Genomic DNA, 132,146 nt, shown 5'->3' on the forward strand with positions numbered 1-132,146 from the left:
AATATACTGAGGGGATCTGACAGGCTTTGACAGGCTTTTTCTAAGTCTAAAAGAAGGCAATGGGAACTCAAGTGAAAAAGGACACAGGATGAACGATACATCTTTGAGGAAACAAGAGGTGAAGTAGTATTTCAGACTCTAATGACCTCCCCAAGATTTGATGTCATGATAGTGGGAGGATATTTACACTATGCATCATCTGAATTCCACTTGTTCTCTTTTTATTCTAAGATGTGGGAGGGTGCTGTTGTCCTTAGCAACCACCATATGGAATGGATTGTCTGACTTGGGTAGGTGTCAGTGATGGAATGATAATTAAGGGCTTGGTTCAAAGCCATTTTAGCCTCTTTTTAAAATCCTACTACCTACCCCACCCTACCATTTGTATTGTGGTAAATACATAATGGTCTTTCTTTTCAGAAGTATTAAAAAATTCTTTAGGTCTTCTGTAGGTCTCAGATCTGCCACTATATAACCTGAGACATTCTCTGCTTGAATTCTATTATATATTATTCCATATATTCTGAGCCTATTGCAATCTCAGAATATATGGAAAGTTGTTTTGTTGTTTCTTGACCCTATTGGGGGAAAGAAGCAACAGCTCTGTGTATATCACCATTTTCAGAAAAATCATGTAAATGATGATGCAAAATATCTCGGAATATTTCTGAAGATTCACACTGAAATGTATGTGGGGGAGTGGCCATATTGGAAAGAAGAAAAACTTCAAAATACATTCTAGGACCACGATTCCCAAACTGCACTATGGGATTTCAAGGTACTGCAGTGAATTCACAGGGGTGCTGCAGGATAATATACTACTTAATAAGCAGAACTGTTAATGAGTTCTCTGTGGTACCCCATGGTGTTGCAGCAAAGAGTTTGGGAGCCTCTGTCCTAGGGGAAGTGAAAGTCACTTCCCTATCCCATGTTCTAGATTTTGAGATTTCTAAGTTTCTTTCTTAGAAAAGGTTGATAATCGATATTGAAATCTGGATGAGAATTCTAAACTGGGCTGTGGCAGAAGATTGCAGATATTTAGATGAGCTGCATCTAGTTCTCTGAGGCTTTCAAGGTGCATCCGACTGTGCTCCTTAGAGAGATGAGGTATTGAAACAGATTTTAAAAAATGGAAAAACAAAGCTAAACACAGGACTTCTACATGGCTGTGGAGATGAACATTTACTGAATAAAAGAGAAAAAAAATCTTAGGTTCAGATGTACAAAATCCTCCACAATATGGCTTTGTTACAAGGCAGGTTCTTATATTACTAGAATTATTTTCTTCCTTAATTGAAGTGTCACAGTTCAGATATCTGGAAGAACATGTAGAAATCTATGTTCAATGTCTGCTTCAGGCATATTTTAGCAGTGCACAGATTTTAGAGGACAGGGTGTGTATATCTGCATGGATAGTTTTGTGAAAATATTACACCTGTGTCAAATCGATTATCTGGATATGCGTTGGGAAGGATATCAGGTGCCAATGCTTTTTCTATCTTGGCCTTTCCCAGTGTGAAAAATTAGATCATATGTTTTCATTTTTGTTACTCACCAAAATGTTATTCATCATACACAGTGGTAAATGTTGCTGGCTGAGGTGGCCATTGTTCAGATTCTGAGCAAGAAATGGACATTGGAAGCCAGAATAAATGCAATCAGTAAAGTTTTGTTTATTAATTCTGAATACTTACATAGGATAATTCCCTTACCAATCAGCTGCAGGAGAGGTCAAGTGTGGGTATTTGCATACCCACATTAACCAAGTGCTCCATTACCTAAGCAACAACCCAACCTCACACAAGAGGAGCTGTGTAAGAATATTATTCAGATGAGCACTTATACACTGCAGCAACCCAAAACACCAGAAAAAGGAAACAGATCACCTATACAGCATCTTCCAGCAAAATGGATATCCCCTCAACTTTATCAAAAAGTGCCTGACCACAACCCGCTACAACCCGACCAACAGAAGCTATGGAAAGGATAACTCTGCCATACATCAGAAACATCTCAGAAACCACCAACAGACTGTTACAACCAAACGGCATCACCGTAGCACATAAACCAACTAAAACTCTTCAAAACATCTTAAGCAACCCAAAAGACCTAGAAGCCCAAGAAGAAAAAACGGGAGTTATCTACAACATACAGTGTAAGGACTGTAGCAGCCACTATGTAGGACAGACAGGCAGAAGACTAGCAAAGCGCATCCACGAACACCAACTAGGAGTCAGAAGACAATGAAAACTCCTCAATCTCACAACACATGGACAGACTTAACCATACTTCCAACTGGGAAACAGTGAGCATCCTAAATCAAGCCAAATCCCAAAATGCTAGAGAATTCCTGGAAGCTTGGCACTCAGACAAAGCAGCCATCAACAGATAGATAGAGGTAAACAACATTTACATACCATTCAAAAGAGACAATAGAAAATCCAAAAGACAAGGACACCTCCTCACCAGCACTCAACACCAGATATGGAAAGATTAACACTAGGATTAACACCAGATGAACCATTAAACAGCACAATACATCCTAATCAAGGAACTATTAACTCAGTCAATCAACCATGCAGGAAACAAAAGCCCAATCAAGGAACTCCCAAGGAGAGAACAACACCCCCACCAACACAAGCTGGACAAACCATGGTATATAAAGAGAGATCAAGACCCACTCCCTCTTCACACTGAAGATGTTGCCTAGTCTGGCAATGAAACGTCTGCAAGGAAACAAGGCTTAGAGAGCACCAAGGACTCCACAGTTCAACCCTGAGCTACAAATATTCACTTCTATTGTTCCATTTTAGTTATGGCAGAGGTGCCATCTATAGAGTGGATCCATATTTTGGGCTGAATTAGTGGGAGAACTGATCTATAAATTCTATAAGCTTTGGGTGTTTTTTTTTTAAATTTTGTGTATTCAGTCAAATTGGGTGTGTTGTGTCATGTTGTGATTATTTCCTTGGCTAGTTTTGGGTCAATCAATGTGAAGAGAGATTACTTCAAAGGATATCATGGTTTTGTTTTCTTTTAGGGTTAGGGCTTGTATTTTTTGAGGCACTGTAGCGATAATCATTGTAAACCTATATAATGAGGAAACTCATAGCAGAAGGCTGAAAATACTCCATCAGTTCACCACTACAATTTGTTAGGATTAGAAAACATATACAGTGTAATCAACCACACATTTGATAGAATCACATTCACACACAGACACAATCTGTTCTTTCTCATCAGCAAAACATAATCATCACTGCTCATCAATCCACCACAAAAATCATATCCTCAACTACAGCAGTGACAACCCAACAGCACACAAAAGGAGCTCTGAAAAGATCCTATGCAGACAAGTAATAAGATATGGAAGCACACCAGAATTACAAGAAACAGAAACAAACTGACTACATGGTATCTTTCAGTGCAATGGTTCCCCATGCAGTTTCATCAAGAAGTTGCAACACAAACATTGCAACCAACAAAACGGATAACCCTTCCTTACATCAAGGCATCTTAGAATCCATTAACAGACCTCTCCAATTACTGTGTCACACAAAGAGTGAAGTCCCTACTATAATCCTTCTAGTGCTAAGTATACAAAGCAAACACAATAACCCAATACCAAGGAAGACAAATCAGGAGGTATCTACAAAATAAAAGGACAACCAAAAAGCCACTACATCAGACAAACAAATAGAAAACTAGTTGCTTGTATTTGCAGATGCCTGTGAAAACACATGTTGCAACTTCATAAACCATCTCTACACAGACAACTTCAGGCATAACTTCAAGTGGGAAATTATGGCTATCTTAGAACATGCCAGGTTGAAAAATGCAGGAAAATTCTTAGAAGTGTGGCACTATAACCAAGCAGCAATCACTGACCTATAGATTTAAACTCTTATCTATGGACTTCTCAAAAGACATAACCGAAGTCCTAACATTAGCTCATCAACTGAATATATAACACCATTCTCCTCCTTATCACACAGCAATAAGTCAACAGCTCAATAAACTAGAGCCATCCTCTTATCAACCTAATAAGCCAAAACAAACTACACTGCCACAGTCACAGAAATAACCCCCTCCCAAGGCGCCATCCCATCACACAGCTATCAACATTTCAGATCACCTAGGAAGCAACCAATACATAAAGAAGACACAATCACCATTTTATTAGTGAAATAAATAATCTCCTAACAACCAGGCATCAATAACTTGTAGAACAACATTGGTCCACAGGACCATCCCATTTAAGCATTTGCCAAGCAGGAAAGGCAGAATAATATATAACCCCTACCAACCAATAAACTTCACTTCTCCAAAACTCCTGCACTGATTGTTTTATCTAGGAGGGTAATGAAACATCTGCAACCCCCAAATCAAGCTTGAAGAACTTCAACAGTATAACTTGATGATCTGAGCGACACGTATTTGTTACCATCCTAATAGACAGAAAACCAAGTCTCCTACTTGCTGTTTTTTAAATTTGTCACTTGCATGATGGAAATGATTCATACGCTGTAAATTTTGGCAAAAGTTTCAGTGATGTAATTTTTTAGAATGACATCTTCGCTAAAGATATAATTGCAAAGCTTTCTTAGGACTCTTAGGGAGCATCATACTGTGGGGATGTTAGATTATTCATGAAATGAAATATAAACAAGTGGTAGCTTTTTAAAATATTACCGAAGCCTTGCCGGGTATCATTGCCTGTATATTACAGGTAATGTATATATTACCTGTAACATACCTGTATATTACATTATCTGCTGCAGTGGCTAGTTACCAAATAATAGTATATCATGATCCCAGCTGTGTGCCTATTGGTGTATGGCAATATTTTATAAGAAGTCAGGCTAAGGCAGTAGCACGAGTTCAATGTCCCAGTCACCTCCCTATAGAGAAATCTGAGATTTCAGTAATGCCAGCAAAAAGTAACACAATAAAACAAAATAAATGTTAAATAAGACAAGATAATAAAATTGGTTCTCTGGAGCCAATTGTAGGACTTTATCGTTCTGCAACCAGGTGGTTGTGCTTAGCAAAGTTGGGGGCTTCCATTCAGTTCCATGCATCTAAGATTGCTTTCAGGGCCAAATGTCCAGAGCTGCATACTCAATGCCTCCTCAGCCCCTCCTCCCCCAGCAGGAAAGAGGCAGCAGGTTACTCAGCGCCATGTTGGGACTCAATCTGGCAGAACTGTACAGAAATGTATTCACTTTACTTTATTATTTTCTACAACAAAACAGTGCTTTTTCCCAAGGAATACACATGGCTGTCCAAACGAAGCTCACCATAAAGTTACTAAGTCTAGGATGAATGCCAAATTATTAGATATTGATAAATCTAAAATGATTTGCGTACTTATTCCATGCCCCCTGGTTGCACCGTAGTGTTTGGGTTGCTTTTCTGCCAGCAGTATCAAAGAAATAGAATAAAATTATATTCTCTGACAAATCAGATATCAAAAATGTGTTTCTCTTCCAGTAAGAATCTCTAGGAAGATGGATTGGTCTCCATAGTCTACCAGAACTTCAGTCTAGCCTTATGTCATTAGCTTATTCTCAGATAATTTGGTGAGATGTATAGACTGTGATAGACTATGATGAACATAGTCTATCTTGCTCATAAAAGATATTTTATAGACTATGTTTCAAAAGCTTATTGTAAGTTCGCCTTTCCGGATCTGACCAAAGGTCTCTCTAATCTTGGGCACTGAAATTCTGATAATAGAATATGCAGAAATGTATTGTCTCCATACCTAGAAGTTTTCTTTATGGCTGATGGCTGTGGTAGATCTTTCTTCTTCCATCAATTACTCTGATTTTCTTTGAAAGCCATTTAAACCATTACCACATATATATTAGTTTTTCACTACATGAGAAAGTTTTTCCATTTCTCTGGTTTGAACATACTGAGAACGATAAAATGGCTTCTCTCATCTGATACCCTCTATGTATATTGGACTTCATTTCCCTAACTCTTAGCCAGCATGGACTTTGACCATTTCAGAGTTTTAAAATTCTAGCACTTGTCACCTTGGTTATTTATTTTTTTTGTGAGCCCCAAACCCAGCCCCTCCTCTCAGGGAAGCAGTTTCCATAGATTTATTCTTTCGGTTGCTCCACTATACTTTTTGATACGGGGACATCTGTTAAATGAGGCCATGTCATCATATTTTCTGTTCCTTTTCCTAATTGAATTTCCTAATTGAATTTCCTGTTTTCACTGCCATTGCACATTGCATTAATGTGAATAATTCATTTTGCTGTTAACTTTTCTTTTCTTCGCAACACTTATACATGCCCAATAGCGAATCTTTTCTAGTTCTCACCACAACCACAGCTTTTCTGAGATGATTCATCCTCCATCATGTGCTATGTGAAAGCTTGTTTTTTACTCATCCAATTTGGAAGACATCATTTTCCCACAGTGTGCTTTAGATTTTACCATGCACTGTGTTTATTGCACACAACAAGTCTCAGGTTCATTTCTTGGAACTTTCAAGTGAGCAGGAAAAAGGAGCTTTTTGAAACCATGGACAGGTCTGGCTGATCACAGTGTAGATAATTCCAAGCTAAATCTATCAGGAGAGAGCAAATATGGCCTCAGTTAAGAGCAAGTTAAAACATCAGGCTAGAAACTGGGAGACTGTGAGTTCTAGTCCTGCCTTAGGCATGAAGCCAGCTGGGTGACCTTGGGCCTGTCACTCTTTCTCAGCCCTATGAAGCAGGCAGTGGCAAACCACTTCCAAAATCTTGCCAAGAAAACTGCAGAGACTAGTCCAGGCAGTTGCCAGGAGTCAATGCTGACTCAGTGAATAAAACTCCTTGAACCCATATAGAGGATTTGGGGAGTTTTGCAGCCCAGTTCCTGCAGCCCAGTCCAAGAGTGACTGGGCTTTAGTAATCCCCCATTTGTATTCTTTCTCCATTATGCTGAGTATAAGAACTGTAGCTTTGCAATGAGACAAAAAAGATTCATGAATAGGCAGAAGTGTATTCTAGTAGGTTTCATCTGTGCCGGGAACATTTTGTAAAGGTAATGAGTCTTAATAGCCCAGTCACGAGCAAGACTCTTTGCAATGCAACAAGGACAGATCACAACAATAACATTTTCAATCACCTTCATGAAAACTAGGCACAATAGATGGATACCACCTGGCTACTTGCTGTCTCTAGGCAGAATGGAGAATTAATGTATTATTGCTCTGACTCAGCCCACAAAATCTTGTGCTTAATTGCCTTTTTACTGTGCAGGTTGCCTACTTAGCACACAAATGCATTTGAGGAAACCTTTGATTATGATTGGTTCTGAAATTTGTGGATGCAAATGATTGAACCTTGTAGTTCACTGAAGCAGTTCTTCAGGCCACCTGGGCCTTATTTCCCTCCTACTTTAATAGTATTTTCTACAGCTTTCCCCCGCTTCTGCTTTCTTCCCATCAGCAACAACAGCTGCTCTAGGCTCTGCTGATGCAGCATGTCTTGAAGGAGCAGAGGGCTGCTTTGGAAATTGTGCCATTCTTAACAATGAAAAGTAGCTCTCCCTACTGAATGGGTAGCATGTGCAAATTATTTTATTTTTATCTCCATTGATGTGCAGCCAAGGCTAGTCAGGAAACCACTGAGTGCTGAAATGAGTCTCTGTGGCAGGTTTAATGCAAAACTCTGAGAACTGGAGGAGCAAGGCTGCCCTTGATTGCCCCATTAATTTCTTCTAATGACAGCACCTTCATTTATACAGCCTCTTCTTCAGCCTATGGAAGTAATAGCTCTGTTTTGCTTATGTTACAGCTGCAGTCCATTCTCTTTTTCCACCCCTCCCAAATTTTCCAAGAGAGATTGCAAACTAATAACTTAAACTATGGTTCTGTAGCTATGGATGATTGTCATATGGAACAGAACAACGTATCCTGACAAAGGTAAATCAAATCTTGGCAAACAAATGTGACAACTATGATTTCTAGCAGGGAAGGTGGAGCCAAGCTGCACATACCTGTACCATTCCTTCTTCCTTTGCCTACCTTCCTGATGATCCTTAAACTTTAGTTGCTATTATGCACTTACCAAACACAATACAGATCCCATCTCCTTGAGTCTCATGGGATGTGCTACATATTATGGCATGGTTGATCAAGGAACTATTGACTTTAGTAGAATTCTGGAGGGAAAGACAAGGGGAACCTCATGAAACAACAGGTTGTACATGCCATGATATTGAACATGTTGACATCAACTACGGTCAACTAGAGTATATGAGATGGGCAACTATATAAATTGTATCAATCAATAAAGACTCATTTGCTTATCTAGGTTTTTGATTGAATTTGCCTGGGTATAACTTGATGAATCTTAACCTTTTTAAAAAAAACAAAACTGGTTGCTGTGTTCACCTGTCATGCTATTTTCAAATGAATAAACATGTTTAACAGAATAAACTAAGATAATAGCTAACAACACTCTTAATGACAAAATGCCCAACTCTATTTTAGCCTGGTCTTGTGTATTATATAAAACCAACCTTTGTGTTGTTGGGTTGTGGATTTTTTTCCCCTGGTTTACACACTGTGATAATCCATGAGTGGCTTACCTATGGTTCTCTGAATAAATCACAATTGGCCGGGTCCACATAATATGCTAAATCCAAGTCAAGCAAATAATGTTTGTGAGATACATGCACCATGTCTTTCTTTTCTTGCTGGCCTAATTATTGTTACAGTTTTTGTAATTTTGTGTTTTATTGCTATGAACTCTGTTTGGACTTGTTAATAATGAACTGATAGTAAGTTTGGTAAATAAAGCAATATTAGAGAGATAGTATAGCATAGTAGACAGAATATTGGATTCTGGTCAAGAAAACTCAGGTTCAAATCTCTTCTCAGCCATGAAGCTTATTTTGGGCCAGTTATTGGTTAGCCTATCCTACTTCATAGGAATGGTGCGAAGAGAAAGTAGGTGGTAGCTGGGAAATTATGCATGCTGCTCTCTAAATCTTCCTCATATTTAGGGTGTAAGGTGACCCTTGGATATTCACTGACTACAAGGCCTCTCAATTCCATGAGTGAATCCAACCTTTGGGAAAGAAACCCTAAATAAATAGTAAAGAAACTGTTTTAAAACCTGAATCATATATACATTTCACAATGAATTAAACTTACCATCAACCGGGTATTTTGTTTCTTAATCAGTTTGATTGTGCAACCAGTTTAAATGCACCCATTTACATGAATAAATAGATAAAAGAACCCATTTTCTTCTTGAAAGTCATGTTCCCATTTGTAAGGGATATATATTTGTCAACTTTATTGCACTGACTGTTGGAAAACAGATATAAAATTCATCAACATATATCACCGCAACTTACAGAATAGTTATTGACATAGTACCACATGTCCCCGTAAACACAGAATATGCACTGTGAGTCAATGTCATCTCTGAGGCCTGCTTTTTCACTCCTGTCTTTGGCTGATACTAACCTTGCTGCTGCCAGAGCAAATAATACCACTACCCTTGTTGCTTAAGAAGAGGTACTATCAACCACAGATAGATTGAAAAGGGCCAGGCTGGCTATAGAATGCTGGGAGTTGAAGTCCTCACATCTAGAAGATCACCAGACAGGGGAGGGATGATATATACTGTATATTGTCTCAGCTCCACCTTCTCTGGAGGTGCTGGCTGAATTTTTAATGGGCCCTCATCTGATTTTGCAGTCTCAGATTTTTGGAGGTCAGAATGACTTCCAGGTATTTAATTCAGAACTTTCCCCCAAAACATCTTTTTTTATTATTTCTTTGGCACCAGCCAGGTGCATGCCAGCACCTGTCAGCCCTTTGAGGTAGTCCAGACAGGAAACCAAAACCATGATTGCTAATACTACCTTTATTGTAGGGTTACAGTAACAGAATCTTGCAAGTCTGAAAGCGTTTACCCCCTCCCATGCCTTTAAGTTCCAGAGAACGTGGGAGGGTCTCTTCTGAGATGCTTTTTATACCCCTCCTTTCCACTGACTCCTTTGGACTCAGATTTCTCTTAATAGACCATTGTCCAGGCTGTGGCTCTTCCTCTTGTCTCCCAAGTTTATTCTCACAACCCATTATAGCACCCCATTCACTTTGTCTCCACCCCCCCAACTAACTTGCTCCAATCACATCCATGCACATTTTCCAATCACTTACTCCCTCTCTTACACACACAACATCATATATTCAGACCCTAGCTATTCTGTTCACATTCCATAGTCAACCAGATCACACATATATGCACACACCTACTACATGTACATTCCAGTTACTAGAGCTCTGTATTACTAAAGCTCTCTCATGCATTTGCACCCCATATGGAAAGGGCGTAATCAATTTATATAGAACAAGATTGACTGTCCTTCCCACTGTATGTGCCAAATAAAACTCATCACTGAATACAGTTCCTTGGTCCAGGGAAGACAGAAATCCTGTACTGTCTAGTACAACAAAACTTGTTTGGGTTTCTCATGTCTACTGTATACTGCAGTGCATGGATTCTGAACTGCATTTGGCCTAAGCAGCAGATTTCAACAATTAGAAATTGTGAAGGGTTGTTATAAGTCTGCTTATCTATAAAGAGAAGCTTTCAGGGTTGAAAGGTTACAAGATCTGTTCTCCATCTGTTATATAATTATAGGTTTTCCTATGTACGTATGTATGTTTGTTTGTGTCTTTGTTGGAGAGTGGGGGAGATGGGGTAGGTGAAGGAGAGAAGTCAGCTGCATTTTATTATTACCAAAGAAATAACAACCTTTAAAATAGAGAGCATCTGGCTGTCCTAAACCTAGTGAATTAGTTGAGTGCTATTTTTTTTTTTTAAAAAGCATTTCAAAAATAGTAAGGATCAAGCATTGACTCTTCGATTAACAAGTGTTACTATTTTCCCTAAATATTGGTCCTTGAAATGTGGGCCCCCACTCTCCCAGCCTTTCAAAAGGAAGTGAAAACATGGTTGTGCCACCTGGCCTGGGATGGGAGGGGCGACAGTTATTCATGGGGGTGGTTGGCCCCATGAGGGTGCCAGGATAAGATCTTTGCCCATCTTGAATTTTATATATTATAAAATGTATATTTTATATGTGTGTTGGTATTTATATGTTTTTTATATTTATTCTTATTCTTTGTAAGCTGCCCAGAGTTGTTGTGTAAGAGATGGGGGGCAGAGAAATTTAATAAATAAATAGATAAAATAAATAATGCAATGTTTGCCCATTGGTATGTTTGTGATGTGTATTCATGCATTCCTTGATAGACTCCATCCTAAACACTTGTATGGTAGTTTTCCTGTAAAGAAATATGACTACTATACTCATTTGCCAGGATGATATGTAATATGTAACCTCAGGTAAGTGTTCGGTTTGCCCCTATTCACTGTCTGAAATACATCATAGTCTGGATCGTATAATTTAGTTTTTGAGATGCCAACGTATGCAAGGCTGGACCATGTAACGCTAAACTGGATGTCATGACCTTTTCTGAGTCCTTTGATTTTAACACTGTGTCTAGTCAGTGTTACGTATTGTATCTGATGCTGAATTACACTGATGGACAGCCACCTTCAGAATTTGGTCTTTTGCATAGGTGGCAATTTGGCTGAACATTTTTCATTACAGTGACACGCTCTGTGGATTGTTCATGTACATTCATATTGATTCATTTTCTTGCTTGGCTTTGATGGTTTTTAAACTGTTAGAAGATAAAAAAACAGAATTCTTTCATTTGGCTTGTCAGTATGAATATGTACCAAAGTGTAGTTCCATATGAATTAGACAATACATCACTGTCAGAGCAAGAATGATGATTTTATATATATATATATATATATATATGTGTGTGTGTGTGTGTGTGTGTGTGTGTCATTTAAGAGCCTTATAGAGCCTTATAGGATGAAAACATAAGCAGAGTGGCACAGGAGCAGCATTAATTCATTAGGTAAATATAGAATTTTATGTCTTTTCCCACTATCTTAATTGGTGAAGTAAAAAGCAGATAAAATGTCAGTGAGTGACCTGCTCATGGTGGTTCCGCTTTTGGGCTTTTGTTTTGTTTTGTTTTGTTTTGTTTGCCATCGTGTTGGATGGGAAATGCTGAGCCTGTTCTAACCTGGTTTTAGAACATGAAAAAATTCCAGCTATTGCTCTTTGTAGTGAATGACAACCCATTATGTATGTAAGTTATATAGCAGTATGGAATTGGAGTGGCTGAGCAAAAAAACAGACAGATGCTCATGAATTAATTCTGACATTTGTATACTGCTGCAGTAGAGATAAGAAACCAAGATGGATGCTTACAGAAATAGGGCTAGGATGGAAATCATTTTCACGAAAGATTTTTTTTTTTTTAAAAAAAAGCTCTTTTCCTTTTAGAACATTGTTTTGGCAGATGTGCAAACATTTGTATTGGAATTAAAAAAAATATTTTTTTTGCTGTTGCTGACCAGAGCAGTGGGCTGGACTTGATGGCCCATTCTTTAATTGTGTGGTTCTGTAAGCTGGGAAGAGAATCATGAGCAATAAGGTCCTTTATTTTCACGAAGTGTTTATCTTTTCTGCCCTGCTTTTATGAGATCTGTGGAAATTATGAGAAGTGGCTCACAATCTTTTTTTATTGATGTTTTGCAAGCCCCATTTTTCCTTTCATTTTGTGAAATAATAGTAATAACCCCTCTGTGGATTGTCATAGAGAAATGATACCCATGTTGTCATTTTAGGTTAGCAAATTCCTGTATAAAGCTGCTGGTGGCCTGTACCACAGCCTGAGGTAGTGATCATTAGCCCAGATGGTTTTGAAATGGGATTGCACAAAAGGCACTGCAGCTTGGTTTCTTCATGCCTCATATATGATGGTCATGTGGCATCCTCAGATTCAGAAGCAGTCCTCCAGTTGCTATGGAGTAATTATAGAAGAAGGCAGCGGCTGATTTGTTGGTTATACCTGACAAGTGAGGCTGCCACTTTGGGAAACAGTTTAAAGAATCTACTGTGAGGTTAAAATATTTATCATTGTCATTTCAAATGTATCCTTATCCATGTGAAAAGATCCAGTCTAAGTACGGATCACTAACCATTTTACTGATCTGAATGAATAGATTCTGTATTCTTAAATCCACCTTATGCCTCACACTGCTCCATGCATTCTTTCAGAGGAAGAGGAAAAAATTCAAGATTTCACTTAATTTGATAAGAGAGCGTTTTTTTCAGAAATTCTTGCAAATGGGAAGAGCGGATCACTGTGGCCTTTGTACAACCTTCGTTAAGAGGGGATCAGGCCTGTCTCTGTGTCTCTGTAGGTGGAAATTCTCATTGTACAATTGTCTTTCAAGCCGCTTACAACCTTCTCTGACTTTCCATGCTTTAATTCAGTCCCAAGGGAAGACTTCTTACCTCATGGGGCATTTTAGTACTGGTACTACTGTTCCCAGTAAAAGTAGCCCCGCATTTCAATTCTTGGAGGAGGAAGGAGAAATTCAGAGGAATTACACACTCTGTGTCTCTGCCCACAGATCTAATTTGTGCTCAGCTGTAAAAAAAAAATAATGTAATGAGGTATAGGTATATATTCATAAAAGCTATGGAAAGCACTTGAAAGAGGTTAGCAGAGCAGCTCTCTTCGAAGCATTATATGCCAGAAAAAGATTATTGGAATATTTATTTTGTCCTTACAGACCATATGGCAATTGACACCCAAAATGTGACTAAATTTTGTTGGGCAACTATTAACCAGCATGGTTGAGTTTTATTAAAAAATTCTAAAAAATTTTTCCTCTCTTCTCCTCTCCTCTCCTCGTCACATAAACTACTTTATGTAGCATTTTGGACCCTCCCTTATTTATGAATTAGGTGGGATCTTATGTCTGTACACTGGTTTAATAAAGTTGCTTTGCTTTTGAAGGATCTGCATGAGCCATACAAAAGATGTGGCTGCTTTAATGCTTCAAAGAGAGCTGCTATGTCTGCCCCAGCGTGCTTCTGTGGAGCCTCTCTTCTGAAAGGCTTTCTACGAGGCAGGAGCTACCATGGAAAAGGCACACTTCCTAGGTCCTGCCAGATGGCAACATTTAAGGAAGGGGACCTGCAGCGTGCTTACTCTATTCAATCTGGTGGAATGGGCAGATACCCTCAGTCCTGCAAATAACCTGGTCCGGTGCCACGTAGGGCTTTAAAGGTGATAACCAGCTCCTTGAATTGCACCAGAATAACATTGGGAACCAGTGCAGCTCATGCAACAGACGTGTAACATGGGTGAACCTAGGGGCACCCAGCACTGCACATGCCACTGCATTCTGGACCAGTTGTAACCTCCAGGTGGTCTTCAAGGACAGCACCATGTAGAGTGCATTGCAGTAGCCCAACTAGGAAGTGACCAAGTTGTGAGTGAGCAAGGCCTCCAGGTCTATGAAAGCATGCAGTTGGGGTACAAGATGAATCTGAACAAAGAACTGTGAGTCTAGGAGGACCCCCAAATTGTGTACCAGCTCAGTCCAGGGGAGTGACACCCCATCTAGAATCAAAGATGACACATTACCAGACCCTGGGAGCCAAAGCCCTGAAGTCTTGCCAGGGTCTACATCCAGCTCCTCCCAGTCTCCAGGCATTGCAACAACATCACCTGCCTGGCTCGGGGTGGAGATGCATAGCTGGGTATCATCAGTATACTGATGGGTGAGGTCATTCAACCGCACAGGGTGTGGTATCATCATCAGTATTCTGTTTAAGTTAGTATTTAGAGACTATTAAGACCACACAACAGCTGCACGGTTGAATGACCTTACCCAGGAGTTTCATAAAGATGTTAAAGAGGAGCAGTGAGAGACCCAAACCCTGGTTATGTCATGAGTGCCGTTGAGCTAAAGTCATCAGCGCAATGGCACACATGACAATGACAAGGAAATAGGTGAAGGGGTACAAGATAAGTAGCCATCAACCCACAACGACTAACGGCTAACAAACAATAGCTAAACGGATCACGGAGCCACCCAAGCCATCAGCGGCAATACAACGGGGATCGCCCAGCTGAAAGCAATCAGCAGAGGAATGGGAAACCTGATGATGGGCGATCCCGGAAACCCTCACCCACCGGCAGGGCAACGTATTGGACAAAGGGGGGTGACGTGACCGTGAGCGAGGGGGCGCTGACCGGCGCGGGGTATTTAAACCCCGCACCGGCGCGCTCCTGTCACTCTCAGCTTTTTTCTACCGACGCTGTACCTGCCCTGCAAATAAACCAGAGCCTGATCCACGAACCAGTGTCTGAGTGTTATTCAGAGGTAGGCAGCGCATGACATAAAGCTGAGAGTCATAAACTCAGCCTCGCCGAGCCCCACCGGACGACAACGAGCCGCGGGAGGAGTAGACGGCGAGAAGACCAGCAAGATGAGGCCGGAGCGGCGCGGGCAAGGAGGGCGAGCCGTGCGGCAAGAGACAGAGGAGGACCGACCAAGGCCAGAGGCACCGCGGACTCCCGGAGCCATGGACGCCCACCCCACCCGACCCGAGCCTCAGCTCCAACCCCAAGGGGAGATGGCGACGGAGGCAACCCGACCGCGGGAGGGAGCAGCACGACTTCCGAAACCAGCGGAGGACCCCGCGCCCCACATCGCACCCCAGCAACGGGCGTGGAGCGACAGCCCCACGGCGGTCAACACGGAGGAGGACGACGGAGACACCCATCAGACGGCGGAGGAAGCGGACCCGCGGCAGAGGGACGATGAACCCCGCCGGCAACCCACCCCCGAGGACGCGCCAACGGAACCGGCCCCAGCGGCGGCGCGGGCTGTGGACGAGGAGGCACGAGCTGAACTCGCGGCCATGCGGGCTCAACTGACGGAACTCCGGACCATGCTCCAGGCGCTTATGCCCCCCGCGCCACCCAACGACGTCCCCGCACAAGCCCACACCCCGAGCGAAGCACCGAACCCACATGGGCCAGCGGAGGGTCAGCAGATGGCACAGGCGGCCGACACCACACCCCGGGAAGCGAGAGGCGGGGCCGCACAAAACGCCCGGGCCCCAAAGGACTTCCCCATCTTCTTCGATGGGACCCCCACAAAACTCTCGTTTTTCGTGACCAACGCTAGGGAGTTCATGGGGAGGCACGGACACTCCTATGACTCCGAGGCCGACAAGATCGCCGCCGTGGCGATCAGACTCCAAGACAGGGCGGCGGACTGGTACGTCCAACTGTACGAGTCCAGCTCCCCCGCCCTCGCCACCTTCCCTGCTTTCATCAATGAGATGAAAAACTACTTCGAAGACCCCCTAGCCAAAGTAAGGGCGAAAAGCGCACTCCAAAGACTTAAACAGGGCACACGCACGGTCCCTGACTACGCCCTGGAGTTCAAAGCCCTCACGGGGAAGGTCAGCGACTGGTCCGAGACCACCCTGCTGGAAATGTTCAAAAGGGGGCTCAACCGCGACGTTCTCCAATGGGCCCTCTACCGAGACGACCCAGAAACGTTACACGGGTGGATCCACCTCGCGGGGAAAGCCGAACATGCGCACCGCACCTTCCTCATGACAACCACGGAAGACACAAACTATGCCGGGAAAAAGGTACCCGCACCACACGGGGGGATGGCCGGCCCCATATACCCAAAAAAGAAGTTCAACCGGGAGCCCTGCGGGAGGTGTGGCAAATTAGGGCACAAGACGGCGGATTGCTTCGCCAACCGACCGCCGACCAGCGCGCCCAAACCCACTCCGAAAATTAGCCCCAAACCACCCAACCCGGGGCCGCCCCCTCACCGCCGAATGACCGTGGCCACAGCGACACCAGAAGAGGGCTGGGACGCTTACTGGGGGGAAGAGGACAATACAGACCCCGACCAGCCGGCGGGAAATGCTCCCCGCTTGCCCTGAGACGCGTGGCGAGGCAGGCGGTGGGACAGCAACGCGGACCACCTCAACGAAACGACGAAAGCCCCGTAATATTGGCAGCAATTCAACTCTCTGCCGGCAACGGAGCCACCACGGCCGCGGCACTCGTGGACTCGGGGTGCTCAAAAAACCTCATCCACCCCGACCTAGTCGCCAAACTCGACCTCCGCTGCTTCCCCCTCCCCACGCCGCTGGCATTCCACCAGCTGGACGGCTCTACAGCGGGAGGGAAACCAGCCACGCTACAAACCGAGCCGGTCACCCTGCAAATAGGCACTCACACCGAGCGCACATCGTTCGTAGTCACGCACATCGGACGGCCCATTGCAGTCCTGGGGATGCCATGGCTCGCGACAAACAACCCGCGGATCAACTGGGAGACCCGCACCTTCACATTCGGCGACGGCGAGTATCGAGCACCAGTTCCAGCGGGCAGAAGCAACCCCACGGTAGGACGAGCGGAGGCGACCACACAAGACAACGCCGCTACCACAGCAGACCTACCAGAACAATACGCCGACTTCTCCGAGGTCTTCGGAGAGGCAGAAGCTGACCAACTACCCCCCCACCGCAAGACGGATTGCCGGATCGACCTACTGCCCGACGTCCCCTTACCTAGACCAAAGATCTATTCAATGACCCCGAAGGAGATGGCAACCCTCCGGGAGTTCATCGATAAAAACCTAGACAGGGGATTCATAGAGCCAGCATGCTCACCGGTCGGAGCCCCCGTCTTATTCCGGGAGAAGAAAGACGGGACCCTACGGCTCTGCACCGACTACCGGGGCCTAAACGCGGCTTCCCTGTCCAACAAATACCCCTTACCCCTGGTGAAGGACATGCTCGCCCACCTGTCCACGGGCAAAGTCTTTTCCAAATTGGACCTTCGCGAGGCGTACTATCGCATCCGAATCAGGGAGGGGGACGAATGGAAGACGGCGTTTAACTGCCCCCTAGGCGCTTTCCAGTACAAGGTACTGCCCTTCGGACTCGCGGGGGCCCCTGGGGTGTTCATGCAGCTCATCAATGAGGTACTGCATGAACATCTGTTCAAAGGGGTCCTGGTCTACATCGACGACGTCCTTATTTACACAAAAACGCACGAGGAACATGTAACCCTCGTGAGGCAAGTCCTCGACAAGCTCAGAAGGGCGCAGCTCTATGCAAAGCCTACAAAGTGCGAGTTTCACAAAAAGCGCCTAGACTATCTGGGGTACCGAATCTCCGGGGACGGCATCGAAATGGACCCCGCAAAAGTCGAAGCGGTGCTAAACTGGGAGCGGCCCCGCAACAGACGGCAACTACAGAGCTTCCTCGGATTCGCGAATTTCTACAGGTCATTCGCCCGGGGGTTCGCTGAGATAGCCCTCCCCTTAACGGACCTCCTCAAAACCAAAGGGGTGGGGGACACCCGACGCGCCAAGAACCCAGGCACAGTGCTGAATTGGACTCCCGCGTGCCAGACCGCATTCAACAAGCTGAAAGCGCTGTTCACTACGGAGCCAATCCTCGCGCACCCGGACCCAGAACGGCCGTTCGTGGTCCAAGCCGACGCCTCAGACTTCTCCCTGGGAGCCATCCTGCTACAGAAAGACCCCACGGGACTCCTGAAACCATGCGCCTACCTGTCAAGGAAGTTCTCCGAGACAGAGAGGCGATGGCACGTCTGGGAGAAAGAAGCCTTCGCGGTGAAATCGGCACTAGAGACATGGCGACACCTACTCGAGGGAGCCACCCAACCATTCGAGGTCTGTTTGGGTCTTTTCACAAAAGTCCTTTTTAAAACACATTTTGTATGCACTGGCTTCTGAAATACGCATTTTCAATACATTTGGTACATTTTTCTGAAGCAAGATTTGTATCACAGTATTTGAGAGTCAATCAGGTTGGTTTGCTGAAACAAAATAATAAGCCTAATTCTTGAGCATCTGCCAATTAAAGTAGGAGTTGCCTTTTTTAGTGTACTTGATGTGGTTGCTGTAATATTTATTGAATATAAATGCAACCTCTCTTCTAAAGGGAAAGAAGGACTCAATTCACATTCCCTTAGCAGGGTAAGACCTAGAAAGTTGGACCAGAGAGATTGGATTTAAAATGATTTGTCTTACACGGTTCCCCCATAACAGTTTTATACAATAACTGTAAATGTTAAGGGACAGCTGTAGCAGTCTCCCAGGGTATTTGTCCGTATTTGGGAAATAGCTTCCAAATATAAAATAGCATCCTTGATACTATGTCCTTGCTTAGCATTAAAATCTCACACCCAGTGGAGCTGCCTTGGTTTTCTCATATTATCGGGGTATAAGCTTTGCTACACATTGCTTGCTTTCAAGGTGAGCAGGAGTGATGGATAATCTGTGAGATTTTGCTGTTAAGTCACCCTGCCTTCCAGGAACTGATTACAGCCAGCAGTGCTCCAGCTAAGCACAGGAATGATGAGATCCTAGAAGCAGTTAGACTGTGGTCTGATACAGCTGAAACTACTTCAGTCATGCCTAATGTTATATATGATACATATTTAGAAAAAGTGAACCTGATCTAGACTTTAAAACACAGACATTTTAAATTTATAACATGTCTGCCCAGAACACAAATTATTCAGGTTTCTATTGTAGCACAACTGAAGGTTCAAATCTTCATTTCTATTTTATTCAAACCCAGACTTCCAGTCAGCACTGGTTTTCTTTACGTGTGCCTTTCTTGAGTCTCTCAGCCATTTTGGATGGTCGTATTTTCCCTCCCCTCCTCCCTCCCTTCCCTCCCCTTGAAGCCTCCCCAGTTTCTCTTTAGCTGTTGTGTGGCCTTAATAGACTCTAAATACTAACTTAAGCAGAATTTTTGGGGCCAAACTGTATCTTGCAGGGGAGGGGAGGTTATAATATGGTAATCTGCCTCAAAAGACCTAGATATATTGACTACCATCTTAAGGTGCCTTTATATTTCTCAAATAGCAGAAAGGAGAAGGCATATTCTTTTTTTCACCTTGTTCCTATAACTGGTTGAGGGGAGGAAAAGAAGATGGTGGTAGAAAACACCAGCTGAAGACAACAAATCTTGGCTGCATTGCTTCAGGCTGTCCTGGTTGAATGGGCAGACCTGGTGAGAGAGAGAGAGAGAGAGAGACTTAGAAGCATATTTTAAGTTCACTTGCTCAGTTCTTCTTTCCCCATCATGAATTATCTTCCATTTTGTGGTTCCAGGACATGGATTGGAATCCACAAAGCTTAAGATCTAGCACCAAAACATGAACTGAAGTCAGAATCATTGAATTCAGTCAGGAGCCATGTTGGATATCAGAAGCAGGGAGGTCTAGATGTCAGGTTTTCATATTAACCAAATGATGGCTGTTTGTGAATTTGATGACATGGTAAATTCAAATGCTTGGCTGCAGTGTAGGATGATAGGGTAAGAGAGAGGTCTCTGAACTCCCATTAACCAATCTTTTTGGCTTAGCATGTCAGCAAAGATATTAGAATATGAGAGAAAGGAAATTGGAAATGGAGCTTGTCCTCATTCTCGCTCACATACACTAAAATTTATTAGGCTAACATCTGAGTGGGTTTATCTAAATATCAGGGCTGTGTGAGAGATGCCGGTGTAACTAAGCTGATCTATAGGCAGAATGATGTAGCTAGTATATACAGATAATCCTTGACTTATGACCACGATTGGGACCAGAACTTCCATTGCTAAGTGACGTGATTGTTAAGTGAGTTGCACCTGATTTTACAACCTTTTTGCCATGGCAGTTAAGCGAATCACATGGTCATTAAGCGAATCTGGCTTCCTCCATTGACTTTGCTTGTCAGAATCCCCCTAGCAAATGGTGATCACGTGACCCTGGGATGCTACAACCATCATAAATACATGCTGGTTGCCAAGTGCCTGAATTTTGATCATGTGCCTGTTGGGATGCTGCGACGGTCATAAGTCATTTTTTTCAGCGCAGTCGTAACTTCAAACAGTTGTTAAACAAATCGTTGTAAGTCAAGGACTAGCACACACACATATATTTTCCCATTTGAGAATCGGGGACTAATGGAGGATTAATCTTACAGCTATCAATTTTATGCATCTTTTGAATCATTTTAAATTTGCTAAATATGTATGTTTGCAATATCTGTAACAAATGACATGTATGATTATGTATATGTGGAAAGAGGAATATGCAGAAATACATTTTAGCTTACTAAATGTATATAATTTAGATAGACTTTTATCTTTGCTGTTATTCTAGGCTACAATTTTCCACACAAGAAGAAGCCCTACTGAGACTCAATGGGGACATCACTATTTTAATATGTATATTTTTGGATATATTGCTATGCACATTATAAATTAATGTACACAAATGTATGTATTAATAAATAATAATGCATCTTTAATGTTTTACATAGTTTATATTAACAGGGTTGCATTTTTTCATGGTTCACAACAGCAAATCTTATCATTTAAAAATTATATCTCAGAGCATAGCCTAAATATTCTGCAATTAAACATAAAGTATTTATTCATGTCATAAAGCAAATTTGGGGAGATTTTATGAAAAAAAATGACTACAGTGTTAAAATACAACCAAGGCTAGTAATGGTTATGGGAATAAATCCTAGGCAATTTATCTTAGTATTGAAGTATTCATATACTAATTATACATATTCTTCTGGTATCACTTAACAATTCAATTTCAACAAGTTTGTCATGAGTAATACTAAGAGAATATTTAATGTATGAGGGGAATACATCAATCCATGAAGATATCTAAAGATGATGAGAGCTTAGGATGTCATGATAAAATCGCAAGCTTCTAGGTACTGAGCGCAAGCATAATTTGCTATTATGATGACTAGATTCTGTGTGTATAATATGGCAATTACCCCAGTCATACAGTTTTTAAGGATATTTTGCCAATTGTTAGTGTAGACTATAACGTTAATGTCAGATCTTCACTGTGATGGTATCATTAAATGCAGTAATGATTGATTGACTGATTGATTGATTATGTGCCATTAAGTAAGTGTCAACTCTTACTGACCACATAGGTAGATTTTCTCCATGACAATTGGTCCCTGACCTGGTCCTTCAGGTCTTTGAACAGTGCATCCATTGTTATCTAACTGAGCTCATCCACCTTGCTGGTAGTAGTCCTCTTCTCTTTCCTTCTACCTTTCCCAGCATTATAGTCTTCTCTAGACTAGGTCTTCACGTAATGTGTCCAGTGTGTCCAGTGTATGATAATTGGAGCCTGATCATTTGTGCCTGAAGTGAGAACTCTGGATTGATTTGTTCTATGATCTATTTGTTTGTTTGTTGACTATCCATGGTATTCTCAGGAGTCTTCTTCAAAGACCAAAGTTTAAAAGCAGGAATATTTTTTCTACCATGCTTCTTTATGTAGATAGTAATAACAGGACTGTCCAGATAAATATCTACTATATGTTGAGTGAGGTGCTGGATTTACAATGTCTGGCTACAGCTCTCTATACTATGAGAATGGGCCCTATACAGCTTCTTGATGCAAAGTGGGCCCCTTTATATGGGAAACCCTGATGTTCATGAAGAGTGATTCTGTATAAATACAGCTTACTTTTACTGACACCTCTTAATTGGCCATTGGTGCATCTGGTTGATTAATAAAGAGGGACCAGATTGGATGACATGAGCTGTTTCCTCTTTTCACAATGTTGAATAAAAGACATGACAGGCATTATGTGTAACCTCACTTACTATTCTCTCTAGAAGTTAATTGCAGTTTGATTATATGAGAGAAGATAACATGGGGGATAATACAAGGAGGAAGGCAAGCAACATCCTGATTCCTTGCCTGGCCACATCTTTGTTCATAGCCCTTTCCAAGAAATTATAGTGCCAAATTCTAGAAAAGAACTAGTGGAATAGGAATTTTTTGCACGCTGATGTACCACCTTCATGTAGTTCTGAATAGGGTTGGCTTATCTTGTTCAGTTCTTCCATGTTTATCAGGCAGCAGCTATGCAGTGGTGGAACAAATTCTTTGCATGGCTGCATTAGTTGGCATTGTTTCAATTTTAGTGCAGCTATGGAAACTATCTCCATTTGTTCTTGGGCTGGGTGCTTTGTCCCAAACCCTGTCAAATCTAGTTCCTCTGAGTGAGGATATTAGAGATTGATGAAGCATTATAGGGCAGGTGCATGGAATACTTTGGTAGCTGGGGGCTATTTTACTTTATTTCATTTGGGAGGGCAGTCAAGGGCTTCAGAGGATAATAAGATCCAAGATTTTCAGCTGAAAGTTGATGGAGAAATGGGGGAGAGATTGGAAGTGTGGCAAGCCTAAAAGAAGGCTTAGATGCCTTTCAAACGTGGTTTAATAAGAAAAGATATTGGGAAATTATGTCTCTGATTCTTGTTGATTTGCCACAAATATTTGGTCCTGTGATGAGACCTCTGGGAGGCACAAAATAGGTATTGGGATCTGCATGCAGTTTATGGAGCACATGTTGCTTACCCCTGTTTAGCAGATAATGGAGGCCTAGTTTCAAGACCTCTTGTATGAGCATTTAATCTTGGAAGAGAGGGAGAATATTGAAAAGGGCTCACCGATCACATGAGTGTGATATAATCTGAAACCTGGAAAAAGTCAGCCATAAAACCATTTATTGGATATTCTAGGACCCAATTTCTTTAACAATGTATATTCTGAATTAAGATTTGGGAAAGAGGGCTTAGAAGCCCCCAAACAATGTTATAATTATATATATCTTTATTTGAGAATTTAGGCAAGGATCCAGGGAACAAATAAAGAAGAGGGTAAGAATACCCATCAATTCCATATTGCTCTAGATGTTAGATAGAAATAACTTACTAGTTGCTATGTCCTTACTTGATCATGAAAACTACTAGTCCTATTTCTGTAAACTCACATTGAAGCTATACTTTCCAAAGAGAACTGGCATCCAAATCATATATTCACTCAATAACATAGACAGGACATGGACAAGGTAAGTACAGTACATTGTACAAATCTCATAGCCTAGCAGTGTGTGGAGAGGAGAATAATTCAACCCCAAAGTGCCCAAAACTATCTTTATCCAGTCAGTTATGTGGTTTGAACAACCTACCAATCAAACTGGGGCAGTTTCTAAGCCCTGCCTAGTTAGTCCTCTAAGAAGAAGGGTTGGAGGCACAAAGTGGCTGAACAAACAGGTCTCTCTACTAAGAATTCATTGCCAAGATCTAGCAACATATAGCTAATTTACCAAACACTAATTAGCTGAAGTTCCTTACTTTTCTCTGGCTAGACAGTGGAATAGGTAAATTATGATCTGAAAACTTGCCAGTACTGTTTGGTTGCAAAAGCCCATGAAAAACTAGACACTTCCTGGAAAAAGGGGGTATGGATTTGGTAGGTCCAGACTGGAGTCTTTAAGTTAACGAGATTGGGTCCTGCCTGAATCACTAGTAAAGATAATGGATGACTGGATTTCACATATTGTGCAAACAGGGTTAGTGTATATGGGACCTGACCCAGGGGTTAGTTATAGAAAAAAGTATTCCTAAACCAAAAGGAAATCTCTTGGCAGACAGGCAACCAGAAAGATCAAAGTAAAAGTTGATGGTTCTATCCCTGAAAGTGGGGTGAGAAACAGAGCAATGTGGAGATAGTGTTTGCTAGGATTATGAAGATCATAAATGGCCCCTGGGTCAATCCTGAGCCAAACTGATGTACGGTGATCCTGAGCAAGGCCATATATAAGCAACCAGCAACAAGGAATAGCTAATTACAAAGTCATTATTATCTGGACTCAAACAATTTGTAGATTTCCAAGCAATGGCTTCAAAATGCAATGCTCAAAGTAGTTTCACCAAAGAAAGCTATAGGGTTGTATCTGGATTGCTTGATTACCAGTTATTTAGAATTGAACTGCTAGAAATAAAAGAGGGTTGTTCTGAACCATCATAAATTCATATAATACTTGAAACTGATTAAGGTATTTCCTGTCAATGCCTTATAGTGACTAATCTAGAGTTTCTTCTTTTGCATTTACTGGCAGGGTGGTGACTCATGATTAAATATGCAATGTAAGATTCTACTATCTCTTGGGGACTCTCATCAGTTCCATTAGTGGAGGAATCATTCTGCCTCTCCTTAATTCACTTATCCAAGAAGGTACACAGACAACAGTAATCATCCCCTCTTGTTCTTGGCAGTTCCAAGAACTTCTTCCAGTTGGGCTGCTTTCCATAGCAAAATGAAAACAAAATAGGGAATATGAGCCAAAATTTGGGGTAATGTTCCTAAGGAATCATAGTGCATCCATATAGGCTTGAGGAGAGTGCTAGCACATTTGATTGCCTTATCAGCATAAAGAAGGAGCTTAGCAGGACTTGAATCTGGCCTAAGGAACTGTCAATACATCTGCTTGTTTAATATTGCCTTGAAATTTTAAGATACAAGATTTCACATTCCCTTTCCATTGCTCCTTATAATTTGATTTGCAAGCATCTGTGTCCCTGGAGTTTAACACATTACTGCTTCTATTATTTATAGATAGTTCTCTTACTTGTAGACAGTAGACAAATAGTTTTCCCTGCCCTGTTCTGACATCTTTGTATTCATTTCTTGTTCCATGTTGAACGCACCCCATTTCCTCCATATGCTTTTCTTTCAAGTTCCTTTAATCATCTCTCTTATTCCTTCTTAATGTCCTTTCTAATATTTAAACATGATCTTGAATTGTGATGCCTGAGTAAAGTATTCTGATGACTGGTTTTTATGTTACTACTACTTTGTCTAACTTATGGCAGCTTGGAAAATGTTCCAAAGAGCAGCAGAAAATAAAGAGAAGCCTGAGAACTTGGAATTTGGAATTCTGTCTCTACACCATTGAGCAGTATAATCCACAGTCAATTAAAATTGCAGTTAGTATAATTCTGATACTCAGGCTGCAATAGCCACTGGTTATGCAGGTTGGCAGTAGCATGCCGAAGGTCCCAGATTCCATCTAAAGATTGGTTTGCTTGAAATCTTGGATGTGGTACACTGGATTTCTGACTTGATGTAATACATTAGCATTCCCATTATCTTATGTGTTCTGGATTACTAAAAAAGTCAGATAATATTAGAGAGATAGGGTTTAGATTAGCTAATTCTGGTCCATTCTATAAAATTAATTTTCCTAAAATGTTTCTTATTACAAATGAAAAAGTAAGTGCCTGTGCAAATGTGTCTATATGACAAGTAGTGAGAGCCACCTGTTGTTGTTTATTTGTTTAGTCGCTTCCGACTCTTCGTGACTTCATGGACCAGCCCACGCCAGAGCTTCCTGTCGGTCGTCAACACCCCCAGCTCCCCCAGGGACGAGTCCGTCACCTCTAGAATATCATCCATCCATCTTGCCCTTGGTCGGCCCCTCTTCCTTTTGCCCTCCACTCTCCCTAGCATCAGCATCTTCTCCAGGCTGTCCTGTCTTCTCATTATGTGGCCAAAGTATTTCAGTTTTGCCTTTAATATCATTCCCTCAAGTGAGCAGTCTGGCTTTATTTCCTGGAGGATGGACTGGTTTGATCTTCTTGCAGTCGAAGGAACTCTCAGAATATTCCTCCAACACCACAGTTCAAAAACATTGATCTTCCTTCTCTCAGCCTTCCTTATGGTCCAGCTCTCACAGCCATATGTTACTATGGGGAACACCATTGCTTTAACTATGCGGACCTTTGTTGTCAGTGTGATGTCTCTGCTCTTAACTATTTGATCGAGATTTGTCCTTGCTCTTCTCCCAAGGATTAAGCGTCTTCTGATTTCCTGACTGCAGTCAGCATCTGCAGTAATCTTCACACCTAGAAATACAAAGTCTTTCACTGCTTCTACATTTTCTCCCTCTATTTGCCAGTTATCAATCAAGCTGGTTGCCATAATATTGGTTTTTTTGAGGTTTAGCTGCAAGCCAGCTTTTGCACTTTCTTCTTTCACCTTCATCATAAGGCTCCTCAGTTCCTCTTTGCTTTCAGCCATCAAAGTGGTATCATCTGCATATCTGAGATTGTTAATGTTTCTTCCAGTGATTTTAACTTCAGCCTTGGATTCCTCAAGCCCAGCATGTCGCATGATGTGTTCTGCGTACAAGTTGAATAGGTAGGGTGAGAGTATACAGCTCTGCCGTACTCCTTTCCCAATCTTAAACCAGTCCGTTGTTCCGTGGTCTGTTCTTACTGTTGCTACTTGGTTGTTATACAGATTCTTCAGGAGGCAGACAAGATGACTTGGTATCCCCATACCACTAAGAACTTGCCACAATTTGTTATGGTCCACACAGTCAAAGGCTTTAGAATAGTCAATAAAACAGAAATAGATGTTTTTCTGAAACTCCCTGGCTTTTTCCGTTATCCAGCGGATATTGGCAATTTGGTCCCTAGTTCCTCTGCCTTTTCTAAACCCAGCTTGTACATCTGGCAATTCCCGCTCCATGAATTGCTGAAGTCTACCTTGCAGGATCTTGAGCATTACCTTACTGGCATGTGAAATGAGTGCCACTGTTCGATAGTTTGAACATTCTTTAGTGTTCCCCTTTTTGGGTATGGGGATATAAGTTGATTTTTTCCAATCTGATGGCCATTCTTGTGTTTTCCAAATTTGCTGGCATATAGCATGCATTACCTTGACAGCATCATCTTGCAAGATTTTGAACAGTTCAGCTGGGATGGCATCATCTCCTGCTGCCTTGTTATTAGCAATGCTTCTTAAGGCCCATTCAACCTCACTCTTCAGGATGCCTGGCTCTAGCTCACTGACCACACCGTCAAAGCTATCCCCAATATTGTTATCCTTCCTATACAGGTCTTCTGTATATTCTTGTCGCCTTTTCTTGATCTCTTCTTCTTCTGTTAGGTCCTTGCCATCTTTGTTTTTGATCATACCCATTTTTGCCTGGAATTTACATCCGATGTTCCTAATTTTCTGGAAGAGGTCTCTTGTCCTTCCTATTCTATTGTCTTCTTGAGAGCCACCTGAATAGGGTTGAACTGAATATACCATTAGAGATTATGGACTGGATCAAAATTTATTCAGACTTAGATTCTTGAAACCAGTGGGATTTAAATTTATCATTGCTAAGTATAAATTCCATGGATTGTGATGAGTTATTAGTAATTAAACAGTGATCCTAAAGTCTCTACTTTCTACTGAATGTATTGACATTTTTTCCTTTAAATATCATAGGATCATATATTGTAAAGGTTAAAGGGGATCTTGAAAACCATCTAGTCGAAACTCCTTGTTCAATGCAGGAATCCACTAATGCATGATCCCTGAGAGATGGCCATCAAGCCATCCAGCAAAGGATCCAAAGGATCTCCTGAAGCAGTTTGTTCCATTATTAGGACTTTTTTCCCCTGATGTTTGCTTTTGCTTTAAAGTCATTACTTCTTCTCCTGTCTTCTGGAACAAGACTGAAAAACTGTACCCCATCTTCTACATGATAGCCTGTCAGATACTTGAAGACAACTTTCAGGTCACCTAATGGTCCTCTCTTATCCAAGCTGCACATATATAACCCCCTACATTTCTCAGCAGTTTTTTTCTTTCCTGCCTCTTACTATCTTGATTGCTCTTCTCTAGACATACTCCAGTTTGTCAGTGTCCTTCCTTCAATGTAACTAGATGGAATATTCTATGTGTGTTTTGACCAATGCAAAATAGAGAGGAACAATACTATCTCTTAATCTTGCCACTATTGATACAGCCATCTTTTCCAACCCAGATGCAAAACTTTGTATTTTTTTCATGTTAAAATCCATTCATTTCAGCTCACTGCTCAAGCCCATCTTGCTGTTTTTTTAAAATTTTCTCTCTTTCATCTAAAGTATTAGCCACCTATCAGGATTTTTTATCACCTGCAGACTTAGTAACTGTCCCCTCAACTCCCTCATCCAAGCCATTGATAAAAATATTGAACAACACAGGGCCCAGGAAACAGCCCTGTAGCACCACACTCAGTGCTTCCCTTCCAGCTTTAGGTATGGTCATTCAGCCGTCTGTAAATCCAACTAACATTAGTTATCTAACTCAAATTTTACCATTTTATTAAGGAGAATATAATGAGGCCATCTGTCAAAGACTTTGCTGATGTCCAGGTACACTATTCATCTTATTGGCTTCTGCCAATTGTTCTAGCTTCTGCCTATTGTTCCTGATACTGTCTTCTAAGATGTGTGTTATCCCCCTATATTTTTAATCATCCTTCCAGCTTGATGTGGAGTCACTGATTAATATTTAACTGTTTCTGTACCCATCTAAACACATACTTTCCCTCTCATATGCTTTACTGAATCAAAGGACCTTATGTTCTCTACATTCCCATGGTCAACTAAACTAGTTAACTTCTCAAAAAAGGAGATCAGGCTGGTCTGGCATGATTTGTTCATGATAAACCTGTGGTGACTCCTGCCAAGCAATGGATTCTGTTCTAAATAACCACAGACTGACTGTTTAATAATGACTCTTTTTTCACCTTTTTGAAATTTATTTCCTGAGAGTGAGTTAGTACTACCTCCCCTATCAAGTATTTTCTTAGATTCTGGTCCCAGAAGATTCATCTTGAAGTTATACTGTGATCTGAAAAGGTTCAAGGCCATTTGCAAGTGTAATTCTTCTGTATTAAGCAGAGAAGACTTCATCTATTGAACATAGTATGTTGACACTGGAATGACAGCTGTCACTGTTGGGCAGGAATAAAGAGCAGGTTCCAGGAGCAGATAAATTAATTCAGGAGCAGGCTGAGCAGCCAAGCAACCTACAATACAGTTTCAGCTACTCAGCAGTCATCTTAATTTAATTATAGGAAGCTAGCAATCATTTAAGGGATTGTCTTCTACCCTTAATCCATATTCTTTGACATATCTCCTGATATGTTCTTAAGGTGTAAGAGGTATTATTAACATCAGGAAATGCACATTTCAGCAGCTGAGCAGCTATTACTATGCTCAGCCTAATCATAATAGAGTATATCTTTCTCAGTTTTATTAATTTTGAAAGCATGACTCTACCTCTCCCCAATTTGGTTTTGACTGACTTAGGTATGTATAAATGATCTTAAATTATTATTCAGCTTTGTTATTATAAAAGACTACCTACCTGATTTCTGTTCTGTTTTCTACCAGCTTAGGGATCTATGCAAATCACACAGGCTAGGAATAATTTTGACTTTAACTTTATATTGGTTAATGCTTAACTTGGTACCAAATGAGTTGCTTCAATTAATATCATCTGATAATTTTCCATGGGGCAAAAGAGCATCACAGACCATTGGCACCTGTATGGACTTTCACCAAGGTATCCATCATCTCTGGGATTAGAAAAGACTAGGAAGCTACAAAACAGAGGATCTGGGACATAGAGTTCTAGAATGATCTAAGTCAAACATCCAAATGTTGTTATTCTCTTAAATTATTTATTTATTCATTTTATATCTGTGGGGGGATGCTCTTCTACAGAGCAGGGGTAGTGATCTAAAAGATATGCTCCAGCAAGTTACCTTTCATTCATCCCAAATATTGATATGGGCATTCTCTACAGCTTGCTTCAGTGTGTTCTACCCTCAGTGCTCTTAGAAGGCAAATTCCAGAATGCTGCAATTTTCTATATGTTTGCCCATGCAGTACAGGCAAGATTAAACCAATTAACCATTCTCCACTACACTATAAATTGTACTCAGATTTCCAGTTAAGATTAACCCAACCTCTATTAAAAAATTCAAGGTCACTCAGATGCATTTCATATCCAATTTCTCTTAGATGACAAAGTCTCCAAGATAACATTTTCAGGAGCATTTGACTTTAGTTTTATATTTTCATAAAATTGGTGATTTATAATTATGTGCTTCTTTCTGCTGCCCAGCAAGCTTTGAGAGAACTCAAAGTTATGCAGTGCTTCCAAGTCAATTTAGAAGAAGTACTTCAGAATGCCTGGGAGTGTAAATTCAGCCTCTGTCTATGACTCATTAAAGCAACTGCATCTTTTTCCAAGAGTGCATAGCTACAGTGGAAGGGTTCCTTAAATGAATTTTTGACGGTTTTTAGACAAACACTGCATTTGCATTTTTGCGTGTTTTCAAGCATCTCTTCCATATTTAATCTGAAGCATCACACAGCCCCGACCCCTAGTATAACTATATCCTACACTCAGTTTGCTTTCCTGTAGGCTCTGTTTTCACTCCATCTAAGAACATGAGCTGTAGAAATGTGCATCAAAGATCACTCAGTTCCCCTCCTCCCCTCCTCCTCCTCCTCCTCCTCCTCACCATCTTGTTCAATAAATAGATCTAAAATACTTGAAACATTAAAACTAGTTTTAAAAAAGATCATCTGGCCTAAGAAACACATTACCTTTCTGGGTCATTAATATATGTTAACTATCCTTCTGGATGCTGGATGCATAGAGAGTATTTATTTGGGGCAGATTTCTGATAATTTTGTCATAAAATCTGTGGGTGACTTAAATAACATTTTGAAATGTTAATTTGCTTGAGCATGTGTTACTTAAGGCAATTTAGAAAGAAAATAAGCCATGTTAATGAAATGCTAGATAGTTCATGTAATATGGTGCACATGGGAATTTCAGAGTTCCCTGCAGGTGTATAGGAAATTCTTCTTCTACTTGCATAGTTTGTCAGTCTTGACTTCCATTCTCACCTCATGTAAACCCCCATGAATGCATCTATACTTTGGAAGCTGAAGTTATAAAGTGTGAAAAGTTATAGTTGGCTTGGAAATACATTGTGGACATTTCTTAATATGGTTCATTACATAGCTCCAGGTAACTTTACTGCTGACATTTATCTAAGGAACAGAATTTTAATTGATTTTTCCCCTCTAAGATGCATACTCAGTGGGATGCATCCCCCAACTGCAACTTTATCTTTTTAATCATAAAACTTTTTTACAGCGAGCAAACAAAACAATGCCCAGGGGACTGATGAGAAATCTATGCCTCTTTGGGCTGCAGTTTACATCTGATGTCATATGAGAGCTTCTTGGAAGAGATAAACACTTTCCTTTAATACTGTATCATCCCTTCTCACTAGAGTGGGGAAAGGTGGAGATGGAAGTAAGTATAAGGAAAGGTTCAGTATTTTGCTCCGTTGAACGTATGCAGCAGAGTTCGAACACTTAGTTTATTTCATGTTTAGATAGGTAGACAATGTGGACATTGCTCCAATCAATGAAGGAATTAACTTAATAGGAAAAATTTGGATTCGTATAGTAAGGAAACTAAACATGAAGGACAATCTCATTTACAATATGCTTAGTGAGAACATATTATGGCTGTCCAGTCCCATGAATTCATCTCTGTGTGCATTAAGACATATTCACCGTCCTGTGTAAATATCAACTATTCCCCAAAATGCAATCCTAAATCTTCGTGTAGCACTTTTCTGTAATATTTATTCAACAGGAACTTTCTGTTTATTGAATGGTATGTGTTTTAGGTAATTGCCTGGGATTCTGTCAGTGGTTGAGCCCCAGTAGATTTTTTTGTAATGCAATGTGCGGTTTGTCTGGATGCACGTTTTCTTTTTAATTATTTTCTTCTTTGTAAAATTTGTAAGCTGCCCCAAATCATTTGAGAGTCAGGGATCCTTCTAAATGTAATAAAATAAATAAATGTATACATGATTAGAGAGTCCTGGTGAACTTCCATCAAAGTAAATATGTTTAGGTTGAATTTGATTTGTGTTTTTATCACTGAATTTTAAAATTTTGGCTGTTGCATATTAATGCGTCCTTCACCAATCTTGCATCTTCCACAGGTGTTGGAGTATATCCCCCATCATCCTTGACCCAGCAGAAATGATGTACATGCTGGCTGGGATGATGAAGATTGTAGTACAACATGTTGGGACTAAAAAGCTGGGTGATAGCTGAGTCAATCTGTAACTCACCTTAAATGTCACTGTGGCAGAAAGTGCACATTCTCATGAGATGAATCCTTTTGGGCGATCAGTTGAGTTTTGATTAAGGATGAGTGATCCCATGTTTTGATTTGTTGTCTCAGTTGCTACACCCTTATTAATTTATTTTTATTCATCTATTAGATGCATATCCTCTGGGAACTCAAATAGCATACAAAACATTCCATTCAGTGCTTTCTTTACTGACTTTCCATAGCTGAGAATGGACTGGAATCTGAGTCTCTTTGGTCCTAATCCAACACATTAATCACTGCTATCATTTCCTAGACAGGAAACCAAATATTTTGGAAACCAAAAATGCCATTCACTTATTTGAATTTGTAGGCAAGGAATATTACAGGAATTTCTATTTTGTTTTCTTTTTCAATGTGCCAGAGTTAGGCTTTCCTTTGCTATCTACCTAGCTAGTAATACACTGCTGAAAAATGTATTAGTTGTTACGGTTCATCCATAGTCATATAAATGAAGATACCAAATGCTGTTTAGCCAAGATTTCAAGTTGCTGATGGATTCTATAAGTTTTGGCATTATAAAATAATTTTTTCATTAGTTGTAACATGATATGAATCCCTATGGAAACGTCTTACAGAACCAGAATGATTCCAATAGATCACAGTTTAGTAAAAAAAAAAATAGCTTTCCTGATTCTCTTTTTTTAAATATATTTTTATTAAGAATTTTAATTACAGTAGTAAAAACTAATACAAACTAAACTTAGAAAAAGGAAACAGAATGGAAAGAAAGAATAAAAAGTGCAGGAAAAAAAAGAAAGAAGAAAAAGAAAAGGAAGAATATAATAAAGAAAAAGAAATGTATAAAGAAGTGACTTCCAACCTTCATCACAAGTTTAAACAAATTTAATAACTCTTCACTTCCTATAAGGTTAAGTAGATATCTCTTCATCCCATATCCCATCTCTTATATATCAGCAAATCCATAAAACATCAACTTTTCAATCCTGGTGTCAGCAAAAAACCCATAAAAGGTTGCCAGAACATTGGGGGTGGGGGGGAGTCTTATTTTAACCTTGGTCAAATAAACCTATTCCTTCTAACAGTCTTAATCTTTAATTCAATCAAATATTGTTGTAGGATTTGATTTCTCTTCAGTTCTTTAATATGCAGTCATCCACAGGATCCAGCATTGCCTTGTAGTGCTACAAGTTCTACCCCTTTCATATGTCTGTACAACACTTCATACAAAAAAGTTGAAGCTTAAAGCACGACACCACTTTTGTCACTCCCCTCCCTGCCCAACATATGAATCTTGCCTGCACAGTTATACAGTGTACATGCTGATTCAGGACATGTACATGTATGCTATACAATAGCTATTGTAATAAAAATGTTAGTCTAGGGGAAAAAAGTGGAGCTATGATAGTAGGTGAACAAAGTCATAGATTGCATTGCCCATTAGTTAATCTTGCAAACTGTCTGAAACCGTGAATGCCAAGAGATCTTTACAGTATTTTCTAAAGTCCATGAAATTTGCCTTGAGTCCATAAGTGGATTTGTGAATGAACCAGTTCTGTGTTAAAATGAGAACATGTGGCTATTGACCATACAGTTTATTCAGCTAGGTATCAGTCATTCACCAACGTGTTATCTTATTGTTAATACTGCTTTTACATCTTAAATTGGCTTCTGGTAGGCCAGTCTTCTGCTATTCTATATATAGGAATGTATGGAGTACAACAGCATTTTTAGGATAATTCTTACACTGTTATCTTGAGCCCTAAGAGTTTGTTGGTTTATTTATTTGATCAATTTCTATTCTACCTTTTTCTCATTTCTGAAATGCTAACTTAACATTTGACCAAGGATTGAGTTCTTCAGAAAGCATTTCTGCATAATTCCATTTCCAGTGAATGACAGGTACATAAATATATGCCTTTCACAATGGAATGTCATAATTAAGGTTCTGTAAGAGTTACTTCTCACAATGATAGGAGTTACAGTTCTCAAAACAGAGAAAAAAATCTAGTTGGTCTCCACAAAGGTGCCAAGTAACCGTAAAAAAACAATATTGCTTATCAATAAAAAAGAGGTGGCAGATCCAGCTGCAAAGGTGATCAGTTACTAATAGAATGTATGCAACAGAGAAATTCTGGTGTGTCATTCTATTTTGACAGAAGAGAAATTGATTTAGAAATTCATTCAACAAAGAAGAAAATTTTGGAGAATTTCTCATAGGTGGCATGTTGGTTCTCTTGCACTTAGTTGTAAGACTACCAAAGTTATTTCTATGAATGTTCTGTCTTTTATTGCCAATCATCTCTCCAGCACTCAATAGTCTACCAAGCTTGCCATGATTCAATTAAATCTCAAGGGACAATGTCTCTTGACATGTATTTCATAGCATTGCCACTGTTGTTGCTAAGGAAGAGTTCTGTCCTTGAGAAATTATTGGAGGAGGAAAGAGAATTTCAGAAAAAGTTGGTGGAGACATTTAAAAAGTAATTTCTGCCCAGGTCCTTTAGTTGCATAAGCATTCATGGGCAGACTGTTAAGAGCTTCTCCCTACTAGATGAGTGAATCTGTTTCTTTGACTTTCACAGTTGTTAAAAACCATTTTACCCCATTCCCTTTAAGAAGAGATTTGAACATTTTCTCCAGTTATCAAAAAATAATTTGAATAGAATATATTCTCATCCCTGGATATAGATAGAAATATAAATGGAATTATTGGATATAATGGGGGCAATGGAATATTTTCTTGCTGAGAACAAAAAATGTTCTTGTAGGGTATGTAGCTGAAGGAAAGGTAAAATCTGTCTGTTACAATCAGGGCACATTCAGCATGTAAAGTGCATTGCTGCAGAAAACTCGTTGAGGAACAGACCTACCTTCTTCCCTCTTCTGCCTCAAACCCAGTGCATTTGAAAGGTGTCATGTGAAATGCAGCCTTTGATATCATAGTACTGTTCCTACAGCATCATCTGCCTCATTGGTCTTAGATGCTGAATGTCCTGTAGTGAGAGGACATAATTATCTTCTAGGTTTGGTTTCTAGAAACCATTGCAATTGTGATTAATATTAAAAGCTTTTTAAAACAATGCAGAAAGAGAAAGGGGGGGGGGAAGCCCAATCAAACCATCTGAGGAATAGAAACTTTCTGTGGTGAGTCACTGAGCTATGAGACAGCAGCCTGAGCTATGGCAGTATAACACTAGAAAGGCTGTGTACTTGCTTTTTTGGAATAAGGTAACTCATTCATTAAAAATTGAATACATGATGCACTTCAGACTGAGCTCATGGTGAGAGATTTTGCTCCCTACCCCACTTCCTGGTTCAGTGGTATTAGGGAATAGATATTTGAATGTCTACTAGGAAAAAGAAGATCTTGTTTGTTCTAAACTATGAAATAGAATTTCAGCCTCAGGAAATGCTGAACATTTCAAATTCTGCAATGCAACTTGTAAGCAATAGCCTATAACAAGATAATGACATGATATAATCAGAAACTTTGAAAAGAATCTAGCTGGTTTGCATATAATGACTTGAGGTATGTTTGCTCATAAAGATATGTGCAAATTAACCAAGAAGAGGATGGTTCCATGAAGCCCATAATGTGCCAATCCAAGGCAAAATTCTAACATGAACCTGGGGAAAATGCATTTGGTTTAAGGAAGTGCAGATAAGTGCTTGGCTTTTCCTTTGTGCTTTCCAAAACATTTTTTTTTGCCTTCAAATCTAAAGGTCTGCCCAGTCCTAAGTACTGTATAGACTGTACACACAATAGTTTATTAAGTTGAAATTCATGGCTTGTCATTCCTGTAGGTACTGATTCTTCATCAGAGACTCCCCTACTTTTGACCTGGAAGATACTGCTAAGAAAAACTTGCTTATAGGCTTACACTGTGATCCTGTTTACTCAGAAATATGTTCCACCATACTGTTTTTATTCATTTTTAGAAACATGAAGGTAAAAATTATGTAAGGGGATGGGGCCACCAATGTTATATTTTCACCTGCTTCATTAGGACTCTAGTTTTAGGCTTCCTGGGAAAGAAGGCTTATTAAAGGTCCCTTTACCAGGAGTATTCCCTGTAGTAACATATGGCTGCGAGAGCTGGACCATAAGGAAGGCTGAGCGAAGGAAGATAGATGCTTTTGAACTGTGGTGTTGGAGGAAAATTCTGAGAGTGCCTTGGACTGCAAGAAGATCAAACCAGTCCATCCTCCAGGAAATAAAGCTAGACTGCTCACTTGAGGGAATGATATTAAAGGCCAAACTGAAATACTTTGGCCACATAATGAGAAGACAGGACACCCTGGAGAAGATGCTGATGCTAGGGAGAGTGGAGGGCAAAAGGAAGAGGAGCCGACCAAGGGCAAGGTGGATGGATGATATTCTAGAGGTGACGGACTCGTCCCTGGGGGAGCTGGGGGTGGCAATGACCGACAGGAAGCTCTAGAGTGGGCTGGCCCATGAAGTCACAAAGAGTCAGAAGCGACTGAACGAATAAACAATAACAACAACTACCAGGAGAACACCATCTACAGGACCTTGTAGTCAAGCCTTCTTAGTAATGTTCCCCTTCTGTGGAATAGCTTTCCCTTGGATATGTGGACCAACTCACCATATTGATCTTCTGAAAAGTAGTGAACACATGGCTGTTCAGGAAAGTATCTGGGGACAAATTGGATTGACACACCCCATGAGATGCTACATGTACATTAGCAGATTTTTGTGTGAGTGTGTGATGCATCTTGATGGTTATTATCTACCTATCCCTATTTTACATAGAAATGCCAACGGGTAGAACCTGGGGCCTTCTACATGCAAATCAGTACTCTACTACTGAGCCATAGCCCCTGTCCTGTTCAGAACATTTTGCTGCCATGTTATCTGTTGCCCTTTGTTGCAGTTTGTAGAAAATTCTACCAGTGCCTATTTTTAAGTATATTTCTTTGTTCTGCTTTGCCTTTTTGTCTCTAGTTTTTGCATAAACAAGGTATCAGTAGTGCTTGATAAGCATTAGGACAAAAAGAATTCCAGTAACATTTCAAACAACCAAGGGACATGTATGGATGCTACATAGAGTAAGATTTGAAGTCTGTGGCTGAACTAGCTAGTGTGGTTGTACAAATAATATGGATGAGTGGTTTCTGGCAGAATTGTCATCTGTACATGCAAACACACAGACATGGCTCCCTCAGTAGCCTTACAAATTATTCACATACTCCTTCTACATAGGTAGTCATACCTCAAGAGGTCTTGTTATGGAAGAATCATGCTAAGCAGTAGTAAATATCCAGGGGAAGCTCTGGACAGTGCTGCTACATGTTCCAATAAACTTTATCTTAGCATTTTCTTCAATGCAAGGAATGGATGTTTTAACTTCCAAAAGCCAATTTTAACTTCTACACCTGCTCTTTGTTTTTGGTCTCTCTGGAGGCCGTGTATCCTCCTTTTGCAGTGCATCCTGGTCATTGCCATCTAGGCTTTATGCTGTCAAGCTTGCTCACTGAATTAGGAATAGTGCTATTGCCAGAACTGACTAGCTGACTATACTTGTGCTTGTAAACCAGGAAGATTTTTGCTGTGGGAAAACAAAGGTTTGGTCTTGCAGAAGCCCTCACACTGGACCTAAAATCTAACTCTGAATTTTTCTATACTGTTGAACCAATACAGCAGATACTATATATATTGAAATAGTATTATAAATAAATCCAGATTGGATGAGAGATACTTACCCCTTTGTTCTTTGAATTTCAGATATTTATGAGCCGCCATTTCTTACATTACTGCAGTGAACCTACTCTGGATGTGAAGATTGCCTTTTGTCAGGTGTGTGTTCCTTACAGGTAAAACAAGGTACAGTATATACTTGTACTTACATATTTTGTGATCAGTATTACATATCAATTGTATAAGTGGCTGAAAGTCTATAGCAACCTCCTCAATCTGGTCCATCCCAGTCACTGGTTATATTGGCTGGAATTCATGGTGCTAAAACCTGGAAGTGACTGCTGCACAGGACTTAGCAGAATGTCTATGTTCCAGCAGAATGTTTAAATCTGAGTGGTGCTATCAGGGTAGGAATTTGCACAACAAGGCCCCCTGAATGTAGTAGGATAGGTCTAGGATAGTAAACTGAGCAATAACATCCCATCCAAAGAGGGGAATGCCTCATAAAAGCAATAAGCCTAGAGGATGTTACCCAAGCATGTGCATAACCCTGGAAGGAGCACAGTTAACTATATACTTTCCATACATAGTCATGCCCAGCGATCATACAATTTTACACCAGACCTGCTGGAAGAAATTTTCTTCCCACTGACTGCAATTGGAAAAGGGGGATTTAAAAAAAAAAAAAAGTCTCTGCTTCAGGTTTTGTTTAGTAAAATAATTGTTATTATATTAACAATTCAAGTTATTAAAAATAATTTTTATTGAAGATTTTTAGATAAAAGATAAACATGAAAAAATATAAAGAAAAGCTAGAGAAAGAAGAAAGATAAAAGAAAAAGTAAAAAAAGAAAGCAATACAGTTAAAAGAAAAAGGAGAAGATTAATAATTCACGTTTTATCTTACTGATTCTTCATGGGACTATGAAAAAAAAGTACTTAGAATGGACTTTGCTCACACATATTCAAAAAGGTTAAACACTTTTTTGGATCAGACCAAAGAGGTATCTAATCCAACAAAAACAGTCCCTATAGGAAATCCATCAGCAGAGATCAAACCAGTCCATCCTCCAGGAAATCAAGCCAGACTACTCACTTGCGAGAATGATATTAAAGGCAAAACTGAAATACTTTGGTCACATAATGAGAAGACAGGACACCCTGGAGAAGATGCTGATGCTGGGGAGAGTGGAGGGCAAAAGGAAGAGGGGCCGACCAAGGGCAAGATGGATGGATGATATTCTAGAGGTGACGGACTCGTCCCTGGGGGAGCTGGGGGTGTTGACGACCAACAGGAAGCTCTGGCGTGGGCTGGTCCATGAAGTCACGAAGAGTCGGAAACGACTAAACGAATAAACAACAATTTTGGTATTCAGCACTGGAGTCATATACCAGTTAAAAATCCCAAACTTGTTTCTTAGATAGGAGGTATATTCTTTTGTTGTGTGTACTTTTCCAGTTCAACTATCGCTTATAGCAGCTAGAACACATACTGTCATGTACATAACTGCTATTCACAAAGTTAAGGCACATTCTGTTTAACGGACATTACCACCCCCACCCTCCCATACAGCCCAGAGTAATCAATCCTGCACTCCAGGATCAGCAGAGAGGGGTATTCAACAATTTGAGGATGAAACTGCATCAGAGTTCCAATAGAAGAGAATCTCTGTAGCTCAGGGTTGAACTGTGGAATCGCTGGTGCCCCCTGAGCTTGATTTGCTTGCAGACATTTCATTACCCCACTAGGTAACATCATCAGTGTGAGTGTGAAGTTTGCTGCCTGTTTATATATAGTTTATCTGGTGTTAATCCCTACTTATTGGGGTGTTGTCTGCTGGAAAGGATATGTTCTGGTCTTTTTGTTTTCTTCTTAGCAGTCAAGCAGAAAATAATGCCCTAATCAAGGAACTGCCAAGGAGGAAACCACACCCCCACCAAAACTGGCAGGACAAGCTACTGCATATAAACAGGGAGCAAATCCCACACTCACTCACACTGATGATGTTACCTAGTGGGGTAATGAAATGTCTGCAAGCAAACAGCCAAGCTCAGAGACCACCAAGGACTTTGCAGTTAACGTCAAAGTTTAGTACAACTCAACTTTTATTTAAAAGGTTATTTTTAGGAATGTTCCCTCATGATACAAACCACAACAATCTTTCATAAAACTGAAGAAACCTTACTTCAGAGTATGATGGATTTCTTCAGAGGTTGGGTGCTGCATTCAAGACTGCAAAAGGATTTCCTTGTTATTGGCCAGCTTAGTTGTCCCTTGGGACTTTATCCAGCTGTTCTTTATATCAGAAAACTCTTTTAATTTTTAGCTTATTGGTGACAAGCCAGTCTCTTGGAAACCTCAGTGTTCTTGTTATTTCCTCCTTGCAGGAAATAATATAGCCTTCATAGCAGCTCTGTTGTTGAGCTTTCCAACTGACCTCACTTGTGCCCATTAATTTGCATCCTGCAGAATTTTCTCACTCATCCTCCATTCATGTGCTGTAATGTTTACATTGCATTTAAATTGTAAGCAATGAATGCAGGTGTTACAGTAATAACGATAAAAGAATATCCATGATTACAGAAATTAGAATAAACCAAATAGCTACATAAATGCTAATAAGGATAGTGTGCAGGATTATCCACAGTATTCTGAACATGGTTGAGCCATAAATCTGCTAAAAGCATTAGGATATTAGCAGTTTTATTTCTGGCTCCTTTACTAGTTACCTCTTCCATGAAATATGCTGAAGATGCTGACCACTGGGGTCTTCTATTCTCCTGAGATATCTTTCCTTGCCAGCTGCCTCATGCTACCACATATTCTTCAACCACCATTGTTGCATAAATAGCATTTAAGACTGCAAGAAAGTTGCTAATGCAGTTACAGGAAATATCAAACCTATTTATAAACCACAGCTGAAACACCTTGTATGGCTTATGTCTACACTTAAGGCTGTGCACACTTTGGATAGGCAAATAAGTGATTTGAAGAATGTGTAATTATCCATGTAGCAGCAGTCTGCAATTATTTAAACCAAACATTCCTTTTCCTGAGATCATATGGTAACTGTAGAGGACAGCCACTTGATCCTGGGAAAAGATACAGCTGCTTTAAAGAGCTGATAACAGCTGCTACTTGAGCACTCCATGCACTCTGAATCACCTTTTGTTCTTCAAATCCTATACAATAATATAAGTTGCAAATATACATATATCAGAATTTACAGTATTTAAAACTGTAACCACCCAGAGTCCCCCATGAGGTGGAGGTGGGCGGTGAATAAATTTATAAATAAAAATAAAAACAGCACATTAAAATGGCTTTAGAATTCACCGATGAATGATCATCTATCAACTGTTGAGTAATATGCAGACTAATGTGGCAATCCCAAATAACATAAGTACTATACAGTTTAGCCATTAAAAACATGGTGAGTTTCCAGATTAGTACCCCAGATTCCTGGCACCTTGATACAGCTCTCACCCAAGCAAAGTTGGCACATAAAGTTGTCAACACTGATTGCTCTACAATAGTTTCCTGGCCAGCCTCAATGTAGGAGTTGCCATGGAAGCAGGGCGAATTCAGGCTCCCTATGGTTATTTCCTTGAAAACCAAAATCCAGTTAAGTTAAACTGTGGAAATTGATTTGAAATTCAATAAAATAAGTTAAATGAAGAGTATGACATTGTTTAGTAAGGGAATTACTAATAGTAGTGGGATTAATTTCTCTTGACAGTGTATTCTCCTATGTTCCACTGAATATAGGCATCAGAACAAATGCCTTCATTCCTTCAGTGTTTTTCTACTGATTAATTAACTAGAGAAAGACTGGTTAGGCCTTGCTGTTCTTTTCAAACTGTTGAGGTGGAGGAATCTCACATAACGTTGCACACAAAGTGCATTAATTTGCCAGGATGCTTTTGGGTTAGGGCTAGATCTTGCATCTCACATTATTTGTAACCCATTCCATCATCGCCATCTTATTGGTTACTGAAATGATAGAGTCATTTGTCAGAAGACTGTGGTTATAAGGATTAACTTCATTTCCAAGCTTGACTAAAAATAACCAGCTGCCTGATGTGTAATTGAATATAAATATCAGTGAACTTTGGAAAGATGGTAGGCTAAGAATGTACTATATGTTTAAACAGCCTAACCCTAACCTTGATTTTAGAAATGTTTCCTTCAAAGAGATGCTTCAAGCCAATTTTTTTTATCGTATTTTGATTAAAATCTGGTAGTGCCACCAAGGGCCAGATAAAATTATTGTAGCCCAAAGACTTCCAGTTGGCAATTCCTCTGTTAGTTCACTAATAACACAGTGTTCAGGTTTAGAAATATTGTTCTGTATATTTCACCATCTGGATATCTCATCAATCACCCTTTGCATCTACTACTATTTTCTCCCTTAATGCTTGTTTAAAACCAGAACTTAGTCAATATTTAAATTTAATATGTAGAAATATAATTTGAGAGAGAGAGAGAGAAAGAAACAGAAACAGTTACCCATCTGATAAAAGGAAAGCTGGCTATTTTCTTTAGGAAACGTTATTGTTTGCATAGGAATTCAGTGCCCTGCCATTAGCCTTGCACATTAAGTGGAAAGATAATGCGAAATTATGTGAAATCAGGTGTTTTAGCTAGGTAGTTAGTCAACTGTTGTCTTCTGTGATTTGTAGTGATGCTCCAAGGTCTTCAGGCAAATATGTTACATTGTCTACTACTTCATCCTTCTTGTTGGGCTGCCAAGGATTAAACCTGGAATTGAAACCTGCGTGTTAAAGAATGCATCTACCAGAGAACATTGTCCCTTATATTTATTCATCTTCTGATAAACTTGAGGAAAGCCAGGGTCACAACTATTCTTATCCTACATTGCTAGAAGGGAAAATATGAAAACATTCTCAAGAGATCTAGCTCATAGCTCCCAGAGTAAGTCACATTCCGTTATGACATCTATCTACTTCTTCACCCCTTTGAAGGATTTTATAGAATCATTAAGAGGATGATTGAATTCCCAAAGTGACATCATTGGCCATGAAATGATCCTCTCACACCAATACCGTAAATATTTCCTATTCTAAACCTACTGAACTCAAACCTACTGAACTCAATTACTGAAAGTAATTTCCCCCAGTTGTGGTTTAGTTCAGGACTGTCAGTGCCAATAAAATTATTATTACTATTAGTAGTAGTAAAGCTCTAAGCTGACATATAATAAAATACATCTTGCTAGCTGAGCACTACATGATAATTAGTTAAGCCATAATAAAAGAAAATTGTGCAGCATAGTTCATATAATGACCAAAAACACAGCATGAAATTTTGCTGAAACCAGAAAAACTGATGATTTCAGGATTTTATTTTTTTTTTACTCTCAATTGGCCTGAATGTTTGGAACTAACACATTTAGAATAGTGCATCTTATCTCCTCATGTTATGTTATAGTATGTACTGTGTTCAGTTGTGTTGGAAGAGAGGGGCTAATAATGAACTACGGCTGTGCCTTACAACAGGGCATTGAACTAGATTAGGGCCAGTGACTCCTGGGTTTACCCAAGAATCTCTCATTTTTTTCTGATTCACCTGAAAAATATCTATCTGTAAAATGACCTGTGATTTAATTTGGTTCCCATAATACATTTACTGTAATCCTGCCAGCCATTTCCCTAGTCAAATCTTTCCAGTAGTTCTGGCCATGTGCATAGTACATGCATTGGTTGATCCTTTGGGGAATTTATTTTAGAAAACATGTATGGTTGCCTATATAAAATACTAACTCTGGGTGGCTTACAATAAACAACAAAAAGTACCTTTAAAAAATCATAAAAATTAAGCCTCACCTGAGGCCGCATAACACCCTATTAATGAAATGACACCTATATTGGGTTCAGTAGACATCCCAGCTCAGCTCCTGGGGGAAGAGAGCCAGGTCTTCACAGCCTTCCAAAAAGCCAGTTGAGCCATGGCCTCTGTGATCTCTGGGGACAGACTGTTCCATAGGAAGGCGCCATGACAAAGAAGGCATATCTCCTTGGTCCCACAGATAAAAATGTTTGATAGAGAGACCTGAAGCACACTCACCCAGTCTGATTGGCTAGGACCTGCAGAAACCCTTGGCCCTGTGCCATGTAAGGCTTTAAAAGGATAACCAGCACCTTGAATTGCTCCCAGAAGCATACTGAAATAAGTATTTGTAATAATGGTGTAACCCAGGTGAACTTTGTAACACTCCAGAAGCATGCCCTGCTGCATTCTGGATTAGCTGAAGCTTCCAAGTATCTTCAAATTCAGTCCCACCCAGAGTGCATTGCAGTAGTCCATTTGGGAAGTGACGAAGGCATGAATGACTGTGTGCAAAGCCCCATGGGCCAGGAATGAATGCAACTGGCACACCACGTGTGCAACTCCCCTTATCTCCAGCTGCCATATGCTCTTCAAGCAGGAGCCATGAGCCCAGGATGACCCCCAAATTGCATGCCAACATTGTCCATGTGTATGCTACCCTGTCAAGAGTTAAAGATGGAAAATCCCCACATCCAGGGACCCCCAAAACCCACACCTTTCACCAGGAAGTATCTCATGAGTCCTTATGCTGGGAGAGTTGAGGCAAAGCTGGTGCCTTCCCAAATGATCCAGTAGGCAACTGTAGTCACGGCTCACTTCCTGCAGCCAGACAATGCTTGGGAAATGTGTCTGGTGCTACCAGGCCTTGCTGGAGAGTTCTGAAATTGAGAGGTTTGCATCCTTTCTCCCCCACTTGTTTTCTTGGAGGACTGGATATGCCAAATTGGTAAGTTCCATTTACCCAAACAAATGGATAGAATTTAACCTTGTCTATGAGCATTTAGGGTTAAATTGAACTGGACTTTACGTCGAGGGAAACCTTTACCTTTACCTATGAGCATTTAGGGTTAAATTGAACTCAGAGGGACGCGGTGGCACTGTGGGTTAAACCGCTGAGCTGCCGATCGGAAGGTCGGCAGTTTGAAACCGCGCGGCGGGGTGAGCTCCCGTTGCTCGTCCCAGCTCCTGCCCACCTAGCAGTTCGAAAACATGCAAATGTGAGTAGATCAATAGGTACCGCTTCGGCGGGAGGGTAACGGCGTTCCGTGTCGTCATGCTGGCCACATGACCCGGAAGTGTCTATGACAACGCCGGCTCTAAGGCTTAGAAACAGAGATGAGCACCGCCCCCTAAAGTCGGACACGACTGGACTTTACGTCGAGGGAAACCTTTACCTTTACCTATGAGCATTTAGGGTTAAATTGAACTCCCCAGGGATTAATTAACTAAATCAACATACCCTCCTCCCCACATCATTGGCCAAGTTAAAGATGTTATGGGAATAAGGCTTTATGTAATAGGGCTTAACTTCTTGTGCAGAAGGAAGAACTACACTGGCCCAGAACTACTGTTGAACCACCTATTGTTTATTGTTAGATAGGTTTGGTTTTTAAATCTTTTTGGCCCTCTGATTCTTCTGGACAGAAACAGCACCAGCTCATTGGCAATATGGGCGATGTCAAAGTGGTTCCTCTTATTTGTGGAACCTTCTGATGTATTTTCCATTTTTGTTTGTGAGGTGATAATACCGGCAAACGCTCCCTGTGACTGTGATTGAAGCTTTCGAAAAATGAACAATTCATAACAGGCAGATGGCAAGCTTACTCCTGGCACCTGTAACCACAGACTTGAGTGTGCCTTCTGGGTATTCACTGACATGCAATTGCTGCTTCTCCTAACATGGAGTGTTCAGGGTTCTTCACACAAAGACAATATAAGAAAGCCCAAAGGCAACTAAGCTATGCTATTCAGTTTATTCTGCAAATGTGTTCATATCAGCATCTCCTTCTGGCATTTATAGACCATTCCCCCATCCTCCATTGCTGCTTCACAGATGCATGTCTCTGGCTTTTGAATACGGGCTCCTGCCTGGGTGGCTTGTAAAAATAAATACACTCAGAAGTCAAAGGTAATTAGGAGGAAGCCATTTTTGGCAATTAGCCAGGAACAGATTAACATACTGCACCTGACTTTCCCTGGCTTTGTCTCCTGAAGCACAGAAGTCTTCATTCTCTCTCCCTGCTCCTCCCTCCCTGGTTAAATGACAGCAGTTGCCATATGCTGTCTTCAGTGTTCCGTTGTGTTACTTAACACTGTTTTTTAGTTTTTTTTCAAAAAGCAAGGCCAGAATCTTGGGAATATGTGCTGGAGCAAGGAGATCTAGTAAGGCAAACCCAAGTGACTGGCCAAAGAATTAGTTCAGAATTATTATAATTAAAATACAAAAAGAAAAAAAAAATGAAATTATAGAAGAAGGTAAAAAGAAAAAAGAAAGCTATAAACCCCCCAAAACATACAGGGCATATATTCACACATATGCATATACATACAGATAGTCCTTGTTTAGTGACTGTTCGCAGTTACATCAGTGATGAAAAAGAACTTTGCGACCAATGCCCACATTTACGACCTTCACAGCATCTCTCTCTAAGTCACGTGTTCACCATTACGGTCATTTAGTATGAGTTGTCCTGTAAAATCGTAAGCACGGTTGTGGTCACTGGATTTTTCACTTAGTGACATTTTGCTTATCAGCCGAGTTGCCAGTCCCAATTGCAGTTGCTAAACGAGGACTACCTATAAAGTTGTACAGTAAACATTTCAGTGAATGGAAGCCATAATTTGTTACAATCACCCATAGCTAATCCATATTGATAAAATATTGTTTCATAGATTGCTGATGACATCAATTGTGCAGATCACTGAATAGTTGGAGCCATATGTTTGTCATGTGCTAGAAGAATCCAAAGGAGAGACTGTGATATTGCATACAAAAGTTTTCCCCCTGCTGTCTATAAATATAATAACAGTTGAGACCTCCTGGAGAAGGTGTTGGAGAAAGTGGGCAGTGGTGGACCTTCTCTTTTATCAGTGCCCTGGAAGGATAAGCAGTGCTGAGCAGCTGAGTCCATCCAGCCTTTAAGCTTCTTACAGAGTGATTACAGTCAGGGGCATTATGGAACATTAAAATGGTATATGCTTCCAGCTAACTCTGAAGCTTGGAGTGCTGAACCAAAAATAAGATTAAACAAATCTGTACAAATACAGGTAAATCCAGGCAACCCCTTGATGAGACTGTGGTAGCTGCCTAGGGATGTTCATGTGTTGATGCTCATCACCATTTTAATTCTCTTAATAGTAACAAATATAGTAAATAAACATTGCCAGAAATAATTTCACCTGCCTCTTTCCTAGGAGAATTACTTGAAATGTGCACATGGCAGAGTGTTAGGAATGAAAATATACTCTTTTCCCCCCACCCCGATATTTAATCAGTTTTTCCTGTACATTGAAGGCTGGTTCTTTCTTTTCCCTTCTTTGTGATGTGTAAGTGTATTTATCTAGGGATTCTTGATCTGGAAGCCCCACATTATGTTCCTTTCTTCAACTTGAGGCAAGCCGCCATAGACAATCAATGAGGCTGAAGATAAGGGTTAGGACTTGTATGTGTGATTGCTATGTTAGTGATGCCTTCTTGTCTTCATGGTTATGCTTTCCTTACGGTCACAAACCATTTCTGACCAGTTCACCACAATCAGAAGTGGACAGCCAATTTCTTACTCAACTTGTTTTTGAACTGCAAGCAAACAGTGGCTTGAATGAAACAGATCAAAATGGTGCCAAAATGGTTCTAATTGGGATAAAGCAGTACACAGCAAATAATTTAGTAGATTTAAAAAAAAAATAAAAAAATGAAAGGATACTCCCCTGGTTAGTAGAATGGAAGTTTATGTATATGTCTATCTTCAGGAAAAGTGATGATCAAACTCAATAGTTTAATATGCAAATAAATCTTTTGGGGGGTAGCTGTGACTTTCACTTTCACTTTTGTTTTCTTGGGAAAATGCCTTTCTCATTGGAAACGGCTATAAAGACAGTATGTCTTATACATGTAAAGCTGGGATGTATTGTTACCTTATAGCAATTAAACCTTGTTTGTTTGTTTATCAAACTTGATTACCTCCCATCTCCCCCCAAAAGGAGGGACTCTGGACTTTTATTAGTTATGTCTTCAACTGAAGCCTAGGAATGTTGACATTACTTCCGTCAGCTGTTCCCTTATCCTGGCCTATTGCAAAGATATACTGTCCGAAATGTGCCATTCAGTATTTTTCTTGCCACTCAAAAACTCTGCAAATTTCCAAATACAATTCAGAATGCTATTATGCTCATTTTTAAAGATCTGCATGGCTTTGGAAACCTGGAGGATTGTTTACTTTGGTATGAGTCTTCTTGAATACAAAGCAGCTTCAGCTTCCCCAGTTTAAACAGATGTGGTCACTGGGAAGGTTTTGCCTGGCATTTCTTCATTATTTGATGTTTCCTTTCCTAATATTTTGTTTTTTATTAGCTTTTCTTTCCTATCTTCCTGTTGTATGCAGATTATTTGTGATACTACTTTTTATATTCTTGTCAGATAGTGTATAAACAGTAACATGTTGAAGGGAATGTGTTAATTTATCAAATAAACACAAGCGCATGAACACAAATCAACCTCAAAACTCATTTGTATCATAAAATAGAAATATATTAAGGATTCTATTAAGGAATGTATTAAGGCCAGTTTGGTCTAGCGGTTAAAGCACCAGGCTAGAAACCAGGAGTCTATGAGTTCTATCCCCGCCTTAGGCATGAAAGCTGGCTGGGTGACCTTGGGCCAGTCACTCTCTCTCAGCCCAACTTACCTCACAGGGTTGTTGTTGTGTGAAAATAGGAGGAGGAAGGAGTATTAGCTATGCTGGCCACCTTGAGTTATTTATAAAAATAATAAAGGCGGGATAGAAAATAAATAAATGAATAAATAAAGAAATAAAAAAGAAATATAAATAATAATGTACTGTGCATTTCAGTGCCTTGGGATTTTATTTATTTTCTTTTATAGCACACTTTGAATGATCTGAAAGATTCCTATTTGCACTAGGATTTAATCCTGGAAATATAATAGAAATATAATATGAAAGTCAGCTCTTGTTCCTTTTTTGCCACAGCTAGTGTTAAAACCTTACGTCCGTAGTTGATTGGAGGGATATCTTTGTTGTGATTAGGATGTGAGTACATAAATTCACAGTGGTAACTGTCTACCATGATCGATAACCCTAAACCTATCCTTAACCCACTTGGCAGGAAAAAAGAGAGTTGAAATAAGCAGACTTAATTGATTGGTATGCAAAAAATTTTGGCAGGCAAAAATGGAACAACAGCCATGAAAGCCTTAAGAAGATTAGCAGTCCTGAAAGACCACTAGCTTGAAATGACAGAAAGATCATGTCTGAGACCCTGCTGTTTTATTATTATGCTCCTAGTTTATTGGCTTTCTGTTTTCTTTCTCTCTTTGCCCACATCATTCTGTCCCTACGACAGGGATTTGGGAAACAAGTGGATGTGTCATATATTGCCAAATACTACAACATGAGTAAAAGCAAAGTTGACAACCAGTTCTACAGTGTGGAAGTGGGTGACTCGACCTTCACAGTTCTCAAGCGCTACCAGAACTTAAAACCAATCGGCTCTGGAGCTCAGGGAATAGTATGGTAAGCTTTGCTCAATTTTTCTCAATCTACATTCCTTGTGTTTGTTAATGGAGTATGCCACCTGTAGTGTGCATACATGTGAGTGCTGCCCCAAATTACAATAAAAAATGTATGCAGGGGTTGAGGTAAGAGAAAAAAAGATGGTTTGATGCATAAAGACCGTAAGACTGCTATGTTGATTTGCTGTTTTTTTCTCCAAATACCACATTGCATGGTGCCACCTAAATGCCGCAAATGGAAGTAAATTAATGGATTGTGATAGAAGAACTTCTGATCAGTCTAATAGTCCATCCATCAAAAGTAGTTAAAATATTTTGAGTTTAAAGTGGCATATGTATATTAGTTTCTGATTCTTCCATCCTGATAAAAATACTAGAAGTAAGGCATGCTCTGAAAAAATTGATCCAAAACTAAAGGTGCCACTAAGCTCTGTTAAAGGCTCTTATTTCTGGAAATAATAGCATTCAGTTTCTCCTGAGCATAGCAGACACTAACTAGCAACAGGATATTGTACATAGCTTACACTTTTTTGCAGCTTCTTCCAGAAACAGTGGGAAGAACATTTCAAGCAGAAAAGAAATTTCTCTTTTTGGTGTTCAAGAACAATCTGGGATTTGCCAGACAGTATGTCTCATCCTGTATCATTCTGAAATTGTCACAAATCCAAGGTTCCCAAAGTTGATGTGACCATTAATCCTTCTTCATGGAGAAAAAAAGAAAAAGAAAAACTAACATTTCAGCGAAACATAAATAATATAATGAGGGTTGCATTATAAAACATGAAGGGCTTATCAATCTCACAGAGTAAATAATCAGATCCTCTGTGGTTTATGTAAGTGTTTCTCTGATGAATTGCTGGCCACTGTCTAGGTCCTTTTAGACTATTCAGCTACTGCTTTAAACCCCTTTTTTTTCCTAGAATTTTTGGACAGATTTTGAATATTCCTTCTACTTTCATTATGAACGAACCATCACCTTTCTATTAATTTGATAGTTAGCTATGTTATAAAAAGTGAGGAAATGGCAGTCCTTTTTGGAAGTCATGGCTTGAATGATTAATGTGTGCAGGAGAGCAATTATGTTTGCTGACCTCCCCATGCCCATTACATGGGCTTAGAGATCAAAGCTGGTGCTATTAAGTGTTATCCTAAATCTCTCTCCATATGCAGCACATGCGATGTTGACATTTCTTCTGAAATTCTCTTTCCTGCTAAGATGAGTTTCCTTCCTAACAACTTGCAGATAGCAAGAATAGGTAGAAATGAGATTGGTAATGAATCTGTAGGAGGAACACATTTCAAATCCATTCAGAGTTGCACTTGACTTGTTTTTTGCTTTCACATCCTCCTCCACTCTTTTGGAGATTGAAACCACCCCTGCATCTGTTTAGAAACATATGACACTGTCTCACAGGACAGTATTCTCTAGCAGATTGGCCTTGGCTCAGACAGGAAGAGTCTTTCTCATCTCCTGCTATTTCATCCTTTCAGTAGGAGTGCTGGAGATTGGGGATTATTCTAATAGAAAGTAGCTTAAAAGTCATATAAATATGTAAGAAAGAATCCAAGACTCATAGAATTATAAAATTGCAAGTAGCCATTTAGGCCATCAAGACCAATCCCCCATTCAGAATCCAAAATTGTCAGCCCTTCAAGGTAGACCAAACCAAGATGCAGAGTTATGAACGCTAATACTACTTTATTATAAGATTAGCGTAATAGAATCTTGCAAGTCTGAATGCGCTCCCCCCCCCACTTCCTTTATCTTCATGCGAACTAGAGAGGGTCATGCCTGAGACACTTACTCAAATTACATTTCTACCTTGGACTCAGATTTCTTTTATCTGACCATTGCCTTGGTTGTGGCCCATTCTCCTGTTCTTCCAGGTTATTTCTACTGCCCATTACAAAATAAGCATCTCAAATGTATGGCTATTCATTTTCTGTTTGTAGCCATCCAGTGAAGTTCACAAGGAATTGATGTAACTGCTTTCACCTTAGGAAGCTTTTTCTAAAATTCAGTCTGAATCTGTCTTCCTGTAATTTAAATCCATTTCTCATGTTTTGCACTCTGGAATGATAGACGACAGATCTTGATTTTCCCATATATATATAAAGCATTCACACATAGCTATCTGGAGATAATTGAGGAGTGTCACACATAGCATAGGATAGGATAGCATACCCCACCCCTTTTCATTCCTTTTCTCATGGCTAAGAGAAAGTGATATATAAACAATGGCAAATAAATAAACAAATCCAGCTCCTTTGGTCTCTCTTTATAGAACTTAATTTCTAGTCCCCTGAACATATTCCAGTTTGTCTGAATTCTTCTGAAAATGTGGTGCCCAGAATTAAACCAAGTTCTTATGGTGGGGGTCTCACAGATGCAGAATAAAATGAAAATAATATGACTGTGGAACTATCAAATACATAAAAAATGAACTCTTAAATTAGATATGTTGGAACCTGGGGTCTTTTTCTGGCTAGGGACATGTTGTAGTATTGAAATACACTCTCTTCCCCAGGATAGCTTGAGATGGGAAGAATTTCCTTTTTATGGGCTTGGTGTAGACAGTAAGGAAGATGACCTTTCAGAGATATGCAGGGACCATTACCTACACAAAAGGGGCTGAATCATTTTTTAAATTCCAGAACAATGAGATAACATTCAGAAGTGGTTCAGGCAGATGCCTCCCTAATTTGCTGGAGTACAGGAAGGAGGAAGAGGTACAGCACCCTCAGACTTGCAAGATTATGTTATTATAGCCAACCTCAATAAAAGTAGCTTTAGCCTTCTTGTGGAGTTGATTTCTTGGTCTGGACTCCCTAGAAGGGTTGACACTTATCCACATGTTGTGTTGACTGTGGTACAAAGGCTCCCCACTCGCTGTTTTTATGTCCTCATGAAGCTGCTTTTGTCTCATCTCCAGCCCACCGCAAAAGCAGCTTGCTTTCGTCTTTAGCTGTTCCAACCTTCTGCTTGCTCATCCGCTGTTTTGCTACAGTTGTTGCCCCAGTTTCTTTCTGCTGCCTTGAAAAGAAGCTTGTAGCTGCTGAGGGATGGAGGATAGTGGCCCAGTCTTTTTCTGACTCCTGAGTGTTTTGTTCCATTGAAAGGCAGAAGGGGAGCAGATGGCAACAATAGGGCTACCAGACAGGTAGGGCTGTCCTCAGAGGGTCAAAAAATCAAGACGGCGACCATAATTATGCAATCAAAGCTCTACGTGTGTCATAGAACGAAGCCCCATTAAAAACATGAAAATAGATTTAATGTCCTACTGTTAAAGTTTTGCTTCCACGTTAGCTCTGTTCACTTGACAGAGTTGAATGAGTCATGAGGAAAGGTAGTATGTCATGCAAAAATCCACCAAATGACCCATTTTAATCCAGGCAGACCTAGTCTTATTTGGTCTAAATTGTCTCCTCTTGGTCAGTCATGACCTACAAACCACATGAACAGCTTATATGGCCTTTACCTCTTCTGATATCAAGACAACACCCTAGAGAGGCCGCACACAATAACTGTCTTGCAATGCCTCTCTGTTGTCATTTTGGTATTTGGTCCTCTGGCCACAAAAGAGGTTAAAAAAAAGGCAGAAATGAGTAGAATAAGGTAAATTATGCAATTATTTTTCCTTTTTCATTCTGAAGACAGAAAAAAAAATAAAGAGAAGTGGAGCAAAATGTCAGACCTTTTGTACTGGCTGGGAAGTAAAAAAAAAAAATGGCTGCCATACAACTGTCCAACCACTGCATATCTGCTGCCACCATATGAGTATGAGCTAAATGACAGGGTGGAAGGATGGCTGGATCCTTTGTGTTATGTGTACAATGCCTTTGTGTAATTCACTTTCTAGAGAGAATCCTGAGAGCTTGATAATCTTGTTGTGTCATATAAAATTAACAGGGCTCAGGCAGACAAGACCACTGTGGAGAAAGAAGTAGCATGGATGAATGGGATCTAAACATTTCACATCCAACTACTGATTATGTTATCTCTTTCCTTCACTGTTAATGATGCAGCTACCAATTGCAGTAATCATCTCTTGCAGTCTAAATAGAAAAGTAGTACTTTATGCATAGAAAAATGCCAGATTAAAAAAAAATGCTGTTTTTATAGAAGCATCATGAAGTCTGATCTTTTTTGTGGCAAACATCCAATGATAAACATTCAGCCAACATGCCACATGATATTTTCTCAAACCTAGCAAGGAAAGGTTCTTAATCTCTGTCAAACGGTCCCTTGCTCGGCAATTTAGTCTGAATCATTTTTTTAGCTTGCAAAGCAAAACCAAACCAAGTCAGGCTGGAAATTTCTGGCCAATTAAACCTCTTATATGTTTGCTGTTAAGAAAATTATATGATAGAAGGAGTCAAGTGGTTAAAAGCTAAGGTTGTTCATTCTTTAGTCCTTGCTAGGTTCAAAATTTAAGGGCTGAATATCAGCAAAATCATAATACACCACTCCTGACAAAGCAATATGGAAAAGCAGCTTCATCCAGAAAAAGATACCCTTTTCTTGTTTTTTCACTACAGTGACTTATCCCTATATCAAGGGATAATTTCTGTGCCAAGGGGTGGAACAACAGCTATCTGCCCCTATATCTTTCTTTCCTCCCTCCCTCCCTCTCTCAGACTTGATCCAATTCAGTGTTGTTTTCAATGGCACTAGGCGTCAATGTTAATTGTAACAGCTGCTTCAGGGAGAAAGAAGGGAGAGGAAAATCCCCCACTTATTCTCATTTATTTATTTTTTTCTGAGAGCAGCCATAAAAGAATGGTTGTGCATAAATAGTATAAAAAGCCCTGTGATGTACCTCTTTGAACAGTCCACAGAAATGCAGAAGTTTATAACAGAAGTAGAAGCTGTCACATCACCTGGCAGATGGCTTCCCCAAACTGGTCCCTCTGAATGTGTTTTGAGTATCACTGGCTGGGGAATCACTTTTGCGTTGGGCAGCCAATCAGTTCTAGGAATATATGAAGGGCACTGGTTTTGGGAGGCTACAGTATAGATTGGAACCCAACAATTCAGTTTGGTACCCCACATATCCTGAGTTTTCCATTTTCCTGATGCCCCAGTACTCTCACACCTTATGGTCCACCTCCTAATCACTTTAGGATAATTTTATGAAAATGTCTATACTTCTGTTGGCCAAGTATGCTACAACACTTGGTCAGTAGAACAGTCCTTTGTTCACTCTTTAGTCCTTGGTTTGCGGCTATAGAGGGGAAAACAATAGTTAACTCCATCAATGCTTAGCACCTGAAAAGTAGGTTGTCTATTCACTCTCTACCCCACAAAAATGGGATATATTAATAATGTAAATTATACTGTAGTTATCACTTTTAAAACCTGCATTCTTGTACATCAATTAGCAGAGGCAGACTTTATGTAAATCTCTTGTCTTTTTTTTTTTTTGGCAATGCATTTTTTTTTATTTTAGGACAATACTCAAGTAGCTGTTTGAATTCAGTGTTGCATTTTACTCCCAAATAATCCATCATGATTCTATGCCCAGTAAACACTTACTTTATCTCATTATATTTACATTACACATGGGCCATGTCAAGTAGCCTAGGACGTAATAACTCACCATCCCAACCATACGTTGCTCCTATTTAATCAGCATGATTTTGAAGCTGGCTTCCTTAGGTCACATAAGGTCTCCACACAACATCTCCTATGTTGCCGGAATGGAACTGAAAAAGCTATACAGTAACCTCTTTGGGTGGGGGGACATCAAGGAAACAGGAGTCCAGAAAGTACAACACAGATCTTCAGATCTGCAGTTGACCTTCCTGTGTTAAACAGTGTAATAATACCCTTTTCAGAATCCTTGCCTAAACCTCTTTTTCTACTAGAGATAAGGCTAGAAGCAATTATTTTAGACTGGAACAGAATTTTTTTCTGATTTCCTACTGTTAAGAGAACTAACAGACTGGTCAGAATGAGAAAACAAGGGTGGGGAGTGGGCTTGATAGAAGTGAAAAAAGAAACATGCAGGAGCCAGGAAAAGAAAGCAGTCTGTGAGCATATACTATGTGTGCTTTGCTGCTAATAAGATAGCACTAATTTATTGTTTCCATGCTGACATCCTTTAGCATTACGGTGATATTGCTAGTCAACTAGAAGTATGGTTATAAATATCATTTCACATTGCTTTGAGTAAAATGTCAGATGCCTCACAACAGTTGGATGATTTTCATTCCATACGAAGGTTTGTTTATGGCATTATAAGCCAAGATGCTCCTTTGCAAAGCATCTGGGAGATGGAGAAAGGAAGCACCGAAAGATTTGGTGTGTATGTGGAGCCAAAATTGTAAGCCACTCCTAGCGAGGACTTCTTACAGGCATCTGGTAAAAACCATGATGAAAAAATGACATGAAGCAAATCCCAGCCTTTTGAACTTGTGTCCCAAAGTTGAATACAAGTATGTAAGTTATGGGGTTTGCATCATGACATCACAATGGTCTTCTTTCAATAGCCATTCATAGAAGTGGAGAGAAGGTATGTTTGATTGCAAAGCGCCAACACATCTACTATTATTGTAGCTGGACAAGGTTTTTCCTTGTAGCTGTTATTAGCACATGTGCACTGTTGATCTTCAAAGTAGACAGGGTGTAATGGCATGTGAGAATGACCTTGGGGGACAGGAGGAAGAGCCGCACACTAGACAACTGTCGTACAAAAGGAATCTCAGTCCACAGATGCAGAGAGGGAATGGGAAGCATCTCAGAAGTGACCCTCCCTGGCTTTCTGGAGAGTAAAAAGAAAGGAGGGGAGGACTACTTTCAGACTTTCAAGATTCTGTTAATGTAACCTTACAATAAAGATAGAACTAATATTCTCTTCTTGTGCTTCTTGTCTGGACTACCTCAAAGCGCCAACACAGAATCATGGTTCCACATTACATACTTCAAATTTAGTTTGAAAAATGTGCTGCAGATTAAATCAACTGTTTGGTAAGACAACTCAAGTTATTGTTATTCTGTGATTCCTCTGAATCACACTAGAATTAATGTTATCAGTTCCTGATTTAAGAGCATGTCAGAAAGCCCAGCTGGATTCCATTCTAGTGAATCAACAGCCTCTTTGGGGATACTCCATAGCCAGCTCTTATCATATATACTTTTGCCCCATTCCAAAGTCAGCAGTCAGACATGAGAAAGAACTAGCTAGATAAACTAGAAGCTGAGTTTCACATATTAGATTTCTTACTCTTTCCTGCTGATTTCAGGGGGAGACATCTGAAAAATACTGTCTCCCCCCCCTCCCAGGATGGTCTCTAGAATAATCACAGGATTAAAGAGTTCAGTTATTTTAATGTTGCTATAATATTTTAATACAGTTTTATTGAATGTTAGGTTTTTAGTTTACACTGTGTTTAATTTGTTGTACTTTAATGACATTTATGCAAATATGATGCAAGAAAAAATAGTTAACAAATGAGAAGTTATCAGTCTGCATGGTGGGTTCTTTCTATTCACCCAAAATGATGTCCTTATTTTGGAAATTCTATGAACTGCTCCTGCTTCTGCTTTGCCCTGTCCCCTAGCCTATATCCAGACAAATCAAGAAATTGGCAAAAAGAGTTTAGATACATTTTTTACAGATCCATTACCTGTGAATTCAAGCCAATAATGACCTTCTCCAGACATAACACTACACCATTATGGAGGGTTTGCACATCATGCTAAGCAAAAAGACACAGAGACCATGTTATATCTTAGCTGCGAACCAGGCTAGTACAGTATGTCAAGGAGCAGGTTTGTAGCTTGACTCATTAATGGTCTGTAATTTAATACAAAAATGGATTAAAAACAGATTAAATAAAGTGCCAAATGCCTGGGGCATGCCTGACACCATCTCAGTATATAAAAAGAAGAGCAGGGGGAGTAGGTTAAAAGTATAAAATATAAACATATGAAAATGGGAACCATGGTAGCATAGAAAAACCCAAGGCAGGATAAAGCTTGGCTTTTTGATGCAAGAGAAAATTGAAATTCAAGCACTGAAATATAAATTATTACTGGATCCCTTTCAAGCTTTGAGTTGTGCAGCAATGAAAGGAAAAGGTTGGCGTAATTATTTGACAAATCCTTCCTTCCATTTGATAAAACCCCATTTTTGGCTGTTACTGATGGTATTGAGAAGAGCACATCCTGGGCATATGCTTCATATTTATGCTCCTTTGTTTCAGAGATCTTTTGCTGGAAAACAAAAATACTTGATATTGAGATGCAGCTCCGTGAGATGTAGAATTTAAAGAAAACGTCTTTGGAGGCATTATTTCTTCTCTTTGTAGCTATTTTTGTTCAATAGTAAGGGATGTTAGAAGTTGTAGTTCAGCAGTACTTGGAAGATATGAAATGTCTGATCTCTAATTTATATCTGTATAGACCAGGAAGTGAAACTGTGGCTTCTTCTATATTAAAACAAGTGTCATGATTAAAACCATCTTTGCAGAAATAAAAGCTATCATGTATTGTATGGGTCCATAAAGTAAAATGCTCGTATTCATCCTTAGAATTGGCTGTTTATTGAAGGTGCTGTTTATTTAGATAGTTATTTCCAAAATCTTATGGCAAAAGTCCTAATATTCCAAATTTGTCTGGACCCTTAATTTGTTTATAACTTTATTGAATTAAAGTCTTGTTTTAAAGCTTTTTGCTGTTTATTTCAAATCCTTTAAATTCTTATAGTTTATTTTTCTTTTATCCTGGAATGAAGGTAGCTCACCTGGTGGCTACGCAAACTTGTTGCTTTGGAAGATCTTTATTAGCCTTAAGATAGTCAAATAGGTAATTTCAGAAAGTGATTAGAAAGTGAGGTTAGTGAGGTTTTGATGATGTGATGGACTAAAATTTAATGCAGCTGGTTTTCAGGAAGGAGGGAACACATTCCAAGGGGGGGAGTGAGATAAGAGAAAACACAGTCTGGAGCTGGAACGTGGGAAGACTAAGCGGTTCAAAGAAGCCACATCCTAGAGTCTCCCTGTCCTGACTTCAGCAAAAAACCATGCTGAGACAAGAAATTAGTCTCTAGTGTTTATTAACTGCTCTAGTAGACAGAAAATCCTACCAAACTGAAGGAGTGTGGGAAACCCAGACAGATAAACCCCAAAATTCAAGGTGGTTTTCTTCTGAGTTTCTTTGAAGGACAGTTCAAAGCCTCTAAACTACGCATGCGTTTCCCCTGGATAGGTGTCCCCTCCTGCTCACCATCCGTACTCATGACACCCAGGTTATTTCCCTTTAGGTTAGGTAGAGTAGCTTTATAGTCTGGCAAGATTCTGTCTATATGGTGTGAGCAAATAAAGAACTGAAGTTTGGCTGGACTGATTCCTTGTCATTCTTCGGCTAGGCCTGACAGATGTCCTTAAAAAGGCTCCACCACACTTGAGAGCATGATGTCTTCCCTTCATCTCCTGGTGCTCAAACCTGGAGGAAACTGCTGTTCTGCAGTCTCCTCACAAGGGCAGCCATCTGGAGCACAAGTGGGCATTCTGGAGAGGTTCCATGGGTCCTTCAATTGTGGCCATTTTGTCATCTCTGTTTGTTCAGAGATGTACTAGCTCACCATTACTTACCTGGAAGTCCTAACTCTGCTTAGCATTTGGAGGTCCCCCAAGCTCAGCAATTATCTCTTTCCACTTAATGACAGTCAGTATAAAGAAGAAAGTGAGGAGAGGAGAAAGACTGAATAAAGAGAGTTCAGAATCTAAAGACATATACTCAAACCAGCTTTCAACTGATCCAACATTGTATAAGTTAGAACCAATGGGCATGCTGCTTTTCTCTTTAATTAAAACTGATTTGATAATGGAATCTGGATAGGGATACACTTTTGCCACTTGTCACCGTGTTGTTCTATACCGATCAGCAGTCTGGATGCAACATTTTAATCCAAGTGAAGTTTCCAGACACGCCTTGAGAATAGCTTCCCATATAATTCATTGCAGTAGTCTAGTAAGATGTAGCCTAAGCAAGGATCCTCGTTGCTAGGTCCAACCAATTCTGGAGCACCAGATGGAATTGTTTTCTAGCCATTGCTACCAGGAGTTCCAGAGACAACAGTGAGGTCAGGAAGCACTCCCAGATGGTGGATCAGCTTTCTTAATGCCAACTAAATGCCAACTCATCCAGAATAAAGTGTAGCTTTCTAATGACCAAAAACAGAAAACCAGGCAATGAGGAGGCAGGTGAAATGGGAGGGAGTATCTTGGATGAGGACATGGCTGGCTAGAAACATTGACAGCAAAGTTTATGTATTGCAACATTTTCCTGCAGGTTTTATTTGTTTAGAAATATTTGCCACCGTTATCTGGATGTAATGAAAACTACCTCTTTTTTTTTGCCAAGGTACCATGCAGCTTTTTAATTCCGCTTCAGATTTTCCCATGAATTTGTATGAATAAATTGTGGCTGAAATAATGCAAGTGACATTTTTCTGGCAAGGATGCCTTTGAAACTTGGGACCTTTTTCAATCAGTTTGAATTTTGCCTATCCTATTACTAATTTGAATATATAATTTGGGATATATCTGTCAAAACCTGTTATTAAATGTATACCAGATGCCACTGCCAAATGCTTAATCACAGTCCCCATGAAAAAAAAATCTTCTCTGTTCCATAGCCATAATTGGTTTGCAACAGCAATAATTTCCATGTCATGTATATACCCACAGCCAAAATTGGTGCTTATGCAGACCTTACTCAAGTCTTAATTAAATTATTCTTTAGGGGAATTTACTAGTACAAATTGTAACATAAATTAATGATTTGGATACAAAACTAGAAAACTTTTTCTGCCAAAGAAGGATAGTTTCTGATTTCATGAAGAAAAATTAAGTGAACCTGTTTGTGAAAATGAACAAAGTGAAATGTTTTTAGATTTTTTTTTTTAGGTAGGTAGGAGGATGAATTTCAGAACTGTAATTGTTCTGCATGGCAAACTGTACTTAATTTATCTTATATTTGCATAACCACTTTAGCATGAAAAAGAGTGGGGTAAATAAAGATTAAAATGTTCCCTGGATTTCAGTCAGGAGATAAAGGCAATTCTTTTTAAGAAATTGAACACATTTGTCTAAGTAAATACCTATTTTTCGGGTTCCAGAAGTTCCAAAAGCTACACTTAGAATTTTTCCTTCCAGATAATTCTACCTGAATTAGTGGATAAAAAGCAATATAATATTTTAATATTGACCACTCTGCATATAGTATGAGAATGGATCTTTCGTATTAATATTCAATGAAGTTGTCAGCTTTATTAAACTGTGGATCAAGCTGCTTATTGGAAATAATAGAGTCACTTATGAATCCCCCCCTCCAAACAGACACCAAAACACAAAACCATCCCATTCTCATGGAAAAGGATTTGCATGTGTTTGTATTTCTAGACACACCTAGATATAACGGCTCTAATTTGAATAGAAATATAGTACATCTCATCAAAGTGGGAGAGTGTGCCAGTTTAGGCTACCTTCCAAGGGCTAACCCCTGTGAGGTCACGTCAGGGATTCTCCTTCCTATGTTTATGGTCTTTTGTTTTTATGCTGATTTGAACTGATCCAATCTTCCAACTAGCCAGGTTGGTGTAGTGGTTAAGGCTCCAGGCTAGAAACCCGGAGACCGTGAGTTCTAGTCCCACCTTAGGCACAAAGTCAGCTGGGTGACCTTGGGCCAGTCACTCTCTCTCAGCACTAGGAAGGAGGCAATGGCAGACCACTTCTGAAAAACCTTGCCAAGAAAACTGCAGGGACCTGTCTAGGCAGTCTCTGAGAATCAGACAGGATTGAACGGATTGAAGAAAAAAAAAATCTTCAAACCAAGAATGCTTTGAAATATAGGATATTGGAAGCCCCTTTCCTCTTGCTGTAGAACTGTATCCTTACTAACAAACATACACCAATTTTCACATTTCTTCAACATTGCATTGAAAGCAGGATTAAACGATTTAGTGCATATCAGAAGTTATAGACCACAGCTCCCATCACTTCTGACCATTGGCTAGTGCTTTTGGTAATTCTTGTCTGAGATGCTTGCAGGGTGTCATTTTATCCTCTCCTGGCTGAAAGGCTCCTGTTTTTCCAATAAATTTGGTAGATCCCTGCAAAAGTGACTTGAAATTGCAGACAGAATTCTTGTAATGGTAAAAGAAGAAATTACAAGGAATTTCAATGAAAGGCTGCAATATAGAATGATTTGGTGTTCCAACCAGCAACAGTGCCTTCTGGCAGCATATTCCATTCCATTATTCCTCTTCTTAACACTGTTTTCTGCTTTGCCTGAAACACACACTTAGCATTTCAGTTCCCAACTTTTTTTTCCTTAGCGGGAAATAGGCAATTGAAGTAAATGTAATTTATTGTCCCCCTATTTGAAGGGAATATTATATTATCGTCCCCATTCCATTACATAGAGGTGGCTGCTGAAACTAATCTATTTTCAGGCTGGAACAGTGACCCTGTAATCTTTGTAAACTACCAAAATAAATAAATAAAGAAGACCGGAGGTGGGTGCATTTAATCCGAGAAGCAGCTGCAGCTGTGTTACAGCCAGCAGGGTGGCTTGATTGGAAATCCCGATCCAGCTGGTTTCAAGGGACTGGAGAAATATATGTGCTGACTTGAAGTGTGGACGTTCACTCGAGCTGGGATGTACATCATAACAAATTAATATTTGGTCATTAGTCTGTTCTATTTCAATACTGTATTGTTCTGTGAATTAAAAAAAAAACCAGATACATGAGAAACTCCAGATTTATTTTCATATGGAACTTATCACTCTATATGTACATCTTTTTTCTAATAGTTTCTGCTGAGGAAAGCATCTGCAGGATGAATTGCTTTAGAGGGGCCTCACAATTCCTTCTACTGATGCCTCTCCCCCCACCCGACCCATACCGAGTACTTGGTGCTTTTTTTGCTTACTTTACCGGCCTGCGCTTTCTCCCCTAGGGTGAATCATTGCAGTGGCTGCTTTTTATACTACCTTCTCCTTAATGAGAGGAGACACAAGGCAAGTTTTGCTGCTGGGGGAAGGCATGTGCTAGGTGAACTATTGTGGGAGGTGCCCTGTGCCTGCCTTCAAATGTAGGACCCTTCCTGCCAGTTCATTTGCTAATCATCTTCCATTATTGGAGAAACTATGGACCTGGCTTGATCTCCTTAATCCGTGCTTCTCAGCCTTGGCAACCCAACCTTGACAAGCTGGCTGGGGAATTCTGGGAGTTGAAGTCCACTCCTCTTAAAGTTGCCAAGGCTGAGAAACGCTGTAATTACTGCAGGGCAAGGATGGAATCATGACTGCTTTATCCTGCACGGAGGGCATACTTCTATGCAGGAAGATGTGGGAGAAGTATCAGAAGTGGGACTTTTGTCAGGTCCTACCCTCTGACATGTTGGAAATGTGATTTTTAGTGGCATTGACTCTTCAGCATCCCATGATCTACTAACTGCAAGGAGAACTGCAAGTGGTGTAGATAGAGAATTAGGGATATACTCTGTGTTCCCTTCTTTGTCTGCCACTTGGCCTGCTCTTAGGCTAAGAGATTACTATTTTGAGTCACTTCCTTCTTTTCTTCTCAGGCACACATTCATGGAGTATAGAATGTACTCTTGGGCTCTCCTCCTAATAGAATATAGCTAGCTGAGTGCTAGACTTTGCCCAACTCTATAATGGCTTTGCTGGAATAAATCTCCTTTCTGTGATAGCTATAAAACCTACTTCACTAATCATTGCTCAGGTCAGGTTCGTATTCTCAAGAACACTCACATATACACACACAGAACTCTTCCATTTCCAGCTTAACATCCCATGGCTTGTCTTGGTACAGAATGATGCCAAGTGAAATGCCCCTCTTTAAGGTGGCAGCTAACCTTACCCTTTTTAAGGATATGCCATTCAGTTTGTTCTCCAGCTTTCTTCTTCCATCCCTTTCTTACTTCTTAACAGACTTTATCTTGTCTATATGTGGATCTTGTCTAATCTTCCTTGGTCTGTTCTAAAATCTGTCCTGCAAAATTTTATCCCTAAAGTTTTATCTGTTTTAATAAATGTTGGGAGCATTCTCCAAACATTTCCATAATTTCATCTCGTGCAAGCTAATTGATACTGATTGGCACTCAGAGAATGAGTGTGCCATTTCAGGGTATGTGCAGGTTTCTGTGTGAATATTTGGCTTTGAACCTGGCAACCCTAAACACATTCACCAGAATCTGAGGGAACCAAATTATTTTTTTTAAAAATCATAGATTGCCAACAGACTTTACTAAAGTAAGTAATGAAACAAAATGAATTAAATGTGCTATTATTGTAATAGCACAGTCCTATTAAACTGTGTTTGTCCTATTAAACTGTTGGTTTAAACTTTACATGAACATTCTTAGTTGCACTGTGTTCATCCTAAGTGTGTTTTGGACTGTCATTATATGATTAAATGATATTCTTCTGTAAATTGAACAGTTTGGTAGAAAAACTATATTTGATTCCTTGTGATATAAGTGTGTGTTATGACACATACGGAATTTGTCCTGTGCAATTAAGATAGGAAACCCATCTTCTAAGATAGTTGCCTACTGTTTGATGTTTTTATTAAATATAATTGGTTTAAAAATCTGTTTCCCCGGAATTCAAGAGGCCCACAAAATATTTTTCATCGATCATTCTAATGGATAAATCAAATAAAAGCTGCATCCCTGAAGGAAATACGCCAGGAATTTTATTGTTTCCTGCTTGGACAAAATATCTGAGAACTTTGAGTTTAAAGCTTGCAAGAAACTTTGAATTACATGGGCAGTATTCCTTAGCAGAATTTCACACTTCTCTACTTTTGATAATTTGGAGAGATACCTGAATACAGTAACAAAATACACGGTTGTGAAGAGTGCAGATGCATTTAAATGGCTGTTTTTCTCAGTAAACTATACAGAAACAATGTCCGGAATGAGATGGTAACCCTGCTGTCACAGATCCTGGAGAGAAAATTGGTTGGTTGGTTTCATATATCTATATACTGATCTTTCTCTAAGGAGCTCATTGCAATTTAAATTGCTCCCAGTAGGTCTTTCATCAAATGAATAGCTGTCTTATCTTCAATAGTTGAACCTTATCATGTCCCTACAGACCATTCATTGGTCGTACATCCCTGCTTTTGAAGCCAAATGTCTTGCCTGATATTTTAAAATAAGAGGGGCCTTCTTCATCCTGAGATAAAAAAGCCTTTGTCTGGACTCTTATCAGTGCAGGTGAGAAATGAAATGATTGCATGTTTGAAATTAAAATAGAAAAACAAAGGGGGAAGTTAGGTTACCACCTCTTTAAGAACTAAATACTATTTTTAGTATGTATTGACTACTGAGAAATCATTAATCATTTAGGAAGCCTTTAAGGTAATTAATTATATAATTAATAAATAAGATTTTTTTTTCTCTTTCTGCTTCCCTTTTAATTTGAAGCATTCTTATTCAAGCTTTCCTCCCAAGATTTTGAGCCAAATCCCATATCTGAAGGGCTTCAGGTTGAAGAAGGCAGATTTATATTCTCTCTCTCTCTCTCAATCTCTCCCTGCCCCCCCCCCCCGCCACCTCTCTGAAGCATGTCCTTGCTTATGTCACATTATTCATATCTCAATTTGGCAAATTTCTGGAGTGCTTTTGCTTTAGGCTGTTTTGTAAATAAGAGAGGGTTGGAACATTCTCCTTTTTTTTGCCATGTTGAGGGAACAAGGTGGATGTTCTCTCAGGAAAGGTTTATCTCATCCAGAATATATACCTGTACATGTGAAATTTCTTTATTTGTGTGGTTTCTTCCCCTTTAAAGGAGTGAGAATACCCACGAACCTTCCCCGTTGATTTTATCCACCAGAACAGGAAAAAAAAGCATTTTTTCACCTGGGCTGAGTTGCAAATTGTGTTGTATTTTCTGTTTGCCTTCCAAAGTATTTATTCTGATTCCTGCAATATTTGCTTCATAAAACAATCATAACTCAGATTATTTCTTTCCTGCCAGTTGAAATCAACTCTTTGCACATCATTAAAGATAACTAATGTCCATGTGTGTATGAGTGAGACATCACTGATTCATGCATCATGCTGAGCCCTAGTTTTTTTAACCATAGTATATTGAATAAACAAAGTTAGCATAGTTTGTCAATACAGAAACTATGGGTACACAACTCTAAGCACAATCTAATAAACCACATTAAGTTTAAGAGCAATGTATGAACAATGTAAGATATCAATAGATGTGCATTGTGCATCTCAGTATGACTTAGACATCAATAGATACGCATACTTATAATGGTGTAAAGCAATACCCTCTTGCCAACACAGATACTTCATTTGTTTTGGCCTTAACAGTTTATGTGTTAAGTTAAAAACAATATTTCTCCTAATAAAACTGGGCCATTAAAATTGTTTTTTTTTTACTGTTTTGCTGATTTTAATACATTCCTCCGCTACTGATTTATTGTAAACCAGTATTTTTAATTGTGCATATCACAGTTAAGTTATAGCTGTTGTGATAAAACCACAGCTGACTTAAAATTCTTGTATTTTTTTTAAAATACAGAAGCTAAATAGGTAGTAGGATAAACTCATGCTTTAGCAAGAGTTTTTGCAATAAACCTTTCCAGAAAAATGGCCACATTTTTAAAAATATCCTTTAATATTTATCTGTTTGTTTGTTTGGCTGGCCAGAATGCTGGCTAGGGAATTCTGGGAGTTGAAGCTCACACATCTTAAAGCTGCCAAGGTTAAGGTTGAGAAAGACTGCTCTAGACAGTCCGGAGGGAACAAATGCAAGCAGGCTTATCTTTTTCCCCATTGCTTAATCTTAATCTGCTTGAAAATTTATTTAGTTAGTTAGTTTTCAAATTTTTTCACCACCCATCGCCCCCCACAAGAGGGACTCTGGGTGGTTTACAATAAAAGTGATCAATTAAAACAGTAACCATAAAATAGAAATACAAATGCATAAAATAGAAATAGAAAAGGCAGAAAGATCTAACTCATTCCATGTGTGTGAGGAGCACTCTAAGGCACCAGCCACCCCCAGAAGTAACTACTCCCCTTCCCACCCCAAGCAAGGTGGCAGAGCCAAGTCTTCAGGTTCTTCTGGAAGGCCAGGAGCCTCACCTCCAGGGGAAGAAAGTTCCAAAGGGCAGGAGCTACTGCAGAAAAGGCCCGCCTCCTGGACCCTGCCAGATGGAATTCCCTTACTGATGGGGTCCGCAACATGCCCTCTCTGCCTGACCGAGTGGGATGGGTTGATGTCATGGGGTGAAGCGGTCCCTCAGGTAGCCTGGCCCCATGCCATGTAGGGCTTTAAAGGTCATAACCAACACCTTAAATTGGACCTGGAAGCAAACTGGCATCCAGTGCAGCTCTCGCAGTAGTGGTGTTATATGTGCCGATCTTGGCGCACCAAGAATTGCCCTTGCGGCCACATTCTGGGCCAGCTGTAGCTTCCGGATACTCTTCAAGGGTAACCCCATGTAGAGCACATTGCAATAGATTATATGGGAGATAACAAGGGCATGAGTGACTGTGCGAAGGGCTTCCCAATCCAGGAAGGGCCGTAACTGGTGCACAACACAAAGCTGCACAAAGGCCCTTCTGACCACACCTGCCACCTGCTCTTTGAGCAGGAGCTGTGAGTCCAGGAGGACCCCCAGATTACTCACTGGGTCTGTCTGGGGCAGTGCAACCCCATCCAGAACTAAAAATGACAATTTCCTGGATACAGAGGAGCCATTAACGCACAGCCACTCCATCTTACCAGGGTTCAGCTGAAGCCTGTTGTTCCCCATCCAGGCCCCCACAGCCCCCAGGCACTGAGAGAGGGCAGTCACAGCATCTCTTACCTCAGCCAGGATGGAGATGTATAGTTGAGTATCATCAGAATATTGATGACACCTCATCCCATGTTGATGGATGATCTCACCCAGTGGTTTCACGTAGATGTTGAAGAGGAGCGGAGAGAGCACTGGGCCCTGTGGCACCCCACAAAGGAGGGGTCAAGGGTCGGATCTCTCACTCCCTATCACCACTGATTGGGACTGGCCCTGGAGGAAGGAGGTGAACCAGCGCAAAACCACGCCACCCGCCCCCAACTCCCTGAGCCGCCCCAAAATGATACCATGGTTGATGGTATCAAAAGCCGCTGAGAGGTCAAGAAGAGCAAGGATGGATGCACTGCCTCCATCCCCCTCCCACCAGAGATTATCCATAAGTGCGACCAATGCTGTTTCCGTCCCATATCCAGGCCTGAAACCTGACTGAAAGGGGTCCAGATAATCTGTTTCATCCAGAACCCTCTGGAGCTGCAGTGCCACCACCTTCTCAACCACCTTCGCCCAGAAGGGGAGGTGGGAGACTGGACAAAAATTGTCCAGCACAGTAGGGTCCAGTGATGGTTTCTTGAGGAGGGGGTCTTGGGTCCAACAGGATCAAACTGTCCCCAGATAACTGGGTAAGTATGCTCCTTTGGTATCTCTATAGACCAAGCCTCACGCTTGGAGTCTAACTTGGAATGGATCTGAGCGATTTTATCCTGTAGATGCCCAGAAAACTCCTCTGCGTGGCCCTGTAGGTGGGTCACTGAGCCCACTTTCCCCAAAAGGGATTGAGTAATTTTAAACAGGGCCGTCGGGCAGCATTCTGCGGACGCGATAAGAACAGAGAAATATTGATGTTTCACTGCTCTTATTGCCACAAGCTATAATTCTGTAAATGCTTGTGTGGGCAAACCTAGGTATGCCTCCTAGGAGGAAGTTCCAATGTATTCAGATGTATACAGTATACAGTAGGATTCTAGGTAAACTGTGGCCAGGCTGTGAATGTTTTGGGGACTAGTCCTTTTTATAGTTATTTTCAGGCAGCTTTTGGTATTTCCCCTATTGCTTTTGTGCAAATTCATATAAAGAAATGAGTTGCAACATACATGCAGAATCAAGTAAGTTATGATAGTAGTGTCAACCTTTGAATTCAACCTTTTAGCATGTGATAGCTACCAAAAATCCTCGTGCTTTGGCATCTGGTTCACCCAGCCCATAGCAAGAAGGGCAAATCTGCTACTATATACAGCGGAATGGTATAACCCATGTTCCATCCAAGTTCATATATTACCTAAATGAAAAACTAAGCATAGGTAATAAATACTTTGATCTGGCACCCTCCCTCTAGAATGGATTTTTTTTTAATGAAAACCAAAACAAGGGAACAGAGCAATATTAAATTATTTGCTTTGCTAACTTTGAAATGTAACATATGTGAAGGCAGATTATTTCATAAACCCTAATCAGTGAATTAAATCATAGAATGCCTTCCTTTCTCTAATCAATATATGTAAAAAATGTAAAAGTCCATACTACAAGGAGCTTACATTTTAAAATATAACACAGGGAAATAACTAAAGGAAAATAGTGGATATGGAAGCAGAGATAAAAAGGGGGAAAGCAAGGGAGATAAATGCATTTATGTCAGGCATATTGCATTCAAGGTGGGCAAACTCTTAAATATACCTGTATTCTTTATACTTCATATGAAGGGTACGATGGGACAATATTGTCACAATGGGGTTGGGGGGCTAAGAGTTTGGACCAAAGAGTATACATAAAGGGTTATCTTTGTGAAAGGAGTTGATGCCCCATAGCCGTTATCTTCTGAGTTTTGGGGTTAAAAATTATTTGCTAAATTAGACTGTCAGTGTGATCTAATGGGGAATCTGAAGGGGAAAGAATCAGCCAAAAAGTAGTCTCCAAAATGAAGGCATATTTATGTGCATTTCTATCTGAATACAGGGAGGGAGAATCCAAGATGTAAGTTGCCAGCAGGAGATGCCAGTTTTCATTACGAGTCCCCACTGATTTTCTATTGGCGTTGTCATTTGATTTCTGACACTTGTCTCAAGATATGTAGTTACACAACAGGCATCTGAGGGCGTACGAAGAATATTTCTCCAGTAGCTTTCAGACCAATTGCAGCAGAACCAGTATAAACTAGTGAGAGAGAGAGTCAAGAAGGCCAAAACCCAATGTTCATGGCAGAGCACCTGCTCTGCAGGCAGAAGGTTGATGGTGCCCTAGCATTTCCAGTGAAAAGAAACAATAGCAGATAATGCAAAGACCTTTGCCTTTAATTTTGGCAATAGAAACAAAACTAGTCTAAGCCAGTAAAAGGTAGTGTTTTATGTTAGTAAGCTACTATAGGTAGTCATCGCTTATTGACCACAATTGAATTTCAGTTGCTAAGTGAAGTGGTCATTAAGTGAATCCAACCTGATTTTGCGACATTTTTGCAGTGGTCATTAAGCGAATCACCATGGCCATTAAGTGAACCATGTGGTCATTAAGCAAATCATGTGGTTCCCTATTGATTTTGCTTGCCAGAAGCTGGCTGGGAAGGTAGAAAATGTCAATCATGTGACCACAGGATGATGCAATGGTCATAAATGCAAACTGATTGTCAAGAGCCCAAATCATGATCACATGACTGCGGGGACACTGCAGACAGTTGTAAGTGTGAGCACCAGTTATAAGTCAGTTTTTTCAGCACCGTCATAAGTCTGAACCATCACTAAACAAATGGTCATTACGTGAGGACTACCTGTAGAAGGTAAGCTCTGGGGTGGATAAGGCTTGTTTCTTTGCCACACCTGTATCACCCTGTTTGCTGTGCATTAGGTGCATAAGTAGGGTGGTTCCATGTTTAAAAAACATGGAATTGTTACCACTGAACCTATTATAGCCTGGAAAATATATTTGACACAGAGAAAGAAGAGCTCAATCCCCTGCTTATTGATGATGGCATACATCTTTCTTTTAGCTTACCCTGCTTTAAAAAAAAGGTGTCCATAAGGATGAACAAATAAAGTATTTGCTCCATTGCTGAATTATTACCTTTTTTTCATTACAACTGGAAATGAATGGTAGGTGGGGAGATATGCTACAGCTATGTTACATTTTTATTTATTTCAGCCCAGGGCACTGTATTATGAATCTTTAAATGATGTTCTATCTGCAAACATGGCTGCAACCTTTGCTTGAAATTATGATGTTCCCAATGATTGCAATATTCAATTTGATAGAAAAGGTCAGAGCATTCATTTGGGCCTGTGCTTCTTGTGGTTGATCTGCAGTTCCCAGCCTTTGGCATGGCTGCATTTGACTGAAACAAGCTGATAATGAAGAGAGGACAATGTGGAGGGTCTTGTTTTCCCTCCTTTCTCTTGTGTCAGATGCAAGATTCATGAAAAAATGTTAAGCACACAGCAACAGAACAAGAGAGCTAATAAGTGCTAGACTCTCCAGAGGCTTTTCCTTTCCTTGGCTCAATACATATGCCAAATTGTTGCACTTCTACACTGTCACAGTTTTAAGGAGACTAAAGGGAATTCTGGAAAATGAGCCTCTCTTCTTCCAAGGAGAAAAGGAAAGCTTGAATATCTCCTGTGAGGATTTGGGTTAAAAGTTACTAACAATCATGGATTATTACACTGCTGAAGTGTATGACAGTTATACCTCTGAAATATAGATTATTGTCTACCAGCCTGCTCCATCTCACAGACTGGGGATGGAGACATATGCTTGTTACAGTCTCCCTCACCGAAAGGTACTTCCTTTTAATAAATAGAACTGGCAATTCTTATTTCTCTCTCCCCCGCCCCCATTTTTCCTGGCATAAATTAATTATTAAACATAGCTGATATGCTCTTTTCAACATGATTATATCTTCAATGAAAAGGTAACCAAAAGAATAAAACAAACCAGATCTGTGATTCTCTAGAGTGGGTAAAAATCTTTCTCCTTATTGTATTATAATTTTTTGGGGGTGGTGGTGGGGAAAGAAGGTTCTGAAATGATTATTGCATAGATCCAGCAGAAGCTGCCTTCCATTTTTTAAAACACAAAATTTCAGATTATCCATGCATTTCCTGAAACTGTGCAAAAGCAGTTTAACCCTCCAGCGAGACTAAAATTAGATGAAATTAGAAATAACATTGAAAGAAGAGGCATTTCATTCATTAGTAATAACAGACTTATTTTTTAAAAAATGTTTATTTCCAGTATTGCTATTTGAAACAACAGCGGCCTTTCCTAATCTAGCGCCCTCTAATTTTATTGGATTTCAACTCCCAAAATTCCTGGATGCCTTTTGCAGGTTGGTGAGGAGTGACTATAGATAAGCCTATTTTCTTTGTTCCAAGATTGAATTCAGTTCTGATCAGAGTTTGTGGGTTTGGCAAAGCACACAATTCATTCCAATGAGATATGGGTTGATGAGAATATATACATTATAAAAGATGTTATATTGGAATAAATTGAATTCAAATAATGACTGGGATAAATAGTTGGTTAAAGCATACAGGTAGTCCTCGTTTAGCTACTGCCTTGGACAGTGACTGTTCACAGTTATGATGGTGATGAAAAAGTAATTTTGCAACCAATGCCACATTTATGACCTTTGCAGGGTCTCTCTCTCTCAGTCACGTGTTGGCCAATACAGTCGGTACGGTATCACATTGTCCTGTGCCTGACCTGTTTTTTTTTCCTTTTTTTGCCCCCTGGCAGGATGGAGAGATTGCCTAAACAAGCTATCTCTTCCTGAGCTGGTTTGCTCCCCAGCTCAGGGCTTCCCTAAAAAAGCACTAATGGCAAGTTAAGGAGTTTAGCTCTGTGACCTTAATTAGTTGATTAGAATCAATGCCATTTGCAGCTGCTTACTGAAATTGACAAGACTCTAATCAATTTTGCAGTACTGTAAAGGCTTTTGTTTGTGCTAAGCCTTGTGTCTCACAGCCATAAGCATGCTAGGCAAACAGCTGGCACTAACACATTCCTTTCAACGTATATTCCCCCTTGTATCCTGCTTACTCTCTTGTAATCCCTTCTTCTTCAGTTAATGAAAATACCAACATTAATTCTCTTCTTGTTAATTATCCCAGCACTGGGGTGAGCATTCCAAAGGGCAGGGGAGTGAGGAAAAATGACTATAAGATTTGCCCTTTTACCTGGCTTCCTCATGTTTTGAGTTCTGGAAACCTTCCCCACTGTTTGGGGTCATATCCTTCTGATGCTGTAAAGCAAAGGAAAGCAGAAGTAAAATTGTAACCACAGCTGAATTCATATTATTCTTCACTTAGCGACCATTTGGCTTAACAACCAAGTTGCCGGTCCCAATTGCAGTCACTAAATGAGGACTACCTGTATTTTCTGAAGCTCTATTCATGCAGATTTATTCAGATAAATTGGGAAAAGTCTTGAAAGGAATATAGAGCTATTGAAGAAATGCACAATTCTATTGGGAAAAAAATCTTGGAAATGAATAAAACTCAAGCAATGATATTTGAATGGGAATGATATGGGTTAATAGTTCTTTTGTTGTTATTTTCTTTTTTTAGTGCTGCATATGACGCTGTTCTTGACAGAAACGTGGCTATCAAGAAGCTCAGCAGGCCATTTCAAAATCAGACACATGCTAAGCGGGCATATAGGGAGCTAGTTCTCATGAAGTGTGTGAATCACAAAAATGTAAGTATTCCTTTGGTGAAAGGACTCAGAAGCATGGATAGTTCACACTGCTAAATGAAAAAGATTATGCTAATATATTGTTATAAAGTTGACTGTATAACCTTCACTATTTTAAACCCAAAATCCTATGGGGCTTTGTGTGCCAGCAAATGGTAATTTTTTAAAAAAAAACCTCCATTAACAAACACATACAGTACATTTGGATAGATTTGGGAAATGCAGATGTGATCACAGATGCTTTATTCTCTTCCCAAAGCAGATGTCTAAGAAAGGGCAACAGCTTTGCACCAAACACTCTCTATTTGTGGTAAGAAGAAAATGTATTACAATACAGCCATGGATCAGCATATTTGATTACAGAGATTCTCTCCTCTTTAAATACCATGGAAGTCCTGTAGGGAAGAGTGGAAAACCTATGTTGACTCCTGGTGACTGCCTGAATTAGTCCCTGCAGTTTCCTTGGCAGCATTTTTGGAAGTGGTTTGCCCTCGCCTTCTTCCTAGGGCCAAGAGAGAGCAACTGAATAGAATCAGGACTAATGCCAAGGGCAAAAGCTACTCATGAGAAGTAAAACAGTTGTGAAATACACCTTGCCTTCATTTAGGTAGCAGAAATATTTGAACCATTCTCCCTAATTCTTTTCTTTAGAAAATCTCACTGGGGTCAAGAGGCACAGTTTTTAGGGCTCTGCATATTTGGAAAATCATTTGGAAGAAGTGCTTCAAACCCTGAGTGTCCATGAACAGAGGACCTATCTGCTGTTCTTTAATGTAGGCAAATACTTATTCAGACTTCTGTATGAGGAAGAAAAATATCAAATCATTAAAGAAGTCTCAGGTTCATACCAAAAAGAGAAGTTCCTGCCTTCATGAACAGCAGAGAGATGCTGTAGCTGTATAAGGTCCAATGCTGTTCTTCCAAATTGTTTCTAAAGCATGCACAGCCCTAACACTTTTCTTGCTCATGGGACATACTGCTATTCTCATTGTGGCAAGGTGTGAAATTACTGGTATGCGATACAGCTTACAGGAAAAGAAGTGTCACAAACCTGTCAACACACGCAATTATAAATGTTACCATTTGAGTTCCAAATCCAATGTATCAGATTGAGTTCAGATTTTGAAAGCAAACTTTTCCTGCCTTGACCCTGAAATGTGATTCCTTTTGGTTCCGCACCTGTTTTTCACTTGGACTAGGGAGGTTGCCAAATAGGACCTTTCATAGAGAGGGCCAAACAGCTCTCCATTCTAGAGTTCTCTAGATATTGGAAAAAGACGTCATGGGCTTTTGTGGGTTCATGGGGTGTAATCCAAGACACAGCATACATGACACTGCTTACACTTTTTTTTCTTTGTATTAGCATAGCAAAGCAAGTTTCTTCTTCGTTTCCATTTTGGCATACAAGCACTGGAGTCAATATTTATTTACAACTAGATATGCCAAATTCCTTTCTTCAACATTTCTCCCTCTAACCTGAACTGAAGGCTTAACTCTTCTGGCGAGGCATTTTAACGTTACCTACTTTCCTACTGCACATGCAGGCAACCTACAATGCTGACTAAATGTAAATTCATTGCTATTTCTGTGCCTAAATTCCTTTCCTACTTAGAGATAAGTAAGGGGCTAATCATACTGGCAATTTCTCTGTTTCTGGCAGAATTTGCTCTGCCTGTCTGCCAGTCTGTCTCTGTCTCCTGTCTCCATCTTCAGCCTTTCATGGATGCCATCTGTGCCGGATGATTAATCCAGCGACAGCCCTTCTTGATCCAGATGTCTTACCCTGGGCATCTTCAAAAAACAATTATATGTCAACACTCAACACTGTTTAGGATTTTCCAGCCATTATACCTCCTCCATCTCTCATTCCTTTTACTCAGAAACCTTTCTGTTTTTAAGTCCTCACTTTTTTGCTTCTTCTTGACAGCTCACTAATAGCCTACCACTTCTATGGGAAAATACTGCCTATGGAAAATCTATGAGAATCTATGTTATCTCTTTCAGGGGTCTACTTACCAGCTACAAAAGAACAAAACATGACCAACATGCCTGTCCAGGTGCATTCATGATAATATGGTAGCACACTCTCATATCTACAGTAAGAATAACTCTATTTTCACATGGGCACATTTAAAATTTCTGTCTTGTCTTTGGCAGAGATTTTTAATGTGGTCATGTGAAAATAGAGTCATTCTTAGAAAGAGCAGTGATTTTTACTCTGTAGTTGTACAGCCTACTATCAACACTTTATCAACCTCTTCCCCAAATTTAACTTGACAGTGGAAGAAACAAATTGTAAGATATCCATAGCATCTTTGATATCAGGTGCTAATGATAATTTTCTTACCCCTCTGACCACACATTTGGCTCATAGCAAGACTGAAGGATATACTCAAGCAGATTTAGATTTTAAATTTATATTTGCTGGATATATCCTTCAATCTAGCTAAACACAGGAGCACAAAAATGGCAGTAGCAGCTGAATCCAATCTATGGTTACACTATAGTGGCAGCTAAATTAGTAACAGCAGTAGAAGTAGATTTTAGCAAAGACCCCTTCATTTTAAAAGGCAAGCCACCATTCTTCAAAAGCTTCTCTGCCTCCTTTATCCTTCTGATTCATCTTTAAAATTCAGAGATATCTCGTGGTTTTGCAAATTCTACACGTTCTTCCAGTGAGGCTGAAAACTCTTGCCCTGAAAGCAAATTTTGTTGAATTTTGTAGAAAAACCAAATAGTCTTTTTCCCCTTCTTTTTACTGCATAGGGTAGTGTAAACTGAAAACCTATAAGCAGTCAGTTAACACAATCTGTGTTAACCTGATCAACTATTAATATTATTTTTTTCTCTCCCCATCGTTCCCCTCTTGTTGCATTTCAGATTATCAGTTTATTAAACGTCTTTACACCACAAAAATCTCTGGAGGAGTTCCAGGATGTGTAAGTAATGTAGTCAAGAGAGAAACTTTGCTATGGGGTGGAGGGGGGAATTGAGGGGCAAAGTGCTTGGTATCTTGCAGTGAAAATTAAGATGTAGGAATAATAACATGTAAAATGCTGTTCTTTCTTAGAAACCGTTTAAAGAGAAACTCCAGGTAGTCTTGAGTTTTGCAGTTTCTGTCCTTCTACTACCTTTGGGCATTTCAGAAATCAGTTTAGGAATAGAGAAATAGAAAATTGAGCATCCTAATAGAAACACTTGAGAAAATGTACAAGTGAGCTGCAGGGAATGACGGAGAAGAACTGAATATATATACATATACAAAGGCTTTGGGAACCTGATTTAATTCCTTTGTCATGGCCGTTCCTTCTGAAATTCCTGAGATATGCAGGATTTTGAAAGTTGGACAATTCACCCTTAAGTTATCTCAATTTAAAAGAAAGAGGAAGAGGAGAACGAAATGTGAAACGTTTTATCTCTTTCATATTAATTTCTGATAATTTATGGCTCTAAAAATAATCTGAAAGAGAAGAAAAAAACTAATTTCTGCTGAGCATTATTTTTTCTTGCTTGGCACATGATCAAATCCTGATTGGAATGAAATCTGAGTAATCTATAAATGCTTGTTATTGGCTGAACAACTCTCTTCATCTCTTGTCAACTTCATTTACTGCCTTATGCTGGGAGGAGGCAAATCTTGGCTGGGCAACCAGTTCTTCTCCCCATGTGATATACCAGTGGCTTTAAAGCTGGAGACCTTTGGCAGTTCCAAATCCCTTCAGCAAAACTAAAATTTCCAAATATATATTTGGCCCTCTGTTGTTAAGTATGCCAAGGGAGAGAGAGGAAAGAAAAAGTTATCCCCTGCTGTTCTTGCAGATGTTCTACTTCACAGTTAAGGAAGGGTTTGAGGATGGAACAGCTAGAAACACTTGGATTTGGGTGGTGTTTCAGTTTTTGCTATCTGGCTTACCAACTATACAATAAGATGTTGGTGTTTTAACCTGTACAAATGTGCTTATTGGGATATTTTATTTATGCTTTAATTTGCATTTTATACTAAACTGTACTATTTTGGGCCAATCCTTGATAGCAATAAAATGAAACTGAATCTGAATTTGGGTGATGGGGAAGAGATGACTTGACACCTTTCCAGTATTTTTTAGGAGAAAGATATGTGGTAATATATGAGGGTGCGGGTGCCAAGTTTAAGACCTTCCCATCTTGAATTTTATATTTTACATTCTATATTTTATAGTTTACTTTGCATTTATATTTGTATTTTTATGTATTTATATTGAATTGTGAGTGATTTGTCATTTTTACTATTGTAAGCCACCTAGAGTCGTACACGAGATGGGTGGCAGAGAAATTAAATAAATAAATATTTGAGTTGACTCAATTCAAACATCTGGAATCATGCATATCTCTACTACTAAATGGCCCTTGTCTTTCTATCAATAGTTAGGACTACTGAGGAATTTTTCATAAAATTATCCTTTTCTTTATTTCTTGGCCAATCCTGTCTCAGACATTCCTTCCTGCCAGCATTATATTATTATACCTATTAATGTTTATTCATTGTCAGCACTTGCATAATCCTTACCTAGACACCACATAGGTTGGGCAAGCTGGAGGACAGGTAAGGAATTGCTAATGTCTGACTATTGCTCTAAACCATAATGTGCTTTGTTTAGCTTGTACCTATTCCATTGTGTGAACTCATGATTTCTCACTTCTAATGGTGATTTATTCAACAAACTTTAATTAACAAAGGTGTGACTTAGTGTAGTGTATAAAAAGAAAAGCTCCCAAATATTTTCAATAAATATTCTAAAATCTACCAAATTTCAGAGAATTGCTTTACAAAAAAAGGATAACTAGTATAATAGATGTATACATCCAAAGATTTAATGTGATGTGTGAGTCTACTCCATATATACATAAACAAGAAGGGAAAGTCATAGACTTGTTACAATAAATAGGCAGTCCAAGAAAAGTATATTTAGGATTAGAAATAAGGGCAAAATTCAGAAACTAACCCCTGCTATATCTACTTAGCTATATCTACTTAAAATAGAGGTGACAAAGATGTTGCCAGTCAGAATTTGGGTTCACATACTGTGTGAACTCTGATTTGTTTTAACTATGGTTTATTGAAGAAACTGCAGTAGGTTTTTTCAAGCATAATGTTAAGCCATAAACCACTCTTTATAAGCTATGATATAAACTGTATTATGCTTTGGTGGCTGAGTACAAGCAATTTAGGTCAAGCAATATATGAAGTAGATAAAATAGATGTTCCTGGATCTGGCTTAAAGCAACTTCGCGTATCGGGCAAAATTTGATGGCTGTATCAGATATGAAAGGAGTGCTACACTGGAAGCATCCCACAGATGCCAAGGAATGATAACATGACTTTGTTCTCCTGTCTAGTTATTTAGTAATGGAGTTGATGGATGCCAATTTGTGCCAGGTGATTCAAATGGAGTTAGATCACGAGCGAATGTCTTACTTGCTCTATCAAATGCTGTGTGGCATCAAGCACCTTCACTCTGCAGGAATCATTCACAGGGTAAGCCAGCCTCTCTCCACCTCAAAGTAAGAACAATTTTCCTACAAGAAATTATGTACTGAAATGAAGAAAATTATGAAAGCTTTTCCTGTGCATTCTTTATTATTCCTGGGCATGCCCAGCTCAAGCTTTTGCTGTTCTTCTATCCATAGCCAGAAACACCGGAATGAACAGCGATACAGATTTCATAGCCCAAGGGGGGTCCACATGGAACCCCTAACTCGTTTGCATCCCTGGAATCTTTTCTAACTACAGTTGCTACAGTGGCAAGGTTTTCTGCCATTTTAAAATAGAAAACATGGAAAAGCCACTATACAAGCCCTAGGACTTAACATAGTTTTAGAAACAAAAGGAAAAAAAAGCCTAAATTTCCCCTTAAAACTCAGTAAAACAGAAAATCCTGGTCTGTCAGCCCCACTAGGTAGACCAGACCAAGAAATCAATGGGAAGACTAAAACTATATTTCTGAGGTTGGCTATAACAACAGAATCTTGCAAGTCTAATTGTGCTGTACCTCTTCCCTTTCTTACATGTCAGTGAATCAGGAAGGCATCTTCCTAACCAACTTCCAAACATTATCTCATTTCTCAGGCCTTAAAAAAAGTTTCAGCCCCTTTTGCCTAGAAAAAGGTTCTTGCATATTTCTATCAAGGTCATCTCCTCTACTCTTTACATCAATGTTTCTCAACCTTGGCTACTTTAAGTATGGCTGGCTGGGGAATTCTGGGAGTTCAAGTCCACACAGCTTAAAGCAGCCAAGATTGAGGAACACTGCTCTATATAGTTTCACTAAGGTGTTATGACATGAACCCCACCTCTTTGCAGCATCATTGCCCCATTATTGACGCTCTTAGTTGCCTCCTAAAATGTTAAATAAGTCCTTGTGTGGTCATCAAACTGTTGGCCATTCCTGGAATACACATTACCTTTCTTTTCTCGCCAATGAATAATATTCAGCCAGCTGTAGACCCTCTTGGGTCTTTCATTTCACCCTCTTCCACCACAACAGACAAAAAACAATGATCTCTTGGAGGTAGGTCTCATGCCCTGTCCTTTCCTTCCCTTGCATCTCTTTCAGGATTTAAAACCAAGTAATATTGTGGTAAAATCAGACTGTACGTTGAAGATCCTGGATTTTGGACTGGCCAGGACTGCAGGCACTAGCTTCATGATGACACCCTATGTGGTCACACGTTATTACAGAGCACCAGAAGTCATCTTGGGAATGGGCTACAAGGAGAATGGTAGGATATATAAATATCAAGAGAAACTGGGACAGAGAGAAGTAAGGACCATAAATTGTCTGGGGATGGGAGGGAGGAGGAAAACAGATCTGGATAGGATCTATCTTTGATGAAGCCTTTCACCAACATGAAAAAAGCAACCTCGCCATCTACAGAAATAAAGGATTGCAATACCCATCAGTCTAGATTCAACAGGCTGTAGAGGAGAATTTGCCAGAACATAGAAATATACAGTAGGTCTCGTATTAAAAGCCATAATCACTGGGCATCTTATTTGTCATTCTGAGAGTAGAAATACCATGTGCATTGAATTCCCTTCTAGGTTACTACAAGAAAAGTTACTAAAGATAAGAGTATGGTACAAATCACCAGGCAGTTAAGAAACAACGTTGGAGACCATTCAAAACATTATTATAATGCTGTACAATACACACCTCAGCAGAACTGAGGTATAAGAAGATAATTTAGATAGGTATGTGTGCCTTCTTTATACAAGGGCTGCTCTGATCTGAGATTAGTGCTATACCCAAATGTGCCACAATGCTGACAATGTCAAAGGGATCTTCAGTAGCTGAGTTAGTTAACTTCTAGTTAGCTGCTGATCCTGAAGGGGGGGATTTTTTTTTTTTTGCAATTTTCCTCTTGACTGCAGAATGGGCATTTCATTGATGGCAGAAACTCCTGCTTTCTCCTGGAGAGGAGAAATGTAGGTTTCCTTTTTTTCCTGAAGCAAAAATATATTTGGCAAAAATACCATAGCTTCTCTTTAAAAAAAAAAAGCTTTGTTTCTCTGTCCACATAGCCATTTTTCATTGCTGCAGAAGGAAACAATGAAGAAAGAATGAAGATTGGGAGTAAGGGGGAATAAGCTGTATTCTCCTTCAAAATGCAGTTTGTCTGCTTTGGCTTAGTGTAAGAAAGCCATCATGCTTATGACACACAACTGATGGGTTCACACAATACACTAAGTCAAAAACAAGCAAAGGACATGATGGCTTTGCTGACAAATTTGTTTTTGTGTTCTGTGACTCCTCCCCTCTCCATTCCTTTGTGACAAAAAGTTCCCAGTAGAAAGAGGGAAGGCCTATTAAAGGTAAGAGCAACAGCAATGCCATCTTTGCAACACTTCTTCTGGAGCAACATTTAAGCTGAACATTTATCAGCTCAGTTGTAGAAGTCCTGCTGAAACCCCACAGTATCACAAAAATGCAATGTTCTTGGGTGGGTCCATTCTGATGCTACTATAGTAAGGAATGAAACAATGAATACAGTCCTTAGGTTTAGGTCCCTAGGTGAGGAGAGAAGATGCTGATGTGAAAATTGTACCCTATTATACCCTAACTGGGACACGGTGGCGCTGCCGGTTAATGTGAGTAGTTTAATAGGTACCGCTTTGGCAGACAGGTAACGGCGTTCCATGTAGTCATGCCGGCCACACGACCACGGAAGTGTCTACGGACAAACGCCGGCTCTTCGGCTTTGAAATGGAGATGACCACCGCCCCCTAGAGTCAGACACGACTGGACTTAATGTCAAGGGAAACCTTTACCTATACCCTAACTGCATTTTTTTTTAATGGGGAGAAACCTTGTCCAAATGACTTGCTAGGAAGATAGGTTGATGATTTTTTGTGCTTAAATCATCTTATCACACCAAACATTCTTTTTATTTGTGTGCTTAAAAAAGAATCCCTACCAATAGCACATTATTACAATACAATTGCATAAATGGCAGGAACCAAGGCTGCAAACAAGAAGAATACAATGGAAATACAATCATTAGATTGCTATTTTTGCTGTTTTTCTAAGCAATTTTAAGATGAAGATACCTTGTGTGTATTAAATGTAATGAGGAAATTCTACAGCTTCCATTTTAAGTTGTGGAATCCAATTAGTATGCCACAGCTCTTTTAACTAACATCTGACTGCAATCTGCAAGCTGGTATTTAATAGCTATTTTAGCCTGATTTCTCTGTTGTTTAAATTAGATAAAAACATGGGCTACATTTAAAGCATACCTTGTGTTCACCATTTCAGCCAGACAGCTGTCCTAAAGATAATTCTAGCTGTAGTTAGTTTTCAGTAGTAGTTAACAGCTTAAAGATTTTTTTTTAAAAAAATAGATGATAATAAAGAGGGAGATGCTTTTGAAATCTTCTTATTCAGAAGTTTTGTGACAGCCAATGGAGAAAATGAAGGTGGGTTCAAGTGTTGGTTTTGATCCTGACTGTATGCTCTAATGAAGCACAGGGGTCATTAAGACAGATGTCTGCGGAAAGGTACATAATAACATAGTACAGGAAGAATTACCCGGGATCAGACAAAAGGCCAAATGATCCAGTGTTCATTTCCCACTGCTGGCAATTATTATGGGAAACTACAAAAGGGCATGAGTACAATGCCACCTTCCATTCAGGTTGCCATGTGCTCTTCCCTTCCACTGAATGAATTCAGAAGCCCCTGTGAACTAAAACATCTAGAACTTCCTCAAGTTCCTCAAATCCCATGATCAGGATGTTTATGTCATTCCTGTGACAACTAAAATTACTCAGTTGATATACATGGAGGCAAAGACTAGACTAGGATATTGTACAATGAACAATCCAGAATTTTGCTGCACAGTGAAACTCAAGTGAGAAAGAAATACATTTGCATTTTGGGGCTACAGCCTATTATGATATGAGAAATTTGATTTTGGGTTTGGATTTTCAGAAGTACATTGTACAGTACAATAGAGGGAGAACCATTGTAAAAGGAAAGAAACAGATTTTATTTTTAATTTTCATTCTAGACCTTAAATATCAGGAAATCATCTTAAATGTGGGAAATTCTGGAGGAAAAAGTCCTTTATTTTAAATTATTGTCCATCGTGCTATCTGCCTTTCACGGCCACTCCATGCTTTCATTTTCTCTCAACCTGAGTTTATGGAGACTATCTATATTTTACCCCTGTTTGCTTACATTGTGTTTCCAAGTTTCCTAAATTACTGTTCCCTTTAAAATACTGGTCCAATATATTGGACTTGCATTTTCTGCCCTGTCCTTTCTGTCCCCTAAATGAAACATTTAATACAGTATTTGCTTTGAATAATAAAAAGAATAGCTTGGGTCCACAGCAATTTGCTTTGTTTCCTTTTCTTTCTTTTTGAAGTACAGAAAAAAGAGAGGAAGCAAAAAATATAATAGATTCAAAGAGGATTGCAAAATAATCACTAGGCATACCATGGATGATACTGGATGGACTAAGCTGGCCTTTTTCCATGGTGGGATCACATTGCTAAAATAGCTGGATTTCAGCCTGAAGATTATGTTGTGTGTGTACTTGTAATAAACACACAGGCACACAGGTGCACACACACCCATAATGTTACTTGTAGATATCAGCGGGAAAGTGGCATCGCCAAGTTGAACTGATTGTCCGAGTCCTGACACCTGGACTCTGCCAATGCCCAGCACTCATTTGAAATTCCCTCCCCATTAGAGAGAAGGGTAGATAACAGGACAGGATATGGATTGGGCAAAGGAATCTATGGCTAACCTATGGGGAGAATATAATGTTACATCTCCAGGTCGTGAGAGGCATTTGTATAAATAACACTCTAGAAAATCATCATCATCATATAAAATAATAACAATCCCTCTAATAATCATTGAATAATGTGGGTTGGGGCTCAATTCCATACTAACAATGCCTTTAACCAGGTATAATTTTCCAGGGTAAAACTTGGTCAGATAAGAATGGCAAGGAGTCTTGATAGTAATGGGAAATCCTGGTTTGAGTTGGAGCCAGCTCCAGGGTACCTAAAACTGACTCAAAATGGAAAATACATCTTTCTTGAGGAATAGGGTGGGTGCCCATATATCAGATTCTTCCCCTATGTAGTCCTACCATTGCTAAACATACTGATGGATCTTTTCTTGCTTTATATCTAACTGGGGTGGAAAGATAAGTAATTACTCCTTAATATCTCACATGTCCCTTAAATTTCACTAAACTGGATCATGGGCAATTCTTTCCTTGTCTGCCAATTCTTCTGTAACTGCCTGCCCCCTGTATTTTTCTTCATGTAATTATGGACCTGGGGCTTAGTTGGATAAGCTATTAATGAAAAATTACTTTGGGGAAAGGATAGAAAAGAATATTAGAATTAGTATCAGGCCCTTAATTAAACTCTGCTTCTCATGGTAACTTTCCCTAAAGAAGATACCCATAGCAAATGTTGTTCCTATGTTTGTCTTGTAGCTAGTCATTTCAGCTTAAATCAATGGTCTATGGAATAGCTCTTGAGTTAATCTTCAGCTGAATATTTTGAGGACTTCCAGTTTTCTCACTGACTAAAAGTATGTAGTATCACTGATTTGATGTGTGACTGACCTACAGGAGGAGGAAGATGACTGCTTTTTCTGCTTCCTCAGAGTAGTCCCTGTTCATTTCCAAGGGTTGGTGAAGGACAGGGTATTGATAATTGGCTGCTGCTCATGCAAGATCTAAAGGTTATATTTTCTATAAAATCTAACTGTATTCATTAATTACTTCATTAATCATCTACTTTATGGGTCCTTTTAGTTTTCTCTGTTGTGATCAAAAAACAACCACACACATTTTTAAAGCAATCCTTCAGCTAAAATAAAGTGTCCAACCCATCCCTCAATTTTTACAAAATCTTTGGGTACATCCAATAGGATGACCTTATGAGATTAGCCAAGTCCTTCAAAACACCCAACCCCATCAGCTGTATGGGAACAACTTTTTGATCTCTCATGCGTATGTAAACTGAAAGGCCATATAGTGTGGGCTATTCCCATACAATCATCACTCCGAGAGAAAGACAATAAAAAGGGGTGAGAAGGAGCAATGTAATTATAACTTGTTGGCTGTATAATTTAAAGGCATTCTTAACAACTGGCAGTATGCTAAAAGAACAATGCCCTGAACATTGTTGCAGCTGCACATGAAAAAAACATACAATGTCATTCCTACATCACTTATCCAGACACAGAGCAGTCTGCCTTGGAGATTGGAATGGCTGGAAACCTATAAATGTGGCTTGGGAACAGGATTATGCCGAAAGGCTATTAGTAAACATAGTGGGAATCAAAAGATCATAGATTCCTTTCTCTTCATCTTCACAACATGGCAACCAGCGACCCAATTTTTATTTAATCCTCTCAAATGCTATTAATAGCGCTTTTGGAATGGTTAGCTTTTCTCATTCCCACCTCCCAAATCCATATACTTTGTTATTTTGGGGGGCAGAAGAATAAAGAAGAACATGTAATGAGAATACATCTATTTTTCTGGTACTGTGTAAATGGAGTGACTTGGGTGAAATAGATTACTAGTTTGTGATCAGTGAATGCATATGGCCAATTAAAAATGATAGGAGCCATGTGAACCCTTCCTATGCAATCCTGTGCATGACTACATAGAAATAACTCCCCATGAATTTAGAAGGATTTATTCCCAGAAAAGTGGTATAAGATTTCAGCTCTAAACAAGTAAGTGCTTTATCTGTGGCACATAAAATAAATTGGAACATTAAAAACAAAGTGTCAATAATTTTGAATTAAGTTTGCAGTTATTTTAATAAGAGGAATAGAATTTTGATGAAGCAGATATTTTCTGGTTTGATGGACCTCTGGGCTGCTGCTTTTTATGAAATAGTTGTGCATGCGGGTGGGTATTTTGTGTGTGTGTGTATGTGTATCTGTATTTTTAAAAAATGTTTGGTGGAAGGTGCATAAAATTGTGCTTTCTCTGACCAACCTCCTCTTTTTCCCCTCCTATAGGAGCCAAAGTGTCTTAGTTAACTTTTCCTGTCCCCTCCTTTTCTCTCTTCATTTCCCTGTCTCTGCCGTTCTAGTGGATATATGGTCAGTAGGATGCATTATGGGAGAAATGGTGCGCCATAAAATCCTCTTTCCAGGAAGGGACTGTATCCTTATGCCATTTGCAACTTTCATTGAATTATTTGTTTCCCATTCCGCGCAGGCTCATTCTGCACTTTTCCAATTAAATACAGAATATACAAGAGGAGCACAAAGGTAGAAGCAAAAAGCTGAATTGTAGAGGTGTGTGAAATTATTATTGGAGTCATCTGAGGAATAGATCCAGAGATGATGAAAAAAGCTGAATGGCAAATATTGACAAGTCAGATTGTATACTCTACCGTTATATGTGTTAACACTTTTAAGAAAATGGCTGATGTGTTTCTTTAAGCTTTTCTGACTTTCCCACTCCCTTTTTGGCTTGATGTTTTGAACATTGTAATCCTTTGACATTTGTGGTAGCATCATAATCTTTTGCTTGCTAATGCATCATTGGTCTGGGTCCACCTAGATGTTGTATGGATTCAGAGATGCATCAATACAACATTTATGCTGAATGTTTTGATTTACTCCTCTGTTGCCTAGAAATGTTCTTCATTCCTTTTGATGTGATTACTCAGATTTTCAGAATGAACTTTCCTTATTGTTGCTATTATTATTACTATTACTATTATTATTATGCATGTGGTTATGTATTATAAACAAGACTTTGCTTGTTAGCGCTACATCCTACTTTATTTTGTCCATATGAGCTTTGGTGATATTCTTTTGACCATCTCTCAAGATGGTAAAAGTAATATTGGAAAACAAAAACAGTTGAAAGAAAGAAGAAAGAAAAGTTCCATCTTAGCTGTTGTAGGGGAGAATAAGAAATTATATTAATAAGAGAAACAAAGTCTTATGTTTATATTAACCTTCTTTGCTTTAAAAGGAAACAAACATCTCATTAATAAATTGGTGTTAGAATCTTCTGACAGCTGGTATGATGGATGAATAGTCATGAATGTTAAGTAATTTTTGGTGATAAAAATAGGGTGAGTTGTCCAATACACTGAGGCAAATTCTCCAGTCCTCAGATATAGGGGAAATAGGATCTTATTGAATAATATGAAGACTGTATCATCTACATACATCGGCTTGCACTGAAAATCAGATTTAAATAGATGAATTGTCAAACAACCACACATCTGCAGAGATTTCCATTTGCATGAAAAGTCATCTGGTGTGTTATCAGCAATGCAAGAGAAGCACCCTTAAATAAAAGTTCTCATCGCTACTGTAATATTGGTCAGCAGCTGGTGATTTAAGCCCGCCTGGGTCCACACACATTCTCATATCTGCAAGATTTTCTGTTTCAGTGACAAGGGAATTTCATCCTGTGTGAATCAAGGGAGAGAAAGATTGCCTACTCAGGAGCTTTGGGTGTGCCCTGAAATGTGAAACTTTTGTTTAGCACTAAGTTTCAAAAATAGTATTTGCTTGATATTTTGTCATGTCACTGTTTTTGCCAAGGGTCACTGAATAGGCCTTTGGAAATATGGCTACCATTTCATACTTTTCAATAAGTATGAATCCAGCATCACGCCCAAGGCATAAAATCATGTGATGTGCATTATACATTCACACAAGCAAACAAAAACATGAATGCCTTGGTATCATTGCTTGATCTTTTCATTTGCAAGATGTGAAACAATTGGCCTCAAACAGCTCCAAACATTGCTTATATTCAGAGATTGTGTATGAAAGAGGAAGATACTAATTTTATCTTTCCCCTGCTCCTCAACACTAATATAGAGTCTCCACTCTGGATTGCCACTACAGCTTGGGGGCAGGGGGATGTGATTTAACTTTGAACATTCAGTGTGATCTAGATGATGCTTTCCATGGATGTGATTTACATTGCCCAAAAAATTATTCATCCAAGCAGTGGATCACTTAAGGGCAATACAAATGGCAGTTTGGTAGGATTTCAATCAAGAACATAGGAAAGAGCAAAGGGTTAAATTTCCCTTTCCTTGTAGATTAAAGTCTTGATCTAGATTGGACTCCCTGCTCTTACATAAAAAGAAAGTATAGCCTGAAGGTTGTTAGGTGCATCTTTTAAAGTAATGTGTTGCTTGACTTGCATTGGATTAAAATATGCCCTTGGATATATTTGTAAGCATAATTGTATTTATAAACAGGAATTCGCTTTTCATATATTTTAAAGAATTTTTTTCCAGTGCATTTATTTGCAAATATATGTCCCACTCTGTTTTAGTGACATTCAAATAGCAAAGAAATATCTCTTCCAGACCTTTTCCGTGCATATAATACAATTGCTGTTGTTAAATAGCTAACCATGTTCAGCAGCAAAATGAATGCATTACCAAATAATCAAAAAGTAGGTTCACACACTTAGCAGTACAGATTTCTGCTACCCATGTGGTCCTGTACTTTAAGCTGTTTGCCTCAACTGGTGAGTTAAAGAAATACTGTCAGATTCTACTTACAGGAACTAAATCCTTTTACCAGTAGACAAAGGTTTTACTCCGGCCCTATCAAGCCCAAGACCCAGTTGTAATTTTTATTCTCATGTTCTGTTAGGAAAGGAGCAAGGCTTTGTCTTTGCTTTAAAAAATAGGAATAGAGAAATGTACTCATAAACTGAAGAGAAAGTATTCAGAGATTTTGAAGATTTGTAGGTAGGGCCAGTAATATGAAATGGAAAATGTTTAAATGTTTACAAACTGATGGGTCATTGCTGCAAAATCTTGATGCTTTTTAATAGTTTTTAAAGGATTGAAATACTTTGTAAAGGGTTAAATATCTCACAAAGTCATGTGCCTGGTACTATGTCACTTCATAACATCCATAATGTTGCAAATATTGTTTCACAAGGTCTTGTGAAGCTTAGTGCTATAGAATACACTTTTCCACATTACAAACATATTAGTGGAACAGGAAGGGAGTGGGAACATTTATATCTCTCACAAACCTTAACCAAGAAGTTATAAAACAATACATGAAGCGCTGTACACAGTTAGATGAAAGATCTAGCCAGGAATCTCTCTCTCATAATGGTCAGCTAGATGCTTCTGAAAAATCCTCAGCAAAAGCACATAAAGGTGACGAATCATTCCCAGTGATGTTCCTAGCAACACATCTCAAAGCTTCGGACAAGTAACTGTGATAGTCATTTCATATTTAGAAACAGCTCTAATATCAAGATTATCAACAGAACCAGGATGGAGGCTGATTGGGGAACTGTTAGGGTTCCTGTTTAGGTCCAGTTACTGTAGATAAGTAAAATTCTAGTACACAATGCACGACTCAGATCTTGTGCTGCTCCATTGGATTTCCCCAAAACATTGTGCTCCACCCGATTAAAATGCTTTCCAAGCGGCAGCCCAGTTCTGGCAGGACAGTATGTCCAGCTGAATTTCGAAGAGATACTGTTGTCATTTGTGTATCCTTCTGGCATAAATTTGCACCAGAGAAGCCTGCAGTCCTCCTTCCAGGGATAGGGCAGGCTGAGAACAGTTTTAGGTCTGTTGGATCCAAAATCCTTCCATTCCCCTGAAAGATTTATTCTGTTATTCCAAAGTAATAAAAATCTCAGCTTAAATGTCTCACTGCATTCCATCTTAGCAGGACTGGTTTGAAAGGTCTCCCAGAACTAAGCTTAACAAGTCAGTAGCTCTGCAGAGTTCTTCATCTGGCAACAGTTATGAACAAGAGGAGCTTAACTAGGAAGGGATGTACATGGAATTACATATTTATTGAAATTAAATAGGTCTCCATTAAAAATAAAAAGAATTTGCTCACTTTACTCATCAGCACAAATTATGGTAGAAGCAAAATATTGCTTAAAACAGGAATGGATTCCTCCAGATAAAGACACAACTGCAATGTCATTTGAGCTTATGGAGATGTAAAGTGATGGTCATAGCTCCTGAACAGCATGTGAACTTAACACCTCCTCCCTCTCAACTTCACAGAGATAATCATGCTTGCAAGCCAAAGTGATTTCACACTATTGCTAAGAATAAAATAAATGAAACTCAACATGCAGGCAAATTTAAATCTGAATAAACTCAAAATAACATGGTGACTGGCTTACCCCCTTTCTTCTTACATCCTTGCTTTATTTCTGGATTTGAATACAGGTAATCCTCGGTTAACCACTGCCCTGTTTAGTGACTATTTGAACTTACAGTGGCACTGAAAAAGTAACTTTACAACTGGTCCTTGAACTTAGGACGGTTGCAGTGTCCCAAGATTATGTGATCGCCCTTTGCAAGCTTCACAGCTGGCTTCCAACAAGCCAAGTCAATGGAGAAGCCGGTAGTAAGTCACAGTCATGTGATGTTGAGCTTAACGACTGCAGAGGAACTGATGTTATAAGTCTGGCACAGTCACGTGATGTTTTGTTTAATGACTGCATCACTTAGTGATGGAGTTTCGAGTCCCAATTATGGTCATTAAGTGAGGAGTACCAGTATGGCCAAACTTCTAAACAGAAAGCATATCAGAACATCATAGAATCATAGACCCCCTGAAAAACAGCTGATTTCCTACAATAAATCCAAATAAGACCAGCAATTGATTGATCCTTTAAAATACTGATAAACATTGTTCTTAATTTAAAAAAATCATTAAATCTGTTTCATGGCTAAGACACAAAGATGATATCCCAAAGCATGGCCAACCAAAATATTTTGAAGCCTAAGACAGCCTTTCCCAGCATAGTACTTTCTGGATGAATTAGGCTGTGAATTCTGGGAGTTCCTGTCCCAATACTCCTGGATAAGGAAGACTATTTTAAAGTCTGCTTTCTGGTATCTTCTTGCAATTGGATTAATTTCTTGAAAATTCCCCTCTGCCACAATCAGAGATATAGATATATGTGACAAATGATTTGAGACCATATGAGTTGGGGAGACTTTCCCATTCTTTCATTCTGTCCATGCTCTGAAATCATGACGATATCTCTGCAAATTTGCTAACCAATTAATTGCAAGGTAATCGTTGGGGTATTTTCAATTCTGCATGTAAAGGGGAATGGCATCCCTATGGATCTGCTCTGAATAATGCCTCTGAATTCAGAAATTGTTTAATCAGAATTGCCGTCACTAAATCTAGTAGCAGTGAATTTCAGAGGATAATTTGCTACAAAAGCAGCACTTTGTCCCACAATGAGTGCCAGTTTCACTGACTGATTCTAAGTTGTAGCAGAGGAGAAATATGTTACCACCATCTGCTGTCTTCCTATTATTGTAGATATTTCACACTTCTATCATTTTTCCCCTTAGATTATTTTTTTGTAAAATACCCACCCCGCACACACAACTTGATATTCTGCAGGGAGAAATTACTACACATCAGTACCGGTGACTTTGGGTGCCTTTTCTTCATAATTGCTGATCGTATTTTTTTTTTTTTTAATTACAACCCTAGCCAAGTTTGTGGCTACCACTTTCTACCACTTCGATAGGAATTATGAGACCTGAAATATAACATTTCTGGCATGAGAGTTGGGAAAGGTGCTTTATAAGATAGAAAACCTAACTCTACGGGTAGTCCTCAACTCATGATCACAATAGGGACTGGAAAATACGTCATTAAGTGGTGCAGTCATTAAGCGCGGTATCATGTGACTGCACCTGATTTCACGACATTTTTGTGGTCATTAAGTGAATCATGCGATTGTTAAGTGAATCATGTGGTTCCCCATTGATTTTGCTTGTCAGAAGCCAACTAGGAAGGTCATAAATGGCAATCACGTGACCCTGGGATGCTGCAACTGTTGTAAATACATCATGAATTTTGATTATGCGACAGTCATAATTGTGAGGACTGGTTGTAAGTCACTTTTTTCAGTGCCGTCTTCAAATGGTCACTGAACAAATGGTCATAAGTTGAGGACTACCTGCATATGCAGATCAAATACTGCCATTGTTATTTAAAGGATAACAATACTCAAATTTCTGTCTTTTGTCTAAAATTCCCCACCATATTTTCATCCCAGGACACTGACTTACTTTTATTTTATTTTTATAATGCTGTTCTTCCCAAAGGAGCCTGGAGCAATCTAAAAACAACAACAACACTATAAAAGCAATTAAATTTTAAAAATGAACAGTAAAAACACCTTTGAGGACAACCATACTTCCCTTGGGTGAATTTCTAATTGGACCCCAAAAAAGGTCTAGTCCATAGTACTGCCCTGTGAGCCAGACCCTCTGATAGGACCATAAGCAGGGTTTTTCCTGCTGATGTATTGCATGGATTGGCTAGTATACTGGGAGGTTACCTTGATACTAGTCACCTTTGTTTTCAAATATTGATTAACAGAAAAGTTGTATTTGCTAAATCATCTATTTTGGAAACGGAGGGTTTCCAACAAAAATGGGGATGCTTCTTACCCAACATTGCATTGCTTGCATGCCTGACATCTGTAGGGATGTCAGATGGATTAAGATGGGCCACCCCAGGTCCACCCTAACCCCCTAATAGATCCTCAGGGTTTCCACAGAAGCTGGGGTATTTCTGAGCAATCTTACACACGCCTCTGCCACGTTTTACTGATCTCTGAAACCCAGAGATGGTGATGGCATTGGGCCAAGTTTTGGAGAAGTTGGTAGGACTCTAGCTACAGATAATCCCAGGGGAACATTTTAGATGTGCTGCAGTCAGGATTCAGGCTAGACAGGGGACAACAACAGCACTGATTATCCTATTGAATGACCTTAAGAAGAGCAGCCAACTAGCTTTAAGTTTTATCTGGTTCCTTTCTGTTTCTTTCCTTGTTGCTCACGTGCACGCAAGCAAATGTAGACATATTCAGCAATAAAACAATCCGTTCTGTCCCATAGTTACAAACTTTTTTTCTCTTTTACCTTTCACCCAAGTGGTATACCTCAAGCAAACATTTTCTTTTGTACACAAAAAAGTATTCTCTAGTTTCTGAAAAGAAAGACTTTAACACTCAGAAGGATTGTATTTGGAGAATGAAATATTGCTATTCTTCTTTTCCAGCTCAAGCTATAAATGTAATTCGGGGAGGGGGGGTTGTTAAGGTGGGAGTAGGAGAAGAAAGGAGGGAGAATTCAATCAATGAGCGTCTTGTATTTACCGGATGAATTACCCATTTAATGGGGAATCTCTCTTTGTTCGTCAATATGATGCAGATTGCAGACCTAAATACTAGGCGTGCTGTGTATAGAAATGTGAAAGATAAATTGTGGACTGGGAAAAAGAACAAATTTTTAATCTGAATCTAGAGGGTCAAAAATAGGGATCAGTAACACCTTCACCAGAGTAGTTCCCTTGGTTTTGCTTTTAAACCTTTGTCTGGCTGCTGCCTCTAGCAACCTCCTCTGTTGCTAATCAGTAAGAACATGATACAAGGACATTGTAGGAAAGAGAAGCAGGAACAGATGGATGCAACAGAGAACTGATTCTACTTCTAATTAGAATATCTGATTTGGGTTCGAAAATCAGCCAACATTCCCAGGAATCCCACATCCTAGTAGCAAGGAATCGTGCCTGTTCTTTTGATCCAACCAGATAAGTCTTCTCATTTATTTGTTGTTCTGTTGCTGTGTTCTTGTTTACCTTCATTTCATTTTTTGTTTTCAGTTGACATGTGGTCAGTAGGGTGCATCATGGGAGAAATGATTAAAGGTGCTGTGTTGTTTCCTGGCACTGATCGTATCCTTCCTAGGCTGTGGGCTTCTCTAGATAACATTGTTGTTCTAATTTAACTCTCATGAACTGCAATAAACACTGTATATAATGATGTCTTTCCATCACTGCAATATCTTTATTTGAAAAGTTGCATCTACCTCTGCCATAGATTCAGAATTCCTGAATTCCTAGCTTCCTGTTTATTAGGCATTCTTCTTTAACTTTCTGTGTTACAATAGTTCCTCCTATCCAAGCAGGATGTCCATATTTTAATAATGATTATGGCAATACTTTGTAGGTTTAGTCTGGTTTGCAGAAGCATTAATTTTATTTTTATTTTTAATGGATCTGTGTCCATGCAGTCTGGATGACTGAATTAACTGACTGGGGAGAGAAAGCCTTGCTGATATATAGATCACTGCAGCTTGTACAAATGGGGTTCTGCTGTAATCTTACAGTTGTGGGTGGTTATAGATAGCTATAGTATCTTCATCTGATGCTACATAGTTGGAGGTTGGTTTTAGCCTTTATATCCTAGCTTGCTCAGATGGGATCTTTTGGGCAGATAAAGGAATAAATAAGCACCACAGCTCCATTATGGCACATAATGACACAGAATGATAAGCCTGAGGGTGTCACAGTTGAGCAGAGTGAGTCAAAAAAGGGTGAGTCAGTTTTTTGTTTTTAAAAGAGATCCATTACAATTTCTGCTAGAGTTATGCACACTTGGAAAATGATTCAGAAGTGCTCTGGACCTTGTGCAGGCACAGCCCCTTTCTGCTATTAATTAAAGCAGGCACTCCTTTTTTTCATTCTTTCACACAAGCTGCTTTAGTGTATCAAATCAAGGTGTATATAATGTGACTGATGAAGCAGCAACCCGTAATTTCTTTAGCAATAATTTCATTTTGGATATCACCACTGGGAATGATTCTTACACATCTGTTGACTGAGTCAAGTGTTCTAGAACTCAACTGTATTTATCTTTTCTTTGATAATGTGTTTGCTTTATATTGTGCCTTTCCGCCAGTATATACTGAACTGTAGCCCATCTTCCAGTTTTTTCCCCACAGCGACTTTTTTAGGTAGATTGGGCTGAAAGTTAGTGACAGGACCAAAAGTTACCCAGTGAGCTTCTGTAGTGGAGGGGAGAATTTGAACCTAGGCCCCCCAGCCAAGTCCAACATCTTCACTACTATACCATACCACATTGGCTGTCATTTTACAATAGACAGCACCCACCTTCTGAGACTCCACATCTAATCCTGGTACTCTGATAAATATAATGTCAACAATGGACATATTTGGCCAGCTGCTGCCTATAGATGCAGGCAAATGTCACAGCATTTTGGCAGTCCTGCAATCTTGCCAGCTATTCTTTAGCCAATCTTTAGTATCGTCTTCCAAACCAGACATTCTCCAGAGGTGTGAACTTCAAGTCTCAGAATTCTCAGCAATGGCCAGGCTGACTGGGACATTTGGGAAGTTCTTCTGCTTCTAGACAGTCATCGGGTTAGAGAAGAATCATCTAGCAACAAGGGCTTAGTTGGGAAAGTTACCTTCCTTTTCAAATGCTCTTGAGTCCCTGATAGAATGCTGTTCCTGGGCATTTTAAAAGTGTTGTTTTTCTGATCCAGTTCCTGGCATCTGCAGAGTCTGAGGTCAGGCAGAAAGCACAATGTAGGGAGCCCAAAGTGGGGGACACCTTGCCCAGTATGGTAAACATTTTAAAATATGCTGTTGTCAAAATACCATCTCCTATTTTTAAATTCTAAAAAGATGCATTCTTTTCAATGCCTAAGTCCCACTAAACTGAGATGTCTTAAATGCAGTTATAAAATCGTGACAGTTGTGTAATGCCAATGGTAAACCATACAGGGCTGCTTTCTTTACAGCATAAGGACATTACTTATAGGAGAAAGACTTTTTTATACTCTTGTTCAATATTATTCCTGGTCTTTAGTCTGGGTAAAAAAATAAAAGTTGGCAAACTGGTTGGTTTTTGCATTTGCTGATGAATGGAGTTCTTCTGTTTCAAGATGCAGAGTTGTTTCTGGGATGAAGCTGGATTTGGACCATAAGTGGTATGCTGGATAGTACTATCCTCCCAAATAGTGGATTAGGCCAGGACAAAAATGGTTTAAATTTAAAACATTAAATTTATTTATTTATTTATTTTTCAAATTTCTATCACCAGCCATCTCCCCAAAAAGGGGACTCTTTAACATTAAATACGGTTAATACGACTGCTGCCCAGTCGTATTGTATGATCCCCCGTGCAGTTTAGCCTCCAGGATTAACACTCAAAGGTCTTGAGAAGCTCGTGCAGCCTTCAAATCTTTGGTGGTGAAATTCTGTTCTAATTTATTCTGACTGAAGCTTTTATTCTATACAACTCTCAATTCATATATGCAAACATATGCAAAACGGAAACTTTGCTATCCCTGGTGCATCTTAACGTATTTAAACAGAAGGAATTATCACTTCCTGAAAAGTTCTCTCTGTAACACAAAGGATGTACAGAGGAATATGAACAAATCATATTTTTATTACACATTTCTCCCCCTGAGTTTATTGTTACTTTTGTCCATACTGCATTTCACATTCTATAATATGCCTGCTATGAGGTTGAATTCCTTTCAGTTAAATTTTTTGTAGCCAGGTTAGTTGCGCAACAATGATAGCATCAAAGAAATAGTTATGGGATTGTTGGTTGACTGTAGCCAATCTTCAAATCTCTGTGCATAAAGATAGGGAACCTTCCATTTGATGTTTCTTCCTCTGACAAGTTTACCAGTAGTAGCACTGCAGTTTAATTATAATGTATATACTTACTCTGTCCCAATAGGCCATACAGTAGATCTGGACTAAGGTCTAAAATGCTGACTTTTCAGACACCTGCTGCTGGTATTCACAAAGACCAGGGAACTGTGAATGAAAAGCTGAACAGAAACATGAGAATTAAACTTGAATGTATGCATTGAGTGGAGAGATAGCATATATATCTAGCAAATAAATAAGTACTAACGCTGAGCTGCTGAGCTTGCCGATCGGAAGGTCGGCGGTTCGAATCCCCGTGATGGGGTGAGCTCCCGTTGCTAGTCCCAGCTCCTGCCAACTAGCAGTTTGAAAACATGCAAATATGAGTAGATTAATAGGTACCGCTTCGGTGGGCAGGTAATGGCGTTCTGTTCAGTCATGCTGGCCACATGACCACGGAAGTGTCTACGGACAAACGCCGGCTCTTCGGCTTTGAAATGGAGATGAGCACCGCCCCCTAGAGTCGGACACTACTGGACTTAATGTCAAGGGAAACCTTTACCTTTACCTTTAAGTAATAGATAAGTTAACGGATGAGCCCCTGGCAACTACATACTGGTCTCTTTTTTCTGGACCAGGGCACTTAATGGCAAGTCTGTCCAGTGACTCCTGCTCAGAATAGTTGCTTTCAGTTCTACTGGCAATTCACAAGGTCATCCTAATGGTCTAACCAAAGAGGGTTTGACAACTGTCTTATTTTTGTGCATAACCAAAGACTGCAAAAAGGGGAGGGGATAAAATCTAAAGCGCCAGTGGGCTCTTACAATACTTCTGTTAGAACTGATGTGTTGCAGCAGAGACACGCAAACTTGGATGTCTTTGTTGCTGAAAATATTTCCATGGTTCCATTTGGTACTGAGTTTATGACAAGTAACCATAGGAGAATCAAGGATTTCTCACCTTTTATTTGGCTTTTCCCTGCTTTTGTTTAAGGTACCCTGTTTCTCCTTAATATGCTGTGAATTCAGTCATCGTACTATGCAGTTAAGCAAATAGAATAGCTTTTTAATGTAAAAAACGTTCTTTCAAATAAATTACCAGAAGAAAAGAAAAGATAAAACTAACCAAAATGTCCTATAGATAATGCATTTTAAAAGCCAGTTTCCTTCAAACAGCTGCATACTTATTAAAATTTGTTCACAGAGCCTCTATAATTAAACCATTAAAAGCACTTGCTATAGAAAAACTCCCTAGAAACAGCCACTAACAGCTGATGATTTGTTTGAAATTCACTCTTAATTGTGTTGGTATTTTTAAACAAATAGGGTGGGGGGAAGTGTCATTAAGTATTCACTCCATTTCCTATGAGGCTGTGCAACATTTTCTCTCATTCCTTTGTTCTCATTTACACTGTAACTTCCTTTAACAGGTTTTATTTTATTTTATTTGCAAAAGCTACTTCTGTTGACTGTAATTTTGTGTACTGTGTGCCGAAATGATTTCTATTCCTTTCAGATGTAAAGGTTCCATCTTTGGTTCCTTAGAATAGTTTGCTGGCACTTTTTTCATCTCTATTCTGCATCATTAACCAGGCTAGACCACTTGAGAAGAAAACAGATCCAGGCTACATATCAGAACAGCATGTCCCATTGTAGTATGTACCCATACTACAATGAAGGGTAGCTGTCTGTATTGATACATAAAGATCACCCAAGTATCCTGACTTAATAAACCACAGTGTAAATAAACCATATTTACATTTATAAATATTAGGTATTTAGCATATGCAGGATGTGATTTTCCTATTGCATAAATGGCAAACTGCCATAGAAATGAAATTTACTTGATCCCCAGACCCAGGATTATGGCCCAGTGTCTGCAAACAAGCCAGAAATCATAAGACAACAAACTAATCTCTTTTAAAATTAGTTTATTATTCTGTCTTTTTGGAGATCCTTAGTTATGCTTCTGGATTTTACCGTCATACTTTCTGATTTGTTTAGGCTACATTGATAGATAATGCCAAATCAGATGCTTTGATTTATTGAATAAACCAGAGTGCCCTTCATAATAAGCCAGAAGGGCTATGGTTTGAGGGTTTGTGTAAGAAGGAGCATATTGACAAGCAATGCACTAGTATATCAGTCCAAGGTGCCTCAGAAAAGAAGGGTGGCTGGGTCCATAGAGACAAAGGGTAATAAATCCTTTGCAAAAGCAGGCTTTCCATCCATGCAATGGCTGAATGGTGCCTTGGAAAGTCATGTGGTTTTTTTCTTCCCAATAGACAATCCATAACATCCCATGAGGATATTTACTGTAACCTGTTAGGTTATTTCCTTTTAATTTCTTACCTCCCAGTTTCCCCCTGACATTTTTAACATTCTAGAAGCCTCCAGGTTGTGTTGACATTTTTGTCATGCCTAGAAACCTGTAGATGAGATAGAACTCTTCATATGTAGAAATTCTACCTTATTCCTGTTTCTCAATCTTCACTCGTCAAGTACCTGAGTTTGCTTTTAGAAGGAATAGTGATGACGGTGAGCCAGTTAAGATCTGCAGCTGTGTTCATAAGGACATGTGAACTTTTGGAATTAGGCAGTCCCCCTTTAATGCCGGATCTTGCTAATCACTTAAAACAGCCCAAAGGATTATTTTCTTCTCTCCACTTCCAGCTTCCCTCTCCCCCAAATCATTTTTCAGGGGTTATATTTCTGGCAGTGAAGTCTATTATAGAGAGCCAGTTTTGTCTAGTGGTTAAGGCAACGGGATAGAAACCGGGAGACGGGGAGTTATAGTTCCGCCTTAGGCGTGAAAGCCGGCTGGGTGACCTTGGGCCAGTCACTCTCTCTCAGCCCAATTCACCTCACAGGGTGGTTGTTGTGGGGAAAATAGGAAGAAGAAAGAGTATTTGGTATGTTTGCTGCCTTGAGTTATTTATAAAAATAATAAAGGCAGGATAGAAAATAAATAAATAAATAAATTTGGAGAAGAAAGCCATCTATCAGGATAGAGTGGAAAAGGAAGGGGCAGAGACTAGGTCAGGTTGCAGAATTGTGGACCCACCCATTTGTCCCTGTTGCTGTTTAAAATGGATTTCTGGCCCTGTTTCTCAGATATTGAGAAAAACCCATAGAAAAAACTAGATACTGTCACATTCTTTGTGATTTCTTTTAATCTGTTTCTTGAAATATATTGTGCATGGTTGACCCTATTAAGATCAAAAACTTTTGAAGATGATACCGAAACAGCCCTTTTCTACCTATGATGCAAAAGTCTTAAGACAGAGCCATGTTTATTTGTTTGTTTGTTTGTTTAATTTTTATCCCACCTTATTATTTTTATAAATAACTCACGGCGGCGCACATACCAAATACTCCTTCCTCCTCCTCCTTTTCCCCACAACAACAACCCTGTGAGGTGAGTTGGGCTGAGAGAGAGAGACGGGCCCAAGGTCACCCAGCTGGCTGTCATGCCTAAGGCAGGTTTCCCACTTATTGTAAGCAGCCAGAGTATTTGGTGTAGATTTTGTATGCGTGTGACATAAGAAAATGAGTTGATGCAATAATCTGGGTTGTATTGCCACCAACTTTTGAATTTCTTTGAAGAGAAATTAGAGGAGAGAACATTAGATTACTAATGTTCTATTTCCAATAGAAAGCTAAAGGAAGAACAAGATTTGACTAAACTTGGAAGGCATTTGTATGGGGATTGTGAATTACAGTGAATGTCCCCTCTACCTTTCCTCTATAACTTGGAAATACTTGCAGTTCCAGCTGGAATTATCCTAAATTTCTGTGCTTTTCTCTCTAACTATGCAGGCTGTTACTGACCACAGACCACAATGGACGTTTATAAAGCACAGTGATTCTCCTGTGTGATACACCTCATAGATATCTATGATAGTAAAACAGTGAATTTCTCAAAGAGAGAAACTGATTAGAATAGGTACTGTTGTATATCCAAAATCTGAACTGGCTTTACAAACAAATCCCTTGTACCCATTCTTTTATTAAAATAATCCATCCCTTTGCTTAATCTTAGCAAATCTCATTATTGCAGTTCATATAGTGATAAAAATTGAGGATCGTTCTTTATTAACCTAAGAAGTTGCCATACTTTCATTTCTGCCTGTTGCGCTTTCAATCCATGAACACTGCTCCATTGACACAAGCTGGCCTAGACAAATATAGCAATATATTTGCATATCCTTGAAGAAGATTGTTAAAAAAAAAGCTAGTTCATTTTTCCTGGCACAGATACAGTTAGTGTTGTGTCAGTTAAACTGAAAGAGCTGTTTGTTGAAAGTTTACATACTTTGTACCTGTGAGATCAGTCATCGAACCATTATTACGACCTTGAAGTAGTCTGTGATAATTACTGGGATTTTTCTGAATCTGAAATGAATGGTATTTACATTAGAAAGAAATCGCATTTTGGAAGAGGATTTTGAATTAGAAATTGAAATAGGTAAGCCAAGTGCAATAGAACAATATATTTTCACCTAATATTATGGGAAAACTGCTCTTGAAAAGAGCATAAGTTTAGGCAGCAAAAGGAGAAGAGCGGAGGAAGAGGACAATGTGATGTGAACTGTGGATCTTCTGCTGGGCTATGTGCCTTGATAGATTATCTATCAATCACTGCCCCTGCTCTCAAATTCATCTTGTCTTCTAGTTCATCTACGCTTGTAACAAGGATTCATCTGAATGCTCCCAGTCTGGTTTGTAGACCATCATTAATACCCAATTTTCACTGTTCAAACCAAAACATGACTAATGGTTTGTGAGCTGTACATTCCACTCACATATAACATTTCTTGTGCTTTTTCTTTCCCCCCTCTGTTCTTATCTCATATACTCTGGAGTTTTTCTGCTGTCTCTCACAAATAAATCATGTTTGCCTTTGTGGTATAATGTTAGGGACAGTTGTAAGAAGTGTCATCCTTCGGGTTTTCAACTTTCTGCCCCACCCAAAAAACTCCCACCATCCACCCACCCACTGACATAAATCATTAAGTGGAGGGGCAATGAGCCTCACACTAGAACTTGTGAGCAGTTGTGCAATCATGAACACTGATGTGTCACGGGGTATTCAGCCTTCCATTCCAATAAAGTTGGAAAATGGGCTCAGAATGTTGGCAATTGCTCCATTCTAAGCCCCCCCCCCCCACCCCAGTCATATGCCCAAGAGCAGAGCTATTATTAAGGGATCCAGAAAGGGATCCAGAAGCCATGATCTTCATGCTTTCCCTATTTCATTATTTTTCTAATAATGAAAATTATTAGAAGTTTTAAATTATTAAAGTTTTAAATCAGAATAGGACAGATTATGGCAGACTAGACTAAGCTACTGCCATCTATCTATCCCACAGTAGCCAATCATTTGGGAAGTCCATAAGCAGGACATGAGACGACTGATCTTTCCAATGGTTCCCTAATGACTGGCATCTAGAAGCATTCCCTGATCCTCTGAGTAGCATATAGCCTTCATGACTCTCAGTCACTGATAACCTTATTTTAATCACCTTTTATGGCTGTCAAAGCTGGTGTCCCCATTTCATAATTTACTATTCATTTGTTTGCACTATTTCTGCATATACTGTAGAGCTTTGCAAGGAATAGGTAGGGAAAGATCTCTGAAATGTAGACAAAAAGGGCATGAATAAGCACAGAAAGAATGTGTAATTAAACATTTAAACAATGTATATGCACTGTGAGGATGAGCCAAAGGCTTCTTTGGAAAAATTAATTCTGATGATGAATTTATGGAAATGAGAGATACGGCCATAAGGAAGTGTTCTAACAGGAGGCAATTCTGGGCAAAGCGATCAGCAAGGGATAATAAGGTGTTTTGGAGGGCAGGGGTAGAGCACAGCTGAATTTAGAATGCACTCAGCTCCTATATGATGGTTGTGGCATATAATGAATGGAATGTATATGCATGCATGTATTTGAACAACTTATGTTTGTATCCACTGAGACTGATTTTGTAGAAGCTTCTCTTCCATTATTCAGCATCAATTTCCTAAAAGAACACACAATGTTACATAATATAAGGTATCTTTTGAAGTATGGTTAAAGTTATTTCTGCATCAAGGTCTTGCAAAAAGAGGTGATAATATTTTTACTCCTTTGGATTTTGTTTAGTACAAAAAAAAAAACAGTGCTAATGAATACGACAAACTCTACGTGAATTTTTTTCCCTAACCTACTGAAATAATGCAGACTCATTGTCTTTGATGGGTTTCCTTTGTTACCATGAAACAGAAGTATCTTGCTTGGATAACAGGATAACTACACCTCCAACTACTGATAACAATTAACACACACACACATTTGGGATACTGCTGCAGAAAGGTAGTCTGAATAGAGTTATACCCCATTGTTTTTCATCCGTCTTGGTAAAATGCAGATATTTTAATCATGCTCACCCTCCATCAGGCTGCAGACACTGATATAAAAATACTTCAGATGCTTCAGCTATCTGTGCCATGAGAAACTGATTGGTGTTGATGGTCCAGTCACCACTTAAACCACAAAGGTAATGTATGAATCAGATTGCATTCCTATACAGGTAGTCCTCACTTAGCGATCACAATTGGGACTGGCATCTCGGTCGCTAGGCGGTGTGGTCACTAAGTGGAAAATCACATGACTACGAGGGACCTATAACATCACTTCGCATTTGGTAATAAGCAAATCACTGCGGTCATTCAGTGAGACATCACGTGACCATGACTTGTGATTTTACTTCCGAGTTCTCCATTAATTTGTCAGAAGCTGGTTGCAAAGCACACAAATGGCAATCACGTGACCGCAGGATGCTGCAGTGGTTGTAAATGCGCAGATTGGTTGCAAAGCTGTTTTTTTTTACAGTTGTAACTTTGAGTGGTCATTAAATGAGGCAGTTGGTGAGTGAGGACTACCTGTATCCAAATCAGTGGGAGTAACCTAAGCTTCATTTCCAAGTCACTGATCTTATTTTGGTATGGATAATATTGCTCTAATATTATATTGCTCTGGAAAGGAAGCAGGGACTATAGAGTTTTCATAAACTGAATCCAGATTGTTATCTTTAAATGCCAAAGATACCAAAATTGCAAAGCAGCTTGGAGTGGTTGAGAAAGGGAGGGGGGGTTGGGATCTGCAGCAATTCTTTCCTTAACTATCTCTGCTCAGATATTGACCAGTGGAATAAGGTAATTGAACAGCTGGGAACCCCTTGCCCAGAATTCATGAAGAAACTCCAGCCCACAGTGCGGAACTATGTGGAAAACCGACCTAAATATGCTGGCCTGACTTTCCCTAAACTTTTCCCAGACTCTCTTTTTCCAGCTGATTCAGAACACAACAAACTCAAAGGTAAGACAACAGTGGTGTGTGGAACATGCATGAACTAGGGCAATGAGTCCAAACTTCCCTTGCATTAGAAATGTATTTACTATATTTATATTCAAGCCTTCTGCCATGATGGAACCCAAGACAACATATATGGGATCAGCCAGTCTCTCATCTAGGCCCTGACCGGACCTGGACCTATTAAGCTTTAGTAAGTGCTCTGCCTCATGTCAGAGGAGCTTTGCTAAATGGATCTTGAGGTTCTGCTGATTGCAATGTAGGGAGAGGATTACTGCAAACCTCTCATTCTCTTTCTTTCCAGTGTTAAAAATATTTACTCAGGTTTGCCCCAAATGGCCCAATTGGTGCTTACATACTCAGCAGTGATGCTTGTTGCATGGCAGCCATGAGCCAGGTAGAAACAAAAAAGTCAAGGTGATAGCCACAACTGTGCAATCAAAGCCTGCCCCTTTTTTACATGCCTTGCACGCAGCACCTGTTAAAAGGGAAGGTCTTTGTGCAATTGTGGCTGCCATCTTGATGTTTTGATACCCCATGGACACTATGATGTCATCAGCCAACGGTTGTGAAAGATTTTTTTTTCTCGTCTCCACCCCCTTTGAACAAAAGGTATGAATGAATGCAGAAACAAAACATAATGCTCAATGAATGAAGGTCATATGAGCCATTCAGGAGGGCTTAATTTAAGGAGACTTTCATATATGAAATTATAATAAATCTGTAATAAAAGAAAAAAAACACCTGAAATGTTGAGAGGCCCCTTCAGACTGTGAGGTTCTAAGCTGTAACGTGCTTAGCTTATGCTTAAATCCAGCTCTGATGTGAATAAATGCACATGAAACTTTGGTAGAAATTGTGAAGGCCACTAGCCAAATTGGCTTGAATTCAACCTTTGATAGTAGAAGGTGTGCAACCTTCATGCTTGGCAGATCTGATACTCTTGATTACAATGGTGCAGGATGAGATGTAGCCATTATCTGCAGGGATATGAATTGAGATTATTTTAAATATAAATGAAAACTGTGATTGGCTTCAACAGGAAAATAAGCTTCCTAAGAAAACATGGATTGATGTATATTTAATAGAGAAAAAATTTCATTTACAGCTCTGGAATCTAACAACATCAAACGTGTATCAATTTTGGACACATAGATTCCCAAGGCTGCTTGCAGTGGCAATGCACAATGTTTGTTAATCTGTTGCAATTTGCATGTCATTTATTTATACATATATTTACTTCCCCCCTGCTCCCTTCCTCATCCAACCCCACCCCAGTGGTGAAACAAAAAAATGGATTTAACAGGGGATTTAAAGCAGATGCAGAGAGAAGGTGTGTTTTCCTTTGTTGCCTTCCTGAATTAAGGTTGTAAATACATTTTTACATGCATGAATTCCTAATCTAATTTCAAAAACTGCCCCATCTCTGCTAATGGCATGATGCAGTAACAATACACAAAGGTATAATTCTACAGTATAAGGAAAAATTTGTTTAGCTTACTGTCAACAAAAATTCACCCATAATCAGTATGTGAACTGAAATTCAGACTTCTTGCAAAATTTGCATTTGTCCCAATATTGCAAATAGTTCTTCAGTAGAAATGAATGATACACACACACACACACACACACACAAATCTGTATATTGTAGTGAAAACAGTATGCAAAGCACATTAAGGAAAACTGCATTTAAAAATGTGTATATTAGACAACACTGCATACAAATGCATATTTTAGAAGAAATTTCATGCAACTGTTGAAAAAAAAATCCAAACTGATGTAGAAAAAGGAAATGAACTGAACAAAATGGAAAATGGAAAAAAAAAACCCCTGACCTTTGTTCCTAGGGGAGATATTCTAAAATGTTAATTTTATAAACAGCTTCAACTTAAAATTGCTAGTTCTAGCTTCCACAAGATCTAACAGAACCATCAATCAACTTTCTTGTTCTGAATCATATCTCCATCCATCCTTTCCTGCACTGTTGCATTTTCTGTTTTCGTTGCTCCAGCTAGCCAAGCTAGGGACCTTTTATCAAAGATGCTAGTGATTGATCCAGCCAAACGGATATCAGTGGATGAAGCTTTACAGCATCCGTACATCAATGTCTGGTATGACCCAGCAGAGGTGGAGGCGGTAAGTAGAGCTCTGACCTTGAAATTGACACTTTAAATGTTTTAGTACTAATATTCCTTGAACTGTTTTTATTTGTTTTCTTTTTATCACTGCAGCACTTAGCAACAGCCGCTCTTTTCTGTTTCCTAAGCCAATTGTTAATCAGTGCCACATTTTTTTAAAAAAAATTAAAACATTGGTGTACTTCTTCCCATTATTTTTAAAAAAGTCTTAAAGTGGCTTACAGTGCACTCTTCCTTTTCTAAATTGCTACTTTCATCAGACCTTAGTACCTGCAATAGGTCTAGAATTTGTGCAACAGCTGGCATGTCAAGCAGTAAGATCCTCTATGGCAAAAGTGGGCAACCTGAATTCTAGACTCTGAACCACATTTTTTTTTTGTAGCCCTTAGAGTTCACCCCAGGACTGCATCATTGCATAGTTGCCAATGAATGGTGGCATTACTTTATGCCACTTTTCTGATGAGAAACTAAGAAGCTTCATAAGACTCAAATAGACTTAGCATTTAAAAAAATGTAGAGCTGGGGAACTTTTCCTACCAGTATGTGAAAATTACTAAAACTTGCCTCCTTTCAATGACCTAGCACCTAGGCACATTAAGGACCATCTCCTTCACGTAGAACCAGCCTGTCCAGTCTGCACATCCTGACTTGATATGTTGAGTTTCCCCCAGGTGAGGTTTGGAGGGCAGGAAACAAGTTTGCCAATAATAGTTTCATCCCTCTGGAGTTCCTTACCCCAGAAATTCATACTGTCAGGAAAGTGATGAAGACTGAACTGGCTTGTAGAGTTTTAACTCAGAGACCAGCTAATGCTAGATGCTGGTGGAGCAGCAGGTGGTTTCAATGTACTTTATGTATTGGTTATATTGTTCTTGATGGATGCACTGTAAACTGCTGGAAATCTTGCTGGAGTGTGGCAATCTATAACGATAAGCATAATAATAAAAGCACCATTATCCTCTCACCGGGTCCTTGGCTGTCAGAATAAGAATAAAAGCTTGGATTTGGCTGCTGAAAATGTTGCCTGTCCTGGCCAATTGGCCTGACTCTACATAAACTAATCAGGCAGCTCTTGCATCTGCCTCTTCATTTCTGTGCACCTGGATGAGTCCATCAAGACTTTCATAATTCATGGCTTGAATTATGATACAATCACAAGTTCCAAATTCTTACACAACTCACATATTAAAGCAAGGCAGTCATGGTCGTACTTAGCTAATGTTCCCAAACCCTCTTCCCTGGCATAAGGGAATGTGTTTCATGGGGAACAAACAAAAGCAAGACTCCTCTTCTTGTCAACATGTGGCATGCAGCTAGGAAGTTTGCCAGGTTTCAGGTAGCCCCTGAGAAGTATCAGTAGCCCTAGGGAAAACCACATTTCCCAGGAACTGCTTGCAACCTAGCATATTATGTAGAAGTTTCTAAGTACCCAAGTGGGAGGAAATAATTATCTGTTGCCTTTTTTGTAGTGTCCACTCCCTTCAGCTTACTGCTGCCCATGAGTCAGCCTTCACCCCCAGATAGCTTCAGGTTGTTCCCACTTACTGGGATGAAACAATCCCAGTAAATGAGTGGCAAGAAAGGGATCAAGGGGCTGGTAGAAGGTGGGATATAATGCTATGAGTAGACCCAAACAGATGCCCCCGATTTGCTGAGGAAATGCGAACCTTGGGAGAGAAGAAGTGCCTTCAAGCCTTTTTTCTTCTCCCCCCACTTTTTTTTCCTTCTTCCACTTCTCATAAAAGACTCCTTAGAGTGGCTTTAAAAAATGAAGACAACCCCTGTGGGCTTACAATCTACAAGGCAAAATACAAAAGGAAAAGGTGGTTGAGAAACAGAAAGATATGAATGATCTCAAAAAAAAACAAACCTATTTACAAAGTGTGTACACTGGCCAATGGGCCTAAAAATGGTTCAGGAGCCCAAAGTTACTACAGTCTGAGTTGAGCTGATGGAAAGACATGCCTAATGGACAGGGTGACAGCTGATGGTTGGAGGTGCCTCAGGGAGGCAGTTTCTCAGTAGCACTGGTGATTCCCTTGTCCCTCATTGCTGTCCAGAGGAATTGGGTGTCAGATTATTTGCCTAAATTATTGTAAGGATATCAAAATGTTACAACATTGCAAGGGAAGGTTAACTGGGTGTCTCTGTAGCTTGGTTCCTACACCAAGGTGGTAGAAGATCCTTCATCCATAAGCTATCTACTAGAATGGGAATCAAGCACAGTCATTCTTCTGTTCTAAATACCATCTAAGCATCATTAACCCTATTTTTGCCCTCTGGGGGAAAAGGGCAGGTGTTAGTACACAGTTACAGGAGATGCAATGAATCACAGCAAGCCTCATGAGATCCCCTGCAGAGAATTTCATCCTTCCCAGTGTCACTGGAAGCAAATTCATTACTGTTTATCAGTGTTAGTGTTTATGAGATGCTTAATTGCCATTGGTGATGAGGGGCTGTATGGAAAGATGGGTATAGCCTGCAAATGTGTTTTGACAATGAGACCCAGGCACTATGGAGCAGCTGACCACAGTTCAGCCTTGTGTGCATGTGTGCACATGCACATACAGTACATACAGCTAATAAATAATTATCATGTGCCTCCAATAATTTATTTTAGCATATTGTAATATGCCCATTTTTAAAAATCTGTTCAGTCATATCCAATTTTCAGCAACTGCCTGGACAAGTCCCTGCAGTTTCCTTGGCAAGGTTTTTCAGAAGTGATTGCCATTGTCTGCTTCCTAGGGCTGAGAAAGGCTGGCTTTGTGCCCAAGGTGGGACTAGAATTCATGGTCTCCCAGTTTCTAGCCTGATGCCTTAACCACTACACCAAACTGGCTCTCAATAAGCCCATAGCATATAGTAACAGTGTAATTCTATTTCCTATATTTTAGGGCTTATAACATTGTCTTGGTCCCACTTTTTTATAGTTTCTAAAGGCCTTTCTAACTGTTCCACAACTTTTGGAAGCCTAATATCAAAAAATGAATAGAACAACAGTTTCCTGCAGTTCTGAGGTGGTAAACACAAGACCCTCTCTGAAAATATTTGAAAAAATAAGTGGAAATTTTAGGGAATTTTTCTTTTTGTTCCAGCAGATTATTTGCCATGAGTGAATCCTTAAGGTTCTCTCCATTAGAATTGCTAAGAGATTGGATTTGCTCCTTAACCTTTTATTTACCGATATCTGAAGTTTAATCCTTTTTGGGGGGGAGTCACAAGAGAGTTGACATTTAATTACTTGCCTGCTTCCCAGCTTTTCCTATTCTTTGAACTCCCCAGTCTGAATCCATCTTCTTTTAAATCTCTTCTGTGTAGTAGTAAGGGGAATGGTGCCTATTTTTGTTTTATTATAAGAGTTACAGATGGTGTATAGCAATACAAATACAGTAAGTTGAAAGCAACATACCAAACTCTTTTCACATAAGACAGAACTGAATGGTGAGAAATACGTAACTTTGCAAACCAAATTTTGCAATACTAAAACATCCTTTTTATATTGTGGAGACCAGAACTAGGTAATATTCCAGGTATGGTGTAACCAGAGCAGCATAGAATGGTACTATCACTTCATGTGAATTTGGCACTATACCTCTGTTGATGCAGCCTCAAACTGCATTGACTCTTTCGGCAGCTGCGGCACATTGCTGGCTCAAGCTTAATTCATGATCTACCAAGACATCCAGATCCCTCTTGCAAGTACTACTGCTAAGTCGGGTACCTCCCATCTTGTGCCTGTGCATCTGGTTTGTCCTACCTAAGTACAGAACCTTACACTTTTCACCATTGAACATTTTCTTGGATGGGGTCTAATGTTCAGGTCTATCAAGATGCTTTAGAATTTTGAGCCTGTCCTCTGGGGTGCTAGTAATCCCCCTTCCCCCCATCCCCGCTTTGTGTCATTCACAAATTCTATGAATATCCCTTTCTGTTCCCCAATCTAACTCATTTAAGAAGATATTGCACCCAGGACAGAACCTTGAGGTACACCCCCTCCCTGCTTACCACACGGACATAGACCCATTAAGGACCATGCATTGGCTGTGGTTCTTTAGCCAACTGTGAATCTGATAGAAGGGCCATCCATCCCACATTATTCCCTTATTCCACCTTTCTTCCTATTAGCTGGATTAATCATTTTAGGAGGTAAAACTTAGGTCACATGGCATCACTTTTCTGGATAAATATTCCAGTGTCCATAGGCAAATCATTAACAAATTAATTGGCCAAGACTTGCTGTTTCGATAGGCTGCAAGATTTTATAATACAGTGGTATTTGAGCCCAGCCAAGTAGTCTATTTAAAAAGAAGTCTGGTCTTAAAATATTATTTTTTATTTACCAACAGTAAAAATAAAGCTCTTTCCTGGGTATAAGATATTTATAGTCTAGGGATTATCACAAAAGATTCGTAAGACATGCTTTTTGGCTTTTTATTCATATCACGGTGTCAACTTAAGTCTGTTGTACTCTTAAACAGAAATGTATCAAAGCACACTTTTCCTTTTTATTCATTTCCCAGTTTTCAATACACTTATCAGCTTTCTTCTGAGCTTTCAGAACAGGTTGGAAATATACAGAACAGACCTTATTTCACAGAAATGCAGTAGTAATTGAAATACATTAAGGGAGCAGTGAATTAAACAGACAGAGAAAGATTTGGTTGCAGATATTTTGTGTCCAAATATCTGTTTTGGGCACAAAAACATCAGAATAAGCCCCATAAGTATTGGAGAGGGGGACCAGGAGCATTAAAAATATAAATCAGTGTTAGAGGAAAATGCCTATGGTTTTGTATCAAGAGCTTAAACCTAGAGGCAATGACCCTGCATGGCTTCCTGGGATTTATAGTACCAGCCGTGTAAGTGAAGAGGTGGTAGGCTACTTGGCATCCCATTTAAGAAGCAGAACCCTTAGCCAGCTAAAATCTCTTGTTATAAGTCTATTAAAATTTTATGATCTTTTCACAGCCTGTAGAAGAGCATTCAAATTAAGATGCCTCACTCAAATGGCAGGGACAGTATCAAGGTTGGGAAATAGAAGTGACCAAAGCCTTCTCTTTTTGACAGGTTTAAAAGGTGTAGGCTTTGATGAGTTTTCTTTAAATGCCAGGTGATAACCTATTGCTGACTATGGGAAATATATGTTATTACTCACAATGACTGAAAAGTAGGTTGGAGTCTGGGTTTTGCCTTTAGAGAGTGATTTGTAAGGAAATACAAGTCAACTCTAACCTGCCTTTGTGTCTGGCTCTTTAAGAATAGATTGGCTTTTGACTTACCAATGATCTGTGTGTGTCCACTCAAACACACTAGAAATCCTTGGCCATCTTATAAAATAACTATTAAACTTATGAGATCCGGACAAGGTGAAGTTTTTCTATACTTGGTCTTATGTTTTTATAATATTCAAATGAATAGCAACTTATTTATTTATCTATGTATTTGCATATTAATGAAATATAAGTTGTACTTTTGGAAAATAATGATATATATCAACATTTGTATTAATATGAACAAATGCCAACCTGGCTTCTTAACTGCTCAGATTTGTTCTGACTCCCTTTTACAAAGGCAAAAATGAGTTGCCTTCAGTGCAAGAAGATTTTAGGTGGCATTTAGGTGCCAATGTGATTTTTAAAAGATGCTGGAATAGACCCAAACTGGTGGGGCTCTTCTTAGTATGTGGTATGAAGTTCTGTTACATTTTCCAAACCATACACTATATGTATCTGGCCAAATGTGGAGTAAGTGAAGCATTGAAACTTGCCCTCTCCTTATTCCCTAATTTGCTTAACTTATGTGGCAGCACCCAGTGGGATGCACATTAAATTAAATTAAACTGTATGCATGATAAATGCGTCCAAGCAACCCAGCTAAATAATGGTGAATACCTTGCTGGGTTAGCGTATTAGAATGTCTGCCCTTGGTTGTGAAATGGAAAGTACAGCTTATGTTCTTACCATCGGTCATATCAAATTTCAGTAGCAGCTGTTTAAAAATGGACTGGTTATTTTCATTTCAGTCTGTTTTCTGACAAAAATGTTCTTTGAGAAGGAATGAAGAAGATAGGAGCTGTATGTCTGTGCATGGATATGATTCGGGGATTGTTATTTTAACTGCTTGTTCAGCCATGAAATGCACTGGGTGGCTTTAGGCCAGCCATTGTCTCTTCAAATAATTCTTGTTCCACGGTGATTGCTCTAGGACATTTTTCAAATTTTCAAATTTTCTTTTTTTTTCTTTTTCTTTTTAAAAGTCAGTACAAGCCAAATTCTTACTTTCAAAGCACAGTTGTGAGGATGTTACAGTTTGCTTTGACTGGTGATTGGGCTGAGGCATTTTGGTATTTGAGAGAGGCCAGGACAGTGGAGAACTGGGCTAGCTGGTTTTCCCAACAAAAATGACTGAATATAGACAACGCCATTCTATCCCACGTATGTATTTTATGGGCCAGAAAAGTATGTTATTTGTCTTGATCTGTAAAATTACAGATTCCTTCTTGCATGCATCTGCATTTTATTCCTTAATCTTTTTTCTCTAATATCTACTATTACCAGTGCTCCTAGAAATTTCTTCAGTAAAATTGTTCTTCCTTCTCCTCCTCCTCTGCCTCCTTTGTTTTTAAAACCATTTTAGAGTTGGTCAGGTACATGGACATCTGCAGAATGGGAGGCAAGGAGGGAGCAAATGATAGAAAACATCAGATTCTGTGGACATCTTTGGTTATGTATCTAAATTTAAAATGACTCCATGCTACAAATCTGATCTTAGCAAAGTATTCATGCAACTTTAATTGGATGCTATTCATATGTTGTTTTTGTCATAGATTGCTTTCTGCCCACTGTGACAATATTTTTTTTTCATAAAACTTTATCAAATTTCAACAAAAGATAAAATATAAAAAACTAAAAGCTGAGAAGAAAAGATCAGAAAGAAAGCAAAATTAAGAGTGCAGAAAGGAAAAAGAAAAGAATAGAAAAAGAATAGCTTTCTTTGGTACAGATACAAATATAAGGTACATTGACCTCTTACTCTAAAATTAACATTATTTGTTTTCTGTTGTTTAGAAATTAATATTAATATAATCATAAACAATTCTAATCATATATTTTTGATGAATTGCTCCTTAACTGTTGCCTTTGTAACAAACCCTTTTCTCTAAAGCTTGTTGCTTTCTTCTCATCTTTCCCTTCCCTTCCCTTCCCTTCCCTTGCAGAATAGTACTATTTTAAATAAAACAACCAGTAAAATAATGGAAAACCCAGTAAAATCAAACTCTTCTCTCTTTAAAGGAAGAGGAACTAGCTTTTTTTTTTAACCATTCCATATCAGAGATTGCAAGAAGGAAGCTATTAATTAAAGTTGCATGGTACCCTTACAGATAAGAATTTATCCATATATAAACAACATAGAAAGATCTTGGCATTAGACTGAGTCATTGCTTGATAATGTAGCATAGTATGAAGCAATGGGTTTAATCATTGTTTCAATACTTCTTCCAAGTGAACATGTAAAAACAGTGACTCATCTAATGCAGTAACAATTGGAATCTCTCTTGGTAGCAGAGAAGAATGAGCTACAGAGTCATGGGGCCCAGGGACTGTCATTTAGATGTAGGGCTATTCTAAAGATCAGATGTGACCTCCTTAGAAAATCTATATATGTCTCTTATGGCATCTGTCCATTGCTTTGACAAACATATGACACACATTTGATCTCTATTTACAACAAATAACCTGGAAGGAGGCTCGAGAACATGTCTACTTATCTTGAGAAACAGCTATCCAGAAATTCCACAACACATTTGCCCCATGCTCTTTGTATCTATAAAGGGAGAATGTTATAGATGCCTTTTTTTTTCAGATTAAAGGTATATAAAATTGTATTACCCATTGGCAAGGACATATTTCTAGACTGAGTCTTTGCTATGTTGGGACAATCTCTGTCAAATTGCAGGTGAAGGGAACTGGTCAAGCTGGAAGTCAACACTGTCTCAAGGCTTTTCCTTTTTTTTTTTTGTTTCCTTGGCAACAGTAACCATGGTTACCAGCATCTGTTTGAAGACGTCAGGGGCAAGCAAGTTCAACAGCAGCAATCAAGCACATGAATTCATATAATGATTTGATAGTGCATTCTTTTTACTAGCAAAAAATGTTTGGAACCAATTTGATTTTAAAAAGCATAAGATGCAATGAGAGAGGACCATGTTTTTCAATGAAAAATACAAACTGGCAGAGAACTGAATTTCTCTGCTATGGGTGAGCAGATTGAGGTACTTGATTGCCAGTGATGACTCATGATTAAGCCCCTAATTGTTGAAGAATGCAGGGAACAGCCTTCTCCATATTGCATGTGTGCAATCTACGTGAGCTTAAAGGTACTGCGTTAACAGCCCCTGTCATAACCTACTAAAATTGCTTCAGAAGCTAAAGGGTGGCTCAGACTAAGCTGCTTCTGCTTCACCTCACCTCCTCCTTTCTGAGAAAGGTTTTTCCTGAGGAAAACAGGCCACAGTGATCTTAAGCGTTTTCCTTTGCTTTACATCCTTCCTCTTGGATGAACAATTTAGTGTTTCAGCTGATGTGACCTAAACTTAGTTCAGCCCAGCTTCCTCCTCTTCCATCCATTAGCTCAAAACCTGGAGTGGGGCTGTCTAATGAAGCAAACAACCGCATCATTTCTTGTGAGAGTTCACATCTCTTTTTGTCTTGCTCTTCCATTCCACCCCTCTCTCCTACGGCCCTATGAGTTGCACTCTCTGCTTTCCCCCTCATTAACAAATGCTAGCTGCTGGTCTGGCAGAGCATCAGAGCAATCAGCCATTAGACTTCACAGGACTGACCCCAAGTTCTCATCTCTCTGAGCCAGGCTTGTATGCTCCATTCTTTAGGTGAGCAAGTCAGCTTCACAAAACCATGACTATCTGAAAAGGGTGCTCTCCAGCTGGGCCTTCAAGGGCTGGGCTAGATCTGGTCTGCCAGCCCCTTCCAGCTATCTTGGGTCACGGCATAGAGCATGCTTTGCTCATGTTTGCTGACTTTTTCATTTCCTAACTATTTTGGCATTTAAATTATATGAGTTCAATGCTTGGATTTAATTTCATTTTATATTCCCAATTTAACTTATTCTGTTTACCCCTCTCTATTTTTAATTCACAGCCACCTCCACAGATCTATGACAAGCAGTTGGATGAAAGAGAACACACGATTGAAGAGTGGAAAGGTAATCTTTATCTATACAAGGCATAAGATCTGATTCTGCCCTTGATATGTGCCCTTGACCATCTGCCTTCCCACCTCCAGTCATCTCCTACATTTCATCCGCAATCCATGGGAAACATCCACTTCGGACATGCTCAGTAATGCTTGAGAAGTTAGGGAACCTTCTTTTGCTTGTTTTTTTTTCCCATCCACAAAATGTTTTGTACTTTGAAAAACTTTGTGGTTATTCTAAGCTTAATAATATGCTGTTATCTTCTGACTTTATGTTGCCGTTTTGGCTGAATACGGATACACATCCCCTTTGAATCTCAAAAATAATGAAATGATAATGGAGAGTGCATTGGGGTATTATCCTTGGTTTTTATAGCCTCTTCTATTTTCATTTGGGAAATTTTGGAAGATACAGTGAGGTGGCCTAATATGCCCAAAAGAATCATGTGTCATAGGAAAGTTGTAATGCCATAATCAGGGCCAGCTCTACCATTGGGCATAGTGATAACAGATTCAGGCAGCAGATGCTGAGTGATGGTAGCAGCAGCTCCCCACTAAGTTTCTTATTACTACTCCCTTACTGCTGTAGTTACTACAGGACAGAATTATGTTCACTGTGCAGCCTGCACTTGACTCCTAACTGTTTTCAGATGCACTATACTAGCCAATAGCTAGCGCTGAATTACAGTCTGCCTGCTGATCCTATTGGCTTCTGCGTGTGGAATAGTGATGGGACTGTTATGCCTCAGGTTGTGAAATTTCTTGGGCTTGCCCTTTATATAAGATTTCTAGATATATTGGTGATTTCCTAAAAGAACTAATGAACAACTCATCAAAGTCTGTGACAATCAAAGCCAAGGATAAGAAATTTAGGCTCATCAGAGGCACTTTTCAAGTGGTAGTGGATAAGGATCACTTTTAAGGAACTGGCTGGATAAGTTTTGCAAGCCAGAAGACAGGCAGTTCCTCTAGTCTTCCAGGCAGTTGCCTTGATACAGGGGGAAGGGCAGGACAGATAATAGCTAGGAAAAATATATGTGGCTAATAATTTTTGTGGCCTTGTTCAGAAGGTTTTTATTCACAATGTTAAGAGTGGTCTTAAATAATATGGGTAGGAAAAACATCTTTATAACAAGCTCCTTTGTCTCTTGCAGAATTAATCTACAAGGAAGTAATGAATTCTGAAGAAAAGACTAAAAATGGTGTAGTAAAAGGACAGCCTTCTCCCTCAGGTACTCAGTCCTAGTGAATGACAGTATGGTATTTGGTTACAGATCCAGACTTTAAAAGAGGGGTTCTTCATCTGCATCTAGAAATAGTATCTAGAAACAGTAGATTTTCATTGATTTGAAGCTAGGAAGTATTTCAAATAATTTTATAGCCTTCCCCAACTTGGTCCTTTTTAAATATATAGGGCTGTGTAGATTTGTTTGGTCCATAACTCCCAGCTAGAATACTGAGAAGTTGTAGGATTTTGGCACCTGATTAGGGAAGGCTGAGATAGAGCATTGTAAGAAGGTAAGCTATATTAACTGAACTCAGTTAAAAAACAATTATATTAGTCCCTAGCTAATTCACTTATCTAGGAATAAGCTCTACTGAATTAAATGGGGCTTACTTCTTAATAACAAATTATCAGACTGCACTGAATTGCTTTCAGAACTTTGAATGAATGCATGAATGAACCTAGTTTTTCATATCATATATTAATTGTAGTGTTCAGTGAAACATTTGGTTGGTGTAATCCAGTGTTTCTCAACCTTAGCAACTTTCAGATGTGTGGACTTCAACTCCCAGAATTCCCCAGCCAGCATATAATATACAACTTACAAACTATGTATGTGGCCTGCCAGGTGTTCGTTACCTCCCTCCCTCTTTCTCTTTTGTGTCTGCTAGGAGTATAAAAACTTGTGTGTGTGAGAGAGAGAGAGAGAGAAAGAGAAAGAGAGAAGGAGGAACAGGAAAGTCACAGTCCCTGGTTGATGTGTTTAGTTTCCAAGATCAGTTTTAACCATTGTTTAATAAGCAGTTGAAAATCTTGTATTCACTTTATGGTTAAAATAAAATTATTAACTACTTGAGAAGGGAAAAAGGGAAAAATAATGCAGGCTGTCCCATAAGAACATATGGTGTTTCTACCTGCTTCCTTTGGACATAAAGGAGGTGTGTAAGTCATATGCAAACAACAATCCTTGTAAACAATGGATGTCGGCATCCATTTCCCTTCAGACATGTAAGACCTAAAAAAATCCATATTCATTTTGACAAGGAACGTTGTCTTTTCATGAAGGTTCCTTTGTGCATCATTACTGACATACTTCTCCACTATGGTCCAAATAAATAACTAGGCTGTTTAGCTGTGAGTAATTTCTTCTCCTTTTTGGTGTGTGATTCAACTTTTAGGAAGCCCTAATCTATGATGATACCTTATTCCTCTTCGGATGGTTGCTCATTGTCTTTGTCCCCATGAGTAACTGCTTCAAGTGCTCTAAACCAGAGATGGTTAATATATATTGACTAAGGAGGGCTGCAAACATCAGATCTTCCATGGGGGCCACAGCAGGTTTGCTGACCTCATAAGAAGTATCAGGATTGGATTTTTTGGCCTGTTTTTATATTTCTGAGGAGGCTTAAATGTAGGAATGGAAGACAAAGAGCTTGGAAACAATCCTTAAAATCTTCCCAACACACAAAAAGGAAAGAAAAGAAGTCATGCCAAAGAAATCATTTTTGTTGCCAAAGTGGTTGAATCTCAGTGGTATGATTTGGGGCTAATTTTCAGGATTTTTGATGGGGGAGGATTAGGGTGTTGCCACTGGTGCCTCTTTGCCTTTAGATTTTAGAGGTGCTGGAGAGCTGCATGAGGTCTAATGTTACCCTGAATTCCAGTCCATATTTGCCATTCTGTTCATAGTCTTCAAGGGGGCTCATTTTCTTGCCCCATTTTATATTTATATTTCTGGATGTTTTCCACATTTGTTTCTTTGGTTCTTCCTGTTTAGAAGGTAGCAGAGGAGTCAGGATTTCTTCCTTGTTTCCACCTCACTCCACTGAGCTCAGGATAACATCACAGGCCAACAAGTGGCCACAAGGGAGGTAAAGCAGAAGGGACAGACTTTCCCAAAGCATTTTTTTTTCCAGTCATCCCCACCAGGGAGAGTGAATGCAAAACTAACATCAACATTCTTTTTCTTTGCCCCACTAACCACCATGCGCAATGTTGTTGCTCAATAGAGAACAGCCAAAAGGAATTGCATGGTAGATGGCTGGATTAGCATAAGTCTTTCAGTACCACACATTTGTTTCAGTTATGTCAGAAAGGCCATTCAACAGGTTCTTGCAGAGTTGAACATGAGGGACAGAATACGCAGATTTGATTTAAGAGCTTCCTTAGCTATTGCCCAGCACCATCATTCTTGAAGATGGAGTGGATGTCAGAATAAATCATTGTTCATGGGCAAATTTGTCATATAGAGCACTGCCTCTTAGGTGATTTATGAGGAACAATAATAGGATGTGCTTGTAGGGAGAAATAATATAGAAGGACTAATTAAGCTTAGCTTTCACCTAAAATGGAGCATCACCCTTATTCCGAATTATTGTTTGTGGCTGACAGAAAACATTATATTTTCCCCCTTCCTGAAGAACAGAGAACCGTTGTTTTAAACACACCTCACTGATTTCCATGCAATTACATATTTTAATTTCATAGAATTGGGTTGTATCATTCTTCTTTTTATCAGGAATGCTACAGTGAACTGCAGTGTAAAACAGTAATTTTCCAGGTTCTGTCTTGGGGGAATTGTGTATGCAGAGAGAATTTATTAACTGAAAACCCAAGGTCATGCAATATAATTAATTAAAAATAATCTAAAAGGACAATGAGGGAGGAGGGAAAGACATACTTCTTTATTATAACTAAAGAAGCAGCCTGCTGATATGACTTTTCAGCCCCAGCCTGCAGTACTTCATGGCAGCCAATCAGAGAACATTTATTTATATATTTATTAAATGTATATGTTGCCTGGCTCCCAGTGACTCTGGGTGATTACAGTTGTTAAAAACATTAAAACAAGAAATTGAAATTAAAGAACAACACAAAACTAATACTAATAACACATTTGTCATTTCTTAAGGATGGCAGAAAACACAGGACTGAACAACTGAAAGTCACATGGATTATTTTTAAGGAGTTTGTGATTGCATTGGAAAACCAGAGTCATACAAAGCATTTTCTTTTTCTGGGATATTGATGAAATCCAGTAAGGGATGCAGCATACATCTATAAGCATATCAAATATTACAATCTCTTGGATGCCAAACATAGTAGTTACATTAATCAATTACATTAATTAATGTAAGTAGTATGTTTAATTACATATTAATTATTTAATTGCAACTAATTTCATGGATCATGGTAGGGAATCTCCCCCCTCCCCTTTTATGGATATTCTTTTGGGAATTGTGTTCCTCTAGCATTGTGGTTGATGATGCTAGAGGCAAAATTAGCACCTTTCCTCCCTAACCCTATCTTTCCCAATTCCCTCTGTTTCTCATCCCCATCACCGCCACCGCCACCACGTAATTGGCTGCCAGAGGTCTGATAACTTGCAGAGGGCTTGGAAATTAAGTCAAGGAGTTCTGCTTGTCCTCCTCTCTCTGGCTACCTAAGTAACTTTTTTTCTATTGAGACCATATATGAACAGTGATCAGGGATGAGGAAAGCATGGTTGAAGACAGGACCCATCTTTTCTCTTCCTTGTCTTCCAACTTCCAGTCTTCCAGGAAATCAGGACTGGACATGGAGATTGCAAATGGCCATTTTTGTTTAGCATAGAGCACCTGGGGAGCATTAGGAGCTATCTTCCTCCATTCACAAATGTTTGGTTTCTGTCCTTCAAAAAGAGAAATGCTAGATGGCACTGGAGGGCTGGATCTTAGAGGTGCATGCCTATCTTCTGGTCTCCTGAGTGGTCTCTTGCTTTCAGGGTGAATCACGTTGGTGTTCGTTTTCTTAGCACAGGTGCAGCAGTGAACAGCAGCGAAAGCCTCCCTCCCTCCTCATCTGTCAATGACATTTCCTCCATGTCCACAGACCAGACCCTGGCATCGGACACTGACAGCAGTTTGGAAGCTTCTGCGGGACCCCTTGGTTGTTGCAGGTGACTAGCCGCCTGCCTGCGAAACCCAACGTTCTTCAGAAGATGATGCAGTTTATAGGGAGACAAATCTATGATGATTAGGAAAGAATTTGATGATGGCAAGGAAGAGAAAGAGAGAGAGAGAAAAAAAAAAATCAAAATACGCAAATACACATTACGATTAAGCAAACAAAAAGTCCTTTTCAGCCTGCTTCTCCTAAAAAAGAGTAATGTAAATGCAGCTAAGCTCAAGTGTATATTTAACTTATAGTTGCTCTGCTTTGGTCTTCTTCCAACGATGCTTGCTGCATAAAAAGAGAGAGAAAAAATAAGAAAGAAAAGAGAGAGAGAGAAGAGAGAGAAAAAGTTTTAAAAGAGCTTTTTTTCATAAAAATGGCAAAATTTAATGGTTGTAAAATCCGCAGTCTGCAACTGTCCTTTTTCATATTGGCATGACAAGGTGGACAGTCCCCTCCCTTTCTGTGTATACATGTGTGCTTATCTAACTGCTCTCTGTTTCTGTTTTGGATAGATAAACAGAGAACTGCACATGTATCTTGGTGTACATACATGCAAATATGCATTTGAAGATACAATATATATGCAGCTGGGTGTATGCGTAGACCTAAGAAGCAGGAGTCTTTATGTCTACACGCAGCCTGCAGTGGAGAATAACCTCCTGTTGTTGTTGTGTTTTTTTTTGATGGAATTTTCATCTGTAATATAATCTCAATGTACAGAACAGCCTGTTTATTTGTTCCATGGGTTGGTTTAAATTACCTTATGGCTAAAATCCTACACAACTCACTTCTGAGTTGGTATGTGTGGGGTTGAGCTGTAAATTGTGTAGAATCAGAATCAAACTGACGTTTTCTCAGAATCTTGATAATGTAGCATCTTAAATTTCAGTGTTGTTTTAACAGCAACTTTTTTGGAGGAAAAATATAGGACGGTGGCTCAACCAAGTAGTTATTTATACCCATGGCCATAGGAATTGGTTTTTAGAATGTATATGGAAGTAGCATGTTTTTCTATGGACTTTCTTAGGAGAGGAGCCCATTTCTGTCATATTGTTCATGTGAACTTTCTGGAAGCTCTTAGTTGGCTCCTGTGGATCTTCTGATCCGATATGTGTCATCTTAGGTGAAGAAGAGAGAATTAATAGGCACCACCCCACCAGGAAACTTGTCTATCAAAAGCGACCATCATCAGTTTTATTGAAAGGTGTTGTATAAATTAGACAAGTATTAACAAATGTGGATAACCAATCTGTAGCCTCAGTCACATCCCTGGACATATGTCTTGGAGCAAAGTAGCATACTTCTGCCCTGATTTGGCCTTGGGAAACTAAAATACACCAGGCAGAAAATGTTATGAGATTATTTGCAGAGTTTATGGCAGATAGTAAAAGAACTATCAGGCTCCTACATCAAGACAGGCTGGGTGGTTTAATAGGCAAATATGGACCTTGGTTTTATTTCTTGGATCTCAATAGAGGACTACAACATCACAGTCTGGAAGATTTTCACTAGGGAGAGGCAAACATTTTTCAGGGCAATGAAAGGTACATATTGGTAAGCTACTTATTATGGCTGTATCTTGAACCATGTGCAGTATTCCCTGTATGCAGAAACATAATGAAATCCAATGATAAGAAGATAATATTGTAGGTGTATTCCTTCATAGCAATTTAGCAAATCTGGAGCAGGTCAATCAGTGTGTTTGAGGCTGTGAATGACTTCTTAATTTTGTTTAAAACTTCCCTTATATGAAAGTGTTGTGTATCCAGCTACTTTGAACTTTTATTTTTCCCTACTTCTTCCCTATGTCAGACAAACAGTCTAAGCCAGAGTCAAAATGCACCAAGGCATGCTCATGGTATCAGTATCTTTAGCAACCAGTGTTGTAAGATATATTACTTGAGCAAGAAGGTAAGGCAAAAATCTGCTGCCCCATGTGAGACAATGTCCAAACATGTCATCTGAAGGCTCAGGGAACAGAGGAGCAAAAGTGTTGCTGAGTGATGAAGAAGGTCCGAAGGACTCCATCCATCTCCTCCTATGTGTACATTCTATATACAGTAGCTCTTCTCTGTTCTCAGTCAGGCCAATGGTGTGCTGTACCTGGTCGTGATAAGCAATGTCATGACCTGGCTTTTTTCAAAACCCAGGTGCTGAGTCTACTGATACCTAAATGAATGGTAGGATTGTAGTCTAACTTTTAAAGAAAATCTGAGATGTCATTTATTTCCCTTAAATGAAGCAAGAAATCAATGCTATGGATTAACCTGTATGGATCAGCCATTAAGCCATATTCAGAATGGCGGAAAATATTAACATCATTCATAATGTTCCATTTTTGCTCATAAATGACTCAACCTTCTTACATATCCAAGTGGTCAGAGCATTTCTGTTCAATTGCTCAGATGGTTGTGATATTGGGAAGATTCATTCCAGAGTCTAAACAGAACAAGGAAGTCCAATATTAAAGTTCATTCTCCAAGGTCACAGTCAGGGATTCACCTCTGGAGGATGAAGTTCAACCCATTGTATGGCCCTTGAAAATACTATCTCAGGGTATCAGGTACTTATCTTTAACAACTATCGTGGCTGAATGATGTGAATAAAAACAGAACTAACTTGCTAGTTAATTTCAGTGAAGACAAACAAACATAGACATATGCACAATTAATACAGAGCTATAAGTCTGGCTATGTATGTTTAAGCCTATTAATATCACTCTGGTCTGAATTCCATATAATACTTCTAGAAGTATGTCTAATCACATAAAGCAGTTTCAGTTGCTAACTAAAGAAGTGAGGGAGTAGATTTTTCTTTGAAGAAAAAGAATCTGAAAGTTTAGTTTGTGCAGTATGTATAACAGCAATAAGCAATAGGTTACTACTGCAAATATATAGATAGATAGATAGATAGATAGATACATATGTATAGCAATATAGAGGGCAATCTATTAAGTGCCACTATAAGTCATAGCCATGCAAGAGGTATGTGCACAGGAATCACATGCAATTTTCATTCAAATGAAAGTCACAAAGCAACGGTGCTTAATTTATTGCCCCGGTATTCCTTTAAAAGCCATGAAATGATATTATTTCATGGGGCACTGTAACTTTAAGCCAGGGTGGAAGAAATCCCAATACACAAGAAATGGTACTACTTACAAGAGGCACAATAGTGCATTTGTGGATGCCATAAAGGCAATAACAGAGAAATGATGTTCTAAGCAATAATGGTATTTGCTTGGTGTATATTTTCTTTCCCGATATCGTGGGCAATTAAAAAATGACTTCCTGCTGTCCACAATTTTGGTGCTGATATGACTAAAAACTGGGAGTTGTTTGGAATTGCACATCACCATAAGATGTGCTTGTTATCTACTACCAGAAATCACAATCAACAGCAAAGCAACTGGGTTTACAGAAGATAGTAAATCACTCAGGGCAGTGAAATGCCAAGCAGCCTTTGTGAAAAATAAAAAACAAATCTCTCTCCAGTCTGGATATGGCAGATGAGATTTCATAAAAGCACAAGGTGAGGATGTTAGGACCAAATCTAATGAGTGCATTAATTATCTACAATTGCTTAAGAAAAATATCCATGAAACCTTCAGAGAATAGTCATTACAAATTACTAAGAAAAGGATTCAAAAACAAGCAACTGGTGTCATATGCCTGTTGCATCATCTGTTGTCCACCCATCACTTAAAAGTACTGGATGCCATTCTGGTCAACTCATTTCAGAAAGGATATATTCAAACTACAGAAAAGAATGAAGGGTTCTAAAATGATTTGAAGTGATCAAGTTTTTCTTTTTCTGAAGACATGTTCATGGGCTTTGGAGCTGTTGTTACATCCACAAAGTGTGAAAAGAGAGAAAGTGAGGAAAGAAGGATGATATTGAACAGGTTAATGCTCAGAATTATCTATGGGAATAATTGCAGTGATTATAAATAAAGAGAGAATAAGCATTTAATCATGCAACCCATGATTAAGAGAAAAATCATTGTTGCATAATGACTCAAGGTCAATTAAGAAGGATGATTCAATGAAAGTCAGCTACCTTCTTGGTGTTTCAGATGTTCCAACGTACATTAGACATTAATTAGACATTATCAAGACGATGGCCAGAATATGTAGGATTTTATTTGTTTGTTTATTTATTTATTAGTAGACTAGGTTTCATACCTTTTGTTAAGGCAATTTTGCATACTGTAAGTCAAGTAAATTACAATCGTCAGCTTCAAAATATGAATGCTGGAATATGTTACAGGCAACTTAACCTGCCATCTAATTGCTGAACCTGAATTACATAGATTTCCAAAATCAGATCAAAAGATGTGTACAGCAATGTCAATAAACAGTTGAAAGAAGATTGGTTGCAGATGGGAATGGAAGCATATGCAAGGCTGCTTGTGTCCACAGGTTCTTGGGTTAACTAGAAGCAAAGCAATGATATGAAGTGTACCTACCTTCAGAATGAGAACTGATAGAAAGGATAATGTCCAACTGACAACATCTGTGTTTAAGGTTTGATAGTATAATCCAGAATCCCTTTATATCCTGCTGGTTAGAGGATGAGTAATACCCAGTTTGACCATAGTATATGTCCTGACTAAGCAAGAACCACGCTGAGACGAGGAAGAAGTCTCTAGTGCTTTATTATTGCTATAGTACTGTAGACAGAAAATCCTACCCAACTGAGCAAGGATGGGAAAACCCAGACAGATAAACCCCCAAAAGTCAAGGCGGGCCTGTTCTGTGTCTCTTTGAATGACAGCTCAAACTCTCTAAACTACGCATGCGTTTTTGCCCTTGCGTAGTGGCCCCTTCCTGTTTACCATCAGTACATGGCAGTATATATAGAAAAGATACAGAAATTGAATGGATCACAAACAAAGCAATAATTTGCACTTCGGTGCCCTCTTAAAAGGGCTAATTAGATTGTAGTGCTGAGAGGAAATACCACAGTCCTTGCCTTGAATTTTGTGCCCAGTTCTTGGATACCCAGTTAAAAAGGATATTAATAAACTAGAATGTTTATGATGAAGCTTCCAGATACCATATCCTAGAAGGAAATATTGAAGAGTTGGGTATGGTTACTCCAGAGGGAAGAGTATGAAGAAGCAATGTAAAAGCCATATTCAAATATTTGAAGGGGTTTCACAAAGATGAAGGGACGAATTGGCTTTCTATCATCCTAGAAAAGGAATTAGTTATTTCTGCCAGCTTGAAGCCACATCAGATTTTGTACAGCATGTCAAGGGCTGTAATTAGAAAGTACAAAAGAGCCAAAGTGGATCAGATTTGGGATGGGGTAGCATGGGGTAAGGTAGGGTTTTTTAAGAGGTAAAATAAGTGTCCCCAATCTCTCCCCCTCAAAAAAAAAAAAGCAAATGATTGGCACTCTGCATGAGCTGAGCACCCCACCCCCAAAAGGTGCTGATAAACTTCAGGAGGGCCAGAGATGGCACTTGTTTGCACCCCAGCTCTAGAGGTTAGTACCAAAGGAGCAGTTTCAAATTACAAGAAAAGGAGAGTTGCTCCTAATGGTTTAAGTAGTTTGACAGTGGAATTAATTGGCTCTGAAGGTGCTGGGTTCTCCTTTGCTAAAGATTTTTTAGTAGGGACTGGATGGCCACCCATCAAGAATGCTCTAGTTGTGGAATTACTGCTCCAGAAATGACTTTGAAGAAGACCATTGAGGCACCTTTAATGCTAAAATTCTTTGAACCAATGAAGTAGCAAATAATTGAACTTACCTTAATTTTACTCTTGATAGAGATCAACTCTCATCAGCATCACTTATCAGGGATTCTGCAATTAGAAACAAGGTTATATGATGTGAAGAAGAGACTATCCAGATACAATGGTGCCCGAGACAGCAATGTTTTTTAAGTGATATGTTTTCTTGGGCTTTCTTAATGTCTGTGCTTGCTGTCTTGTTTTGCTCTAAGACTTGTTCTAAGGCATGACAGAGTGGCTGGGATGTGGTTCACAACTGCCAAATTAGATGTTCAAGGACTGTGCAATCTAGCCAGCTCCAAAAGTATTTGGTTAGTCTTATATACAGTACATTCTTTTTTTTACCTCCCTCAGAATTCTCAGGGTTTTTTAACTTCTATCTAAGTTGGTAGTTCTAAACTTATGCTGGATTTCATTTTAGGTCCACTCCTCCTCTTTCTCACAACATTTGGGTTGGTTTTATTAAAAGGGTTCAGCTCTGGGTTTTCAGATTTAAAACAGTATGCTTGTCCAAGAATCTGATATAATTTCAAGAGGGCATTTTGTGTTTGAATTCACCAATCTAGACACAACAGAGGATGAGCTGATGGATCTGTGAGCTCAGAAGTTCTTTCTCTTGGCCAACTCTGGATTGTCACAAAAACCCCTGAGTGCTTTTTAAAATGATATGGGTTTTACAGGGAAGTGTACTGCGTTCATTGGTCAATGAGAAGAAGGTTCAGGTAACTAAATGAGCTAGTGTTCTAAAGAATAATTGACTGATTGATTGATAATGTGCCATCAAGTCATTTTCAACTCCTAGTGACAACAATAAAAATTCTGTTTTAAATTTTCATTCTCTGCTACTTGCAAAACCTTCAAAAACTGACAAGTTGAATTAAGCCCAGTTGCTTTTTCATTTCCTACAGGCCAGTCAAATATTTGGATCAAATGGATAGTACCCTTCCACCCAAACTCAACATAACCATATTCAACTAGGTTCTGCAGTATGTTTATGATGCACGTCATAAAACTACAAAATAATTATAGGCAGGATCTTTACAGACCCCTTATATTATAGGACAACATGGCTAGACAATCAGTGATTTGCCCAAATGTACATTACAGGAACTTTTGTTGCAAGTCCTTTCGTTGCTGAGAGCCATCCCACTTGAATTTCAGTCTGCTATGCAGCTGTGAGAGATACACAACTCCTCTAGAAGGTGGAAGTGGAGAAATATAACCTTCAGCTCTTGGGAAATACTCTATAAAGATAAGGATTCTGATAGGTTCTTCTGAGCATTTTTAAAGAGATACTTGTTTTTCTTTAAATACTTGTTCAAAGGAATACTTCTGTCTCACAGTGCAGATAGGTTCATATCTGTAGGAACTTCACTTCAGACTGTGGGTGGGACTGACATAACCAGGGCCACAACTAGGGGGGCAACCGGGGCATGTACCCTGGGCGCCGCACTGGGGGGGGGGATCCATGTTTGCCCCGGGTGACACAGATCCTAGTTGCAGCCCTGGACATAACTTCTCCGCTATAATTTTTTTTTAATCCCTATATAGAGAAAACAATGTAATATACCTCTGCTAGGATTTGAGAATCCTGTTTCCCCATAGTCATCAAGGTCACTAAGAAAATTAGTCAATAATTATCTTCTTCTTTTAATTAATCTACCTCACAGAGTTAAGCCTCAGAGCAAACATGAGATATAAGTGTAATGAGCCATGTAGAATGTTCTATAATAGGGAATTTTATAAATTGCTTAGTCTATAATTTATTATCAGCTTCCATTTTAGTTATGCTTAGGGTTTGGTTTGGTTTGGTTTTTGGTGCCTTTGAGTCAGTTTTGATTCCTGCCAACTGTCTGGACAAATCCCAGCAGTTTTCTTGGCAAGGTTTTTTGGAAGTGGTTTGCCGTTGCTCCTCCCTAGGTCTGAGAGAGGGTGACTGGCCCAAGGTCATCCAGTTGGGGTGCTTAGGGTAGACTCTTGAAGTCAAGGGGATGTAGCAAGATCTAGCTTATTTGAGCTCAGGACAATAATGTAAAGGATTTTGCCCCTTCCATCTGGTCAGAATTGTGCAGATATGGCAGTTGAAGCTTTCTTCACTTTTTCAGAAACATGGCAAGACTACTTGCATTTGTCAAGATGTAGTCTTCCCCTTTACTTCAATAAAGTAATAGTAAAGTTCTGTTGTCTATCAAATCCGCCTTAGATGGTTATAGGTTACGTAGACAAGATATAAGTCAAGGAGATCTCAGAATGAGGTTTTGTATGGAAAACTGGGGAAAACAGGCAATTTGCTGTTTACTTGTACTTAGTTGTTTACCTGTGTAGTTTTTACAACTCATTTTTGCTAGACCTCTGCAAATGTTTACTACGCTGGCAGTTTGCTAAATTTAATCTGAGTTTATATCTTTAAAATGGAAACAATTTGTTGTAGCCTGGAACTGGTTTGTGTTTCAAATAATGGAGTGGGGAGACACAGTCCACTTGAATAATTCTACATAAATATAAGTTTGTGTGTGTGTCGCTGTGTGTGTCTCTGTGTCTATGTGTGGTGGGGAGGAAAGGACTTGTTAATTCTTTTACTGATCAGTGGGGGGAAAAAAACAGTCTTGTCTGTAAGATATAATACAATTTGATTTTGTTGCAAAAAGTTTGCTGGCTTATGGGCTGTACTTTAATTAAATTTCATTTCTGTTTAGTCCCAGTGGAAAATGGAGTCTCCAATCAACTGCCCATCTAACTTGGAATGTTTCTCTAAAGTGAATAGCTCTGGGGAGCTTTAATATTGAAGCTTAAGGTTAAGCTCTAGAAAGAATTTAAACAGAAAAAAATGATTTAATTATATAAATCTATAATGATTGATGATGTCAAACACTTTTCTATGTGCAGAATGCTTTGTAAAATTAATTTAAGATCACCATGAATTTTTGGGTCAATTGTTATCATTCTACAGTGAAGAACCAGAATAGCTTTCTTTCTGATTTGCTTAGGTGGGATTATCATTTCCTAAGTCTAACATGCTTCATTTTTAAAATGGCGATGGCAGATGGAGGGGAGAGCAGGGAATTAGCACTTTCATTTTCTGTTAGAACTGAGATTAGGCTTTCTCTCCAATTGTTTATTGAGAATGGCATAAAAGGAATAATGATGATGTAGCTTTGTTTTCAGGGGACAATTTTGCTATGAAAGGAAAGGGGGGAAATGGTGACCCCACCCAGCAGCTTTGTATCTTATCCCCATGAATATCTTTTTGAAATGTCATCAGTTAAAGCCTCTGAAAAGGGCACAGAAAGCGTGTCCCTTTGCCTCAGTTACATTCTTATGTAGTGTTGACAGGAAGCAATTGTGGATTGGACTTCATTATGGACTAGGGATCAGAAAAGGGGACAGTATTGTCAGACAGGTGAAATCACAACCTTCTGCTCAGCTGAGATGAATCTTAGAATATCCCAGAATATAAGTAGTCCAGTAAAGTCAAACATTTAGAGCAACGTATAAAACTGATTCAAAGAATTCCCTTTTAGTCTCAAGAAAATGGGCCTGCTATAAATCAGATATCCATTCTAGCCAATGAAAGCTTTCATTTTTATTTAAGTCACAGAAAGTAGAGAGTTTTGTTTTGGTTTTTGGCAAAAGGCCTAGGAGCAATATGTATTTTCCTCCTGCCCTCCCTAAACAACTCATTTCTTTACCTGTGAATTTCTAGATGACATTGCCACATGCTCTTTGGGAGTATAAGAAGGAAACAGGGACTCAAACCTAGCTATAGATTTGGGTCAGATGGATGGTACCCTTGTGCATTCTGTGTGAATGGTGGTGTAAGTGGGTATGCAAACATGTGTACACTAGTGCATTGCGTATGCTCATCTGATAAGTCCATCTGCACCCACCTGCACTGTGTGCCTGAATCTCTCTTGCTGGCTTGGGCATAAGAGGTGGACTTTTATTGTGCTTGTTTCAATAAACATATTTACTTAGCCCAAATTGCTAAATTCAAGTATATCTTAGAACTAGTCAGGTGGGTTCTGACTTGGTTTAAGTCAGCAGCCTAATGTCAACTTCACTGAAATGAGTCTACCCTCAAGGGCGTAACATTTTGATTCTAAGATACTAAAGCTAATTCAATTCAATATGCTGGTTGTTTTCTGTTGAACAGGGCTATGCACTTCTCCTATTTAGCAAGGAACATATTGTATGTAAATATCTGTACTGATTCTCTCCCTTTGTTTTTGTAACTTTCCTGTAACAAACCATTCTTCTTTCTGTACATTTCAAAGGCCACTATATGCCTCCATGTGCTACCACTGGTCATTCCTCTGTTGGTATTCTCCATCAAGGAAAAGGCTTAGGGGTTTCAACTGTATATAGACAATTATGTATATTTAGCAAATTGAGTAAGTGGGACTTATGGCCAGTAATATGTTTTGAAACAAGGATGTCAGGATCTCCAAATCCAATTAGCAAAGCCAAACTGTTCACCTTGCCATGTCCATCTATAATAAGACCTAAATTGCATTTGCCTATATTTCTGCACAATTGGAGTTTCAAATATAATTTACAGTGACCAACATCATGACTTTTAGTGTTGAGGAAAAACCATTTTTAAAACACCGTTTCTCTCTCTCCATATATATATGGAAGATAAACAACATACACAAATCCAAAGCCACTGTTCAGCAGCAAGACTAGAAGAGGAAGACGTGTCCAAATTAATTTCAAGATCTTAGTTCTGAACTTGATAAGTCACAATAAGTGATATGGATGAACTGACAAATGTGACGCTTGAAAAGGAAATGAACATCATTACATTTTGTTTACTTCTTCAGCCATTTTACTTTCTACCTTTCATTGTTTCCTGTGGGTGGTAAGAGGGGGAATGGAGGGGTCTTGGCTTTGTTCATCAACCTTTTGTGGATCAATGTTGAGTCAATGCATTCTAACTTCTATTTGTTTTGAGTTATTAAAAGCAGAAGGGAATCTAGTTTCCCCTTTGTGCCAAAAAAAAAAAAAAGGAAAAAAATCCTTTTGGAGTTCTTGTCTAAATATTTTTGCATTGTTGCCTTGATTCATTTGTCCCCATTTGTTCTGTATGGGAATTTATTTCTAAATCCAATATATATCTCCAGGAGAGAATCAAGCTAGCTTATCACCAGAATGTTGCCTGAGAAGAACAAGAGACTTTTCCTATAAACCTGTGGAGCTAAGAGGTACAGGTATGGTTATTGTATCCTGAGGTCATTCATTTTATTTTTTAATGTAAGTTTTAAATTATTTCTCCATGAAAGGGCTTTTTAAAAGGTTTATGAGATTTAAAAAAATAAACCAAAATCAGACTGAAACCATGAAATAATGCAGATAAAGCAAAGCAATAAAATCCAGAATTGTAGCAACAGATATTCAGTCGGAAAAGAAGCAGGAAAGGGTCTGAGAAGTCAAACACAGCTCTACACATCTTAAGCAGCATCACAGCTTTCAAAGTGTTTTGGAATCCCAGAACAGGTGGGAACCATTTGGATTTTTTAGTTGGGAGGAGTATCAGTCCTAGATGAAGTTACTGAAAAGATAGTGGCTTGTGGAGTTTTGAATGCCCTAACTACTAAAACTGTTCACCAGTGCTCTTTATCACAGCTGCCAAGGTGAAACCTAAGTCCAGAAACAATTCCAAGTTATGGACTTGAGCTTTCAAGAGGAGACCACCTACATTCACATTACACTATATAACCAACACCAATCATCTTGGCTAGTGATCAAAAGGATTTGCCTACATTTTGTTTAAAATGATTAGCCAGCATCCATTGAATTCCAGACACTGATTCAGATCAACAAGATTCCATTATGGATCAGCTACTAGAAGACCAAAGCAGTTTTAGAGACTCCTTTTTACGTCTGGAGCCAGAA

The 132,146-nt window shown here is 39.3% G+C and overlaps 1 protein-coding gene across 1 annotated transcript; it reads left to right on the forward strand.

The window, feature by feature from the left end:
• The first annotated feature begins 49,914 nt into the window (after positions 1-49,914).
• Positions 49,915-120,822, forward strand: MAPK10 (mitogen-activated protein kinase 10). Its single transcript, XM_063310304.1, has 11 exons — positions 49,915-50,084; positions 73,497-73,626; positions 76,504-76,562; positions 79,000-79,138; positions 80,217-80,382; positions 86,246-86,317; positions 103,820-104,002; positions 106,008-106,132; positions 115,296-115,359; positions 116,504-116,581; positions 120,373-120,822. The coding sequence occupies exons 1-11, from the start codon at positions 49,963-49,965 to the stop codon at positions 120,513-120,515; spliced, it is 1,281 nt and encodes a 426-aa protein (XP_063166374.1). The 5' UTR covers positions 49,915-49,962; the 3' UTR covers positions 120,516-120,822.
• Positions 120,823-132,146: the final 11,324 nt, after the last annotated feature.

Source organism: Candoia aspera, chromosome 8, assembly GCF_035149785.1.
Source record: "Candoia aspera isolate rCanAsp1 chromosome 8, rCanAsp1.hap2, whole genome shotgun sequence".
NCBI lineage: Eukaryota > Metazoa > Chordata > Lepidosauria > Squamata > Boidae > Candoia > Candoia aspera.

Bases quoted from the DNA above. Each gene is read 5' to 3' on its own strand.
- MAPK10 (XM_063310304.1), top strand. From the start codon at position 49,963: ATGAGTAAAAGCAAAGTTGACAACCAGTTCTACAGTGTGGAAGTGGGT. The intron at 50,085-73,496 runs GTAAGCTTTGCT...TTCTTTTTTTAG, and splicing joins GGAGCTCAGGGAATAGTATG to TGCTGCATATGACGCTGTTC. The intron at 80,383-86,245 runs GTAGGATATATA...CTGCCGTTCTAG, and splicing joins AATGGGCTACAAGGAGAATG to TGGATATATGGTCAGTAGGA.